This window comes from Canis aureus, chromosome 25 (assembly GCF_053574225.1).
Source record: "Canis aureus isolate CA01 chromosome 25, VMU_Caureus_v.1.0, whole genome shotgun sequence".
Classification (NCBI taxonomy): Eukaryota; Metazoa; Chordata; class Mammalia; order Carnivora; family Canidae; genus Canis; species Canis aureus.
Genome location: NC_135635.1, coordinates 16,404,391 through 16,505,505, shown reverse-complemented (window position 1 = coordinate 16,505,505; position 101,115 = coordinate 16,404,391). Strand labels below are relative to the sequence as shown.

The 101,115-nt window shown below is 39.0% G+C and overlaps 2 protein-coding genes across 13 annotated transcripts; one reads left to right on the top strand and one right to left on the bottom strand.

Moving 5' to 3' along the window:
• The first annotated feature begins 16,947 nt into the window (after window positions 1-16,947).
• Window positions 16,948-68,034, top strand: DNM1L (dynamin 1 like). Of its 11 annotated transcripts, XM_077870506.1 has the most exons (22): window positions 17,043-17,183; window positions 39,851-39,998; window positions 40,087-40,168; window positions 43,220-43,258; window positions 44,735-44,781; window positions 45,177-45,248; window positions 48,119-48,205; window positions 50,190-50,352; window positions 51,164-51,284; window positions 52,977-53,108; window positions 54,082-54,288; window positions 57,110-57,230; window positions 57,449-57,604; window positions 57,851-57,940; window positions 59,559-59,651; window positions 62,019-62,075; window positions 62,984-63,061; window positions 63,381-63,413; window positions 65,245-65,421; window positions 65,588-65,697; window positions 65,827-65,986; window positions 66,246-68,034. In XM_077870506.1, the coding sequence occupies exons 2-22, from the start codon at window positions 39,954-39,956 to the stop codon at window positions 66,300-66,302; spliced, it is 2,127 nt and encodes a 708-aa protein (XP_077726632.1). In that variant the 5' UTR covers window positions 17,043-17,183; window positions 39,851-39,953; the 3' UTR covers window positions 66,303-68,034. The 11 variants fall into 11 exon arrangements, with proteins under 11 accessions (XP_077726625.1, XP_077726627.1, XP_077726629.1 ...); XM_077870499.1 differs by lacking the exon at window positions 40,087-40,168 and having other exon boundaries at window positions 16,948-17,183; XM_077870508.1 differs by lacking the exon at window positions 43,220-43,258.
• Window positions 67,184-90,451, bottom strand: YARS2 (tyrosyl-tRNA synthetase 2). Of its 2 annotated transcripts, XR_013364022.1 has the most exons (6): window positions 89,638-90,451; window positions 88,030-88,197; window positions 72,493-72,648; window positions 72,062-72,232; window positions 69,207-69,501; window positions 67,184-67,758 (listed from the first exon to the last, which is right to left on the bottom strand). XR_013364022.1 is itself a non-coding variant. In XM_077870510.1 (5 exons), exons 1-5 carry the CDS (start codon window positions 90,414-90,416, stop codon window positions 69,342-69,344), a joined length of 1,434 nt encoding a protein of 477 aa, XP_077726636.1. In that variant the 5' UTR covers window positions 90,417-90,451; the 3' UTR covers window positions 67,184-69,341. The 2 variants fall into 2 exon arrangements, 1 of the variants encoding a protein (XP_077726636.1); XM_077870510.1 differs by having other exon boundaries at window positions 67,184-69,501.
• Between the last annotated feature and the right edge of the window lie 10,664 nt (window positions 90,452-101,115).

Here is a 101,115-nt window from a genome sequence, read left to right as displayed (position 1 = left end):
TCTGTCCCCCTGTCCAAGGCTCTACTTTCTTTGGGTCCAAATGGAAAGATGGGATCTAACCAGAATGCTTTAGGGGCCTCAAGCAGTTTCCTTATGTCCTCAGTCTGTAGGTGGTATTGAGCAATAAGGTTCTTTTTTTTTTTTTTTTAAGATTTTATTTATTTATGACAGAGAGAGAGAGGCAGAGACACAGGCAGAGGGAGAAGCAGGCTCCATGCAGGGAGCCCGACGTGGGACTCCATCCCAGGTCTCCAGGATCCGGCCCCGGGGTGGAGGCCACGCTAAACTGCTGAGCCACCGGGGCTGCCCAGAGCAATAAGGTTCTTTTTTCAATTCCTTATCTCATCTATGGAAACTGGGAACTCATGGAGACACATGAGTAGTCTAAATCCTAGTGGGCTGGGAAGGTGATCTATGACCAGCAGAATTTGAAAATTACTGTCCTTAAGTGGCCTTTAACTGTGATAGCTAAACTTTTCTTTTTCAGAGCTATCTTTAGTTCTCTACCTTCACATCTTTTTAGGATGTTTCTCAGCTTTGCATTCTTTGGGCTATGATGTAGTCACCTATAATCACTCCCCACCCCCACATGTTGTTATAGTTTGTGTTTCTATTGAACTTGTAAATTCAACAGAGAAATAGAGTTGGGATTAGTTGTTATTTGATAACTTAAGAAATTAAGTTGCTGAGAAAATGTATGCCTTGAAGGAAAAAGAATCCTCTGTGGAATTTTTTGTTTGTTTTTGTTTTTGCTTAAATGATTAACATTCTGATTGAATACATTTTATCGCTATTCACTACATCTCATTACATTTCTTTTGAGCTGTTGGGGAACACTGAGCCCAGTGTTTTATAAAAAGCCCAGTCTTTATACAAAGGGCTTTAAACAATTTAAAGGACTTTAACAATTACAAAAGGGTACAGGAGTTTTACCTTTAAAAGTCATCTTCAACACAGCTACCCTAGAGGGTTTTTTTTTTTTTTTTAATTTTTAAAAGATTTTATTTACTTATTCATGAGACAGAGACTTAGGCAGAGGGAGAAGCAGGCTCCCTGTGAGGAGCCCAAGGCAGGACTCGATCCCAGGACCGCAGGATTCTGCCCTGAACTGAAGGCAGACACTCAACCACTGAGCCACCCAGGTGTCCCTACCCTAGAGTTTAAATACATTTCATCTGGGGGCACCTGGCTGGCTCAGTTGTAAGTCTCAGGGTTGTGAGTTCAAGCCCCATGTTGGGTATGGAGCCTACTTAAAAATAAACAAGTATACTTCACTTGTGTGCGACAGTGAAGGGAAGGACCTGAACACAAGTGCTAAGTGCTGGTATGTACCATGTTTTGGGAATGATGCTAAGCATCTTATTTCATCCTCACAATCCTATAAGATAGGATGAGAAAAGTAAGGCTCAGAAACTTTAAGAGAACTCCTCAGGAACACAGATCTAAGGAATGCCAGAGGTGGACTTTAAGTCTAGAATTATCTAGCTTCAGCAGTCACACTTAACAGTAATTGAGCACATTTAATGAAAAAGACACTCTGTTAAGCCCTTTATCTGCATTGTTATGTTTTGAATCACACAGCTATTTTTCATGTATTTTTTAAAAGATTTTATTTATCTGAGAGTAAGCATGGGGAGGGGAAGCAGCAGGGAGAGGGAGAAGTAGAGTCCCCACTGAGCAGGGAGCCAGATGTGGGGCTCCATCCCAGACCCTGGGATTATGACCTGAGCCAAGGCAGCCGCTTAACCAACGGAACTACCAAGATGCCCCTATTTTTCACATATTTTGTTGATGAGCAAATCAGCTCAGAGAGTGTACATCACTCATTCCAGGTTAGAACTAGTAAACAGAACTGGGCTTCAAGCATGTTGTGTCTGCCTATAAAACCCATGCTTTGGGACACCTGCGTGGCTCAGTTGGTTGAGTGTCTGCCTTTGGTTCAGGTCCTGATCCCTGGGTCCTGGGATGGAGTCCAGCATGGGGCTCCCCACAGGGAGCCTGCTTCTCCCTTTGCATATGTTTCTGCCTCTCTGGGTCTCTCGTGAATAAATAAATAAAATCTAAAACGAAAACAAAAACATGCTTTAAAGCATACAGTACTGCCCCCCAAAACACTTTCCCCCTCACCAAGTTGCACTATGCGCATTATCTCATCAATGCTACCATTACCCTCTTGGCAAGGAACGGTCTGTTTATGCAGATGGAAAAATTGAAGTTCAGAAACATAGGTAACCTATCTAAGGCCACACATCTTTCCCCGTACATGGATTATATTAGGCAAGGAACATTTACTAGTACTCATTCCACCAATAATTTTCAAATCTTCTCATTGTGGGTGCCTTTAAGGCACCAGTGCAATTTTAAAAAAACAACCTAAATCATAAACAAATTGTGTTCCACATATATACATACATTTAAATATATTAAAAAGAATGAGATGATGCTACATACATTGATTTGGAAAGATACCTACGAGATAGGGATCCCTGGGTGGTGCAGCGGTTTGGCGCCTGCCTTTGGCCCAGGGGCGATCCTGGAGACGCAGGATCGAATCCCACATCGGGCTCCCGGTGCATGGAGCCTGCTTCTCCCTCTGCCTGTGTCTCTGCCTCTCTCTCTCTCTCTCTCTCTCTGTGACTATCATGAATAAATAAATAAAATCTTAAAAAAAAAAAAGATACCTACGAGATAGCAAGTAAAAACTAAAACAATTGTTTTTTTAAACTTAATTATAAAACAGTGTGACTCTACTCCCCCATGTGTGGAAAGTTTCTGAAAGCACACACCAGAAACCTTTAATGGTGGTTATCTCTAGAGTAAGGGATTTGATGAGGTACCAAAAGAGTTTAGGTGACTTTTACCTTCCCCTTTATACCCTTCATTATTATTTTAAAAAGTATTACCATCCTTTCTTTGTGAGGTGCGGAAAAAAATCAAATCTAAAACAGCCTTTAGGGATCGCTGGGTGGTGCAGAGGTTTGGCGCCTGCCTGTGGCCCAGGGCGCGATCCTGGAGACCCGGGATCGAATCCCACGTCGGGCTCCCGGTGCATGGAGCCTGCTTCTCCCTCTGCCTGTGTCTCTGCCCCTCTCTCTCTCTCTCTCTCTCTCTCTCTCTCTGTGACTATCATAAATAAATAAAAATTAAAAAAATAAAATAAAATCAGGTTGTTTAAAAATAAATAAATAAATAAATAAATAAATAAATAAATAAATAAATAAATTTAAAAAAACAGCCTTTAGGGGCAGCCCGGGTGGCTCAGCGGTTTAGCACCACCTTCAGCAGCGGTTTAGCACCGCCTTCAACCCAGGGCCTGATCCTGGAGACCTAGGATCGAGTCCCACGTCGGGCTCCCTGGGCTCCCTGCGTGGAGCCTGCTTCTCCCTCTGCCTGTGTCTCTGCCTCTCTCTCTCTCTCTGTGTCTCTCATGAATAAATAAATAAAATCTTAAAAAAAATAAAAATAAAACAGCCTTTAGAGTATCTCCTAGCTTGAGAATGTACTCTAGTTTGGGCGTGATAAAAATATTCCAAAGTTTGTCAACATGCTAGTGTTTCATAACAGGATCTGAAGACTGACACGTGCCAACACAGTTGGCAAGATGGGTAAGAGGAGGGCAGGAAAGTGGCTTTTAGAGAACCTAGAGATTAGGTACCAGGCCACAGTTGCTGATCCTAGGAGTTGATTGTCAAGAATGCTACTTCTTGAGGCTTTGAGTTGGCTTCAGGGCTTGGATTTACCATCTACCAAACAGTGCAGCTAGGTGTTAGATGGGATCATAAAACATTTATGAAAGCCTGATAAGTAACTTATCAAATTTTAATTCTGCAAAAAGTCACGTTTTAAAATGTATGAGGTTTGCCATTGTCTGGTTTTAAATCCAGAAATATAAGAACTCCTTAATTAGGGAGGTTTTTTCAAATTGAGGGCCAAGAGAACTGAATTCTAATCCTGTCTTTGCTAGTAACTAGAGCCGTGAACCTGGGCACATCATTTTACCTCTTTGAGCCTTGCTTTTCTTATTTGTAAAATACTAAAGTTGAACTAAAATTTAAAATGATGAAAATTGCTGGGGCACCTGGGTGGCTTAGCTGGTTAAGTGTCTGCCTTTGGCTCAAGTCATGATCTCAGGGTCTTGGGAGCAAGTCCCCACAATGGGCTGTCTGCTCAGTGGGGAGTCTGTTTCCTCTTCTCCCTCTGTTCTCTCTCTCATTCTTGCTCCTGCTCTCACCAGGTAACTAAAATATTAAAACAAATAAAATGATGAAAATTACTAATGTTCCTTTAGATTCTAGTACCCTAAGTTCTTTTCAAAGTCAGTTTTTAATTTTTTAAGGTTATTAATTAATTAATGAAATTCCAGTATAATTAGCATACAATTTTGTATTGGTTTCAGGTGTACAATACAGTGATTCAAATTCTGTACATTACTCCGTGCTCATCATGGTAAGTGTATTCTTTTTTTTCTTCCCTAAGATTTTTACTTACTTATTCATGAGAGAGACAGAGACATAGGCAGAGGGAGAAGCAGGCTTCCTGTGGAAAGCCGGATGCAGGACTCAATCCTAGGACCTCAGGATCCTTGAACAAAGAAGCCTGCTTCTTCTGCCCTGCCCCACCTCCACCCCCTCCACCCTGCTCATTCTCTCTCACACTGTCACTCTCTTAAATAAATTTAAAAAAATAAAAATAAAAAATAAATAAATAAATAAATAAATAAATAAATAAAACCTTAAAAAAATCAATGTAATGGAAAAAGTGGACAAAGAATATGAATAATAACTCACAGCAAAAGAAATACAAAGGACTAATATGTGCAAAAATTCACTAATAATTACAAATAAAATGACTGCTTTTTTACCTATTAAATTGTCGAAACTAGAAATATTGATACCGCCCTAGGGTGGATATGGGGAAATGCTTTACTACATATGCTTTACTACATTTATAAACTAGTGTACAATACCTCCCATTTAAATTTTGAAGGTATATAGCTGGGCAGCCCCGGTGGCTCAGTGGTTTAGCGCCGCCTTTGGCCCAGGGCATGATCCTGGAGACCCGGGATCGAGTTCTACGTCGGGCTCCCTGCATGGAGCCTGCTTTTCCTCTTGGAAATCCACACATTAATTTTGACTCCTGGGCAGCCCTGGTGGCTCAGCGGTTTAGTGCCACCTTCAGCCCGGAGACCCGGGATCGGGTTCCACATTGGGCTCCCTGCATGGAGCCTGCTTCTCCCTCTGCCTGTGTGTGTGTGTGTGTGTGTGTGTGTGACTCATGAATAAATAAATAAAATCTAAAAAATAAATAAAAATAAAAATAAATAAATAAATAAATAAATAAATTTTGACTCCCCAAAACTTGACTATTAATAGCCACTCTTGACCAAAGCCTTACCAATAAATAAATAACATATTTTGTTATATATATATATTATATAATGTATTATATAATGAATTCTTACAATGATACCTAAAGTTTTCTTATTTTTTTCAGTATTTCTAGGCTATGTGGTTCATCTGTGAGTTTTTTTAAATTATCACAAATTTTCTGCAGCACTGTCTATAATAAGAAATTTGAATTGATCTATCATCTATCAAGAAAAAAAACCTATGTAAATTATCACAATCTTTTTTTTTAAAGATTTATTCATTTATTCATGATAGACATAGAGAGAGAGAGGCAGAGACACAGGAGGAGGGAGAAGCAGGATCCATGCTGGGAGCCTGACGCAGGACTTGATCCTGAGACCCCAGGATTGCACCCTGGGCCAAAGGCAGGCGCCAAACCACTGAGCCACCCAGGGATCCCCGATTATCACAATCTTTATGAGAGAATACTATGCAGCTGTTTGAAAGAATATTTTGGGATTTCTATGTACTGATATGGACAATATCTATAATATAGCAGTGGGTGAAGAAAACTCAGAAGCTTCTTTCAGTGAAAGTAAAAAAATAACTATAGGTATAGAGTGATCTAATTTATATTATGTTTGTGTCTAAACAGTAAAAAGTACGAAGAACAGAAAGAAGCTATTCATTCTCCCATCTAGAGAGTATGATCAGAGGTGAAGAGCTCTTCATAGTTTATATTATTCATTCAATAATATTATTATGCACTGAACTGTGTCCCCAACTGCTCCATATTCATATGTTAAGTCCTAACCCCCAATATGACTGTATTTAGAGATAGGGCCTGTAAAAGACAAACAGACCTTTAAATCTTAGTGTCTCTAAACCACAAAGATTTATTTCTTCCTTATGTTACGTGTCTAATACATTTTGGCAGAGGACTCTATTCTACATCAACACTCAGGGACCCAGGCTGACTAAAGGTTGACCATTTCAGTAAACCACTCTTTCAACATTTGTCTTCAGAGATTGCCAAATCAGAAGAAGGGAGCTAGAGGGCTGGACAAGGCTTTTCACTGACCCATGCCAGTGGGTTCAGAAGAAACACATGCCACTTTTATTCACAGTGATTTGGAGAAGTAGTCACATGCCCCCAACCATACTGCGAAGGAGGCTGGGAAATATAAGAACTATTAAATATTTTTTTAACAGATTTTATTTATTTATTTATTCATGAGAGACACAAAGAGGGAGAAACAAAGGCAGAGGGAGAAGCAGGCTCCATACAGGGAGCCCGACATGGGACTCGATCCCAGGTCTCCAGGTTCAGGCCCTGGGCGGAAGGCAGTGCCAAACCACTGAGCCACCGGGCTGCCTAGAACTATTGAATATTTAATGAATATCAAATGTTCCTGTCATATCCCTTGTTATGGATTGAACTGCATTCCCCCAAAAAGGTGTATTCAAGTCCTAACTTGAGTACCTCAGAATATGATCTAATTTGGAAATAGGGTCTTTATTGAGGTAATCAAATTAAAATTTCTTTGAGTTAAAAATCCTTCCTCTGTCTTCTCTCTCTCTCTCTCTTTTTAAGATTTTATTTATTTATTCATGAGAGACACACAGAGAGAGAGAGAGGCAGAGACCCAGGCAGAGGGAGAAGCAGGCTCCATGCAGGGAGCCCGTCGTGGGACTCGATCCTGGGTCTCCAGGATCACACCCTAGGCTGCAGGCGGCGCTAAACCGCTGAGCCACCGGGGCTGCCCCTAAAGATTTTATTTTATTTTATTTTATTTTATTTTATTTTATTTTATTTTATTTTATTTTAATTTTTTAAAATTTATTTTATGATAGTCACAGAGAGAGAGAGAGAGAGAGAGAGAGAGAGAGGCAGACACAGGCAGAGGGAGAAGCAGGCTCCATGCACCGGGAACCCGATGTGGGATTCGATCCCAGGTCTCCAGGATCGCGCCCTGGGCCTAAGGCAGGCTTCAAACCGCTGCGCCATCCAGGGATCCCTAAAGATTTTATTTTTAAGTAATCTCTACACCCAGCATGGGGTTCGAACCTACAACCCCAAGATCAAGAGTCTCATGTTCCACCAACTGAGCCAGCCAGGCACCTCCTTCAGCCTTCTCTTAATATGAGATCATTAGAGTGAGACCTAATCCAACAATGACCGACGTCTTCATAAAAGGAGGACATATGGACACAGAGACAGACATGCACGGAAGAGGGATGGTGTGAATATATGCAGGGAGCAGACTGCCATGTGATCGTGAAGGCTGAGATCAGAATAATATTGCCATAATTACTTGCGGTCACTGAAAGCCAGAAAAGAGGCATGGAACAGATTCTCCTCATGGCCCTCAAAAGGAATCAATCCTGCTGACAACTGGATTTTGGATTTCTAGCTTCTAGAATTTTAACAATACATTTCTATTTTTCTTTCTTTTTTTAGAAGTAGCCTCTACACCCAACATGGGGCTCAAACTTATGACTCTGAAATCAAGAGTCACACAGTCTACCAACTGAGCCAGCCAGGCACTTTAAATTTCTATTTTTCTAAACCAATGGGTTGGTGGTACTTTGCTACAGCAGCCCTAGGAAATGAATACACTCCTCTATCAAGTCTCTGCAGAAAGAGATTTAATGCATGGAATTACATGTTTAAGAATCTGCTAGAATGACTTGAAAATGAGCTCTAGGTTATATATCCAGGAATTACTCCCAGAAAAATTGGGGCACCAAGAGTTCCCGAGACATTCACCATAATTAGAAGTTGGTTCTCAGGCTCTCCTCATCTTAGTCACTATCTGAGAATCAGAGGTATCATCAGAACTATTAGCTCTAGAACCACATCATGCCTCCTATATCTGCACAAGCAAAATGGATGTCTTGTGTAACTCGTCCATCTTCTCATAATTTAAAGATTCATTTACTTATTTATTTATTTATTTATTTATTTATTTATTTATTTGAGAGAGAGAGCGTGCGTCAGATAGTGTGCATAAACAGGAGGGAGAGGGACAGACTCCCCGCTGAGCAGGGAGCTTGACGTGGGACTTGATCCTAGGACCCTGGGATCATGACCTGAGCTGAAGGCAGATGCTAAATGGACTGAGCCACCAGGTGCCCCCATCTTCTCATAATTTAGATCAAAATTTAAGCCTTGAATGAATGCACCTGTGTTACGGAACTAAAATTATATATGGAACATTTAGTCGTAAAGATATTGAGAAATGTAGTTTTTAGCTTCTGAAGCAAAGAAAAGCCCAGAAGAAGTAGGTTAAAATACATTTTGAACAAGCCATTCTTTTTTATTTTTCCTTTTATGTTTTTTTGGTCACTATTTTATGGTTTCTTACTTTAACATCCTCCTTTCTCTTCTCAGATGTTTCTATTGCCCATTCTGCCCATGGCCATTTTTTTCTTTATATTATCTGGACAAGTTCTTCTATTCCAAATTTTTCCAGTTCCACCCATCTATCTCCATTATTACCACCCTGGGATACATTACCATTGTCTCTGACTTGGATTACTGTTAACACTCCCTCTTTGGTTTCTCATTTTCCCTTACCTTGTCCCCATCCAGTGGGATGTGGCTGACCTTTATAAAACTCATAAGATAATGTGTCTCTTTGCTCACTCTTTTGATTTTCTCCCTCAGGATCCATCCCTAACTCCTCATTCTCATGAGCTCACTTCTGACTGAGGAGCTATTAGTCTAACCACTCAGAACTCCTACATAGACCCTGATGTTCTATATTTAGCAACACTAAACTATTTAAAGCATCTAGAATGCATCATGTGCTTTCCTTCCCCTTCACTTTTGTACAAGTTGCTCCTTCTGCATGGTTTGGAAGTCCTTTCTCTTCCTCTTTGGTCAACTTCTATTCATCCTTTAATCCAGAAAACCTAGGCGAGTTCTCTTTCCTAAGTGCTGACTTAGATTAATTCTGGCCACTTGCCTTTTCTCGAGAAAAAGGAAAGAGAAAAAAGAAGTTTTGAGGGATGCCTGCGTGGCTCAGTGGTTGAGCGGCTGCCTTTGGCTCAAGGCCTGATCCTGGAGTTCTGGAAGTGAAACCCATGTCGGGCTCTCTGCATGGAGCCTGTTTCTCCCTCTGCCTATGTCTCTGCCTTCTCTCTGTCTTTCATGAATAAATAAAATAAAATAAAATAAAATAAAATAAAATAAAATAAAATAAAATAAAATAAAATAAAGTTTTGAGAAATGACAGTGGATGTGTTTTGTTTACTTTTGTATCTTTAGTAGCTAATACAGTATATTTAATAGCTCTTTTTTGTTTTCATTTTTATTTTGTTTTTGTGTTTACTACTGGTGTGAATAGTGACACGCATTTGAAACTGCTGTCTGGGTTTTGGGTACAATATTTTCTATCTTTCCAGTAACTTACCATTACTACTAATTCTGTTTAAAAACTTACTTCTGTTTTTGTAGTAGGTCACATCCTTAGTAGTTACATTATTACTCCTACTTCATAGATCAGGGGTTGGGAGTAAGACTTTTTAAATTTTATTTATTTATTCATAGAGACACACAGAGAGAGAGAAGCAGAGGGAGAAGCGGGCTCTATGCAGGGAGCCCAATGTGGGACTCGATCCCACGTCTCCAGGATCACGCCCTGGGCTGCAGGCGGCGCTAAACCGCTGCGCCACGGGGACTGCCCGGGAGTAGGACTTCTTAAAGAGGTTGATTAATTCAGAACTTTCCCCCTCATTCTGTATTAGTTCTAAAATAACTTGTTAGTCTCTCACTAGCCCAGATGAAGTATATTTAATATACAAAACATTTATTCAATCATTTATTCATCCATCCATCCATCTATTCATTCATTTAGTCAAAATTCAGTAACTGAAGAAAAATTAGAATAAAATCCATCAGGGGCAGCCCCAGTGGCTCAGTGGTTTAGCGCCACCTTCAGTCCAGGGTGTGATCCTGGAGATGCAGGATCAAGTCAGCCTGCTTCTCCCTCTGCCTGTGTCTCTGCCTCTCTTTGTCTCTCATGAATAAATAAATAAAATATTTTTAAAAAAGAATAAAATCCATCAGAAAAAAACAAAGTCAACTGTTGGATAAACTTTATACATACCATACATACTGTACTTAGTACTTTTTGATATACTGTCTTATTCACTAATTTTACTAGTCACGTCACTGATGTATAAGTTTTATCATCCATCACAACTGTGTGGCAGTTTTAGAAAATTGGTTCTTATAAACTCAGATTGACTCAGGCTACCCAGTACTGGTTAGATGAACTGGTTGGACAATTAGAAAGGAAAGATGTTCAAAGTCTATATTAGGCCTGCTACTAAAGGAAAAAATTCAGAATAGATATCCCTTTTGTTTACCACGGTGTCTTAGTGAGTCTTCGGATATGCAAAGGTAGCTAACCAAAGCCTGAAAAGCTAGATTTCTCTTCATCAAAAAGTGTGAGCTAATCGAGTTGATGTAGGGAAGACACAAAGGAAGCCTGAAATCTAGAGGACCAAGGAGATTTTCAGAGCTTCTAAGAATACCAGACAACATTTTGGGAACCTGGAATGTAGTTGTAAAGAAAAGAGGCCAATGGGGATATCTAACGTGTAATTTTCAGTTGTTGGCATTACTGCGATGGGAAGTCACTTTATATCTCAAATAGCTAGTAAAATACACCTGCTTTGAGGATATGAGGATTAAAAAAATGGCCAAGTTCCATTGGTGTATGGGTATGGAGAAAGAGAAGAAAATCAGCTAAATAGAGGAGGTGGCTCTATTCCTCTTAATTGTGTTGTCATACTGCCCCCTACTGGGATGCCAGTATCTCCCCAGATTTACCTGCTGGCTGCTGTTAACCCGCCCCACCATCTGTGGACAATTTCCTGCACCTGCTGTCAAAGTATGTGTTAAGCTTGAGGCCTAGGGAGTAGTGCAAATTGATTAAAGCTGTTAACTTACCGTCTTTGCAAAATACAGGTAGTTTCCAAAATATAACAAAGAGGTTTCCCCATTAGAGTTGTGTATTTTAATGTTAACATTAGATCTGTGTGTTCCAGTATGATTTGAAGGCATGGATAGCGGCAGCTTGGCTATGATTGACGATCAAAATGTTAGCATAAAACAACACTGGAAAAGTATGCTAGAAGTAGTCTGTGTGATTTGTAAGAGCTATTAAAATAATTTCTAGCTATTAATGTAATTCAAAATCAACTTTTTCTCATTAGGGATATTAAGTTAGGACAAAGCCAGCCTATCCCTAGCAAAATAATTTGGCAGCTATTCTGAGGAGTCCTATGCCAAGGCCAGCCTCGTATGTTTTGGCTGGGTTTAAGTGCAAATCCTAGTTGCAATTCAGACATGCTTAAATCCTTGTAATTCCAGACTTTCCAAGTAAAACAAAAGGAATCCCCTTCCTTCCCCACTACATTGTAACAAGCATCATACTTGGTAGTGGAGATAAATAGCCATACAAGACAACACTTATGCCTCCTTGAGCTCACTGTTGACTGGGGGGAAGGGCATGCTATCGTCATGGCCACAGTACCCCTTCCCTTTAGCAAACACACTGCCTGGATAAGACCCATATGTCTTGTCTAATAGGTACTTGATAAATATGTGTTGAATAAATGAGGGAATGAATGAAGACGCTAGGCAGTATGTGTAAAGGTTAGGAGTTGGCCAAATAGCCTGTTTTGATGACAGCTCTGCTACATACAAGCTATGTAAAAGTATCACTTTATAAATAAACCCCTAAAGCTTCAGTTGCACATCTATACACCTATCCCACAAAGCAACTATAAAATGCTTAGCACACTGCCTCATCTCCAGAAAGCATGCCATTAAATGTTTAATCATATAATGTGAAAAGGGCAAGGAGAAAAAGGAGTGATTAAATATGGGGATTAGAATTCCTAGTTATGTCTGTATATGTACATTTAGAAGTATGGGACAGTGTTGGACTTGGGAAAATTTTTTATGGTGAATAAGGGATTTATTTTCCAAAACCAATTTATCCCATGTGGTAGGAAATATGATCTCTGGAGACAGTGACTCACATCCTTATAATTCCATAAACGGAGAGAGAAAATTCTTGGGTTAACTCAAGTTAAAAAATTCAGAGCGTGGGCACCTGGGTGGCTCAGTTGTTAAGTGTTTGCCTTCAGCTCAGGTCATGATCCCAGGATCCTGAGAGCAAGCCCAACATTGGGCTCCTGGGTCAGCGGGAAGTCTCCTTCTTTCTCTTCCACTGCCCCTCCCCCCACTCGTGCTCTCTTTCTCCCTGCTCTCTTTCATATAAATAAAATCTTTGAGAAAGAAGAGAAAAAAAATCGGAAGGAAGGCTTCTAAATGGCACTACATGGGTCAGTCCATCCCCAGAGCAATCACCTTAACATGATGTGGTGGGCAGAACAGTGGCCCCTCAACCCTGTCCATGCCCTCATTCCTGGAACCTGTGAATTTTCCATGGCAAAAGAAACTTTGTGGATATGATGAAAGGTATAGACTTTGTGATGGGAGATTGTCCTGGGATGTCCAGGTGGACCAAACTAATCATGGGTTCTTTTTTTTTTTTTTTTTTTTTTTTTACATTTACTTATGAGAGACACAGAGACAGAGACACAGGCAGAGAGAAGCAGGCTCCATGTAGGGAGCCTGACATGCGACTCGATCCCGGGTCTCCAGGATCACACCCTGGGCTGAAGTTGGCACCAAACCGCTGAGCCATCTGGGCTGCCCTAATCATGGGTTCTTAAAAGCAGAGAAAACTTTCTTGGCTGTAGTCAGAGAGGTGATGACAGAAGCAGGCTCAAAGACATGGGACATTGCTAGTTGTGAAGATGTTGGAAGGGGGATAAGAGCTAGGAATGTATTCTCAAATCTGCAAAAGGCAAGGAGATGGATTTTTGTTGTTTTAAGCCACTATGTCTGTGGTAATTTGTTAAGGCAGCAATAGGAAACTCATACACCAGAGAAATAGGGTGGAAACCTAGTTTCAGTTCCTCCCCAGATTTGCTCAACAACATCTGCCCTAAGGAGGCCTGCTCAATGAGATCCCTATAGCTGCTACCACTGTCTGCTCATCCGTAGGGGTATATTGATTTGAGAGAATGAAGTAGATTATGCAGACAGAATCAGAAATAAGAGGTAGAAAGATTTTTTTAAAAGATTTTATTTATTTATTCATGAGAGACAGAGAGAGAGAGGCACAGACACAACACAGGCAGAGAGAGAAGCAGGCTCCATGCAGGGAGCCCAATGTGGGACTTGATCCTGGGTCTCCAGGATCACACCCTGGGCTGAAGGCAGGGCTAAACCACTGAGCCACCTGGGCCGCCCAAGGTAGAAGGACTTGATTCCATGATCACATGATTCCATGTGAGCCCCCAGCTCCAGTTATTTTGGAGGCCCAGGTCATGCCAGCCCTTTGGTTATATAAGCTAATCAATTCCTCTGTTTGAGCTAGTTGGTTTGAGTTAAATGTCTGTGACTTGCAACCAAATGATCCTGCCTAAATCATAAACCTATGGTAAGGGAGGGATGGCTAAAGGAGAAGAGTTGTTTTTTGTTTTGTTTTGTTTTTGTTTTTTGAAACCCTTTGAGACAGTAGCTGAAAATGACTTAATGTGATTTCATAACAACCCACTGACCACTGAGAAACACTTTATCCTACTTTAGATGAGAAAAGTCTTATTTATTGGCTACGTGGCTTTCCTACAAACAAGAATATTCTGAATTTAAAATATCAAGAACCATATTGGTTTGCTTTGTCTCCAGTGAAACACATTGCACATAGAGCATCCTATTTTTTTTTTATTATTATCAAAATAGAGCCACACTTTTTCAAGGCCTCACCATTTCCTGTTTCTGCAGCCTCAAACACTTTTCTTTTCCTCTGTACCTGATAAACTCAATGCTCTAGAGTCTAGAAAGTACTGGACAAAGCTGCTTAAACCTAACCAGTGGTAGTGGTGATAGGAGGACTTTTGAGCACTGGCCATGTAGTCATTTCTCCTAGAAAAAGATAGAATTAAAAAGCAGTCACTATTATTCCTAAAGTATGTATAAGGCTCTGGATGTTCCTGCCCAAGAGATATTTCATAATTTTTTAAAAAAGATTTTATTTATTTATTTGACAGAGTGAGAGCACAAGCAGAGGGAGTAGCAGGCAGATGGAGAGGGAGAAGCAGTTTCCCCCATAGAGCTGGGAGTCCAACAGTGGGGAGCCTGACAGTGGGGCTCAATGTGGGGCTCAATCCCAGCACCCGGGGTCATGACCTGAACCGAAGGCAGATGGTTAACTGACTGAGCCATCCAGGTGCCCCAAGATATTTCATAATTAAATTGGAAATATATAATGTCACAAAAAATCTGTGACATTTGTCTTCCTTGAATATATGTATACCTGTTCTTTTAATTTTTCAAATAGAGAAAGACTATGTCTATTAGTGCCACAAATAAGGTAAAAACATTTGGAATTGCACCATTCCTGCCCTTGGGCATCTTGCCCCTATGAAGCCGTTACTGATTATGCCCATGGAGCTTCACCATGAGCCTACCCTCTCTATCTGCTTTTTCTTCTTAGAAGGAATACAGACTACTCAGAGGAAAAGAAGAGATAAAAATCTCTATCAGTAGAGGGCTGAGAAGCAAAGTGGGTAAAATCTATTATATTGCCTTTGGTAGAAAATAAAGGGATTTGGAATTTATATCTTATCTCATCTTCATTTTTTGGGCTTCTGAAATTTTTGTCTTGCTCTGTTTCTGAAGCTTTTGTTTTTGAAAAGAGAAGGGAATGTTCATAATACTTGGTAAGATGCCAAAATACTACTAGTGGACCTTCAGCTCTTAGCTTACATGATATTTTATTCATCTGTCCAAAAATATTCAGCACTTACCATGTATCCTGCTGAACAAATTGAGCATGTTCTCAGGGCTACCGTGTAGGGCTGTGCAGGTGAATGGTACCCAGTCCGGTTGTATAGTGTACAACTTCCATTGCAGGTGGTCCTTACCCTCCTGGGGATTAAATCTGGTGACTTCTAGAAAGTCTTGCTTGAATTTTCATTCTTTCCCCTCAGAGTAGAGAAAGTGCTATTATGTGTTCTATAGTCCACCCAGTCACAGCACTTTACCCATTTATAATGGTGTCATCCTGTGAGACTGTAAACCCAGATGGGACTGGGATTGGACCTATCTTGTTTGTCACTTTCTAGGGGCTAGGGATACATCCATAAATAGCCCAAAATCCCTGGCTTCTAGGAGTTGATATTCTAGCAAGAGCAGAGAGTCAACCAACTCAATATGTAGCATGTGAGATGGACACAAATACTATGGAGAGAAAAAATAAAGGAATGGGGCTTTTTCCTCACCTATTTTAAGATTATTTGAGAGAGAGAGAGAGAGAGAGAGAGAGAGACAGAGAGAGCAGGAACTGGGGGAGGGGCAGAGGGAGAAGCCAACTCTTGGCTGAACAGGGAGCCCCACTGGGCCTCCATCCCAGGTCCCCAGGATCATGACCTCAGCCCAAGGCAGGTGCTTTACGGACTGCACCACCCAGGCACACCTCTTATCAACTACTTTAGATCTTTGCTCAAATGTCACCTTTTTTATTTATTTATTTATTTATTGAGATAAATCTTTGGAGGTTTGGAGTAGAGGAGAGGTATCTGTCTAAAAAGAAAGGCAGGGATCCGTGGGTGGCTCAGCGGTTTAGCACCTGCCTATGACCAGGGCGTGATCCTGGAGTCCGAAGATCAAGTCCCACGACGGGCTCCCTGCATGGAGCCTGCTTCTCTCTCTGTCTCTGTGTGTCTCTCATTAATAAATAAATAAAATCTTTAAAAAAAAATAAAGAATATAAAAAGGCAAATTTTGACTACTACCGTAGGTGCACTTAGCCAAAAAAAAAAAAAAAAAAAAAAAAAAAGGCAAGGCAGTTCTCAGATCGATTTCCACTTTGCCAGGAGTCAGGGCAAAATAACATTTTATACAGAATATAGAGAACAAGGGCTTAGCCCTTTCCCTCCAAAAACTCTTCACCTAAGATTCTTTCTGAACATGCTATTTTGAAGACGTTTTCACAAAAATCTTGGGAGAACCCGCGTGTTCTAACTGGGACCGACGTTCTGTTTGTTTTGCTTTGTTTTGCAAAATAGCCGCGCACGCCCTCTGCAGAATCAGCCTCCACACCCCGAGCACCTGGTTGGGGCGCCAGAGGCGACGAGCTATTCCTTTAAGTCTCTTCAACCCGTCCCTGTTAAGCAAGCTTCTGCATAAGGAAATGGCATCTTGGATCATCAGGATACTCCGCTGTACTTAACACATATTCCCTTCCGGCATCTTCACCCTCGTTGCGCCCCGCAAATGGGCTTAAGTGGGTCTCTTCCTTCCCACCCTCGCGGCCTGGCTCCCCAGCCTTCCGACACGAGCCCGCGCAGCCCGCCCTCCCAGCTCCTCCTTCCGCCCGGCGCCGCACAGCCTTCTGGAAGCCGTAGGCCCCCCGCGGTCCTCCGCCCCCCCAGAACTACAACTCCCGGCAGACTTTGCTCCTCTCCACCTTCCTCTTAGCGCACGGCCCGCCGGGAGGGGGCAGGTAGCGGGCGGGCGGGGTCCAATGGGTGCCGGCTCCCGAGGAGAGGGCGGAGGAGAGGAGGAAGGAGGCGGACTCTGGGCCCCGGCCCCATTCATTGCCGCGGCCGGCCGGGCGAGGGTCCCGCGTTCTCGGAGTCATGGAGGCGCTAATTCCTGTTATCAACAAGCTCCAGGATGTCTTCAACACGGTGGGCGCCGACATCATCCAGCTGCCTCAGATCGTCGTGGTGGGGACGCAGGTAAGCGACGAGGGCGGTGTCCGCTCAGGCCGGAGCCCCGGCGCGGGCCCGGTGGGGGGCTCGCGGCGGCGCCCGCTCCCGGCTGGCCTTTGCGGCCTTTGCTGGGGGCGCCGGGGCTCCCCGGGCTCGGCCGCGCCTCTCCGCCTGGGGCTGAGTTGCTCGGGGCCTGGGAATCCGGGCCCGGTCGGGAGGCGAGGGGCGGAGCCGGCGCGGCGGGCCCCGCGGGTCTCGGGGGCGGGCTGGGGGAGGGACCCGCGGGCGGGCGGAACTGGAGCCCGTGGGGACCGGGCGCGGCTGGGCCGGCGGGCGGCTGCTTGCAAGGGCAGCTGGGGGACGCGCGGGGCACGCGGGGCCACCCTGGGCTCGTGGTGGGCCAGCTGGCCCTCCTCGGGTAGTTTTAGGGAGCGTGGCTTTTTTTATTCCTCTCCTTGGCTTGCTCCGGGGATGCGGAGTCAGTTTTGGAGCGGCCGGGTCGGGGCCGAGAAGGCCGCAGCTGTCTGACAACCTGAGTGTTTGCCTGCAGTGCGATCCCTTCAGGGTTCGAGATCGCCGAAGCAATTACAAAAAAAAAAAAAAAAAAAAAAAAAAAAAAACCCAAAAGCAAAAGGAGCCCTCCAAAACAAACAAACAAACAAACAGAAACATCTCCCTCGAAACCACCTGTACTTGGGAAGGAATAACCAGTTTTAATGCATAGACTGTGGTTTTTGTATTCCATCCAAATTGGGCATCAAGGTTCTCAGGTCTTTTCGTTTTTGGGTCTCCTAGATAACATCATATTTAATAGGCAGAAATGTCGAAGAAATAAATTATTTCTAGAGTGATAGAGAAGTAGTACAAGTTTCATTTTTTCTGCCTGCTGTGTTTCTTGGTTTAAGAATCCTAGGACTTTTTTTTTTTAAGAGTTCAGAGAAACCCATTATAGAGATTACTTGATATATTGATTTTAAGTGTTTTCATTTCTTAATCTATTCGGTTGAGAAGGGGACGGTTTACTCATTTTCTATTGCTGTATCTTGCTACAGCATTTTAGAGTATAAATATTACGAGAGGGAATTTAATGGTCAAAGTACTATAGAATATTTTCAAACACTTGGAGACCATAGACATTCTGTACTTTTTCTTGCTTTTAAATCAAGTTATAGAAATTATTTCAGAAACACATTTGCTTGGTCTGCTGTAGGATTACTATAGGTCCTGGTTTCTCCTGCCTACATATATTGTAATATTTGTAACTCGATATTTGTAATGATTGGACACTGAATCATCAATATAATTTTGTGAGAGGTATTTTTATTTAGCATATTTTTTCACTGCCATATTCCTGTTCTTAGCTCTGAAATAGTCTGGGGTATGTAGTGAATGCTCCGTAAATACTTTAAATGAATGAATATTGCTCCAGTAATTAGATAATATTTTAAAACACTGGGACTTTTATTATCAAAACGTATCTGTTTTTGAAAATAGAATTAAATAGATGAAATAAATCTTCTTTGGTAGTAATTTCTAGATGTTTCCTGTCTGTGGGCCAGAAACTTTCCATTTACTTTTAAGAGATTCTCCATGCTTTTTAAGCTTGAAGCAGTAACAGAATCAGGGCTATTGTGTATCAACATAAATAGTTTAAAATCAAGGACTTTTCTTACACGAATTTGAGTTTATTTCAGTGAATAAACCTGTTGGCAGAATTGGGAGGGTCAGAGTAGAAAAGTGAAGACTGTTAAGGAAAGTCATTAACATAATGCTAGGAAGAACCATCCTAGTAGTGACAGATGTATGCTGCGTCTGTATGTTGTTTGAAATTACTTGGAAATTTTGTTGTTTTTTTAAAAATTTATTTATTTATGATAGACAGAGAGAGAGACAGGCAGAGGGAGAAGCAGGCTCCATGCTGGGAGCCCGTCGCCGCGGGACTCGATCCCGGGACTCCAGGATTGCGCCCTGGGCCAAAGGCAGGCGCCAAACCACTGAGCCACCCAGGGATCCCCTTTTGTTTTTAAGTATGCTCTATAAGACACCCAGCATGCTTTTTTTTTTGTTTTTTTAAGATTTTATTTATTCTTGAGAGAGGGAGGGGGAGAGAGAGAGAGAGAGAGAGAGAGAGAGAGAGAGAGAGAGAGAGAGAGAGAGAGAGAGAGGGAGGGAGGGAGGAGAGACACAGGCAGAGGGAGGAGCAGGCTCCGTGCAGGGAGCTCGACGTGGGACTCGATCCCCGGACTCCAGGATCATGCCCTGGGCCAAAGGCAGGTACTAAACTGCTGAGCCATCCAGGCGTTCCCCACCATGGGGTTTGAACTTAAAACCCTGAGATCAAGAGTCACATGCTCTACTGAGTAAGCCAGCCAGGCAACCTGGGGAAACTAGTTTTTAAAGACTTGATTTAGTGAAATTTCTCTCCGTTTAGGTCTTTATTAGCTGAAATTCAATCCTTTAGGGATCCCTGGGTGGCGCAGCGGTTTAGCGCCTGCCTTTGGCTCAGGGCGCGATCCTGGAGACCCAGGATCGAATCCCACGTCGGGCTCCCGGTGCATGGAGCCTGCTTCTCCCTCTGCCTGTGTCTCTGCCCCTCTCTCTCTGTGTGTGTGACTATCGTAAATAAATAAAAAATTTTTAAAAATTCAATCCTTTATTATTCAGGTACAGAAGAGATAAGATTAGAAACTGTGTCTTTTCCTTTTTTTTTTAATAGTATTTTCTTTCTTTAAAAACATTTTATTTATTTATTCATGAGAGGCAGAGAGAGAGAGAGAGAGAGAGAGAGAGAGGAAACACAGGCAGAGGGAGAAGTAGGCACCATGCAGGGAGCCCGACGTGGGACTCGATCCCAGGTCTCCAGGATCACACCCTGGGCTGCAGGCAGCACTAAACCGCTGCACCACCGGGGCTGCCCAGTGTCTTCTTTTCCATGTTTTCCTTAGTATGTTGAAAAAAATCTGGTCATCTACTTTATGCCATTTAATGTTTTGCAGCATGCAACACATGCATTACATTCATATTTAACAGAGTAGTGTATCGTGAATGGGTTCCAGACATAGTGTTCTGACAGGTGAACTTCTCAGGGCAGTGATGACGTCTTCATAACACAGGTAGTCTCTATCCTACACATTACCTATACCTTAAATGGCTGTTGGTCCCATTTTGTCGAACTTTTTAGAACAGTGATTTGCAATCTTAGTGTATGTAAGAATAACTTTGAAAATAAGTTCATGGATTCTGTCCCCAGAGATTATGATTTTCTAAGTCTTCGTTGGCCCAGACACCACAGGTGGTTCCAATGCAGATGGTTCCTAGAGCCTAATTGAAAAGAATTTTAGTGCATGTTTGATTTTAAAATGCATGAAGCTGGAAAAGACAGGGAAGCTGAGCCCAAGGGCATATCACCATCCAGTATAGCATGTTCATCTTGGTGGCATTCTTGCTAATCCTTTATATTTTGATTTCTTAAATTGCCCAAGTAATATTTATTTCAATCCAGAGAGTTGGAGGAGTTGAGGAGAGGGAATCATGTTTACAGCTGTAGATCATTCACAGCTTTTATGATTTAGCTAAATAGTTTTCTTTTTTCTCTGCGGGCATCCATGTGGAAAGAACAGAAGAGGGGAAAGAAAAGGTTGATACTTGTAGACTATAGTGTATTTTGCAGGTGGAGAAGGAGTTAAGACTTAAATAACTTTTGTGACTCAATTTGGGAAATTTAACCACTATTTTTAAAGTTGAGAATTAGAAGGGGGAGCCCTCCCACATATGTAATCCAAACCACCACCTACTATAGGAATCCCAGTGCTAATGACATTAACCTGAGACTCTGGCTCAGTTGCTAGTAAGGAACTTTTTACTTTACCTTTTATTTCAGTGATTTAAGCACTCCAACTTTAGTAATTCAGAAAGGAATCTTGTGTTTTAAAGGACCAATTTGCAGACCTTTTTTTTTTTTAAATTTAACATGTAAAAAATTAAAATATAATTCATATAACAAAATTCACCTTTTTAAAGTGTATAGTTTGGTGGTTTTTAGTATACTCACCAGGTTATCCCATATCACCACTATATAATTACAGAACATATTTTTTAAAAGGAATTTTTTAAAAAGATTTTGAGTGAGAGAGAAAGAGAAAACATGCAAGTATGTATACAAATGAAGAGGGAGAAGCAGACTCTCTGCTGAGCAGAGAGCCTGACTCAGGGTTTGATCCAAGGGCCCTGTGATCATGACCTGAGCTGAAGGCAGAAGCTTAAAGGACCACTCAGGTGCCCCTAGAACATTTTTTCCCCCTCAGAACATTTTTATGCAGGAAAGAAACCGTACCCATTAGTAGTCTTTCCCCACTTCCACCCTTCTGCCTTCAGATCCTCTGGTAGTCACCAGTCTACTTTCTGTCTTCTATGGATTTGCCTGTTCTGGACATTTAAATATAAATGAAATCAAACAATATGTGGCCCTTTGTGTCTGGCTTCTTTTGCTCTGCATGTTTTTTAAGTTCATCCATGTATTCATTACTTTTTATTGCTAACTAATATTCCATTGTATAGATATGCCACAGCTTGTTTATTCATCGTTAGTTGATGAATCTTGGGTTGTTTCTGTTTCACTTTTTGGCTCTGATGAATAATGCTCTGAACATTGTTTACAAGTTTTCAGTGGACATGTTTTCATTTGTCTTGGGTACATACCTATGAGTAGAATTGGTGGGTCATTTGGTAACTTGTTTAACTTTGAGGAACTGCCACATTGTTTTTCATTGTGGCTGTACCATTTTACATTGCCTCCATCAATGCATGAGGGTTTCAGTTTCAGCACATTCTCACCAACTCTTGTTATTGTCTTTTTAAACAAGTGCTAAATCGGGGTGTCAGGATGGCTCAGTGAGTTAAGCATCTGGCTTGATCTTGGGGTCCTGGGATCGAGCCCCACATCTGGCTTCCTGCTCAGTGGGAAGTCTATTTCTTCCTCTCCCTTTGCCCCTCACCCTGCTCATGTGTGTACTCTTTAAATCTTTTTTTTTTTTTTTTTTAAGATTTTATTTATTTATAAGAGGCACACAGAGAGAGGTAGAAACATAGGCAGAAGGAAAGGCAGGCTCCCCACAAGGAGCCCAGCGCAGGACTCCATTCCAGGACCTTGGCATCACCACCTGAGCCAAGGGCCGACACTCAACCACTGAGCCACAAAGGTGCCCCATCAAATAAATAAAATATTTTTTAAAAAATGCCAAATTATTGTAGAATTTTTTATCTTTTTTTAAAAATACCCCCATCCCCACACTGCTGTCTACATTTTAGTTCCTTTTTTTTTTTTAATTTTTTAAATTTTTTAATTTTTTTTTTTTTTTTTTATGATAGTCACAGAGAGAGAGAGAGAGAGAGAGAGAGAGAGAGGCAGAGACACAGGCAGAGGGAGAAGCAGGCTCCATGCACCGGGAGCCCGATGTGGGATTCGATCCCGGGTCTCCAGGATCGCGCCCTGGGCCAAAGGCCGGCACCAAACCGCTGCGCCACCCAGAGATCCCTACATTATAGTTCCTGAAATCTTGTCTTCTCCTGCTGGATAGGCCTTCATTTGTCTTTTTTTTTTTTTTTTTTTAAGTTTATTTATTTATTTATTCATGAGAGACACAGAGAGAGAGGGGCAGAGACCTAGGCAGAGGGAGAAGTAGGCTCCATGCAGGGAGCCAGATGTGGGACCCAAACCCAGACATAGGATCACGACCTGAGCCAAAGGCAGACGTCCAACTGCTGAGCCACTAAGGTGTCCCATAGGTCTTCATTTGTCTTGTGTTCATAGAGGTGATGACTTCAGTTTAGTAATTTGGTGCCAAATATTGATCATAGTTTTCATTCCTATACTGATTTTTTATGAATGTTCTTAGGTAAACATATATTTTTTTTTCTAGTTTCTTTATAGAGTTTATATGCTGCTTCCTTTTTTTTTTTTTTTTTTTTTTTTTTAACTTAAAAGTGAGGTGAAATTGGGATGCCTGGGTGGCTCAGTTGCTTAAGTGTCTGCCTTCAGCTCAGATCATGATCCCAGGGCAGTGGGAAGTCTGCTCCTCCCTCTCCCTCTGCCTCTCCCCTTCTGCTTATGCTCTGTCTCTTGCTTTCTCTCAAACAAGCAAATAAATAAAATCTTTTTAAAAAATGAGGTGAAATTTTTATATAACCTAAAACTTGTCAGAGTGTACAGTTCATTGGCATTCAGTATTTTCATGATGTGCAATCACCACCTCTTTCTACATCCAAAACATTTTTATCACTCCAAAAGCAAACTCCGTGCCCATTAAGCAATCACTTTTTGTTGTCCCCCCAGTCTTCTGGCAACCACCAATCTTCTTTCTTCTTTCTTTCAACCACCAATCTCTATGGATTTACCTATTCTGGATATTTCATAGAAATGGTGTCATAAAACATGTGATCATTTATGTCTGGCTTCTTTCACTACAAATTAAAAGTTTAAAAATTAAAAATAGGATCCCTGGGTGGCGCAGCGGTTTGGCGCCTGCCTTTGGCCCAGGGCGCGATCCTGGAGACCCGGGATCAAATCCCACGTCGGGCTCCTGGTGCATGGAGCCTGCTTCTCCCTCTGCCTAGTCTCTGCCTCTCTCTCTCTCTCTCTCTCTCTCTCTCTCTCTGTGACTATCATAAATAAAAAATAAAGAAAAAAAAAAGAAAAAATAAAAAAATAAAAATTAAAAATATATTTTTATCTGTTATATTAATATCGAAATAAGTAAAAAGTCTGTTTTATACATGAAAAAAAGCTTAGTAGTTAAAAACTGAATCAGTTTTGGGTAATGTGTTATGAATGAATATTTACTATTACCTATTTCCAACTGATGGTAGTTATCAGAGAGAAAAAGCTAAAAATATGACAGTCTTTTCAGTGAAAGACTCCGTTTCAAAATATAAATCGAAAGCACTATAAATTTCAATACAGTACAATTTGTAAGAAACTAAAAGACACTGAGACCAGGCACACAAATCTCTAACCCTTCAATATATAGATTTTGAATCAATTTGGGGAGTATGTGAATCTGTTGACAGAATTTCTTATAATTGAGATATAATTGAAATACAGCATTTTATTAGTTTCATGAGTACAACATAATGATATGGTTTGTTTTGTTTTTTAAAATGTTTTATTTATTCATGAGGGACGCCGAGAGAGAGAGAGGCACAGAGACACAGGCAGAGGGAGAAGCAGGCTCCATGCAGGGAGCCTGACGTAGGACTTGATCCTGGGACTCCAGGGTCACATCCTGACCGAAGGCGGCGCTATACCACTGAGCCACCCAGGCTGCCCTAATGATTTGATGTACATATATACAGTGATCACACTAAGTCTAATTAATATTCATTATCACACATAGTTGCATTTTTTCTTTATGAAAACTTAAGATTTATAGTCTTAGCAACTTTCAAATATATATTATTATCTGTAGTCACCATATTGTACATTGCATCCACAGGACTTATTCTATTGGAAGTTTTTACCTTGACCACCTTCACTCATTTCACCTAACCCTGCTTCTGACAGCCAGTAGTTCTCTATATCTATGACCTTTTTTTTATTTTCATGTGTAAGTAAGACCATATGGAAATAAGTCTTTCTCTGACTTATTTCAGTTAGTTTAATGCTGTCACGATCCATTTATGTTGTTGGAAATAGCAGGATTGCTTTCCTTTTTTATGGCCAAATAGTATTCCATTGTGTGTGCGTGCATGTGCTTGTATGTATATTAGCATATATTAGAGTAGTCTTTTAAGGTTTTTTGTATTTCTGATAATAGTTGTAACATCTCTTTTATTTCTTTCTCATTTTGAGTCCTTTTTTGGGGGGGGGCAAACTTAGCTAAAGGTTTGTGTATTTTATCTTTCAAAAAAAACCTTAGTTTCTTAGTTTGATTTTTTTTTTCTGTTGTCTTTATTTAGTCTCATTTATATCTGCTTTGCTCTTTGATATATTTCATTCTTTTACTACTAATTTTGGGCTTAATTTTTCTAGTTCCTTGAGGTGCAGTGTTGATATGTTTTTAGAGTTTTTTTTGTTTATTAACATAGACACTTAACACTATGAGATTCTCTGTTAGAACTGCTTGTGCTGCAATCCTGTAAGTTTTGGTATGTTTTATTTTCATTCATTTCAAGCTATTGTTTTTAAATATTTTTATTTATTTATTCGAGAGAGAGAGAGAGAGACATAGACAGAGACACAGGCAGAGGGAGAAGCAGGCTCCATACAGGGAGTCTGACATGGGACTCGATCCCAGAACCCCAGGACCACACCATGAGCCAAAGGCAGATGCTCAACTGCTGAGCCACCCAGACTTCCCAATTTCAAGCTATTTTTTAATTTCTTTGTTCATTTATTGGTTGTTTAGTAGTATGTAGTCTAATCTCCACATTTTCACAAATTTTTCAGTGTTCTTGTAATTAATTTCTGGTTTCATACCATTGTGATTAGAAAAGATGCTTGTTACCATTTCAGTATTCTTAAACTTATTAAGATTTGTTTTGTAGCCTGGTATATGATCTATGCTGGAGAGTGCTCCATGTGCACTTGAGAATGATGTGTATTCTGTTAGTTTTGAATAGAATAGTCTATGTATATCGCTTAAGTCCATCTGGTCTAATGTGTTTTTCTTAATTTTAAATACAGTTCACTTAACATACAGTGTTATATTAGTTTCAGGTGTACAATATACTGATTCCACAATTCTATACATTACTCAGTGCTCATCATAAGTGTACTCTTAAATCCCTTCACTTATTCCGCCCCCCGCCCCCACCGATCTAATAACCATTAGTTCCCTGTATTTAAGAGTCTGTTTTTGTCTCTTCTTCGTTTCATTTAGCCACATACGAGTAAAATCATAGGACATTTTTTTCTTTTTCTGACCTACTTCACTTAACATTATACTCTCTAGATCTATCTATGTTATTACAAATGACATGATTTCATTTTTTATGGCTGAGTAATATTCCTTAGTGTGTGTGTATATATATGTATGTGTGTGTGTCTATCCTTTTATTTTTTTATTTTATTTTATTTTATTTTTTTTGTTTCTATCCTTCTATTCTGTGTATACTCACCATCCTTTCTTTGTGGAAACTTGGGCTGCTTCCATAATTTGGCTATTGTAAATAATGCTGCAGAAACCAAAAGGGTGCATATATCTTTTCAAGTTAGCATTTTTCTATTCCTTGGGTAAATACCCAGTAGTGGAATTATTGGATAATATGGTAATTCTGTTTTTAATTTTTTGAGGACCCTCCATAAGGTTTTCCAAAGTGGCTGCACCAGTATGCATTCCCACCAAGAGTGGGAGGGTTTCTTTTTCTCCACATTTTTGCCAACACTAGTTTCTTAAATTTTTAATTTTAGTCATTCTGAAAGGTGTGAGATAGTATTTCATTGTGTTTTTTTTTTTTTTTTTAAGATTTATTTATTTATTCAGAGAGAGACAGAGAGAGAGGCAGAGGCAGAGACACAGGCAGAGGGAGAAGCAGGCTCCATGCAGGGAGCCTGATGTGGGACTCGATCCCGGGTCTCCAGGATCACACCCCGGGCTGCAGACGAGGCTAAACCGCTCTGCCACCGGGGCTGCCCCTCATTGTGGTTTTGATTTGCTTTTCCCTAATGAGTATGTTGAGCACCTTTTCATGTGTCTATTGGTCATCCATATGTCTTCTCTGGAGAAATATCTGTTCATGTCTTTTGCTTATTTTTATTGGATTGTTTTTTGGTGTTGTATAAGTTCCTTATATATTTTGGATACTAACCATACTAACCCTTTATTGGATATGTCATTTGCAACTGTCTTCTCCCACTCAGTAAGTAGACTGGCTTTTAGTTTTGTCAATTGTTTTATTTGCTGTGCAGATAATCTCAATAGTTTATTTTTGCTTGTTTCCCCTGCCTTAGGAGATTTGTCTAGAAAAATCTTACTCTGACACATGTCAAAGAAATTACTGCCTGTGCTCTGTTCTAGGATTTCTGGGTCTCAGGTCTTACTTTTAGGTCTTTAATCCATTTTGAGTTTATTTTTGTGTGCAATGTAAGAAAGTTGTCCAGTTTCATTCTTTTGCATGCAGCTGTCCAGTTTTCCTAGTGCTATTTGTTGAAGAGACTATCTTTTTCCCATTGTATATTCTTGCCTCCTTTGCCATAGATTAATTGACCATTGTGGATTTATTTCTGGGCTCTCTATTCTGTTCCATTGATCAGTGTGTCTATTTTTGTGCCAGTACTATACTGTCTGGATTACGATAGCTTTGTAGTATATCTTGAAATCTGGGATTGTTTTTTCTCTTTTTTTCCAGATTACTTTGACTATTTGGGGTCTTTTGTGGTTCCATACACATTTTAGGATTATTTGTTCTAGTTCTGTGAAAAGTGGTGGTATATTTTTTAAGAGTTTTAAAAAATTTTTTATTTATTTCATGAGAGACAGAGAGGGAGAGGCAGAGAGACAGAGAGAGAGAGAGAGAGAGGCACAGAGACACAGGCAGAGGGAGAAGAAGGCTCCATGCAGGGAGCCCGACATGGGACTCGATCACACTCGATCCGGGTCTCCAGGATCACACCCTGGGCTAAAGGCGGCGCTAAACCACTGAGCCACCGGGCTGCCCAAAAGTGGTGGTATTTTGATAGGGATTGCACTAAATCTGTACATGGCTTTGGGTAGTACAGACATTTTAACTATTTGTTCTCCCAGTCCATGACCATGGAATATCTTTCTATTTTGTTTGTGTTATCTTTATTTTCTTTCATTAGTGTTTTATAATTTTCAGAGTAAAGGTCTGTCATTTCCTTGATTATATTGATTCTTAGGTATTATTTTTGATACACAATTGTAAAGTGGACTATTTTCTTCATCTTTTTTGACTGCTTCATTGTTAGTGTATAGAAATACAATGGATAACTGTGTATTGCCTTTAAATTTTGCAAATTTCCTGAATTCATTTATCTGTTCTAGTGGTTTTTTGGTGGAATTTTTAGAGTTTTTTATATATAGTATCATGTAATCTGCAAATAATGGAAGTTTTACTTTTTCCTTACCAATTTGAATATCTTTTTTTTTTTTTTCTTGTCTGATTGCTGTGGCTAGGACTTCTAGTACTGTGTTGAATAAAAGTGGGGAGAGTGGACATCCTTGTTTTATTCCTGATCTTAGGGGAAAAGCTCACAGTTTTTCCCCATTGAGGATAATGTTAGCTTTGGATTTTTCACCTAGGGCCTTTATTATGTTGAGATATGTTTCCTCTAAACCTACTTTGTTGAGGTTTTTCTTTTTTAACCATGAATGGATATTTTAAAAAAGATCTTATTTATTTTAGAGAGAGGAAGAGGGAGGTGAGAATCGCAAGCAGGCTGCCTTCTGAGCATGGAGGCCCACATCATGACCTGAGCTAAACTAAGAGTTGGTTGCTTAAGCAACTGAGCCACCCAGGTGCCCTGATGAATGAATTTTTTTACTTTGTCGGATGTTTTTTCTGCATCTTTTGAAATGATCATATGGTTCTTATTTGTTTTGTTGATGTGATGTAGCATGTTGATTGATTTGTGGATATTGAACCACCCTTGTATCCTGGGAATAAATCCTACTTGATGGTAGTGAATGATTTTTTTAATGTATTGTTGGATTCAGTTTGCTAATATTTTATTGAGCATTTTTGCATCTCTATGTTCATCAAAGATACTGGACTGTAGTTTTTTTTTGTAGTGTCTTTATCTGGTTTTGATATCAGGGTAATGCTGGCCTCATAGGATGCATTTGGACATTTTCCTTCCCTTTCTATTTTTTGGAATAGTTTGAGAAGAATAAATATTAACTCTTCTTTACATGTTTGGTAGAATTTTCCTGTGAAGCCATCTGGTCTTGGACATTTATTTTTTGGGAGGTTTTTTGTTTGTTTTTTACCAATTCAGTTTTGTTATGAGCAATTGGTCTATTCAGATTTTTTATTCCTGATTCAGTTTTGGAAGATTGCGTGTTTCTAGGAATTTATCCATGTCTTGTAGGTTGTCAATTTGCTGGCATATAATTTTTTGTAGTATACTCTGTGTAGTATCCTTTTATTTCTGTGATATTGGTTGTTCCCTTTCATTTCTGATTTTGTGTCCTCTCTTTTTTTCTTGATGATTCTGGCTAAAAGCTTATCCATCTTCTTTATTTTCACAGAACCAGCTCTTGATTTCATTGATTTTTTTGGTACTATTTCATTTATTATTCTATAATTTTTAATATTTCCTTCTATTCATTCTGGGCTTTGTTCTCATTCCAGTTATTTTAGATGTAAGAGTATATGAGATTTTTCTTATTTCTTGATGAGGCATGTATCACTGTAAATTTTCCTTTTAGAATTGCTTTTCCTTCATTTAAAAACTTGGACCACTATATTCTCATTTATCTCCATGTATGTTTTGATTTTTTTCATTGACCAATTGGGTGTTTATTACCATGTTGCTTAACGTCCATGTGTTTGTGTTTTTTTCCAGTTTGTTTTTCCCTCATAATTCATTTTTAGCTTCATACTGTTGTAGTCAGAAAAGATGCATGATACGATTTTGGTCTTCTTAACTTTATTGAGACTTGTTTTTATAACCTAACACGTGATCTATACTGGTGAATGTTCCAACAAAAGAATGTGTATTTTGTTTTTGGATGGAATGTTCTGTGTATGTTTAAGTCCATCTGGTCTAACATGTCATTCAAACACACTATTCCGGGGGGTGCCTGGGTGGCTCAGTTGGTTAAGTGCCTTACTCTTGATCTTAACTCAGGTCTTGATCTCAGAGTTATATGTTCAAGCTCCAGACAAAGACACTGTTCCTTTAATGAATTTCTGCCTGGATGATCTGTCCATTGATGTAAGTGGGGTGTAAAAGTCCTCTACTATTATTTTATTACTATTATTTTTTCCTTTTGTGTCTTAATATTTGCTATATGTATTTAGGTGCTCTGATTTTGGGTATGTAGATAGTTATAATTGTTATATCCTCTTGTGGGATTGACCTGTTTATCATTATGTAATGCCCTTCTTTGTTGTTTTTTACTCTTTGTTTTAAAGTTCATTTTTTTCTGATAGAAGTATTGCTACTCCAGCATTTTTTTTCATTTCTATTTGCATGGTCTGTCGTTTTCCATACTTTCACTTTCAGTTTTTATGTATCTAGGTCTGAAGGGAGTTTATTGTAGGTAGTGTATAAATGAGTTCTTTTTTTTTTTTTTTTAATTTATTCATGAGAAACACAGAAAGAGAGAGAGACACAGACACAGGCAGAGGGAGAACCAGGCTCCATGCAGGGAGCCTGACATGGGATTTGATCTCGGGTCTCCAGGATCACGCCCTGGGCTGAAGGCAGTGCTCAACCACTGAGCCACCTGGGCTGCCCCCAGAGTAATTTCTTTTTAAAGTCCATTTCACCACCCTGTCTTTTGGTTGGAGTGTTTGGTCTATTTACATTTAAAATAAGTATTGGTAAGTGTGTACTTTTTGCCATTTTGTTAATAATTTTCTGTTTGTTCTTGTGGTTCTTCTCTGTTCCTTTCCTTTTCTCTTTTTCCTTGTTATTGATGACTTTGTATTGTTATGCTTGATCTTCTTTCTCTTCATTTTTTGTGTATTTATCATAGGTTTTGGGTTTGTAGTTACCATGAGATTCATGTGTAGGATCCTAAGTATATAGCAGTCTTTATTAGGTTGATGGTTATTTAAATTTGAATACATTCTAAAAAAGTCTTTTTACTCCTTCATATTTTATGTATATATTTTACATCTCTTTTTTCATAATTTTATTATTTCTGAGTATGGCTTTTTCCTCCTCAGAGAAGTCACTTTATCACTTTTTGTAAGGCTAGTTTAGTTTGATGAACTTCTGTAGCTTTTGTTTGAGAAACTCTTTATCTTTCCTTCAATTCTGAGTGGTAATCTTGCCAAGCATAGTAGTTTTGGTTGTAGATTTTTTTCCTTTTAGCACTTTGAATATATCATGCCATTTTCTTCTGGCTGTAAAGTTTCTGCTGAAAAATCTACGGATAACCTTATGAGGTTTCTCTGCTATGTAACTTTTTTCCTTTCTCTTGCTAATTTTTAAATTCTCTTTTTGGGACTCAGTGGTGGAGCATCTGCCTTTGGCTCAAGTCATGATCCTGGAGTTCTGGGATCAAGTCCCACATCAGTCTCCCAGCATGGAACCTGCTTCTCTTCTCTCTGCCTATGTCTCTGCCTCTCTCTGTGTCTCTCATGAATAAATAAGATCTTTAAAAAAATAAAAATTCTCTCTTTAACTTTTGCCATTTAAATTATTATGTTGTCTTGGTGTGTGCCTCCTGGGTTCCTCTTGTTCGCAATTCTTTGTGCTTTCTGAACTTGGATGTTTTTGCTTCCTTCCCTTGGTCAGGGACATTTTCAGCTATTATTTCTTCATATCATTTTCTGCCTCTTTCTTTCTTTCTTTCTTTCTTTCTTTCTTTCTTTCTTTCTTTCTTTCTTTCTTTCTTTTTCTTTTCTTCTTTTTTATTTATGATAGTCACAGAGAGAGAGAGAGAGGCAGAGACACAGGCAGAGGGAGAAGCAGGCTCCATGCACCAGGAACCCGACATGGGACTTGATCCCGGGTCTCCAGGATCGCGCCCTGGGCCAAAGGCAAGCGCCAAACCACTGCGCCACCCAGGGATCCCCATTTTCTGCCTTTTTCTTTCTCTCTTCTCCTTCTGGGACCCCATACTGTGACTGTTAATTTGCTTGATGTTGTCCAGGAGATCTCTTAGTCTAATTGCCACCTTAAAAATTTCTTTCTTGGGATCCCTGGGTGGCGCAGCGGTTTAGCGCCTGTCTTTGGCCCAGGGCGCGATCCTGGAGACCTGGGATCGAATCCCACATCGGGCTCCCGGTGCATGGAGCCTGCTCCTCCCTCTGCCTGTGTCTCTGCCTCTCTCTCTCTCTCTCTCTCTGTGTGACTATCATAAATAAATAAATTAAAAAAAAATTTCTTTCTTTGTGCTTTTCAGCTTGGGTGCTTTCCATTACCCTGTTTTCCAGATCACTGATCCAGTTTTCTGTATTCTCTAATGTGGTGTTGATTCTCTCTAGTGTGTTTTCTATTTAAGTTCTTGTTCTTTTCAAATGTGATTACATCTTTTCAGTATTTGGTATTTCTTCATTGAAGGTCTCATTGAGTTCTCCCACTCTTTTCTGCAGTCTGGTGAACATCTTTTGATCATTACTTTAAACTCTATCAGGCTTATTGCTTATCTCTGTTTCATATAGTTGTTACTCTGAGGGTTTGTTCTTTTGTTTGAAGCATATTCGTTGGTGCCCCATATTGCTTGACTTTCTTTGTATGAATTGGATAGGACAGCTACTTCTACTAAACTTGAAAGTGTGGTCTTGGGTATAATCATCTCTTGTATAGATTGTGTGTGCTTGGTGACTTTGGTTGGCTGGAGCTGTGTCTGGAGTAGGGTCCTGGGACACTCTGCTGGGGCTGCCCCAGTGGGATAGCCAATGCAGAAATGGGCATGGGCCAGAGTGGTCCAGGGGCTTTCCATTCAGAGGGTGCTCTGGCAGCACAGCACAGAAGATGAAGTGGGTGCAAACCTGGGGTCTCTCACTACAGAGGGCACCTTGGTATGGCAGCTAAAGCTGAAGTGGATATGAGCTGGTCCCTGGGTTCTCCACACAGACGATTCCCTGGCAGGATTGCTGAAGCTGAAGTGGGTGCAAGTTGGTATGTCTGGGGGTACTCAGTGCAAGGGGTGCCCTGGCAGGGTGACTAGAGCCAATGTTTGTGTGGGCCAGGGTGTCCTAGATCACCCATGCAGGGGATGCCCTTTTGGGGTGACTGCAGCCAGGATGTGGTACAGGATGGAGGATCTGAAGTGCTCTACTTAGGAGATTCCCTGGTGGGGTAGCTGGAACTGAGGCAGGCATGGGCCAGGGGCTCCTGGGGTGCTCTATTCAGGAGGTGCATTGGCAGAGTGGCTGAATCCAGGAAGATATAAGCCAGGTAATCCTGGAGTGTTCTGTGCCAGGAGTCAAAGTGGTGTGGGTCTGTAGTGTTCTGGGGTACTTTGTGCCTATGCCACCTTGACATGACAGCTGGAGCTATACTGACTGCTGAGCAAGGGTGTTTTGGTGTGTGCCACACTGGTGCTGCCTTAATGGCATGGCTGTGACTGGTGTGGGCTAGGGACCCAGTACTCTTGGAGGTGGCAGGTTGACTATGACACCTGGAATCCTGCACCCATCATCTGCACTGTCAAGGTAGAAGTTGAATGTAAACTGTGGCACTTGCCAGCCCCTCCAACCTGGAGGGAGTTCCAGCAGCTCCCTCACTGTTTGGTGGAGTTGTATGGCTGGATCTTTTATATGCTAATTGCTTTTTTAGACCAGAGCTTTTTTCTGTGCTCCAGGGCAGATGAATCTGCCCATTGTTCCTTTGTACTATCCTTCTCTACTGCAGTTCACAGAGTTGGAGGTAGAGGTTCCCTTCCTTACAGTGTCTAGTTTCTTTGTCTCTCTTGCTGATGTGGCCTTTCTGTGTTTTGTCATGTAGAAGCTATTTAGGCAGGCCCCAGTTCTTCAGAGGAAGTGGTATATAATTAGGTATAGATTTGATGTGTCTGTGGAGGAGGTGAGTTCAGCATCTTCTTAAGCTGGCATCGTGGACAGGACTCTTGTTTATTGTCATGTTTTAAATTTATGGTATTTAATGGTGATTCTTATTATACCTCCCTAATTATTGAATGTGGGCATCTTTTCTCTTGTCCCTTTGTAGTTCTACTTTTGTGAGTTTCTGATCCTATCTCAGCACATTATTTTCTACTAGATTATCTTTTTCTTACTGGTTTGTAGACATTGTTTTGGCATTTTGCTTACTAGTTCTTGTCAGTTATGGGGATCACAAATATTTTCCTCTAGTTCTTTTGTATGAGTAAAAGAAATTTCAATTTTACTGTGTTGAATTATCAAGTTTTTTCCCCTAGTTTATACATTTTACATAATAGGGAGTCATTCCCTATCTTAAAGTCAGAAAAGTATACTTTAATGTTTTTCAGTACTTTTAAAAATATGTAATTCATCTGAAATTATTTTCTCCTTTGTTTTGTCATAGCTTTATTGATGTTGAGGTATATATTACCATAAAGTTCACCCACTTGAAATGTATAATCAGTAGTTTTTAGCATGTTTGTAGAATTGCAGCCATCACCATAATCTAGTTTTAGGTATTTCATCATCCTAAAAAGAAACCTTGTATCCATTAGCTATCACACCCCATTTCCCTCCATCTCCAGTGATTGGTCACTTCATCTATTTTCTTGCCTGTTCTGGACATTTCATGTAAATAGGATCAAATAAATATGTGGCCTTTTGTGACTTACTTTCACTTAGCAGAATGTTTTTGAGGTTAATCCATAGTATAGTAGGTATCTACTTTATTTTTTTCATGTTTGAATATTGTAAAAAAACATAATACTAAGCATTAGTCTCAATATTTGCAAGTGGGCTAAATTTCCCAATTATGGTTTCTGAGATGACAGCAGTGATAGAATGGTTTCCTAATCTCTATTTGACTTTCCCATAAAATGGGACAAATGGAATAGGAAACCCAAAACCCATGATTGTTTACAACGTTTTTTAAAAAGATTTATTTATTTATTTTAGAGAGAGAGAGAGAGAAAGCACGCACAAGCAGAAGGGAGAGGGAGAGAGAATCTCAAGCAGGCTCTGCACTCCGCATATGTGGGGCTCAATCCCAGGACCCTGAGATCATGACCTGAACTGAAACTGAGAGTTGGACACTTAACTGACTGTGCCACTCAGGTGCCCCTACAACATTTACAAGAAAATTAGTTGACTGTGTTTCTTTGTAAATCCCCCATACCACTAGGTTGGGGACAAACCACAAACAGCTGCAAGACCTGTGTATTATTATCTATTCAAGAAGAAGAAGAGGGAAGCAGTGGAACATCAGATGAATCTGGGAATCGTAAAATAGGCAAAAGGCAGTCACTGGAAATCTTGGAGGGCCAGTTTAAGAATACCAGCTGAAACTGGGTGGCATTTTGCACACACAGATAATGGATGAGTGAGAGAGTCTGTGGTGAAGTCTTAAGGGACTAGTGCACCTTTGTGAAACTTTGAAAACTGTCCAACCAAAGCTTCTTTCCAGGACCAATTCTCACAGTGCAAAGGAACCGAGAATATAACTGAGCTTCCCTTGAAGAATACAGACAAAGGAAGATAAAATCCTGATAAAAATTGTCAAATCTCACAAAGTATTTAAAGAAGAATGAGGCTCAGAATAGCCCTGTAGACAAGAAAGGACACCAGGAAGACATATCCAGATGAAAATAATTAGATATTAAGATTAAAGGCAAGACAAGACATTATAATTACAACAAGGTATTAAAAAACAAGTTTGCATAAAAGAAAAAAACCTAGGTGATAGAACTTATTAATAAAATAATAGAAATAAAGAAAATTTTGGAAATGAAGAAAATGGAAGGAATACAAGAGCAAAAAAAATGACAGTACCATAAGAGAGGAAGATGAAAAGGAACAAGATGTTAAGCATAAAGGTTAGATAGAGTTATAAAAAGAATTTGAAAGAAGCTAACGGCAGCCTGGGTAGCTCAGCAGTTTAGCGCCACCTTCAGCCTAGGGCCTGGTCCTGGAGACCCAGGATCGAGTCCCACATCAGGCTCCCTGCATGGAACCTGCTTCTCCCTCTGCCTGTGTCTCTGCCTCTCTCTCTGTGTGTGCGTCTCTCATGAATAAATAAATAAAATCTTAAAAAGAAAGAAAGAAAAGAAGCTAATATATTGAATACAGGTAAAGAAGATCCAACATGTGTATAATGGGAGTCCTTCAAAGACGAAAATAAGATAGTAAGGTAACAAACAGCTACTAAAAATTTAACTGAATTAAAAACACATTTGGAATTCCATTTTTTAAAAAGACTATCTATTCATGAGAGACACACAGAGTGAGAAGCAGGCTTCCTGCAGGGCACCTGACGCAGAACTCTATCCCAGCGCCCTGGGATCATGACCTGAGCCAAAGGCAGATGCGCAACTACTGAGCCACCCAGGCATCCCTGGGATTTCATTTTGAAAAAGCACATCACATACCTGAGGGCATTGACACAGAAAGACCAACCCTGAGACAAACATAGTCTAGTAAAATTATTGGACTTTAAAAGAAAAATAAAAAGTCCTTAGATGTGCAGGCAGAAGTCACAAAGTCTCTTGGAAGGAAAATCAGATTATTGTCATAACCTTTCAACAGTAACCATTCATGAGAGAAGATATGTTCATAAAATTTATGAAGGAAGATACAATTCATTGTGGAATTTTATACCTAAGATATTGAAGAGTATATGGGCCCAAGCTTTATATGTAATCCAGCCGATTTTCAAGTAGAAAGGTCACAAACTTACATGTATGCTAGAATTTGAAGAATATTAGCTCTTTCTGAGGCATCTATTAGAGAACAACTTCAGAGAATCAAAATGACTAAAGGAATTAATGTAAGGACTGATGTTAGCATGACACATACTTGCAGAGCCAAATGATGGTTAAAAAAGGGGAAAACATGGTCTGTAAAGAGGTGGGAAAGAATGGAGATATCATTTGCAAAATATATAAAAAATTATTCTCAGCTATCTTATTGGTAGTGGTAGCATTGGTAATATTTGGAGGCTAAGCAAATAAGTAATTGTGAATTAGAATACACAATTGTTAGAATATACATTCTTGGTATAGAAGAAAAGATAGAGACAACTCAGTTTGAGAAATGTATGTATGTGTGTATGGGATGGATGAGGCAAATGTTGGTAGCTGAGATAGAGAAATAAGCTAAATGTTTAACTTCAGGAGTTTTTAAAGAAAAGAAAAGATAAATAACTCCTTTTATTAGAAGGGGTGGTAAGAAGTAGTAATGAACAGTATTAGAAAGATGACTACAAGATGAAATCAGTAAAAGATTTGACCAATAAAATCAATTTAATAATCAACTGGAAAATCTGATTATAAGAAACTACAAAGACAAAATATTAAAATAAAAATAAACTATCCTAAGAATATTATAAGCAGTTATGCCTGTAAATTTGAAAATGCAAGGAGTTAGATGGTTCATTTTGTTTGACAGGTTCTATCAAAATGCATAAATTAAAGAACAGGAAATTTCCATTTTGCTCAAAGTGAGTACAGAAATGATGGAAATCACTTTATTTTTCTTAATAAGAGGAATAAACTGAGACCCTAAAATCTGGCAATACCAAGTGTGACATGTAATCTTCAATTTGACCATTCCAGTCAACATTCCTGTTCTTTCTGAGATGAGACCTTTCTGGACAACATGAATGGGACTCCATGTCCTCTGGCATCAGATTGGATTTGGAAATGGGGAGCCCTGGATATTTATTCCTGTGGCTCAGGCTCTGTATGTGGTTTCCTTGGGCTGGCTCTCCCTCTTTTCAAAGTTCTAGTCTTCAGGGCCTTTAGGTGGTAACAGCTTCTTTGTTGTTATTAGTCTGGGTTATAGTACTATCCCTTGTGATTTCCGAGAGCCTTATTCACAGTTTTGTAAACAGTCTGCTCATAAATAAACCCTTCTTAAATTAACCTAACTTGAGTGGACCATCTGCTTTCTGTAGACTCTTTCTGATTCAATAGATGAATTTAGGATTTTTGCCTTTGTAGAGAATATGAAAGTAATAGTTATACTAGTTTTGACTAAGAAGTATAGCACAGAGAAAATGTGCAGAAAATATTTACTATGAACTAAAGAAAAGTATAAACATTTAAGATGTATAGGTTAGGGATTTATATATTATTTGATAATCTACTGTTTTTTAGTATTCTATTTATGCTTAGTTTCCAGAGTATGATCATTGAATATGGTTGTATAGAAGAATGCCCTTATGGATCTTCTTAGAGACAGATACACTACAATATTTAGGGATGAAGCATCATGATATATATAATTAATTCTCAAGTAGAACAGAAAAAAAAGAAGTGTGTGTGTTTAAGAACAGACATAAAGCACATATGTCAAAATGTTAATTGGTGCATCTTTGTTAAGATACAAATATTTCACTGTTAATATTCTCAAAACTCTTTTGGCTTTGAAATTTTCAAAATGAAAAGTTGGGAGATACAACAAAAAATGAAATACTTAAATGGATAAAGAGCTTTGTAAGCTAATAAGAAACATAAAGTGCCAGCATTTGAATAATCACTGAAAAATATAAAAAGCCTTTAAACAAAATGATCTTTGACTTCAAGAAATGTAATGTAAAGAAATGTAAATTTATTTCTATTTATTTATTTATTTTTAGGTTTTATTTATTTGAGAGGCAGTGCATGCCCAAGAGCAGGGGGCAGGGGAAGCAGACTCCCTGCAGAGCATGGAGCCTGTTGGGGGTGAGGGGGGTGGACCCTAGGATCCGGTACCCCAGGATCTCGACCTTATCCAAAGGCAGATGCTTAACTGACTGAGCCACCCAGGCACCGCAGAAATGTACATTTAAATGAGCTGTCAGTGTGTTCATCTATCAAAGTAGTAAAGGTTCAAAAAAGCGATAATGCCCAGTGCTGATGGGGTTGCAGAAAATTACAAGGGGAGTATAGTAAAATTATGTGGGATCCTGCCATCTTGTGTGCAGTCTGACAGTATCTGTGAATGCTTAAGATCTCTATGCTCTTTAATCACAGCCATTCATTTAATGAAATAAATCTAATAAGATAATAAAATGAGTAAGGTTATATGTATAAAGCACATGTACTGCAGCATTGTTTTTTTCTGTTTTTGTTTAAAAGATTCTATTTATTTATTCATGAGAGACATACAGAGAGAGGCAGAGACACAGGCAGAGGGAGAAGCAGGCTCCCCAGGAGCTCCCCAGCATTGTTAATAGTAGCAAAAACCATTTAAATGTCCAAGTCAGTGTTTGATTTGACTTTACAAATAATAGAATACTACTTAACTATTAAACACAGAAATTACTATATTGATATGAAATAATCCATTTGCTATATTAAAAATCATGTTAGAGAAAAATACATATAAAACTACCCTATTTAAAGTAATTACGTTCATAGGCCTAATGTTATGTACCAATATTATACAGGCTTTGAAAACCTGGTTGAGAGAGTATCAAAAAAGGTGGGAAAGTTATAGGGGAGTGGGACTTTATTTTTTATTTTAAAAATTTTTGCAGGGGAGTGAGATTTTTGATATTCTCTCTTGGGAGTTTTTTTTATTCTAAAGATACAAAGATCACAGTAGAAAATGTAACTAAACTTTGATTTTAAACATCTTTGCAATAATTTTCCCTTTAATTTATTCGTATGGTGCTTTCTTAGTATAGTCTTACTGAGTTACAAAAAAGTCTGTGGAGGGGTGCCTGGGTGGTTCAGTTGCTTAAGTGTCCAGGTTTCCACTCAGATTGTTGTCTCAGGGTCACGGGTGAGCCCTGTGTTAGGCTCTGCACTCAGCGGAGAGTCTGATTGAGATTCTTTCTCCCTCTCCCTCTGCCCCTTCTCCTGCTGAACCATGCTCGTGCTTGTTTCTCTCTCTCTCTCCCAAATGAATAAATCTTAAAAAAAAAAAAAAGTCTGTGGACACACTAATTTTGCTCCTGTGTATTCTGTTTTCAGAGCAGTGGAAAGAGCTCAGTGCTAGAAAGCCTAGTGGGGAGGGACCTGCTTCCCAGAGGCACTGGTATTGTCACCCGGAGACCTCTCATTCTGCAGCTAGTCCATGTTTCACCCGAAGATAAGCGAAAAACAACAGGAGAAGAAAATGGTAAATTTTAGAATTGGAATAAAAACTATTTAAAAATTCTTCATATTTGCTTGAAAAATTTGCTTAAAAAAATACATGAATTGATTAGACAGAAATCAGTGGCTATAACAAAAGCAGAAGTCCTGTGAAGAGAAGTGGAATGAATGCGTCATTTCTCTTGTGGAAAAAGAGTAAGTTTTGTTTTGAGGACCATGAGTAGACATGTTTGGAATAGTACCTTTTTCATAATTCAGCTTATTAGTATACTGTTATTAATACTTATGGAGGATTTAGTGAGATACTTGATAATAGGAATCAGTTATTTTAAAGAAGTTTTTGTATCTTTTGGAGTTTTTTAATAAGCTTTTCTCACTTGTGTTGAAAATAATTTTATTTTTTAACTTTGATTTAGAAATTTAATCATTTTAGATATCTAGTTTAAAGATTTTAAATACAATTAAAATGACTTGCTTTTCAGTACAGCGGTGTTATCTCACCTTCCCTTTTCCGGTCTCACCATGTACCTGCTAATTTTGAAATCTTTTGCCCTTCAAGCTAATAAAATATTATTTTTAGAAAGAGTTTTAAATTTTTATTTTTTTATATCCTTCTCTTGGTAAGGCTTACCTACATCTACGTAGCACATAGTATTCTGATTTTTAAGATCCACCCACTCCTACAATAGTAAATATAGGACATTAAGATAAGAAAATATGTACTGTCCTTTACTGTCCTTTACTGCAGTCCTTCTTTGGTTAAACTGAAAATATTTTGAGAAATGCTATGTCTATAAACAGATATTAAATTGCTTTGTAAATATGTGTCCTATTTATATGAGTGGAGTTGAAATGTTTGGTGAAAATATAATCTTTCTTGTTCAGTGTTTGACTCAGACTTTCTTATTTATGTAAGTCTGTAAAATGCTCTAATTATCACTTTGCAGCAGAGTACCATGTTTGTTACTTATCTGTAGAGATCTGTTTTTAGTGCAGTTTCATTCTACTTCTTAGATTCTGATCTAAGAAAGGATGATAGTATTAATGATATTGAAGTTCCTTTAATTTGTATCTTATTTTCCATTATTATAGGAGCATTGGTGGTGATGACCTGATTTATTTTTTTTTTAGGGAAATTAAAAAAACCTATCATGATGTAGAAAGTTAATTACTGAAGCAAGTTAATGGAGTTGTACATGTTAACAAGTAGTATTTTTGGATAGACTGCCAGAGGATAGGTAGGAGCCTCTTAATTATATTAGGTAGTGTGTCTGGGTATATTTTTCATCACTTTCCATTTCTGTAATATTTCTTAATTATTGAAATTCTGAGCCTGGAATTTAATCATTTTGTACTAACCTATGGTTCAGCTTCATATATGTAGAATAACGCTTAAAATTTCATTCCCACTAACTTAGTTATCAGATCCCTTAAACTAAGACTTTAAGAAACTATATGGCATTAATTAGGTCTCTTTCGTTTAACTTTTTATTTTCTTCAGTCACCATGAAAAGGGCAGATGATAGATATCCTGCATGTCAGAAACTATTTGCAGAGGTGGGCAGTATTTTTAGAAAAGACTATACATTCCAACTACGGAAGTGTCAATTCCTCAGTATCTCTGCTTATATGTTCTCTATGTTTCGTTGATGTGTCTCCTCTCCTCTTGGTGGTGGTCAGCAAATCTGCATATCTTAACGGATATATATATTTTTTTCAAAGCTTAGTGCTTATATTTTATGTAAAAAACATAAAACCTCACTTAAAATGACAACTCAGCTACTGAGAACACAAAATAGATTTCATAAGTTTTCAGTATTAAGTTTCGTATGTCCTATTAATAACTAGCATAGTTCTTCAGTTTCTCATCAGAGCCTCTTTATACTCAGGATAAACAATCTATTCTCATAAATCATTGTAATTCAGAGAAAATCAGAAACAATGAAGCAGATAAATATTTAGTTAGCCAGAAGAGTATGAGCTCCTTGACATTCTGACAACTAGAGGGGAGAAAGGGAAGAAAACATAACCAGATGGAAGAACTTTAAAAAAAGAAAAAATCAGTCTCTAACCATTTTGTATAGGGATTTATAACCTCAGAGGGCTTTGTTATGTAAGAAAGGCCCAAGTTATCAATAGTAGGTTAATTTAAGAGCAGTATATTTTAGGATGACATGAAGTAGTATAATCCATTTTAGATATGGGTTCATCAAAACAGACTAAAATAAAGTATTTAATGTTTAATATGTATAATTATCAGGAAATTTTATTCAATGTGGAATCCTTCATTCTGCCAACCAGATAGGATAATTAATAATTGTCAATATGTAGAATTTCTCAGCTTGCACCCCTTTTGCCAGTTAAAAAGAATTTTCTGATAAAATCTTTTTTTTTCTTTAAAGATTTTATTTATTTATTCATGAGAGACACAGAGAAAGAGAGGCAGAGACACAGGTAGAGGGAGAAGCAGGCTCCATTCAGAGAGCCTTAACGTGGGACTTTATCATGCCCTGGGCTGAAGGCAGCTTGAGCCACCCGGGCTGCCCTTTTCTGATAAAATGTTATTAAAAACATATTCACACTGTTTTAGGATAAGATGGTGGTTTAATTTGAAATTTGAACTTCATGATTATCTTTCATATATTGTAAAGAAATAAATCAGGCTTTCCTTAGATTTCTTTTTAGGTGAAATCCAAAAGTAGTATGCTGATTAAAAACCAAAATTGTTTTTATGGTGTTCTTTTAAATTGAGTATATATTTCAAAGAATATAATAATCCCTTATAAATCTTAATTTTTATGAATAGGGTAAAAACTTGTATATATTTACTTTCAAGGTTTTGAAAGATATGTTTGGTATGGTTTGTAGATTTTTTTATACCAGGCAATTTCTCTTTCCGCATAGTCATAGATCAAATATATTCATACTTAAGGCAAATTTTTGGAGAGTGAATTAATTTTAATACAGTTGTGTTAGAACTAGAAACCAGAAGTAAAACAATTAGTTGTAATGGAAAATAAGTAAATTCTGACACATAGTATGCTTTATTCATATCATTAAAATCTATACATCCCTTTAATTATAATTAATTATAATGGGAATTATAGTCGTAAATTTTTAATAATTGAATGCTCTGTGCATTTGAAATGTGTTCAGGTTTCTACACATTTGATTTTTTAAAAAGGTTTAAAATATTAGGGATAAGCATTAAACTTATCATTCTGTGCTGTTTCTCTTTAACTACAGACCCTGCTACATGGAAAAACTCAAGACACCTTTCTAAAGGTTTCCTTTATCCATTTGTTTTTGGCCCTTCTTTTTCTAGTATGCCTGCATGTGTGCTATGTACTCTTACAGGCTGTGTGCATTATTTTTCTTCCATTTTTATTTGCCTATCCACATTGATTGATTGCAGGTGGTTCTTGTTCCCTTTTGGCATTGCATCAGAATGCAGGCTTTTTTTGGTGGTGAATGTATTTTATTTTTATTTTCAAAAACATGCTTGTTAAGCCAGGCCTCCTTTATACGATAAGGTAAATTTAAAACACCCCTTTGGTATGTAGTACCTCCTCTTTGAGTTCTGTTCACCTAGATTACTCCAGTCCTCCAATGAGACTTCTTGGAAGAAGGTACTAAGCTTCAAGTAGGTGAGCATTTTACTTGCAAAAAGGATCCAGTTTTATTTACCTTATTTCCACCAAAGATCAAATCACCTTTTCTTCAATATTTATTTGAATATCTTTAGTCATTTTTATTTTGATTTCAGTGGCTGATATGCATTATTCATAAACTCAGTCATTAAGATATTTAAAACTCTAAATTTGGCAAAAGCAGAATAGCTGTGCTTAGGGAAGGCAATTAGGTTATCTTTCTACAATTAAACATGTTCAGTTTCTCTGAGAAAACTAGAACAAAATTTGCTCGCCAAGATTTAGACCCCTTGAAAACAGTGGCTACAGTGAATATATTTTCCTTTTTTTTCAGCAAGTACAGGAAGGACAGACCTATTACTGGAAACTCCTGTAGAGTAGCGATTTCATACAATAGTTATGATAGGTCTGTCTCTACCCGCCTCCCTCTCCCCCCAACATACATTCATTTCATTTCTTTCCAACCTTCACTTCCAAGGGAAAACATAGTCTTGGCCCCGGGGGTGTGGGGTGGGAAATCACCTTGAAAGTGCATATAAATTACATAATGCACTACTGAGAGAACTCTTTAAAGGAACAATAAATTGTGACTTATAGGTAACCAGTAGGAAACCAAATTAGAAACAAAATGGATTTAATATCTGTTTCATTCACATATTGCAAATTTTTACCTTGAATTACATGTGGAAATCTATTATATGTGCTTTTCGCATTACTCAGTAGGATTCTTAGTTTTTCTTCTTTCAGCCATTTGCTTGAGTTACTTTCCTCATATAAACTGCTTTATGTGTAAGATATTTAAAAACAAAGCATATATTTTTACTCTGATATAATTACATACAGAATATGAAGAGAAGTGAACAATTTTATTTGTAGAATCTAGGTTTCAGATCTAGATTTCAAAAGGAAGACCTGTGAGTAACTCTGAAAATAGTCACTTTTTGAAATATAGGATACAGTTTTTAAAATACGAAAATATAATTTAGTAGATCCTAAAATACTGTTTATCAGTGGCAAAAAGAAACAAATGATACTATGTTGCCTTTTTGAATTCCTAAGATAAAAAGGTAATTGCCTTAGTTTCCAATAAATGGAATTTTTCTTTTTCCAGGGGTTGAAGCAGAAGAATGGGGTAAATTTCTTCACACCAAAAATAAGGTAATCAGTCACACAAGAATATTATGAAGAAATAACATGCTGAAAAATTTTTTTTGTACAGATAGTTGATCATTTCTTATCATGTAGTATGTTAACTTGAAGCAACTGCTCCTTGTAAAATAAATATTATCTTGGTAACATGTCTAACCATAGCAGTTTATTTGGAAAACACATTAAGTTGAGTCTTACTGTAATTTGGAAATTAATTGTTGTGGGATCAAGCAGCTTTGAAAAGCTCATATAAAACTCCTTGGCTCAGCAAATACATGTGTATATTAGTATTTACTAATTCTCTTAAGCAGATCCATGGGCCTCCTTGAAATTTATTGACTCCTTGCTTAAGAACTGTTGATCTTACTATGAGTGTTGTGCTTTTTTGTTTCAATAATTTTCAGCTTTACACGGATTTTGATGAAATTCGGCAAGAAATTGAAAATGAAACAGAAAGGATTTCAGGAAATAATAAGGTAGGCATTTTTTAGAGCTAGAACATATAAACGTTGTAAATATATCATTCACAGTATTCTGTATGTAATGTATGATGGGCATTGTAAATTCATAGTCTTGGAATTTGAAATTAATGGAGATTTTCACAAAGACGTAAAAACTTAAATCCCTTTTGTTTCTTAGAGCTTTTATGTTCTGCCAGATATTTCATTTAGATGCTTATTCTTGATCTTGTGATGTACATACCACTTACATAATTTTTCTATTTAATACAGCTATAATAAATTACCTTTTCCTAACAGATTGATTGTACTCTAATTCAAGAGGCATTGTGTAGCTTCTGAGAGTTTGAAGAACCTTCTTCTTTTTTTTTTAATTTATTTTTATTTTTATTTTTTTAAAGATTTTATTTATTTATTTATGAGAAACAGAGAGAGGCAGACACACAGGCAGAGGGAGAAGCAGGCGCCATGCAGGGAGCCTGATGTGGGACTCCATCCGAGGACCCGGGGATCAGCCCTGGGCCGAAGGCAGATGCTCAACCGCTGAGCCACCCCGGCATCCCTCTTTTTTTTTTTTTTTTTTAAACATTTTATTTATTTAACCATGAGAGACATAGAGAGAGATCGGCAGAGGCACAGGCAGAGGGAGAAGCAGGCTCCATTCAGGGAGCCTGATGTGGTGGGACTCGATCCCGGGTCTCCAGGATCATGCCCTGGGCTGAAGGCGGTGCTAAACCGCTGAGCCACCCGGGCTGGCCCAAGAACTTTCTTTCTTACCTAATAATAAGGATAGAGGCTTTTTTTCAGTGAAAATGAAAACCAGTGTTAGCAGCTTAATTATTTTCCTGTTTTCTAACATTGTGAGAATTTAAAGTAAATTTGGTGTCTAACATGCCATTAACCTGACACAGGCACTGTCACTGCTTCCTATAAATGCTTCTGTTTTCTCTTTTTTTATTCTTGCTACCATTCTCTGTTCCCTCCCCCCCCCCTTTTTAAAAATCTCCATTCTTGTATTATCCAGAGGCTCTTTATTTTTTATTTTTTTAATGATTTAATTTATTCATGAGAGACGGGGGTGCTGGAGGGGCGGACACTGACACAGGCAGAGGGAGAAGCAGGCTCCATTCCATGCAGGGAGCCTGATGGACTGAATGGTTTCCAGGACCATACCCTGGGCTGAAGGCAGCACTAAACCACTGAGCCACTGGGGCTACCCTCCAGAGGCCCTTTAATCCCACAAGTGGGCCATAACCCAGAATATTCAAGTATTCATTGAGCCCTTTAATCTGCCAGATGCTGTGCTAGAGAGGTTGTCCTGACAGGCGTTTTTGGAGCCGTATCAATTCTTTATGCCTAGTAAGGAGATTATCTCTCTGACTGACTAAGCTTTGTTCGTTATTGAACTGGTAACTGAGTTGCTGCTGCTGCTACCATACTTTCCTGAATTTCTAACAATTGTGTTGTAAAAAGAAGAGGTAGAAAAAGTGGCAAGAAACTAGATTAGCTTCTCCTTGGTCCTGTAACTGTTTTCAGGGATAATTTTGACTTTGGGGGTATTATTAATCATAATACCAATCTGAATTCTCCTGCATCCCTATGGATTTACTGAATTTAGGAATTGGTGGTAATTTCACATAGGGCTAGAATTGAGTGGATGTGACTAGTGTTTCAGAAAGTTTTAGTTACATTAAACTGAATGTCATGAAAGATAGTCTGTATACCAACAAGATGTTTAATTTATGGTGGGGATGTGATATACTTACCTAGCAGGTTTTCTTACCCACAGTGTCCAAAGGATGAGAAGTCCCCTACCCCCAAATCTGTGAAAAGTCTCTTCTTTCCTAAGTCATATTTGTAATGAAGTAAATACTTTGATCTTATGTAAGTAATTTTATATGTACAAATATCTAAATGATTTCATATGCCTAACATAAGACCCTGAAGGATTTAAAATATCTGTGAGATTGGAATTATAGAAGCAGTTGAGCAAAGCTTTGTATTAAACATGATAAGGGAATGCCTAAGAAGCACACAACCTAGGTAGGTATGCTGAATATCAGCATATGACTTTGAACACTGGTGTATTTGAGGTAGAAAAGTAGTTTTGGAGTAACCCAATATATCTCAAAGTAAAGGATGTTCCAAAAAAGCTTTCTGGGAAGTTAGAATTTTCAATGGATTAATGAAAGAAGATAGAAAGTAGGTAAGAGAAAAGGACATTTAAGGGCATGTGCAAAGACAAGTTATGCATATTTTCTGTGTGCCCTTTAACTTGTAGCTGGCTCAGCTTCAAAATTTTTAGAGGGCTAGTGGTGAAGAGAAGGCAGTCTGTATAATAAATAATCTCAGTCCAGGGGAGAGAAAATAGAGGTTATCTCTCATTATCCGGATTCTTACTACTTGAATTCAGGGATCTGAAGATTTAGGTAAATTTTCTGAAGAATCTCTTAAAATACACACTCTTGCTACTTGATAGTCAAAGATTAGGAACCAAGTTGAAATGGATAACTTGTTTGCCCATGCCTCACTGTCTACTCAACCTCATAAATTTGGATAGTGATACAGTTTTCTTTAGTTCAGCACTAAGTCTATTAAACATATTTAAGAAGTTGTATCTGTTCAGAATCAAGAGACAAGAATGTAAAATAATGCAGGGGAAATAAATTTTTGTATATCGATGTTACAGAATTGGATAAGATTATCACCTGCTATATGGCTGGCTGCCTTACTTGATGTGTTTCCTCAGGTTTTGATTAAGTGTTCATAGTTTAATTCATACTTAAAAGCATCTAATGTCTATCTGCTTGAAGTGAGGTATACTTTAGCAATTTATATTTCACTGAAATTTTAATGTGATTTTAATATATTTTAAAACTTATTTTTAGGGAGTAAGCCCTGAGCCAATTCATCTTAAGATTTTTTCACCCAATGTTGTCAATCTGACACTTGTGGATTTGCCAGGAATGACCAAGGTAAAGATTAGTTGTTACTCATTGTGGATTTGGTCATATTTGTTTTCAATTGTGGTCGTTTTTGCTTGACCTTATGAGAATAATCAGCTTCCCCCCCCCCCCCCCAGTTGATCTATTAGCAGCATTGAATATAGTCCAGCCCTCCCTTCTCATTGAAATATTTTCTTTACTTGGTTTCCAGGATACCATACTCTGCAGGTTTCTCTCCAGTCTTACTGGCCACTCCTTCTCTGTCTCTTTTGCTGGTTTCTTATCTTCCCAGTGTTTCCACAGTGAGTGCCCAGAGCTATTTTTAGACCTCTTGTCAGTTGGGTACACTACCCTCCCCGCCACACCATTGATTTCATCCAAACTATGGCTTTAAATATATGAATGTCTGTATGCTGACAGCATTTAAACATCTCCAGACTTGTATATCCCAACTCTGTATTTGGCACGTACACTGAAGTGTCTAATAGGCAAACTTTATGTGTCTCATGCTAAATTTCTTACCTATTCCCTCAATCTTACTTAATACTTCTGTAGTCTCCACCACCTCAATAAATGGCAACTTTCTTCTTTCTTAGGCCAAAAAGTTTGTAGTCATCCTTGACATGACACGTTTTATTCCACACCCTACTTTCTCAGAAGATCCTTTTGGTTTTCTTTTCTTTTTTTTCTTAATATTTTTATTTATTTTTTCATGATAGACATAGAGAGAGAGGCAGAGACATAGGCAAAGGGAGAAGCAGGCTCCGTGCAGGGAGCCCAATGTGGGACTCAATCCCCAGACTCCAGGATCACACCCTGGGCGAAAGGAAGGCGCTGAACCACTGAGCCACCCAGGGATCCCCTCCTTTTGGTTTTCCTTACATTTAAAATCTATCCAGAACTCCATTTTATCTTACAAATTTGTAGCTGCCGTCCTGATCTAGCCACTATCCTATCAGCTGGATTACTACAATAGCCCTCCTAATAGGTCTTCCTCATAATTTTATTCTTAAGCAGCCAGAATGATGCTATTAAGGTGGAAATTAGATTATGTCATTCCTTGGCTCAAAATCTCCAGTGGGTTTTCTTTTTTTTTTTTAAATTTTTATTTATTTATGATAGTCACAGAGAGAGAGAGAGAGAGGCAGAGACACAGGCAGAGGGAGAAGCAGGCTCCATGCACCGGGAGCCTGACGTGGGATTCGATCCCGGGTCTCCAGGATCGCGCCCTGGGCCAAAGGCAGGCGCTAAACCACTGCGCCACCCAGGGATCCCTCCAGTGGGTTTTCATTTCATTCACAATAAAAGCTTAAGTTCTTAAAAGTGATTTAAAATATCCCTGTTATTCTAACTCTTTCTGTTCGAGTTTTCTGCCCTTACTATTCATTGTGCTGGAATATTCTTCCCTCAGATATCTGCATGTACTTCTCCCTTATCTCCTTTAGTTTCTGCTCATTCTCTTAAATGTCATTATCTGAGTGACTTTTTCCCTCATTTCTCTTTTTAAAAGCATAATCCTAAAGTAATTATTTAAAAGTATAACCTTATCTGATCACTCCCTAGCTCCTTGTTCTGCTTAATGTTTTCCATAGCTCTGCCACCACCTAGATACTATATATATGTATTTGCTTATTAGCTACTTCTCATCACTAAAATATAAACTTAATGAAGACAGGAATCTTGGTCTTTTTTTTTTTAAATCACTACTGTGACATCTGATGTATAACAGTGCCTGAATTATAGTAGGTTGCCAATAAATACTTGCTAATTGAATGAACGAATGGATTTGCTTCTGGGCATTGACCAATCCTTTACACGTAAACTTTTGATATTTGCAAGAAATATGTTTTGAGACTTTAATACTACCAAATTCATATATAATGCTAGTACTATATACGTTCTTCATTTTAACTATCTGTGAATGGAGTAATACCTATATTCTGTAGATTAAATTGGCGGGGGGGAAGCTGAGTTGATTTTTATTATTAGTTCCTTGCTCATCTGTTCGGTTCAGGTGCCTGTAGGTGATCAACCTAAGGATATCGAGCTTCAGATCAGAGAGCTCATTCTTCGGTTCATCAGTAATCCAAATTCCATCATCCTTGCTGTCACTGCTGCTAATACAGATATGGCAACATCAGAGGCACTTAAGATTTCAAGAGAGGTAGATCCAGATGGTAAGGACAGATATTAATATTTAATGAGATCCTTGATTAACAGTGGTAAATCTACCCTCAAGAAAGGAGTATTAATTTTTAAAAGTAATTTCTCTAGCTATAAATAAAGATTTAAAAAATAATGCGTTCCTATTTTGCTTATAATTACAAATAGAAATTCTGATGGAAATTAAACTTTAATGGGTTAGTTGCTATATAGACAAGGCAAAAGCACTTGACATAATATCCATATTTGTAATGGTTGCCTAATGATTTTAAAATTATAAGATGGTTTTGTAAAGAGGACTTGTTTTGTATAAATAAAAGATTTAGATTTTTAAATGGTTGACTTCTAAGAATTATTAACTCTCATAATCATTGTAGATGATTGTGTTACCTACATTCTGCAGAGGTAGAAAACATTTAGACAGGGCAGAGGAAATTCTTAGAAATAAAGGTAAAATCCTTTTAAGAACCATTTATAACTCTAAGGATTATGTTTGTAAGTCCTATTTTAGTTCATACTGTGGGTCAGTGTATGATATTTGACTAATGCTGTGGTGTGCATTTCTTTATATAAAATGGCAGCTTGCAGGGATTAGTTATTATTGCTGCTAATAAATGTAGCTTTGCTTCATACAGGAGCACCCAGGTACCCCTATAATTAGTTTTTAAAAAGTATTTGTAAGCAAAGGTCAGAAAAGCATTACTAAAATGACAGAGATAATGTTAAGGAGGGATTAATAGATGAGGATTTTTCCTTATTAATACCTAATAGCCTTATTTAATGGATCATTTTCTTCTTTTGTTTTTTGTTTTTTGCATTTACCAGGTCGCAGAACCTTAGCTGTAATCACTAAACTTGACCTCATGGATGCGGGTACTGATGCCATGGATGTATTGATGGGAAGGGTTATACCAGTCAAACTTGGAATAATTGGAGTAGTTAACAGGTTAGCAATCAAGAATGGGATAAGAATTGCAGCATTCCCATTTCAAAGGAAATCTGAATTTTATTTTTATTTTTTTAAAAGAGTTTATTTATTTATTTGACACAGAGAAAGAGCACAAGCAGGGGGAGTGGCAGGCAGAGGAAGAGAGAGAAGCAGGCTTTCCATTGAACAGGGACCCTGGGATCATGACCTGAACTGAAGGCAGATGCTTAACCGACTGAGTCACCCAGGCGCCCGCAAATCTGAATTTTAAAAAGCAGTTTAAAATGTGATATTATCCCTCTTTTTCCCTTTTATATAATCTTGGTATTGCTAGGAATTTATTACTCTGAAGAGAGGAGAGAGATTCACGAAAGCCTCCTATGGGTATTTGTAATGGAAAGTGTTTTTAAAGTAAGCAGTCCATAAAATGGAAGAAAATTTAATAGCCAGGCTTGAAAAATTTCTGCCTATTATGTTATATATGAGGAGTGCACTGGAAGAGAAAAAAAAAAGTATTATTTAGTTTGTACACATTCGAGACAGAGTCTGTAATAAGGTGGTAGGATTTTAATAAACTGGTTTAACACCTCTCGTATTAGTGATCCTTTTTAATTACCAGGATGACTTGGAGAAATTTTATTAAAGGTATCCTAATCATAAATAGCTGGTATTAAAAATTATAGAAAAGAAACTCCTGTTGAGTGTCTAATTATATTTTAGATCCTCTTCTGTTAGCAGTTTCCAAATGGTAGCTCTTTGAATCCTTATAACATCTTTGTGAGGGTAGGGGATGATGTTTATTTTATAATCAGAAGACTCAAGCTATACATCCACCAAACGCACATGTGAAAGATTTCAAATGAAGATCTTTAGTCCAAAGCCTTTATAAAGTAGGAAGCATTGAAATGAACATGAGATCTGGGTTCTACTCCTGCTTTGTCCATAAACTAGATATGTAATGTGGATTTAAATTTTTTAAAGATTTATTTATTTGTTTGAAAGAGGAAGAGGGAGACTGAGATCATGAGTCTGAGCCAAAGTCAGACAGACACTTAACCAACTGAGCTACCCAGATACCCCTTTAATGTGGATTTAAATGCCAGCTAACATCTTTAAATCTCAGGCCTTTTAAAATGAAACTGTTTTTACTAAAGTGATACCTAGGGTCCATTACAATTAAGTTGTCTGCTTTGTATGTCCTATCTTATCCATAGTTTGGCTTTTTTTTTTTTTTTTTTTAATCTGCCCCCTCCCATTTCATGGCGTAAGACTTGCATCTATAAATGACTGCTCTTGAAGTTAATTATTTTTGATAGAAATTAGATACCTGTATATGGATAAAATATACTACTGGTTATCATATTTATACTTTTTTTTCACTTGTCTACCCTGTTACTTCAGACTGCTGCTTTTGGCAGTAGTTAATGGTAACAGTGAGGCCTAAACTATTCAGGTATTACTTACAAGTCACAGGTTGAATCTCGGTGGAAGTACTTAACATGTGATCTTGTGTAGGTTAATGTCCCTGGGCATCAATTCCTGTGCTGTAAAATGGGATAATACCTACTGCAAGAATTACTGCAAAAATTAGATAACACAATCCATATCAGGCATTACAAGCAATGTCTGGTGCTACTACCATCATCATCTAAGGTATGTAGAGGACCACAATTGACTTTAGTTAAACAGTTTGTTATTTTTCACCCTTAGGAGCCAACTAGACATTAACAATAAGAAGAGTGTAACTGATTCAATCCGTGATGAATATGCTTTCCTTCAAAAGAAATACCCATCTCTGGCTAACAGAAATGGAACAAAGTATCTTGCTAGGACTTTAAACAGGTAACGTTTTTACTCTTGGAAAATATGGTCTTTTGGTTTGGCAATAGGTGTCTGTGAGCTCTCATTTTTAGTTCCTTTTCATAACATTTTTGTGTGTACAGTTTCATGTTTTGTTTCTTGTACAGTAGGTTCTTGTAATGTAGATAGATGTCTTTCTGTTCAGGTGACTGACATTAAATTATGTAGTCTAGGAGTGCTCAAGGGAATTTTAAAATGTCTTAATTATGAAGTTCTTGACAGTCTACTCTTTTGATAATAGAACTAAATAGCAGATGACTAATTTCCCCTTGGGGTTTCAGGAACTAAATTAAAATGTCTATTTTTTACATAACCAATTGTTATTTTCGGATGTCTTCTGTTCTTATCCATAAAAAGAATTTAAAGTATATACCTTGAATCCTTAATACCCACTGATGGTAGAGGGACTGGAAAAGCTTTCTAGATGATTTGTAAATGACTGAAATGAAAGTTGTTTTCTCTTACTTTTGTCGTATTCCTTAAATAAAGGCTCATGGACTTGGATCTTAATAAGTTGGGGTTGAAGGCAAATTTAAAAAGTGTTGACTAAGTTCTTTGTTCGTGTTCAACCCATCAAATTGTAGCGATTGCTAGAGAGCCAGATATAAATTGAAAAAATTATTTTTATATTAATTACAATTACCTCATAGAAAGTAAGCTACTCAGTATAATTCTATCTACATAATTTTGATTTCTGACTATTGTTTTACTGTGGATACTCAGCACAGTGAAAATGATTACTTAGTCTGAAAAATGTAAAAAGTGTGGGCTCAAGTATCATCGTGTCTTTTTTTCACACTAAGCATTTACTTCCAGCCTAATATTGCTTTATTTCCTGCCAAGACAAATTATTTGACAGCTTTTACCATTATTGGCACATTAAAAATTTGACCTGTTTGGGTCTTCAGAATACACAGCTTTACTGTAAGAATCCTTTCTTTCTGACCTTTGTTAGGTTACTGATGCATCACATCAGAGATTGCTTACCAGAGCTGAAAACCAGGATAAATGTTCTAGCTGCCCAGTATCAGTCTCTCCTCAATAGCTATGGTGAGCCGGTCGACGATAAAAGTGCTACTCTGCTCCAGCTTATCACCAAATTCGCCACAGAATATTGTAACACTATTGAAGGAACTGCAAAATATATTGAAACTTCAGAGCTGTAAGTAAAACATTTCTCTGTGGGTTTGCTTATCTGAATTGCTGGGTTACTTTTGCTTTTGTAACAGTGACTTTAACTCTGAGATTTTCTGATCATGATTTGTTATTTGCAGAATAGTGTTTTGCAGAAATAATAGGATGCTGTCTGACATATGTGTTAAAATGCTTTGTAAACTAGGTAAAGCACAGTAAATTTTTTTTTTTTAGACAAGACTTTGATAAGCATTTAAATATAATTGATAATTTAACTTTTTAAATATTTGTCTCTTTAATAGACACACTGATTTTTCATGGGGAAAAAAAAAGAAAATGCAGACAAAAAGAACAGAAGGACAAAATGACTTAATTCCACTATCCAGAAATAATCCCTGCTAATTTTGGCACGAACTTAGATGTTTTTCAATGCAATGATAAAATATTATAAATGCCTGTATTACACATCTTCAAAAATCAGATCAAAACACTATCATGCTGTTTTGGAATCATTCCTTTAAATCATTGTGTCACAAACAACTAATATTAATTGTACATTTCTATTACCAATCTTAAAATTTACATAGTATTTTGCTTTTTAGATACACCCTAATGTCTTGAACCAGTACCCTACTACTGATAGTTTCATTTAAATATAAACAGTGTTTTGATCGACTATTTTGGGGGCATGAATCTTAGTAAACCCTTAGGCTAAATTCTTAGGATGGAATTACTCTATCAAAGGGAGAACATCCTAAAAATCCCTTCCTGTTGCCATACTGTTAGTGGATTATATTGTTTTACTGTTAGCAATATGTAAGAATGTTCATTTATCTGAACTCTCACTTAAAAAAAAATTTTTAATTTTGAAATAATTATAGACTTCCAGGAAGTTGCGAATAAATATGCCTTCCTAGGTCCTGTTAATCTTTCACCCCATCTTCCCTAGTGTTGACATCTTGCATAACTGTAGTACAGAAACAAAATGAGAAAATGGACCAAGGGTACAGCCCACAGAGCTTATTCAGATTTTACCACTTGTGAAATTATACACACATTGGTATGTGTATTCTGTGTACTTTTGTGTGACACAGGTGGCCTGTTATGTGAGTTAATTCTGTAAAGACAGTATTTAACTAATTACTAATTAATTGGTGGTTAGTCATATTATAATATATATAATATTAATGTATAATATTAATATATATTATATATATAAACATATGGCATATGGAGGGGAAATACAGATTACTAAGATGAGCCTTTGAAGCACTTAGTGGGTAAGGTAGAATAAGATAACACAAGGCATGATTCAGTGGCAAACAGGTGTATAATCAAGTATTTTTATTTAAATACTTATTTAATATACTGCATATCTGGAAAAGTGCTTATATATGGGGAATTTTTTTTATATGGGGAATTTTATAAGTAGTTAATAAAGCAGATATCTGTGTAATCATTTAAGCCTTAAAACATTGAGGAGAGATCATTTACATTTCTCTGAGAGACTGGGTAAGTGCCATAGTTAAGAATGTGTTCAGGTTGGGCTCTGAATAGGATATAGGGAAGCAATAAGTAGAAGAGTGTTTTAGGCTTTGGGACAGCAAAGAATAATGCAAAAGGTGTATTTGGGGAATGGCATGTACGGTGGCAGGACATAGCAGGCGGTTAGGCAGCAAAGGCATCTGAGAACAAGATTGTGGAAAGTCAGATATCTTCAGAATTTAGAGAACTTCCTGCCATAGAAAATAAAACACTTTCAGTCAGAGGAGTACCCATTTTAGAAGGATAATTTTAATCATTATGGAAAATTATTTGGAGAAAGGATCGGTTGGAGGCAAATGGATAATTTAACCATTTTTAAGTGTGGTTTAATAGCATTTGGTTACAGTCACAATATTGTCTAAGCATCAGATGGTGTCTATTTCTAAAATTTTCATCACCCCAACAGAAACTCTGTATTTCTTTGTTCCCTCCTCCTCCAGTCTCTGGTAACCTCTAATTTACTTTCTGTCTCTATGAATTTGCTAATTCTAGATATTTTATATGAGGGGACTCATATAATCTTTGTCTTTTGTGTCTGGCTTATTTCACTTAACATAATGTAGGTTGGTACCTTCTGCTTAGACAACGGTAAGAAAGTAGTGGATAGTAGAGATTTAATTTGTTTAAAGCAGAAGAAAACTGTAGCCCATCGGCCAAGAAGGATTTTTACATTTTTAAATGGTTGAAAAATATTCAAAGAATATTTCATGACATGTTAAGATCCAAATTTTAGTGTGCATAAGTTTTACTGGAACACAGCTACGCTTATTTGTTTGTATTTTTGTCTATAGCTGCTTTTGTGCTCAGTAGTTGAATGGAGTTGTCGTGGCAGGGACCATATGGCCTGAAAAGCCTAAACTATTTACTATCTGGCCCTTTACATGAAAAGTTTGCCTATCTTTTCTCTAAATTGTGAATAAACAGAAATAAACAAGATATCATTTCTTGTCTTTTAAAAAGCTCATAGTCAAGGAAACTAAGGGCAGAGAAAAGATGTTTAATAGTTCTTAGTTACCTAATGTTTTTGGACAGACCATTATTCTGTATGTGTGTCTGTGTGCATGCAAACAAATACATACATGTGATGGATGCCTTTTGTGGAATGACTCTTCTTCATTAAAAGAAAAAAATTACAGAAACTGGTTCATAATGGAGTTGAGAACACATGGAAATGATCTAAAAGTAATTGCTTATCTGAGACTTTATCAGACAATAAGACCTTAAAAGCTTATAGAAAGGCTTCTAACTTGTAGCTTCTTTCCCTTTTAATAATAATAGAAACCATATACTTCGTTGCCTTTCAGATGCGGTGGTGCTAGGATATGTTATATTTTCCATGAGACTTTTGGGCGAACTTTAGAATCTGTTGACCCACTAGGTGGCCTTAACACCATTGACATTTTGACTGCCATTAGAAATGCTACTGTGAGTATGCTCAACTTTTAGAAATTTTTTAAAAAGTTAAGGATTTATTATAATTTTTAACCCATTAGCTATATCTTTAAAGGAATTGTATTTTTGCCCTCATACTTAATATCAGGAAGCACTTTTCATGAAAAATACCAAAAAACATGATTTATTTTAACTTAGGGAAGAATTAAAATTTAATATAGCTATAATAAGAGCTCAAAAAATTTTTTTAGGGTCCTCGTCCTGCTTTGTTTGTGCCTGAAGTTTCATTTGAGCTATTGGTCAAGCGGCAAATCAAACGTCTGGAAGAACCCAGCCTGCGTTGTGTGGAACTGGTTCATGAGGAAATGCAAAGGATTATTCAGCACTGTAGCAATTATAGTACACAGGTAACTGAGAAATGTAACGTGTCAGATTAAGTAGTAAAAGACGTGAAGTGGTGGTTTTGTGGATTGGGAGGAAGTATGTAAGATGGGCTAAAAATAAGTTAAAAATCTGCATTTTTCTGTATCTGAAAGTGATTTGAAGTGTAATGATATATGTTGCTTAAAATCTAATTCAGTATTTTGGTGATTATTTAATTTTCCTTTAAACAAAGTAGACCGTTAAATTTTTCTTTCTTCTATCATTTATAGGAATTGTTGCGGTTTCCTAAACTTCATGATGCCATAGTTGAAGTAGTGACTTGTCTTCTTCGTAAGCGGTTACCTGTTACAAATGAAATGGTGAGCTGCTATTTTCACAAATCATCATGGTAACCACTAAAGAAATTTTTTTGTATAGCAATAGGAGTACTTTAGAGTTTAAGCCATGTTTTCCAGTGTATTGGGAAGAAAAAGAAGTAAACTTCACTCTTATTTCAAAGGACACAAGTAATTCTGGCATGAAGTATAGTTTTCTTCATATTTTAATCACTGTTAGCCTACAGCTCTAGGTTTTCATAAGAATGGAGTTAAGTGTTGACGATTGTGATTAGCTTTGCTATACTATATAGCACCACTGATCTAATGGAAAATTAGTTTAATAATCAGGCCCGGTAAACTGAGCTTTTATATGGCAAACTATTTTAGCTCTAGTACATCAGGGTAATTTGGCCACTTGTAGTTTGCTTGTTTGATGATGCAACACTGTAATATCATGGTTGCTTGCTGCTCTTTTCTGGGTTACTGCTATCCTTAAAAATGCTGAAATTGGCAAAAATAGGGGATAAGCATTTGAAATCGCCTTATGTCTCTATTTGTTGGCTGGGTGTTTTGTTTCCCTTTCTGGTCATTAGAAGTGCATTTGGATCCTTGGCTCAGGATGGTGGCGAGTCCCCATGGAGGTTTACAAAGAGTACAAAACCATCCCTGGAAGTACAGAATGTGAGCGCTGCTGTTTGGCGGTTTCCCTAGCGAGTGGAACCCCCAGACTGAGAGGAGCAGGATATGGTTAGCCTGATCTCAGTGTCTACCCAGTGATAGCACAGAATCATTGGAATTTTATTTGAATAGATGCTTTTCACCTTGGTTCTTGATGTTTTAGTACTCATCTAATACCCAATTTGTTAAGGCAGACAGCTGAAGGAGTTAATCTCTCTGCAATGCTGGGGAAATTAATTTCAACTTTCCTTTTTGATTATTATCCTGTTTTGATTATTGTTATTAGGATTTCAGACCACATACAATATTTAAACTGTGTGTCTAAGGCTAATCAGTCATTATCTCAGGTGTTTCAATGTATCCTTTACTCAAAGTTAACAGCTTTTATATCTGATTATGAAATGTTTTCTTATTGAAACTGAACTGAAACTTTGAAATGGATTAGCAGGTCATCTGAGGTTTTATTATTTTTAAAAGATTTTATTTATTCATGAGAGATACAGAGAGGCAGAGACAGAGGCAGAGGGAGAAGCAGGGTCCCCCCTGAAGGGAGCCCGATGTGGGACTGGAACCCAGGACCCCAGGATCATGACCAGAGCCAAAGGCAGATGCTCAACCACTGAGCTGCCCAGGTGCCCCTGAACCTGAGTTTAGTAGCAAAATTATGTAAAGTCTTGGAACTTTAGGTTTGCATCAGGGAATTTTTTTTTCCTCTAGCAAAGTACTTCTAACTACCTTAAGGTCACTTCCTCCCCTCCCTCTAAAGGGGGAAATGCATTCTTAGATGCTGAGATGTAAATTATTCAAAAGATAGAGCAAATTATATGGCATAACATGTATCAGTTGGGAGTATAATTATTGACTATTAATTTAGGCATCAGTTTCCCATACTGTCTTTTTAAAAACTGTTTACTAAGTTTTGTTTCCTAAAGTAGTTAGGTCGCTGTATTTTTGTATACAGTCTAATTTTGTTTTTTTCTAGGTCCATAACTTAGTGGCGATTGAATTGGCTTATATCAACACAAAACATCCAGACTTTGCTGATGCATGTGGGCTAATGAACAATAATATAGAGGTAAATACCATTTGAATTGTCTCTTTAGAGAGAAAAAATCTGTTGTAAATCAGTTGTATCAAATTTACCAAGCATGGGATAACTATAAAACATACATAGGCTACGTCATTTATTGTCTGTCATATCCCAGGAAGTATGATAGCATTACACTGTTACATAAATTTAATTGTCAAAACCACCTGGAGGCATTTTTCTCATTTTCTGTTTACACAATTGTAATTCAGAGGGGACCTGGGATTCACTGATTTAGTGTTGAAGGACTGCCTGCCTGCTCCCTTTCAGTAACTGTTGTAGTTTATTCAGGTTGAAGAGTGCAAAACTAAGTGTGTTTAAAATAGTTTTCATTTGGCTCTGAAAGCTGGGAAGGAAACATTCCAAGAATCACCTAAATTAATTAATAGTAAATTTTCATCAGTGCTGGGGTGGTTGCATTTCATAGCTCTTTTTTTTCCCCATTTGAGTTGAATGTTGCAAGTTGTTTAAGATCTCACACAGAGCCAAGGCTAGTGGATAAAGCAATTTATCCAGATGCTGTTTTTTTCTTTCTTGGCTACTTTTATCCAAGAACAGTAAATTTTTCTGCTTACTCGTTAATCCAGTAAGACCTTAAGAGTCCTCTTCTTTATAAAATTTCCTTTTATGCATATGGATGGACAGAAAATTCTAAGCATGTAATTTGGAAACTGGAAGGGACCCTGGGTCATCGGCTTTAGTCTTGGTTAAACAGATGAGGAGTCTGAGGCCCACAGATGGTAACAGTATTTTTTTAGTGCTTATTTTGCTGGGCACTGTTGGAGGAAACAAGCACCTTCTCTTTGTAACAGGTATAGGGAACTATTTTATAGCTATTTAGCAGAGGTGACTCAGTGTCAGAAAAGAAAAATTCAAAATGGACACTTTAAAGCACTTGGAAAGGGCACTGGGTAACCATTATGTAAAAATTAGCATGTAGACACTTAGAATAAAGATTTAGTTCTTGTAACACTGAAACCTCCTTCAATGGAAAACTAATGTATGGGACTTTGTGATACTGACAAGGTCATTTATGATGATTTCAGCTAAGTTTTTTTTTTTTTTTTTTAACAAATGAGCATGTCCCTGTTTTTAATGATTCATGACAAAGAACATTATTTGGATATTCTTAGTAATCTTTACAACAGCCTTTTAAGGTTAGATAATGTTAACAGACTACAAAACTGAGGGCTTAGAAAGAGTTGGTAACCTGTCCAGTTAACAAAGTTAAATAAACCAGGACCATTGTCCAGGGCCAGCTGAGGTCATAACTGGTTGGTAATGGACTAGGATGAGAATTTCTGGGCTTTAGATTTTCCTGTTTTGCTTTGTGTCCTGTCCCTCTTCAATATGTACAATATGTAACAACCTTATTCTGAAGGTTGTTAAATCCCCATATTTTTCTTGTCTGCTCTATTTTTTTTTTTTTTTTATCACTGGATTCTCCCCATGAGAAAAATGAAAATCAACCAAGTATCTGTCAAAAGAAAATCTTAAGTATAAAAGAAGATCACAGTGGAAGCTTTGTTAACGTCTTTTTTGCAGGTTTGAGAGTGCTCATAAAATGGTTCCTCCTTAGGAGCAATTTTGACTTTATTTAACCTAAATGCTTTCCTAGGTCTTTGTCGCTCCCTGGGAAAGAGCTGTGAACACTTCCATCTTTCTGTTTTCACTCTTGCACCGGTCATGGTGCTTGACATACAGTAGGTGTTCACTACCTGTTGATTTGAACTTACCACTGTTTCTTAAGCTTTGTAACAGTTACCTGATATTAGCAAGTTAGAAGAGTGGGTGGTCATTCTGTTAAATTAGGTTTTTCTCTACTTTTATTCTGGGAGAGTTTAGAATAAAGGAAATGGAACATCTTGAAAGGATAACCTCTACCACAGTATTCAGGGTTTTGTGGGTGGGAATTGTGTGAATTTAACACAGGTGTGCAGGGTAGAGTGATTTTTAAAGGCTTACGTTTTCTGTCATTTGTGCGCTTAGAAGATTCCGCATGGTGTGCTGAAGGCTTATGCACACGTTTATGTGGGGACAGCTGAAACCATGGACGCCTAGTGGGAAAGGCAGAGATGTCGGCCCATTGCCCTCAATTGAGAATCCCTGGTACAGGGAGCCACTATAACTGACGTTATATTGTATCCTTCAGGTGTGTTGGGCAGAAAAAAAGATTGAGAAGCATTGGGTTAAATGATTTGTTTGTTTTAAAATAAAATTGTGGCATGAGTCCCAACAGTGAGAGGATATACTGTAAGTTATTCCACACTTTTCAATTCAGCTGAACATTTTTTAGTAGGCTTCCATCTCAGTGCTCTGATAAACACTTTGGTTTGGTTTGGTTGTGTTTTATAGGAACAAAGGAGAAACAGGCTAGCAAGAGAATTACCTTCAGCTGTATCACGAGACAAGGTAAAAAAACAGTATTTTAAAAGTATATTCCCAATGTGCAAAGGATTGATTGGTAAGCCTTAATACTACTCAGTTCTAGGAATAGTCTTTTCTTCGTCTCCCTTTACTATTTCATTGGAACTGTTTCATTGTTTGAGTGAAGATATGCAAGTTTATTTAAAAATAGGTTGAAGTAAAAGATAATGGTATCTTGAAAACATTAGAAAAAATGCTTAAAGGTGAATTTTAAATACCAAGCTTTTATTTATTTTTAAAAAAGATTTATTTTAGAAGAGAGTGACAGTGCACACAAGAGAGGGGGAGCGGGATCAAGGGAGAATGAGAGAGAGAATCTCAAGCAAACTCCAGGCTGAGAAGAGCCCAACACGCGGCTCCATCTCAAGACCCCCAGATCATGACCTGAACTGAAACTGGGAGTAGTCAGAGGCTTAACCAGCTGAGCCACCCAGGCACCCCAAAATATTGAGCTTTTAAAACAAAGCTTATGGTGACTTTATCAACTTTGTAAAATTAGTTGAAATGACTTTACTATAACAAGGCATTTTGGAGAGAAGATAATGTGCACATAATAGGTTTTGGTTTTCTGTAACAGTTGCATAGATTAAAATGTGTGTATACAAATGTGTTATCTTGAATTCTTTACCAGAAAAGATCTTACCAGATTCCAAAAATAAAAATGAAGTTTTTGAATTTGGATTTTTCTTAGATATTCATCTGAAGGTTTTTTAACGAAGGTGACAATAATATAAGAAATACGAATAAGCCATAATTTTCTATCCCATAATTACTTTTATTTCTCATGTTACTTTACTATTTTGATACAGAGAGGAAAAATTTACATTTATAGAACGTTTCTGAATGCACTTTTGGCATCCTTGATTTTCTTTCCCTGCATTTTTTGCCTTTAGTCTTATAAAGTTCCAAGTGCTTTGGCACCTGCCTCCCAGGAGCCCTCCCCTGCTGCTTCTGCTGAGGCTGATGGCAAGGTCTGTTCTGATTCTTAATCTAAGCCTGCATGCCTAGTTGTTTGGTGCAACATAATCATCTGGAGACACCACACTGTACAGTAATAGCAGAACATTAATGTGGGATGTTGTGCTAAGGTTAGATCATTTCATTCTAATAGGAATCTTAAATTCTATAATAGCGTATACTTTATAAATTATTGTTGACATGCCTTTGCTTGTAATAAAGATGCACACAAAAATAATTTAAAGAGGAAATTATCCTGCACTTTTGAAATTCAGGCTATTGGTATTTAAATTTTGCTTGTTAAACTGCATGTTTTAACATATCTTTTAACAGTTAATTCAGGACAGCAGAAGAGAAACTAAAAATGTGAGTCTCTTGCTTCAGAATGGAAATGTACCTTTGGTTCTCATTGAAACACTGTCTTCAAAACCATTGGAGAAGCTGTTTGTACCATAGCATCTGCCCCTTGTCTGTGTTCCATTTTTTGTTTCTCTTACCTAACTAACCCTTCTAAGATGGCATTAGTTCTAGTTTTAACATTTCCTTAAATAACTACAGGCTTTCTCCTAGTTTTGATTTTAATATTGTGGTAGGGAATTGAGATTCCAGAGATGAAAGTTAATACTTTTGAACATTTCCTCTTTAAAGGCTCTGAGCTCTGTCCAGTACTAATGGATAACCCTCTCCTGCTTTCTTGTGCTTCCATGCGGTTTGCCTTGTCACCCTAAACACGTAGCTTAACATGTGCCTTGGCAGCTTAAGCAAATTCAAAACAGGGACTGCGAGCGCTTGAGACTGTCAATTTTTGATCATCTTTTTTTGGGGAAAATGAAATCATCAATGACTCATTCAGACCCATCCTTATTTCTGGTTTTTCTGCCTTTGGCTCCTTTCCTCACTTAATTGTCCAGATGTAAGGTTCTGAACCTCAAAAGTTTATAAAGGTCTTACCTTCTCTCAGCCCACTGTGCTGAGGATTTATTGCTTTAAGTTTTATTTCACTCCTAGCATTAATCATTCACTGGTGTTTAAAGATACAGTTACTCATTTTAACATTAGTGTATAAATATACTGCCTGTATTGAGCTATGGCATATCTTAACTAGCATATTTGAGGCAATCTGGGCCAGTATTTTGATTCAGAATGATACCCCAAACTGACTTTTGGAAAAATTAAACAGTGATATTACCCCCAAAAGGCTAGTTAACCATTCATCACCCTGTAATTGACCCCCAGTTCTTTTTGTTTTGAAAGCTGATTTTTTTTTTAACAATTGCCATAACACTGTAATATCTTTTTAAGGAGCATCTAAAACTATTCTTTTTTTTTTTTTTTTTTTTTAATTTTTATTTATTTATGATAGTCAGAGAGAGAGAGAGAGAGGCAGAGACACAGGCAGAGGGAGAAGCAGGCTCCATGCACCGGGAGCCCGATGTGGGATTTGATCCCAGGTCTCCAGGATCGCGCCCTGGGCCAAAGACAGGCACCAAACCGCTGCGCCACCCAGGGATCCCTAAAACTATTCTTAAATGTTGATGAGTTACTGTTTTTTCCATTATCCTAAACATTCTTTCTTGTATAAACTAACAGCTATCCTAGAAAAGAAGGTGCAAAAGTACTTGTGATTACTAGATTTCTTTCCACATTTTAGGCAGCTTCAAAGTCACTGTCAGCCTAAGAATTGTGAGTGTATTCTTGTTTTATTAGTTTTATTCTATGGTATTTTGTTGACCAGTAAAGATGTAAGCTAACTTATAAAACTCTGGAGAGATCATACATAGTTCAATAATGTGTGAGATTACTTTGAAAAAATTAGGCTAAATGGCAGCTGTTTTTCCTTGTGCTTTTAATAAGTACTCTTGTTTTTAAGGGCAGTTTATGCTTTTCCCACAATCTGCTGTTAGAGGGGTTGGAGAAGAGGAAGAATATTAAAGTTAGCAAACGATAAAGAAAAACTAAATCTGTTGGCTGAGGCTTGCAAAGAAATGACAACAAAACCTCTTGTTTATGATAGCTCAGGGTTCCAGTTATAGATGCCACCTACCATCTTTTTCTGACTCTGTTATCTGTCTGAATAGAGGAAATTCCAGAGGGGTACTGGATGTGTGTTCTCCTTGACTGCTGTCAAAGAAAATGAACTTTAGGTAATGTCAGATATGATACAGCGGGAATAGGTTTTGGAATGTGTTTTTTTCAGGTCGCGGCTGGTGGTGGTGGGGTTGGAGATGGTGGTCAAGAACCAACAACAGGCAACTGGAGAGGAATGCTGAAAACTTCCAAAGCTGAAGAGTTACTAGCTGAGGAAAAATCAAAACCAATTCCAATTATGCCAGCGAGTCCACAAAAAGGCCACGCTGTAAATCTGCTGGATGTGGTAAGCCATGCAAATGGGTGAACACTGCTAAGATAACCAGATTGCTAGGAAAACACTTCAAAAGACAAAAGGAACTGAAAGTCACAAAAACTTCTGGAACTTTTAAATGTTGCTGATTCAAAATGGCACAAAAGTAAAAATTTTTTCTTCCCCTCACTCTGTTTAGCCAGTGCCCGTTGCACGAAAACTATCTGCCCGTGAACAGCGAGATTGTGAGGTCATTGAACGACTCATCAAATCGTATTTTCTTATCGTCAGAAAGAACATTCAGGACAGGTTAGTACTATAGTATGAAATCAGATTAATATTGCTTGATGATTCCATTATATGTTTTGAAAATACGTGTTTTAAAACTTAGGCTTTTATTCTAAATTAATGGATCATCTGTTGTGTTTTGTTTTGCAGTGTGCCAAAGGCAGTAATGCATTTTTTGGTTAATCATGTGAAAGATACTCTTCAGAGTGAGTTAGTAGGACAGCTGTATAAGTCATCCTTATTGGATGATCTTCTGACTGAATCTGAGGACATGGCACAGCGCAGGAAGGAAGCAGCTGACATGCTAAAGGTACTGTAAAGGGTTTTGAATTGTCACACTTGGGTGGTAGATGTAAACATTACACTGTTAAAAATGCATTCTGATCCTTGGGAGGTCTGTAGTCTTCATATGATGGCTGATCTTTTTCCGGGGTTTGGTACTTGATTAGATTTTTAGATTCAAATTCCAGAGAAGAAAGGGATTAGTATAAATCTACCCCATACCAAGTTCAGATTCTTTGATATTATAACTGAATAAGCATCTATAATTTTTTTCTTTTTTAATACAGGCATTACAAGGAGCCAGTCAAATAATTGCGGAAATCCGAGAGACTCATCTTTGGTGAAGAGAATTATATAGTACTGAGACTTTGTTGACTCAAAATTTGCTAGTTACTGCCTACTTGAGTAGAATTTTATTTATGAACTGTGTATTGCAATGGTATGAATCTGCTCATGTGAAGAGACTGGCTATAAACTGATAATTTCACTCTGTATTGCAGAACAAATCATACATTTATCCAAATAATAAATGGCTGTTTCTAAAGTTGCCCAGTACATATAAAATACATCAAGTCTTTCTTGTGACAGTTTCATTTGAACTTAAAAAGAACTGTTAATGTTCTAGTTGTACAAGCAGTTTGCCTGTGGACAAGATGACCTGTGTAATCTGTTAGTAGTCTTACAGCTGCTGCCATAGTCCTTGGAGAAGAACGCACCGAGACCATGTTTCATACAACTGTAATGCATGCACAATATAAACCGGTCTGGCTTTGAAAGATGTGAGTTGACAAGTTACTCACAGTCACTGTACTCCACCTGTCCTTCGAGTTATAGTTTATTGAGCTTCTCTGCAACGCCTTTGATGTGTTAGTAGGCAAGTTGAAGGCACCAGATCTGACATTGACGGTGAGGCGGTGTGCATAACATGTAGCTGTGTAGCCCTTCCATTTCTGGGTCCACATTGCCCTCGTGCGTTAAAATATCTTTGATCTTTTCTTAAACCCGGAAGCATGAATTATAGTTTCCTGCATTAAAAACAACCATCTAGACTTGATTTTCAAATATCAAGTAATTCAGATAATCTTTAAATTAGGTCATTTACATCATGTTCCAAGATTCACTTGGAGGTGAAACCAAATCCTGTGCTGATCATTGAAGTATATCTTCTCTATTATTGGTAGTAGTTACTTTTGCTTCACACCAATAAGACACATTAGAATAGAGGTATGAAAATACTGGTGGAACTTTATTAACTAAAGAAAAACACCTGGACACAGCTACACACCTGAAGGCTTACACTACTAAAATGTATTCAGAGGTTGGGGGTGAAGTTTAGAACATATTCACATTTTATTAAGATTCCCCAGATGATCCTTGATAGGAATTACATTATAAATTTTAAGATACAGGTCAAAATCTTTAAGGCATCTAGCTCCATCTCTTACACAGATACTATATTTGCGATACATAATTTACTCAACATGTTAACATTTCTCTTAAGTTATGACATTGATGAAGGACTCCTGGCAGGGACAATGTGTCTGTTGACTTGAGCTTCCGGCACCCATTGACTAGCAAGAAACAGGCTCAGCAACTGATCTCAAACATAAGAAAACAGATTCAATCTTACATCATACGGTACTGTTCTAAATCTGTTAATAGTACCATCTGGATAGAATGCACACTACCCAGATGTTTGTTAGCACACACTTTAGAGTCACTTTGCCATCATCCGTCAGTACAGCCATCCATGATTTACTTCAGATGCTGTCAGAGGACTACCATCTCAGCCTTCTGAATCTGTAACGGGGAAAAAACAGCACCATTCTCCACCATATCCAACCTATTTCAAATTGAAAAGGTTACTTTTAAAAATAAGCTACGGTAATGTACTTGCTGGCACTACACACCTTGTACAAGAAAAGCAGAGGCAAGAAAGGTATGGGAAGTTAGAGAACCTTCCTTTACTGGCTCTCAAACTGAGGGAAGCTCTATGTTGAGATGATCTCTGACGTTTAGAGTGGACTGCTGTATGTTCTTGCTATGTAAATAAAATTGCTGGTATGAAATGACAAAGTTTTGTCAATAAATGAATTCTTCCTAACTTTGCTCCCAGAGAAAGGTTTAGATAAACTATAGTTTTTTAACATACACACCTCATTGGAACATAGTATAGCTTCTACTATATAAAGGTTTTACAAATTTTTTCCTATTCTCACAATTCACAGAGGTATTTATTAGTCCATCTCCAGTTTACACATAAGAATGGCGATCCAGTTTCACATAATCCAGGTGGTAAATGCCTAGGATCTGAACACTAACGCCATGCTTTGCTGCCTATAAGGTTTTCTAGAAGGAATTGGATCATGAACCATTCTGTATTTGTGTTTCACTTGGTCCTCACCTTGATTTTTCAGATGTGGAAACAGTTCTGAGAACTGGAACTTGCCCAATGTCTATAGTGCTTAATTAGGTCTTGATTCTAAATCCTGAAAACTACCCTTAGCTTAACAAAACCTTTAGATATTCTCATATGATTAGATATTTGGTATAATGTTTGCTTCTATTTTCTCTCTAGTTACTTTTCAGTTTATCTCAAGTTGCAATCTGCTTGGGGACAGGAGTTGAAACTTAGTTACTGTTAAATATTACTAATAATATTAAACTAATGTAAGTTTCCAGATTTATAAAATACTGCTACCTTAGTAATCTGGCACAGCAAGGCTGTGAGTAAATTTAATTATACCGAGACACAGGCAAGGGACTGGAAAACTGGGTTAGAAATTGTATGAAAAGTACTGAGTTTTATTCTTTGAAAGGAAACTTTCTATAACTTCTACTGCCAACTATGCCTTAATGTATGTAATACTTTTCTTCCTAAGGAGAACTGTTTGCTTCATAAACCACAAAAAATCCAGAAATTTACGTTTCCAGTATTTTTCGCATTTCCGATGTGGACACGAGAGGGCGCTGCTGGGGTTGGTGAGTGCGATCTGGGAGCGATCAGGGAGCGACCCCTCCTCCCAGAGGAAGGAGCCCTTTGCTGCCCTCTTCGGTGTTCTTCCTCACCTCTACAAGGACTGAGAAGCATAGGACCGCTCTTTCACGAAACAATTTTTAAAAGAGAGATGATCCTTCGCAATCACGGTTTTCTTGGTAGTCGTTACGCCTGCGGCTCAGGAGATCAACCCCCTCAGTACACAAGCCCTTGGTCTTAACCACCCTGTGGAAATAATGGAATTACTCACGCTCGGAGGCCTAGGGCCTACTCCGTTCTCTGTGGTTTGACTTGCAGAGTGAAGTAGAAGTTCTGGAGCCAACCTCTGGTACATCTTGAGAATGTGATGGACAAGTCCGTCGGAACCACCAGAGGTGGTTTGTCGTCATAGCTGAAGCCATTTTATAATGTAGAAATTCCTTTTTCCTATTTTAAGTAATGAAAGTCCGTTCTTAAGAATATGTTGTCCAACAACCAAAACACTCTCAGGATTTGTTACTTGTCTGTGATTTATGCTGACTCCACCTTCTGTTATCATCCGATACCTAAAAATAGAAATGTTTAATCAGAATCATCATTCCACTTACATTTCAGAGGTTCTCCAACTAAAACCACTTAGCACTGAATTGTTACCTCATGCTCACCCTACTGGGTTCTGCACCCCCCTCAAAGGCTCTTCTAAAAGGAGTGGATTTAAGGCCTAGTAATCTTGTTCAGTGGAGAAAAAACTGGCGATTTCACAGCTCTACATGGAACTGTTCAGTTAGTAATGGTTTAAAAATGAGTAGCAGAATCGCTTTCTGGCGCGTGACTCCCCAGTCAGAGCAAAGAAGCTTCCAAAAAGACAAGAGAGCAATGCTGCTTTTAATGAGCTCCCAGGAGATACAAGTAACAACTATGTAGTGCTATTACAGAAATCTTTAGGAAACTTGCTTACAAAACTAGAAAATCCTTGGAAACTATATTCTGAGGCTATGCAAATAATTACAAATTTTGTTAAAATTTTAAGAATTTTTTAAAAAGTGAAATTGGTTGACCTCAGAAATGGAAAATCAATAGCTTATCTAATTCCAGTTTAATAACAATTTTCTCATGGTTTATGTGAACAGGTTTTATTTATTGCCCAGTCCATTCAAACAACATTTCTAGAGCCTTGACTATGCACTAAATACAAACAGTACTGCAAACCAGTGGAGAGCCAGACAAACAATGACACAGTGACTCAATGCTAGCAAACGCTAGGAAAGGCTGCTCTGGGTGCACACTGGGTTGGTGGGGTAGGGAATCTTCTTGAAAGAAGACACATGGAAACTGGGAGGGGGAGGAGCAGTTATTCCCACAAACAGGGCGAGGAAACCTGGGGAATAGCTAGAAAGAAGTGAACTCAGAGAAGAAAAGAGGTCTAGAACAGGAAAGGCCTTGGAAGCCCTTGTGAAAAGCAAATGTTCATTTTATCTGAATGTTACCAAACGACATCAAGAAACTGCTACTACACATGGTTTTATAAAACTCAACAGTAAAACATGTTCTTTTTAAGGACGGATTTCTTTCTCTCAGAATGTGTTATTTTGGGCTATTTGCTATAGTTTCCAGACCATGTTCTACATTTTGTTTAAATGCACAAACCAATCTTATTTAGCTTATACAATCTAAAAATAAAAAAATGTCAGTATTAAGAACTCTAAATTGGATATGGCGACGTCTTAAGTTGTGGCAAAATTTCCAATCAGTAAATAAATATAAACCACTAGAAAACGTCAGAAAAAAATAAAAAATGCTTCTACTACTATAGTAAGGAAAATTCTTAGAACCAGTGACTCAGGGTGTGGAGGTATATGGTGCCACCCCCAATTCAGTGTACATTAAGTGAACATATTAGGGAATCTATAAGGTAGAATGGCAGGTGATACAAAGACAATGCATATTTTCTCTATATAGAATACTCTAGGGCTCTTTAGGATAAAGGCAAATAATCCAAAACAAGGGGAAAAAAACAGCAACTATGACAAATGTCATTTATAATCCTGAATATGGCGGCAGCCTGGGTGGCTCAGCGGTTTAGCGCCACCTTCAGCCCAGGACGTGATCCTGGAGTCCCGGGATCGAGTCCCACGTCAGGCTCCCAGCATGGAGCCTGCTTCTCCCTCTGCCTGTGTCTCTGCCTCTCTCCCTCTCTGCCTCTCTCCCTCTCTCGTTCTCTCTCATGAATAAATAAAATCTAAAAAAAAAAAAAAAAAAATCATGAATATGGGCTCACAACTTATGCTCAAACTCCAGAAGATGCAGCACCCAGTCGTCTGGCTAACTAATGCTTTTCCTTCTAGGTCCCTGTTTCTAAGTGCATAAGCATCAAGTATATGCCAGATTACCTTTTTGTAGAATACTTTATTCCCTCATACTACTATTCTACAAACATCCTACCTACTTCTTAAATAAGAAAACTGGAATTCTCAACAGGAATAGTATGTAATTTATAATACTAGTCTTAGGAAGTAACATCATATGCTTGCTTCATTTTCAGAAATTTAACTACTATTTTAAATAGGTTGGGCAACGCCTCGACTCCCTAAAATACCATGTAGACTGAATATGAGAGGGGTCATGTGAATCTGTTCATTTTTTTTTATTAAAGATTTTATTTATTCATGAGAGAGGGGGGAGGGGAGCAGAAAGAGCCTCCCATGCAGGGAGCCTGTCATGGGACTTGATCCCGGGTCTCCAGGATCCAGCCCTAGGGTGAAGGCGGCGCTAAACCACTGAGCCACCCCGGCTGCCCAAATCTGTTCCCTTTTGATCTCAAATTGTGACCATCCCTGAGCTGACTAATTGCAGTGCATTTATTAACCACAGGGGTCTCTTCAATACAGGCCTGCTGGAGGGAAAAGGGAGTTAGACTTACTGAGAGACAGGAGAGTTGGACTGGATTTTATTGAAAATTTATGGTATTTTCAACCATAAGTCGGTTTTCACTTTATTCTTGGACTAACCCAACTTCTGCCAGGAAGGAGATACCATTATGTTACTATCAGGAAAACACCCTCGGGAAACATATGCTGTGAAGATTTAATGTTGAGTTAACTGTGACTAGAAGTTAAATGATCTTACCCCCGGGGGCCGTCTGGAATGGCATTTGCTTTGCGGCATATATCTAGGACACTTGTTCCTGGGTCAAGAACTAATTCAGAAAATGATGCTTCTTTAAACAACTCTTTTAACTCTTGATCCGACATGACCTCCAGTGCATCTATGCTACTGTGATAGAGCGCTTGTGTACACCTGAAAAACACATTGAGAACCACGTCATGGGAGTGCCTGTCCACAAACACGTCCTAATAGCCAGTTCTGAAACAGCACCGTTTATCTTGTATAATTCACACTTCACTCAAGGTGATTTTTCTTTCCAACAGAGGCTATTCTAAAGCACCTAAGTCGAACACTGACAATCCTTGTTAGTGGTAAGTGACAAGATAACCCGAATGAATTTTCTCACACCTATTAACTACATGACTTTATCCAGTGCTATTCTAAAAGGCCACCTTTTAGCAGAATCCAGCCCTTCTTGTCCATGAACAAGCTTTGTAACTTCGGCAGCAAGTCGTTTCTGAGGACCCCGCTTTTCTGGCTCTTTGTCGTGTAGCTGCATTATGTGGTCAATCTCTGGAAGGGGCAGAAAAGTGAAGAGCTTCAGGTACCTGAGGGACAAAAAATACAGTGCTTGTATATATGACATACCTAATTTTTGTCTCCAACTCCCTTACCTTTTAAAAAATATCCTGCCTACTTTTATTTTTATTTATTTTTAAAGATTTATTTATTTGTTTACTTATTTATTTATGAGAGTGAGAGAGAGAGAGAGAGAGAGAGAGAGAGAGAGGCAGAGACACAGGAGGAGGGAGAAGCAGGCTCCATGCTGGGAGCCTGACACAGGACTCGATCTCAGGAGTCCAGGATCGTGCCCTGGGCCAAAGGCAGGCGCCAAACCGCTGAGCCACCCAGGGATCCCCTATCCTGCCTACTTTTAAATTTAAGATTTATTTATTTTAGAAAAAGAGAGAGAGACAGCACACGAAGGGGGAAGGGGCAGAGGGAGAGAGAGAGGGAGAGAGAATCCCAAGCAGGCTCCCCACTGAGCACAGAGCCCAACATCGACATGGGGCTTGATACCACAACCCCAAATCATGACCTGAGCCAAAACCAAGAGTGGGCTGCTTAGCCAAGTGAGCTACCCAGGTACCTCTAAATTTATTTTTTATTATGAAAAATAAGCATGCACAAATGCACCAAAAATAAGATACCCATGCACATACCACCCATACCACCCATACACCCAGACTAAAGGTGTTATTATTTTGCCATCTTTGTATCAGATGATTTCTTTTTGAAAAGGCACAAAATAGTATAGCTCTAGATGTCAGCACCATCATATTCCCTTCTTTGCCCAGAGATAAGCTAATCTAAATTTGTACATGTCCTTCTTAAGCAGGTTTTTTTTTTTTTTTTAAAGATTTTATTTATTTATTCATGAGAGACACAGGGAGAGAGAGAGAGAGAGAGAGGCGCAGAGACACAGGCAGAGGAGGAAGCAGGCTCCATGGACGGAGCCCGATGCAGGACTTGATCCTGGGACTCCAGGATCACACCCTGGGCCGGAGGGGGTGCTAAACTGCTGAGCTACCTGGGCTGCCCTTAAGCAGGTTTCAGTACTTTTGTTTTACCTAGATGTATCCTTTTAAAAAATCTTTTCTTGGTAAAAAACATGTAGAAAAACATACAAATCACAAATAGGTTTTAATGCATCAGAAAGCCAACATCTATGTAACCATCCTCTGTCTAGAAATACATTGTTGCCTCAACCCAAGAAAGCCCAGACTTAGCACATCTCTTCCCCCTCCAAATTAACCACTCTTTTGCCTTTCAAGGTAATTATTTTCTTGTTTTTCTTTACACTTTTACTATTCTAGTATCCCTTGGTAAATAGTATTGCTTCGTTTTGCCAGTTTTTAGGCTTTATAAATAAACAGAATCACATAGGATATATGTGAGTTTGGCTACTCTGCTACGTCATTATGCTTGGTAGGAGAGTCACCCATGTTGCTGTGTGTGCAGCTGGTAGGTACGGCATTCTGTGCTGTGACCATTTCCCATAATGTATTTATTTGGTCTACTCTGGATATTCGTGTCGTTTCTACTCTTGGACAACTGCTAATAATGCTATAAATGTTCCCATGTATTTCTCTCGGTGCATATGTGCACTAATTTATTTTGGGGATATACCCAGGAGAGGAACTGCTGGGTCATGGATTTATATGCATATTCAGGTTTGGTAAGCACAGACACGTACTCTTCCCAAGTGGTTCTGTAAATGTGGCACCCGTGCCGGACATTAAGCTCTTGATTGCCAAGGCACCATTTTGCAGAGACACTTACACCTCACATAAACACACTGCTGGTTGTAGGCCAAAGCTAGAGGCAAATCAACTAGACAAAGCACCAGGCCACTGCCACACACGAAGTTTCCTTTTTAGAAAGCTCTGGGTAACTCAGATAAGTGACCACTTGAGTGACCCTGTTTCTCCCTTCCCACTCCCTAATTTCTGCTCTTATGTTTTAAATTTGCCAATAAAGAATGAACTCCCAGCCCCAGGAACTTCACCCTTCTTCCAAGGGCCACGCTCTCTTCCCCTCTCCCTAACCGAGACCTCTGAGTGCCACATACCCTCCAGGACTTGTAGGCTGTAAAATCTTGTTTTTCAAAGTTCCCTGATGGTTGTTGCTGAGGTGCATCCTGCAATTGTAAGAAGGCCAGTCCAGCCTCAAAACGGACTCAGGTCAGGGAAACGTCTGTAGGAGCTCGCCATAAGTAGTACAGACTGGCAGGTGCCCCCAGGCATTCCTAACTGCTAGCACCACTATCAATAGGCGACTCGGCAGAAGGTACAGTCAGCAGGACTGCCTGACAGCGCTTGCAGTTAACTGCAGGGAAGGTCTTTGGCTTCCACTATCTCAGTAACTTGAAGTGGCTAACCTACACAGGTGACACACACCATTTGGGAATGCAGCACCACTTGCTGGAGGCCCATCCCACTGGCTGTGCTTCTGCATATTGCCTCTGCTGTGGGTTGCCTGTGGGGTCTATCCTAAAATGTCACTGCTACCATAAAAATTCAGTCTTTCCAGAGCCAACGTGATAGAGGCCATATGGACTACTGAGATGATTAGATCACTAATTATAAAGGCCTTTAATGACTACTATGTAAACGAGGGTCCTGCAGGCCTTGAGCCCAGGAGAGCAAATGTATGCAGACTGGATCCCAAGGCTGTTATTATGGCCCCAGGTGAGGCTTTGGGCTAATGGTACTGAGCAAAGGATATTCCAATAGGTGAGGAGGGAGAACGCCCCAGCGACCACTAAGTAGTGGGTCACAGTGGGACTATGGGTCCTAACCCAGACGAACAGAAGAGCCTTGCAATGGGAAACTAATGGCACCACGAAAGGAGAAATACAGCTGAGACTTGCTGTCCCCACATGGCCACTATGCTCCCTGCTGTCGCTCTGTCTCCCTAACTCAATGGGATATCATGAGTCCAGTTCCTGGTGTGAGGTTGCTAAATAATTAATGGACAAAAAAAAAAATGTCCTGAATATCTTAAGCCAGTGCTTCCTAAGACCCCAGAGAAGGTATACCAGCTCCTAAGAAATACAAAAGTTCTGTGAAAGCTTCCTGGACGTTGCTTAGTGCCACTGCGTACCAACACGCTAAGGCTCCAGTATGTGCTCCGGAGGCCTCGGGCTTTCCCAAAGATCCTGTACATATTGTGCTAGTGGAGGCAGACCCTAATCCTGGACCCTGGGAAGGAAGTCGGTCACCCATGAAGCGCGCTCACAGGGACATTTTCCAGAAACTTCTGGTAACAACATGTAAGATCATGGTAACAAAGAAAATCAGGAGGTAAAAATTGCAGTAAGAAATTACAACTTAACTGAAATTCTAACCTTCCTTTAAGATTTTGTGCAGAGGAAGGACAGAAGGGAGCTAATTGGCTATCTAGATTTTTGGCCTGTGCTCTAAAATGTTACGGCTGCTGAAATGTGCAACTGGTCAGCAGCTCTAGGGACCCAAGGATCTATAATCTGCTCAGAGAACGATCCAGGCTACATGTCTGTTTCCTCTGACATACCACAGATCCTGAGTCTCCTAGGCTTTCCTCTGAATGGGGCAGGACAAAGCAACATGTCTCAGGGGGTGCCTCTGCTACCAAAGGAAAAGTTGACGGGATTATTGAAGCCACTGATGAGGATGAAGAGATAAACGAAGACCGAGGCCCTCAGACCCACTGACATTTGCACGGCTCTCCCTCTCCTCCTCTGGATATCTACTGCCTGGTGCTGTGCCCATCCTCTCAGGACAGAGATCACTAAAGCCAAAGCTCACAGTGAATGGAAAATATTAGATTAGGCTCATTTCCTGCTGCACCAAGTTGGCATGGTCCAACACAGTATGTTTATCATTTGTATGACCATAGTGATCCAAATGACCCCCTCTTCATTTCTAAAGCTGAAGAGGCCCCAGATGATCCTGAGTCCAGAGAATTCTTTTCATAAGGCACTCCCCCGAATTATAGAGCAGCCTTATTACATTTTAATGGGACTGCTGAAACCTTTAAAAGGCATTGGGGGGCCCTTGACATGGTTGCTAGACATCCAGGCACCCAGATACTTGGGACCTATGCCTTTCCACACCCACTGTCCCAGAGAAGGTTTCCCCTTGAGCAAATTTCCCTCAACAAAAAGGGCTCCCCACACCCTCCCTAAAAAAATCCCCAACTTAATTTTGCCCCTATGAACATACACAGGTTAACCTCTCCTAGAAGTTACAAAATCTCAGCGTTCCTGTCACTTAGTATCTAGACAGCCAGTCTCTAAACTCTAGGCCCTAATACTAGCATTCTCCCAGCCACAGGCCCCTTCGGTCATCCATCCTCTTGTCACACAGCTGCCATCTATCCCCTGACTCTGACCCAGTCCTCTCAATGACCTCTGCCCTCTTCTCTAACCTCCAGGGTTGGCAGCCACCAAAGCCTCTACCATAGGAAATGGGTCGCTCCCCAGGACCCATCCCACCTCTCAGAGACAACGGCCCCATGCCACTTTGGTAGTCCACTGGGACAATAAAAATGCACAGTCCTCTCTGGCCCTATTAGGCATCAGGGCCCAAGTCACTCATTCTAGACAATCCTTCTAAATTCTTAAAAGGAAGTCCTTCTACTTATAGGGCATTACCAGTAAAACAATCAAAAGTGTACAAATCCATTCAGATGCAACTAACCACAGGGACTATTTACTTTAAACAGGTTCTTCTGGTGGTGGCCTCCTTGGCCCTTTCTCTCCCTATTTTGGGCATGGATGCACGGACTCAATGCCATGCCACAGAGAACCAGCCCAAGTTCTTAGTCATCTTGGTGGGATTTACCAAGTGGATGCCAGTGACTCTTCCTCCTGTGGGCAAGATGGTGAACAGCCCCCCAATACCAATTTAAACAGGGCACCAAGGGCCAATACCTTGTTATTAAAGATGTTGAGATGGAGTCATTAAGCCCTCAGTCTTCCCTTTCAATGGCTCCATTTGGTTGGTACAGAGGTAGCCACTAGTGAATGGTACCTCACCATTTACCTTCGAAACCTTAATACTAAGGTTCCTCCAATTAAGCTACAATTCCTAGTATTAGAGAGTTAATTAAGGACACATAACTCTGGGACAAGAAGCATACCAGCATTCACATTACATGGGTCCTAAAAGGAAAACAGACTGAGTAAGGGGCAGAAAACTTTTTTTTTTTTTTTTAAGATTTTATTTATTTATTCATGAGTGACAGAGAGAGAGAGAGAGAGAGAGAGAGAGAGGCAGAGAAATAGGCAGAGGGAGAAGCAGGCTCCAGGCAGGGAGCCTGACATAGGACTCAATCCTGGGACTCCGGGACCACACCCTGGGCAGCAGGCAGGCACGACACTGCTGAGCCATCCAGGGATCCCAAGGGGCAGAAAACTTAACTGAAGAAACAATAGCTGAAAACTTCCCTAACCCGGAAACAGACACTTAGGTCCAGGAAGCACAGAGAGCCCCAAATAGAAGAACCCAAAGAGGTCCACACCAAGACACATGATCATTAAAATGTCAAAAATTAAAGAGAGAATCTTAAAAGTGGGGAGAGAAAAGCAAACAGTGATGCGTGAGGCAACTCTTATGAAGCTATCAGCTGATTTTTCAGCAGAAACTTTGCAGGCCAGAGGAAACAGGAGCAGCACAGTGTATTCAGAATGATGAAAGGAAAAAAACTAAAACCAAAACCCTTCCTAGCAATGGTATCATTTAGAATTGAAAGATAAAGAATTCCCCAAAAGTTAAAGGTGTTCATCACCACAAACTGGCCTTACAAGAAATGTTCAAAGGACTTTTTTAAGTGAGAAAGAAACTGTAACTAGGACTTAGAAAACTATGAAAGAAAGAAATTTCAGTGGTGAAACCAGATATATAGTAAACGTACCAGATCAATCACAAAGCCAGCATGAAGGTTAAAAGACAACAGTAGGAAAATCACTTATATTTACAATAATTAATTAAGCAATACAAAAGATAAATAGATATAAAATATGACATCAAATACATAAAGCATAGAGGAGTGAATAAAAATGTATGCTTTTTGAATGTGTTGAAACTTAAGTGACCATCAACTTAAAACAAACTGCTCTACCCATAGGGTGTTATATATGAGCCTCATAGTAACCACGAACCAAAAATGTATAATAGGTATAAAAAAAATAAAAAGAACCCAAGTCTAACACTAAAGAGAGTTATCAAATCACAAGGGAAGAGAGCAAGAAAGGAAGAAAGGGATAGAGAACTATAAAAACAAGCAATTAACAAAATAGCAAAAAGCACATTACTATCAATCATTACTTTAAATACAATGGAATAGGGATGCCTGGGTGGCTCAGTCAGTTAAGTGGCTGGCTCTTGATTTTGGCTCAGGTCATGATCTCAGGGTCCTGGGATTGAGTCCCACTCAGGCTCTATGTTCAGGGGGAGTTGGCTTGAGGATTTTCCCTCTCACTTTACCCCTCCCCCCCTTGCATGCTCTCTCTTTCTAAAATAAATAAATTTTTAAATGTAAATGGACTAAATGCTCCAATCAAAAGACACAGGCTGACTGAATAGCTGAAAAAATACAAGACCCATCTATATGCTGCCTACAATAGAGAGACTCCTTCAGACCTAAAGACACAAATTGCAAGTGAAGAGAGGGAAAAAGGTATTCCATGAAAACAGAAACAAAAAAGCTGAGGTAGTAATACTTATATCAGACAAAATAAACTTCAAAACAAAGACTGTAGCAAGAAACAAAGAAGAGCATTAACATAATGATAAAGAGATCAAACAATCATAAATACCTAAGCACCCAACATGGAAGCACCTAAGTACCTAAAGCAAATATTAACAGACATAAAGGAAGAAATCAAAGGGCATCTGGGTGGCTCAGTCCGTTAAGTGTCTGCCTTCAGCTCAGCACATGATTCTGGGCTTCTGGGATCAAGTCCCACATCAGGCTCCCTGCATGGAGCCTGCTTCTCCCTCTGCCTGTGTGTCTGCCTCTCTCTCTGTGTCTCTCATGAATAAATAAATAAAATCTTAAAGAAAAAAAAAAGTGGGAGAAATCAACAATAATAAAAATAGTACAAGGGAACTTTAACACCCCACTGATAGAAACAGTTCATTCAGGCAGAAAATCAAGGAAACAGTGGCTCTGAACAACCTATTTGACCAGATGGACTTAACAAGTACACACACACACACACACACACATATATATATATATATATATAGAGAGAGAGAGAGAGAGAGGGAGAATATCCTATCCTCAAACACACAATACACATTCTTTTTAAGTGCACACAGAACATTCTCCACAACAGATTGCATGTTAAGCCACAGATCAAGTCTCAATAAATTTAAGAAAACTGAATCATATCAAGCCTCTTTTTGGTATGAAATTATAAATCAATTACAAGAAAAAACTAGAAGAAAACCAGACATGTGGAGGCGAAACAACATGCTACTAAACAACTAATGGGTCAACAAAGAAATCAGAGAGTAAATTAAAAAATACCTCGAGACATATGAAAATGGAAACACGATGTTCTAAAATCTTTGGGACACAGCAAAAGGAGTTCTAAGGGGGAAATTTATAGCAATGAAGGCCTGCCTCAAGAAACAAGAGAAATCTAAAATAAACACCTAAAAGAATTAGAAAAAGAACAAAGCCCAAAGCTAGCAGAAGCAAAGAAATGCTAAAGATCAGAGCAGGTAAAAACAGAAACTTAAAAAAAAAAAAAAAAAGAAAAAAAGAAAAGATAAATGAAACTATGAGTTGATTCTTTGAAAAGAAACAAAATTGGTAAGCCTTTCACCAGATTAATCAAGAAAAAGAGAGGACTCATATACATAAAATCAGAAATGAGAGAAGGTACAACTGACACCTTAGAAATAAAAAGGATTATAAAAGACTACCATGCTTAGGGGTGCCTGGCTGGTTCAGTTGGTAGAGTGCATGACTGTTGATCTCAGAATTATGGGCTTCAGCGCCATGTTAAGTCTCGAGATTACTTGAAAAAAATAAAATCTTAAAAAAAGAAAAGAAGACTACCATGCTTAACCAAGGAGGTAGAAGATCTGTAATGTGAAAACTATAAAACATTGATGAAAGAAATTAAAGATGACACAAACAACCCATGGATTGGAAAAATGAATATTGTTAAAATGTCCATACTACCCAAAACAAACAGATTCAATGCAATCTCAAAATACCAACAGCCATTTTTTACAGAACTAGAATAATCCTTTTTTTTTTTTCAAAGGTTTTATTTATGTATTCATTTGAGACACACAGAGAGAGGCAGAGACATAGGCAGAGGGAGAAGCAGACTCCCTGCTTAGAGGGAGCACGAGGCAGGACTCAATCCTAGGACCCTGGGATCACGCCCTGAGCCAAAGGCAGACTCTCAACCACTGAGCTACCCAGGTGCAAATAATCCTAAAATTTGTATGGAATCACAAAAGACCCTGAATAGCCAAAGTAATCATGAGAAAGGATAACAAAGCTGGAGGTATCACACTTTCACGTTTCAAGATATATTACAAAACCACAGTAATCAAACAGAATGGTACTGGCACAAAAACAGACCCATAGATCAGTGGAACAGAATAGAGCAGAGATATAAATCAGATGTATGTGGTCAATTAATCTGTGACAAAGGAGGCAAGAAAATGCAATGGAGAAGACTCCCTTTAACAAACGGTGCTGGGAAAACCAGACAGCTACACACAAAAGCATGAAACAGGACCACTTTCTTACACTATACATAAAAATAAACTCAAAATGGATTAAAGACTTAAATATTGAGACCCGAAACCATAAAACGCCTAGAAGAAAACATAGGCAATGATCTGTTTGACATGGTCCTTAGCAACATTTTCCTAGATATGGCTTTTCAGACAAGGAAAACAAAGTAAAAATAAACTATTGGGACTACACCAAAATAAAAAGCTTTCACACAGTGAAGGAAAGCATCAACAAAACAAAAAGGAGACCTACTGAGAGAAGATATTTGCAAATGATATATCCAACAAGGGATTAATATCCAAGACATACAGAACTCACAGAAGTAACAGTAACAATCCAATTAAAAGTGGGCAGAGGACCTCAACAGACATTTCTCCAAAGACGACACACAGATGGTAGACACATAACAAGATGCGCAATATCACTAACCACAGAGAAATGGAAATCAAGACCACAATGAGATATTACTTTACATCTGTCACAATGGTTACTATTAAAGACAAAAGTGTTGGTGAAGATATGGAGAAAAGGAAACCCTTGTGCACTGTTGATGGGAATGTAAATTGATGCAGCCACTGTAGAAAACAGTATGGAGGTTCTTCAAAAAATTAAAAATAGATGTATCACAGGATCCAGTAATTCTACTAATGGTATTTGCTAAAAGTAAATGAAAACACTAATTCAAAAAGATATGCATCCTTATGTTTACTGCACATTATTTGCAATAGCTAAGATATGGAAGCAACCCAAGGGGCCATCAAGAGATGAATCGATAGGGATGCCTGGGTGGCTCAAGCGGTTGAGAGTCTGCCTTTGGCCCAGGGCGTGATCTTGGAGTCCCAGGATGGAGACCCGCATTGGGCTTCTTGTGTGAAGCCTGCTTCTCCCTTTGCCTGTGTCTCTGTGTCTCATGAATAAATAAAATCTTAAAAAAAAAAAAAAAAAAAAGAAGAAGAAAGGATAAAGAAGAGGTATATATACAATGGAAAACATCACTCAGCAATAAAAAATAATGTATCTTGCCATTTGTGTCAACTCTGATGGATCTAGAGGATATTATGCTAAGTGAAATAATTCCAACAGAAAGAAATTCCACATGATTTCATTTATATGTGGAATCTAAAAAACAAAAATAATCAAAAACCAAAAAAGTAGAAACAGACCCACAAATACAGAGGACAAACTAATGGTTGCCAGAGGGAAGGAGGGGTGAGGGTGGGAAAGATGGAAGATAGAGAGGAGATAGAGGCTTCCAGTTAAGGGATGAATAATCATGAGATGAAAGGTACAGCATAGAGAATATAATCAATGATCTTTTTTTAAAAAAGGACTATTATGGAAAATTATTATATGACCAATACATTGGACAATTAGAAGGAATGAAAAATTCTTAGAAACATACAATCTTCAAGACAATCAGGAAGAAATAGAAAATCTGAACAGATTAATTACTTGGAATGAAACTGAATCAGTAATCAAAACCTCCCAAGAAACAAGTCTAGGACCAGATGGCTTCACACACGAATTCTACCAAATATTTAAAGAGTTAATACCTATTCTTCTCAAACTATTAAAAAACTGAAGAGGAAGGAATGTTTCCGAATAAACTGTATAAGGCCAGCATTACCCTGACACCAAAACCAGACAAAGACACTTAAAAAAAAAAAAAAAAAAAAAAAAAAAAAAAAAGAGTATTGCAGGCTACATCCTTGATGAACACAGATGCAAAAATCCTCACATATATTATCAGATTGAATCCAAAAATATATTAAAAGGATCATTCCCCATGATCAAGTGGGATTTATTCCAAGGATGCAAGGATGGTTCAATTTATGCAAATCAATTAACATGATATGCCACATTAACAAAAGATAAAAACTATATGATTATCTCAACAGAAGTAGAAAAAAAATTTTGACAAAATCCAACATCCATTAAGGATAAACACTCTCAACAGAGTGGGTTTACAGTGAACGTACCCCAAAATCCAAGTATGAAAATCCCACAATTGGGGTGCCTGTGTGGCTCAGTTGGTTAAGTGTCTGCCTTTGGCTCAGGTCATGATCCTGGGGTTCTGGGATTAAGCCCTGAGTTGGGCTCCCTGCTCAGCGGGAAGTCTGCTTTTCCTTGTCCTTCTGCCCCCTCCCTCTCTGCTTGTTCTTTCTCTCTCTCTCCCCTTCTCAAATAAATAAAATCATAAAAAAAAAAAAGAAAAAAAAAGAAAAAAGAAAACCACAACTAATATCATACTCATGGTGAAAATTTCAAAGCTTTTCCTCTAATATCAGGAACAAGACAGCAATGCCCATTTGCCACTTTAATTAAATATAGTACTGGAAGTCCTACTACAGCCAACAGACAGAGATAAAAAGCACCCAAACTGGTAAGGAAGAAGTAAAATTGTTGATATTTGCAAATGACTTGATACTGTATAAGAAAATCCTCAAGACTCCACCAAAAAACTACTGGAAGTATATCTAGTAAGTTTTACAGAATGTACAGAATATACAGAAAACTGTTCCATTTTTATATACTAATAACAAGCTAGGAGACGAGGAAATTAAGAAAACAATCCCATTTACAATTGCAACAAAAAGAGTAAAATACCTAGAAGTAAATTTAACAAAGGAGAGACCTGTACTCTAAAAACTATAAAACACTGATGAAAGAAAGTGAAGATGTCACAAATAAATGAAAAAAAAATATACCATGCTTATAGGCTGGAATAATACTGTTAAAATGTCCATATTACCCAAAGCAAACTACAGATTCAATGCTATCCCTATCAAAATATCAACAGTATTTTTCACAGAACTAGGAACAAACAATCCTAAAATCTGTATGGAACCATGAAAGACCTCAAATAACCAAAGCAATCTTGAGAAATAAAAGGCTGGAGGTATCACACTCCCAGATTTCAAGATACAGTACAAAACCGTAACAATCAAAACACTATGGAACTGGCACAAAAAGATATACATAGACCAACGGAACAGAATAGCGATCACAGAAATAAACCTACACCTGTATGTTCAATTAATCTATGACTAAGAAAGCAAGAATATACAATGGGGAGAAGACCGTCTCTTAAATAAGTGGTGCTGGGAAAACTGGACAGCTACATGCAAAAGAATAAAACTTGACCATTTTCTCACACCAGACACAAAATAAACTCAAAATAGATTAAAGACCAAAATGTAAGACCTGAAACCATAAAATTCCTAAAAGGAAACACAGGCAGGAAACTCTTGGACATCTACCTTAGCATTATTTTTTGGATTTTTCTCCTCAGGCAAGAGGAACAATAGCAAAAATAAACTACTGGGAATATACCAAACTAAAAAGCTTTTGTACCACAAAGGAAACTATCAACAAAGCAAAAAAGGAACCTACCGACTGGGAGGAGATATTTGCAAATGATATATCCCAATAAAGGGTTAATATCCAAAATATATAAAGAACCCATACAACTCAACACCAGAAAACAATCGGATTTAAAAATAGTCAGAAGACCTGAAAAGACATTTTTTCCAAAGAAGACAGATGGTGAGAATACACATGAAAAGACGCTCAACATCACTCAGGGAAACGCAAATCAAAACGACAATGATATCCTGCCTCATACCTGGCAAAATGGCTAGGCTAGTATCAAAAAGACAGGAAATAAGTTTTGGCAAGAATGTGGAGAAAGGGAACCCTCATGCACTGTTGGAGGTAAACTGGTACAGCCACTATGAAAAAGAGTAGGGAGGTCTTCAAAAAATTAAAAATGTGATACCATTCAGCAATTCCCCTTTCGAGTATTTACCTGTAGAAAACAGGAACACTAATTCAAAAAGATATGTGCACACCTATTTTCACTGCACTATTATTTACACTAGCCATGATATGGAAGCAACCTAAGTGTCCATTGATAGATGAATGGCTGAAGAATGGAATATTCCTCAGTCATAAAAAAAGAAATCTTGTCATCTGCAATATGGATAGACCTTGAGTGTATTATGCTAAGTGAAATAACTCAGTAAAAGACAGATACCAGGACCTCACTTACATGTGGAATCTAAGAAACAAATGAACAGACAAATCAGAAACAGACTTATAAATACAGAGAACTGGTGTTTGCCAGAGGAGAGTGGATGGGTGACAGATGAAGGGGATTAAGATAAACAAATGTCCAGTTATAAAATAAGTCACAGGGATGAAAAGTACAGCACAGGGGATAGTCAATAATATTGTAATAATTTTGCATGGTGGCAGCCAGTGAATACAATTATTGTGGTGAGCCTGTCATAACGTTTATGACTATCAAATCACTATGTTGCACACATAATACAGTATGTGTTATGTATTAACTATACTTGATTTAGAAAAAAGGAACAAAAATTCTGATGCCTCTGAGTGCCTGACACTTAAGCTTTTAATTGCCAAATTATCCATTTTAAAGACATCCATTTTTAAGAAATATACTGCCAGCTGTTATGATATAGCTAGTAGCAAACCAACTACATAAGGAACCAGGCCACCTTAACTTAGGAAGTTCCTCTTTTAAGAAAACTTTGGGTGATACAGATAACTGACCCTTAGAGTGCTCGGTTTCTCCCTTTCTTGTTCCCTAATTCCTGCTTTTCTGTTTTAGATTTTCCAATAAAGGGTGAACCTGCAAAACTCTAGGCACCTTACCCTTTGTCTCCAATAAGGCCAAGCCCTAGGTCCATGCTCCCTTCTTCTTTCTACCCAGGACCTTTCTGTGTGGCCCTCCAAGACTAGTAAGAAATCTTGTTTTTCAAATTTCCCTGATGGTTGCTGCTAAGGTACATCTTGCAATCACAAGAACCACTAAGGTCAGTCCAGCCACAACACTGATTCTGGTCAGGGAAATGTCTGTGGGGGAGGGGGGGGCGCTTTGCCACAAGTGGCAGGTGTCCAAGCGAGTTCCTTAAGCATTTCTGGCCAATAGCATCACTAGCTGAGACTGATACAACAGTTAAGTTTATTCTCCCACCACCTTGGAATATTTTCATCAACACTTGGTATTACCAATTCTATGTTTATCCATTCTGGAAGGTGTGTCACAGTATTTAGTTGTGGTTTTATTTTGCATTTTTCTCCTCATTATAAAGGCTGAGCAACTTTTCATATGTTTTTGGCCTTTTGGATAGAATATTTCTAAAGTGCATGTTCAACTTTCTACTCCTGCTTCTACTGAGTTGTCTTTTTCTTACTGGTTTACGGAACTTGAGTATAAGCTTTCTACACCTTTAGTACATGTAACTGATACTCTTCTGATATTCTTTTACTCTTAATGGTGACTTTTGATCTTAATTGTAACAGGCTAATCTACCAATCTTTTCTTTGTATCTCATTTAAGAATACCAATTAGGGATCTTTATCCCAGTTAGGAAGATATTTTCCTATATATCTTCTGAACACATGATTCATCTTTTGTTACAGTTAGGCTGATATCTACCTGGAACTCTTTTTTTTACACTGTGTGAGATTAAGTTTCATTATTTCCCCCACATAAGACATCTAATTATCCAAGTGGCATTTATTGAAAAGCTTGTTTTATCCTGCTGTTCTGTGGTGCCACAGAGATCAAGTGACCATAGATGCTGGAGTCTGGCTAGATTCTCTGATCTTTTCCATTAGTCTCTTTACCTCGCATTTAAGATTGAGCTTTTAGGGATCCCTGGGTGGCGCAGCGGTTTAGCGCCTGCCTTTGGCCCAGGGCGCGATCCTGGAGACCCGGGATCGAATCCCACGTTGGGCTCCCGGTGCATGGAGCCTGCTTCTCCCTCTGCCTGTGTCTCTGCCTCTCTCTCTCTCTCTTACTGTGTGCCTATCATTAATAAGTAAAAAAAAAAAAAAAAAAGATTGTGCTTTTAAATCCAAAGATTGTTATTAGAATTAATAAGAATTGTCAGATACACAGTTAATCAAAGAAATTAACTGTATTTTTATACATTAGGGCCAAACAGAAAATGAAATTTTCAAAAAGATGTCAGTTCTTGATACATCAAAACCGTTAACCGTATCATCAAATACATTTGAAATAAATCTAAAAGAAAAAAACTTTATTGTAGTTTTATAAGGCATATTTTCCACTCTGGAAAAGTTATTTTTGGGAAAATTTACCTTTACAATTTTTTTTTTTTTAGATTTTATTTATTTACTCATGAGAGAGAGAGAGGGGGAGAGAGACAGAGACACAGGCAGAGAGAGAAGCAGGCTCCATGCAGGGAGCCTGATGTGGGACTGCAATCCTGGGTCTCCAGGATCACACCCTGGGCTGAAGGCGGCGCTAAACCACTGAACCACTGAGGCTGCCCTAAAAAGGATTTTCAAAAGATGTTATAAAGAAAAACTTTAGAAACAAAGGTGAAATCAAGTTTAGCCAAGTTGATAAAAGGAGTGAAAAAACTAAAATAGGCAAGTGATAACGTCTTAAGTACTTGCTAGATGTAGATCACAAACGTGGCTCTAAATTTTTCAGCAACCAAGAGGTTTTCTGCTCTAACAAAATACTGCTTAGAACAGTTAGAATTACAATGTTCTGCATCTTAAATAGAATCTAAATGAAAACACAAAAAACTATAAAGGGTACATAGATTGAATGGCTGAAATTATATCATGAGCTTATAAACTTAATTTTTCTCAGCACACTATTAGGAACTTACCTTTCTACCAAATTGTCCTGCTGCCTGACAAAGAACTGATACAATTCAAATGGAGAGGTCTTCTCTCTGTTTAGCCAAACAGCATTACCAGCGGACTTTCCCAGTTTTGCTCCGGTTGTACTTGTAACTAGAGGCACAGTGATTCCAAATACATCCTCTCCAGTCAACCTAAGCATAAAGAAAAACTTCATTAGGTTCTTCAAGCACAAGTGGTGGTAGGTTCTGCTAATCATTCTTCAGATTTCATTCTGGTGTCTTGCTTTAAGAAAACTTTCACTTTCTAAATCTTACTTTTTGTCCCTCTTAATTTTCACGGCCCTCACTCGGTTTTGGCATTTGTCATCCTAAAGTGCAATGGAACCAGTGATTCTGTGGTAGTTTCTGCAAAACCAGGGCCCAGGAATTTTTTTTTTTTTTTTTAGATTTTTATTTATTTACTCACGAGAGACAGAGAGAGGCAGAGACACAGGCAGAGGGAGAAGCAGGCTCCCCGCAGGCCTGATATGGGACTCGATCCCGGACCCCAAGATCACGCCCTGGGCTGAAGGCGGCGCTAGACCGCTGAGCCACCCGGGCTGCCTCCTAGGAATTCTTTTTTTTTTTTTTTAAGATTTATTTTTTTATTTATTAACTTTTTTGTTAAAAGATTTATTTATTCATGAGAGATACAGAGAGAGAGAGAGAGAGAGGCAGAGACACAGGCAGAGGGAGAAGCAGGCGCCATGCAGGGAGCCCGACACGGGACTCGATCCCAGGACTCCAGGATCACACCCTGGGCTGAAGGCAGGCGCTAAACCGCTGAGCCACCCAGGGATTCCTCCCCCTAGGAAATTTTAAAGGCCAAGGAAGAAGAGAAAAGTTGGGTAAGGGGAAGTGAGCTAGAGACACTAAGGATATTTTAAGGGATTTAAAAAAAAAAAGGAGTACCACACGGCCCTGTAGAGTTCATCTCCCTCAAGAAAAAGCGATCAAAATCTCCATTATTTGCCAAATTTTTGGAGTTGAAAAAAGTTTTGAGATGCCAACCCAAAAACTAACGCTAGCTTTACGGAACCTGCCAGAGCCAAAGCAGAAACTCCAAGGAGACAACACGGGGGCGTTCACGCTCCAACAACGAAAGAAAAAGCAGTTTCTCAAGTCAAGAAACACAGCGTTCCTCCGGGGAAGCCGGATCTGAATCCCGACGCGTGGTCTGCTGCCTGCTGAGCTCTAAGAATGCGTTCCAGGCCTAGTGCCGTCAAATGCAGCCCTTTAGCTCCCGGTAGCCAATCACATTAACAGCATTACAGGTGTAGTGGGGGTAAAACCCAAAAGGACGCGGAAAGGGCGTCATTCCCTATTCCTGATAGTGGATTACAGGCTACTCGTGGGTGAATTATTTGGACACAAAATTTTGCCTGGGGCTGGATGCCCTTACCTGTTTTTTTTTTTTTTTTAAATTCATGAGACACACACACACAAAGAGGCAGAGACACAGGCAGAGGGAGAAGCAGGCTCCGTGCAGGGAGCCCGACGCGGGACTCGATCCCGGGACCCCAGGGTCACGCCCCGGGCCGAGCGCGGGCGCTGAACCGCAGAGCCACCCAGGGGGTCCCCGAAGGCGCTTACTTGTGGATAAACTCGTATCCGGACGTGATGTTGCCCAGCTGGTCGGACCCACCCAGCTGGACCCGGCATCCGTAATGCTGGAACAGATAGTAGAAGTCGTAAGCCTGGAGCACCTGGTATAAAAACTCGGCCAAGCTCATCCCGCCGGCGCTCTGCAGCCGGGCTTGCACGCTCGCGCGGCTCAGGAGCGTGCCCATGCGGAAGTGGCCGCCCACGGCCGCTAGGAAGTCCACCAGGTGCTGCCCCTGGTACCAGGCCGCGTTGTCCAGGACCGTGAAGCTTCCCCAGGGCCGCCCGTTGGCGAAGAGCCGCTGGTGATTAGCCGCCACGGCCTCGAGGCCTCGGCGGAGGGCGCGCGCGTTCCCCCGCACCTGCTCCGGCGCCAGCGCCTCGCGCTCCTTGGGGCGGCCGCTGGGGTCTCCGAGGCGCGCGGTGGCCCCCCCGACCAGGGCGATCACGTTGTGGCCCGCTCGCTGGAAGTGAAACAGGCCCAGCAGCGTCAGCAGGTGCCCCACGTGAAGCGAGTCGGCTGTGGGGTCGAAGCCGCAGTAGACGGTCTGGGGAAAGCTGCCCGAGCCGCGGTCCAAGAGCTCGGGCAGCTCTACCTTCGTCCCCTTCTCGGGGAAGAACTCCTTGAACAGACCCCGGGCCTTCTGCACCGCCAGCAACCCCTGAGCGCCCGAACGGGCCTCACGCTGTCCCAGGAGCAAGACTCCCGACACGCCCGGGGTCCCAAACCGCCGGCCCCGGGGAAAGCGCCGCAACATGGGGGCCGCCATGTTGGACTCGGCACGATGGGAATGCTGGGATATCAGAGCCCTCGCCACGCCCCTCGGCGCCAACCTCTTGCAGTTTCTACGGAAGCTACTTCCGTGTTTTTCTGCGCATGCCCGGGCGGGGCGGGGCGGGGCGGGGCGGGGCGGTCACTTAGTTACGGAGCTTGAGTTCTCAGCAGTCGTTGGAGTTCTGACGACTCAAGCGAGGATTCCGCTTACCCTGCGGTCACCTTAAATCAGCTAAAATTTATTTCCTCATTCGTAACGTAGGTGTGTCTGTGATAATAGTTCCTATCCCAGGGGGCCCTTGTGGGGACTGAGAGCGCTTGGCACCTCTTAAGCCCTCTTACAAATGCTAGGTTTTGTTTAAATTTTCGGGTAAAAAAAAAAAAAATTGTGATGCGCGGGTTCCTGTGGATTCTTGGTTCTATGCAAAAACTTGTTCAGAGAGGTGGCGATGGGTTGGAAGTTGGTTTAACTGAATGGAGAGATACAAAGTTGGCGTTGGAACCCAAACTCCTAGTAGGGATTCCCCAAGGGGACGACAGCGCCTCAACCACGTGTACACATTAGCTTCTCCGGGAGGTGGCAGGCTTGTCCCAGCTATGCTGAGAGCGAGGTCAATACAATAAATGCAGAAAACCCCGTGTTTCGTTTATCCGTTTAGCAATTACAGGTAACCAGGCGGGACACAGCTTTAGTGTAAGCGGGTTCTAATTAGTCATCACGTTGCCACAGCGTGACAGGTGCTATCGGTACTCCACTCACCAAGGATGGGGTTCTCCTTGCCAGTTGGCTAGCATGGAATCCAGCTCCAAGACCCGATTTTAGGGTCCATTTCTGGGACCACTTTCAACACTAACTGTGTAAGGTCGGGTTGGAGATCTGCGTGAAGGACTATGGGGTGTACACCTGGAACAACATCTGTACTAGAGTGATGGAGGCAGGGCTGGGCTGAGGGAGAGAGTGAACTGTCAACAGTTTGCAGTAGCAGCCTCAAATAGTCAATCCCACGGGGGCTCTGGAGCTAGGGTTTCCTTTCAGATTCATTCTAAGTTGAAACAAGGGGCAGGCCTTGTTTCTTGTCCAGCCATTCAATGTGGGATGCCCCTGCAGAGGAGGCAAAACCTTGGGCAAGGCTTTGGCAGAGAGCGAGATGCAGAAATGGTCTCAGCTGTGAACCATTAGCAACTTGATAAGCTCAGCAGCTGGGAGATTGAGTGCCCGGATCCTGAAGCAGGCATCTGGGCCATGGGCTAAATTATTCCCTACAGGACCTTTCCATTACATAACATTATAAAGTCATTTAACATAATGAAATCTTATTTAAAAAATTAGTTTCGGGCAGCCCCGGTGGCGCAGTGGTTTAGCTCCGCCTGCAGCCTGGGGCGTGATCCTGGAGACCCTGGATTGAGTCCCACATCGGGCTCCCTGCATGGTACCTGCTTCTCCCCCTGCCTGTGTCTCTGCCTCTCTCTCTCTCTCTCTCTCTCTCTCTCTCTCTCCCTCTCTGTGTGTGTCTCTATGAATAAATAAATAATCTTTAAAAAAATAAAAAAATTAGTTTCTTTGCATGTATGATCATCAGTGAAGTGAGATTCTCATTCCCAAGTGGTAGCTGTGATAAGATTTGAGATGCTTCTTCAACAGGCCATGCAACAGAATCCCAAATTCTGAAGAAAATAAGCAGGTTGTGTTCTCTCATGTTGCTATTCAAAATATCCTAAAATTTGCAGTCGTAACTTGTTTCCCTGCAACCTTATTTCCTGCCACTTTAATCAGAGACATATTTAAATATGTGTAGCAGAAAATTTTCCTGAGCACACACAGCAGATAGTGTTTTCTGTTTCAGGAAGATTTGAACGTTTTCAGAAGGCATCTTTCTTTCCTGAAGTTTCTGGTTAATGTGACAGGTAACTATCTGTGGTTTTTACAGGTATGTTAGTAACCTTACACCCGAAAGTATGACTTCATATTGTGGTTTACTTAGTCACATCAGGACTTAGTCACATCAGGAAATCATGCTTCTCCCAAAAGATAGGAGCAATAGAAGAAGGTGGGACATTTAAACCTTTGGAATTATATACATGGCTAAAATTTTATGGGCCTGGACCTATGACTTGAGCTTGCCACGAGAAGAGGTGCATAAGTTGATTCTTGTGGTTTCTATTGGCTTAAAAAGGAAATAAATAATGTTAAAAAGTATTTTAGCGTGACTTATCTCAGGTATGATAAAGTTAGCTGACCTTGAATTAGGGTCACATCAATTTTGCAATTACCCCTTCCTGCAACAGAATGCCACATAAATATTCACTTTGAGAGCACCCCTATTTTATACGGTTTGGTTCCAAAATGTAAAAAAAAAAAAAAATGTAATAGCATTCAAAAGGCACAGGAAGAGTAAAGATTAATAGTGTTTTAATTGGCTTCTCACAGGTTATGCCCAACAGTTTAAAGTTAGGCAGTCATACTGAATTCTGAAGCTTTTCTCTATCTGTAACATGGAACATATTCAAGTTACAGCAGAGATCAGGCTCGGGCTAAAATATACTCTGCCTAAAGGTCACAGCAAAATCACAGCAGAAAGGACTCTAAAGAATTCTGATCATTACAATCAGTATAAAAGGTTATTCCCAGATGCGGGGGGACTCAGCAGTTTGGCGCCTGCCTTTGGCCCAGGGCATGATCCTGGAGTCCCGGGATCGAGTCCCACATCGAGCTCCCTGCATGGAGCCTGCTTCTCCCTCTGCCTGTGTCTCTGCCTTTCTCTCTCTCTTGCTGTCTCGCATGAATAAATAAATAAAATCTTTTAAAAAATTTATAAAATGAAAGATTATTCCTACTTGTATTTTTTTTCTCTTGAAGACAGGTGGCATAGGTTTCTTCTGAAACATACGTGGTGACCCAGGATGGGATGCAAAAGGGAGTGGATAGCAACAAGAAATAGAAATTGGAAGTCCCTTCACGGATTTAGCAATAGCCTCCCAAATATTCCAGATGAAGTATTTCTTCAGTATTCCTATTTCTTACTACTTGAGAAAAGATCAAGAATCACTTTTAAAGGCCAGTTTCAAACCTTTGTTGTCTATGTAGGTAACAAATCAATCTTCCTCATAATTTCATCCTGCCTCCTGACTTCATGGTTGCCAATATTTTTGAAACGCACGCCACAAATCATAAAGAATCCTCCCATTCTGCTTGTCCCTATCTGCCAGATAGTCATTTCCTCTTTGTTCCAAATGAATTTCTTCCAGGAAATTTTTTCTGGACTAGGTGGGATAGGAGAAAGATGCTTTTACAATCCAAGTTCAACACACTCCCAAGATATATTAAAATGTGAAATTAATAATGTTCATCCTCCTCACAAGAAAAGAAAGCCCATTAAATTCGATTCAAATATAAATTTATAAAAAAAACAAAACAAAAACAAATATAAATTTATGTCAGTCAAATGCCTTGAAACCTAGTCTATCTCCTTCTATTGAGGTGTCTCTTTTGCTTTTTGAGCTGGTAGTCATCTTAAAATCCAAACAATTTTTGGAAGAAATTTGTTTCTTCTTTTTTTTTTAAGATTTTTTTTTTTTTTTTGACAGCGTGCACACACACACAAGCAGGGGGGAGTAGCAAGCAGAAGGAGAGGGAGAAGCAGGCTCCACACTGAACCTGATGAGGGGACCTCAGGGCCTGACCCTGAGATCATGACCTGAGCTGAAGGCAGATGCTTAACCAACTGAGCCACACAGGTGCCCCAGAAATCAGTTTCTTTAAAGCTGTTGGTTATAGGAGGATATTAAACCAAAAAACAAAACAAAGCCAAACCAAGTGTTCTTTTCTTTCTATATTGGTAATAGCAGAGAAAAATACAACTGTTCTTTCTTTTAAAATGCTTTTGTAGTCCAGGGAATAACCTGTAGGGCTCACAGTTGCAAAACTATGTGCATCTGGTCCCATATACATATGGCTGGGTAATATTTTGAGATATTTACAGGTTGTTGTTTTGTTTTTTCCACCCTTCATTTTCCTCTTTCCATTCTACGATTTAAGCTGACAGTAAGCTCTGTGTGCCAGTGCCTGGGGGAAGCAAGGGAAGAATGCAGAGCAAGTCTAGAAATTTTATCTGCTTTTGTTTCCAAAAGTTAAAAACCTAGAGACAGGATAAAGTTTGAGAAAACAAGCTTGGAGAAGCAGAAGAGAAAGACATGACTCTCCTTATTAATGAGGGTCCCAACCTGAGCAAGGGAGCCCCAGCTGTTGGCCTCTTTTGCAAGAGGAGCTGTGCATTGCTCCCTGGCCTCAAATACCTGGTCTCCTGGTGCACTTTGGGCCTGGGGTTCCTGGCCTCACAGAAGGTTCTGCTCCATTTGAGGCAGCGCAGTGCCTGAGTGCCAGCTGGAGGCCTCAGAACAGCAGTGTGGGCTTGGCCACCAAGGATGGCTAGTCACCAGAATAGACTGGAGATTATTTCCAGGACATCATGTAAGATGATTAAATTTTAGAAATCCTGGAGGAGAGAAGGAGCCCAATAATAAAGGAGAAGTAATTTGCTACCATTACAGTGGGTTAAAGACTCAGAAGTTGGTTCATTCATTTAAAAATTTAACAAGTATTTATTAAAAGTAATCAGTAAGTCAGGCACTGTTCTAATGGCTTAGACACACTCATGAACGAAAGGAAGATCCCTGCCCTTATGGAAATAAAATTGTTTTCTAAAGTCCTATTGCTTAGAGCAGCTCTATTCTTCACCGACTTCCTCCTTCTGACCCGGGGCCCTTTGCCACCCTCAGCCTTGGGGCAGAGAGAGGGAATGAGTTCATGAACATGCAGGTTGAGATGGGGCTGAGGGAGAGAAACACTGTGGAGGATGATGAGGAAGGCCTCCCTTTGAGGAAGAGTGCTGATAGAGGCATCCAGCTAATGGGATCCCAGGACACAGAACTCACACAATTCTTCCCCTTTAGATCTGCAATTTTGTCTTCTTTTAACCATTGCTGCACCTTTTTTTTTTTTTTTTCCCTCAGGTGACCCTTTCCCCAACGCCTTCCCTTTCTGCCCTGGGTTTGGCGATAGCTGGTGCAGTCCACATCAATATCTTGTTTCACAGGCTCTTTGCCAGGTTTACTTCACAAGCTGCTTGTCTATGTGCTAATGTCATGAGAACAAGCACGTTTGTCTCCTAGAAACAGAATCTTGGAGACATCAGTTATGATTGTATTTTGAAAAGCTGAAAAAAAAAAAGAAAAGCTTAGTTCAAAAGGATAATGTCTTCGGCTAGATAATTTCAGAATTTACCTATTTCTCAAGCCACTTTAGCACTTTTCTGATCTCTCTGACATAGCACACAAGTGGACCAATCAACTCATCATTCTCCTTCCATTAAGGCCAACTGGTTGTATGTCTCCATTGAAGAAGAAGTAAAACAATAAGCAATTAATCTACATTTTGTAGAGTATTTCTACTTTTATTCAATTTATTTCTGTCTTTTTTTTCAGTGTCTCCCATATAGGCTTTACGTACTCCTGTTGTAAGCCCTTTATGAAAGTGATCTAATGGGGAGCAAGTCCAGAAATATCTCCTAATTATTCTTTTACAACACTGTAATGGGAATAAATACCTTCCATTTATTTGGCCCATACAGAAAAGTCAGGCTTTATTCCTTCATCCTCATAACAGCAACAAAATGTGGTTTGGAGTTGTGATATAGGTGCATTGGAGCAGAAGTCATAGACCTGGTTAGTTGTCTCAGCTCAAACGCCACTAGCTGTATTCCTTAGGTAACTCATTTAACACTCTTGGCCTAGTGTCCTCATTTTACAGATAAAAGGGTTAGGGTGCCTGACTGGCTCAGTCAGAAGAGCAAGATATATTTATATATTTTGGTCCTCATCATATGAAATGTGGAAAAGACAGGCACAAGGATGCATATCAGGTTATTATGGGGAAAATTAAATATCCAAAGATTGAGAACTGATTAAATATAATATGGTATAACCTGTACTGGCATATTTTGTAGCTATTAAAATTGTGGTTATAGGGCAGCCCAGGTGGCTCAGCGGTTTACCTCTGCAGTCTTCGGCCCATGGCCTGATCCTGGAGACCCGGGATGGAGTCCCATGTCAGGCTCCCTGCCTGGAGCCTGCTGCTCCCTCTGCCTGTGTCTCTGCCTCTCTCTCTCTGTCTCTCATGGATAAATAAATAAAATCTTAAAAAAAATAAAATAAAATTGTGATTATAAAATGTTTAGGAAAATTAGAAACCAAAGTGTACATGTGTACATATTTCACATTGAAGTGGAATAGGATTCTCTACAATAAAAAAAATGGGATCATACATGAAGAGATTAAGAATTTCTGGAATTGAGCCCCAAATCAGGCTCCCCACTCAGCAGGGAGTCTGCTTTTCCCTCTCCCTCTGTTTCTTCTCCCATTCATGCTCTCTCTCCTTGCCCAGCCACTGTCCAGGTAAGAGATGGAGATGTAGGTCTCTGAGTTGGAAAACATTCATGGTGACAACTGGCAGGTTGGTCCCTAATGAAGAGTTAGATACAAGGGCAGGAATAATAATAACACAATAACAAAAAAAACATTATTGAATGCTATGTACGAGGCATTGTGATATGTGTTTTACACGATTATTTAATTCTCACTAAAAACTCTTAAGGGAAATTTTATTTTATTTTATTACTATTATTTTTTTTAAAGAGTTTATTTATTCATTCATTCATGAGAGACACAGAGAGAGAGGCACAGACAGGCAGAGGGAGAAGCAGGCTCCATGCAGGGAGCCTGATGTGGGACTTGATCCCGGGTCTCCAGGATCACACCCTGGGCCGAAGGCAGCGCTAAACCGCTGAGCCACCCGGGCTGCCCAATTTTACTATTTTTATCTAGTTCGCAGAGGAGGAAACATCAATACCTGAATTCATATTTTTCTGACAATGAACATCTTAGCCATTCTTTACAAGACTTTTTAAAGTAGTTTTGCTCTCAAGAGATATGTACTAGGCCTGTATTGGGTTCTGAAAATTTAACTGATAGATACACAGATGTCTCTTGTCCTTACAGAGCTTACAATTTAGCAGGACCCCATGGTCTGGTGGTGCTGCTGACAAGCTCAGGCTTGCTGTGAGATGAACACATTAGGCTCTCTTAGCCTGATGCCATTGGTGCTAATTACGTTGGCTCGACATGTACTCCAAAGTTCCTCCCTATGCCTTTCTGTGCAGCAGGGGCTGGAAAGCTGAAAGCCGTCTTTCCAAGAATCACTTGTAGCTAGGGTTCTAAATGAAAGTGGGATTCCTCCAGTCAGATATAGTCAGGGTGCGATGGAGGTAGCTCAGGTGGAGGCCATCAGTCTTCCTTCCTTCCTTGCTCCCTCCCTGCCTACATCCCTCCCTTTCTTTCTTTTTTTGATGATAATATTGAAGTTCTACTCTTTGAGTAATTTCAAGTATACATTAGAGTGTTATCCACCAACTACAGTTACCATGTTATACATTAGTTCCTTAGAACTTACTCATCTTTTAACTGAAAATTTGTACCCTTTACCAACCTCTTCTCATTTGCCTCACTTCTGAGCCCTGGAAACCACTTTTCTACTCTGTTTCCAGGAGTTTGACTTTTTTGGAGTGATTCCACATACGAGGCGTCTGAGTGGCTCTGTGGGTTAAGTGTCGACCTTCGCTCAGGTCATGATCCCAGGGTTCTGGGGTCCAGCTCCCTGCTCAGCGGGAAGTCTGCTTCTCCTTCTCCCTCTGCCACTCCCCCTGCTTGTGCTCTCTCGCTCACTCACTCTCTCTCTCTCAAATAAATAAATAAAATCTTTTTTAGAAACAAACCTTTTACCTTTAGTCAGTAATCCTGGACACCAGTAATGCACGATCCTTCCATTCTAGTTTCTCTCACTCTTAGCCTGGAGGTCCTGAGGTCTCCAAATCTTTTTGGTCATGCACCCCTAACTAAGAAAGTTTGAACACTCAATATCCTAGTGTGGGTGTCTATGTGTATGTATACGTATATGCAAAACATATACTACTGAAATAATATATTATGTACATCATAAAACATCCACGAATTGAATTAAAACATAAAAATAAAAATTCTAGTTTTTCATCTTGTATCCCATTGTGTGCATTTGCACCCTCCACTGGGGTACACACACTACATTTTAAGATGAATGCCTTCATTCAGAACAAAGTTCAGAACAAAGTTCAAAGGAGCCAACCTCCTGCAGTGATAAATCTACCCTGGCTCCTCCCACAGGAATATTTTAAAACTAGTTTTTAATGGCTTTTTAGTTTCTTAATGCCCACAAGTAGTCCTTACATCAAGCCAGAACTATTTTTTTAAAGCCAGAACTAATTTATAATCTTTGATTTTTCTTGTTCTTTTCTGATTTGTTATATTCCTTTTTCTTTTCTTATTCTATTTGCAGTCTTGTTTTCTCTCAAGCAATCTATTTCCAACATAGTTTTAACATTTAAACCGTATGCATTTATCTTGACTTGCTAAAATATTGTTTTTAGCAATATTGACAGGATACGCATGCAAAAAAGGAGGGAGGGAATTTCCTTTAGGTTCTGCTTGGATTCTGCCCAAGATGGAAAGGACCTGGAAGCCATTCAGAGACTGGATAAATTGCCAATTGGATGAAAAATTGTACCTTGGGATTTTCCACATTTTTGTAAAAAATATATAAAATAGACATGAATAGAAATAAAACCTGTACTACTTTTCACTAGAAATAACTATCAAATACATAATAAGAGCTGTGATCTCAGCAATTTGGCTGTTATATCAGCCAAATATGGCCTTTTGACATAGGATTGATGTCAAAAGACTATAGGTTGGCCAGTAAAAAGCAGTATATTGTATATAAGTATAAAAAAAGCCTTAGGGGTCCAATTTGAGGCATTTAAAGATACACTCAGTTCTCTTTCAGAAGACAACCACTGTTACCAGTTCTTTTGCATCTTTTCAAATATATCGTATACAACACCAATAATAATGTACTATATAGACCTTCCTGCAACTTCCCTGTTTTGATTTAAAATGATATCTTGCTAAAGGAAGAGAACCCTCATTCTTTTTTATAGTTTCATGAAAAGCTGTAACATAGTTTATTTAGCCAATTATTTATTTAACCAATATTGATGATCAATAGCACTAGCTATTACAAATATTGCTATAGAATAATCTTACACATGACATTTTATGTATGTACTAACATCTGTAGTATTAATTCCTATAAATTCAACTGCTGGTCAAAGAGTATGTGATTTTAACATTTATAGGTTTTGGCAATTATTGAGTAATATGTTTCTTATGATGCTAGCTATAGTGCTTTATAGTCAGTAAGCACTCACATATTCATTTGCTGATTCAATTAATTGTTGTAAAATCAAAGCACCATATATGATGGAAATGGGAAATACATAATCTCCGAGACTAAACATCATGATTCTTCTCCATGATGAATTCAACATCAGCTCAGGTAAGACAAAGGAGTTTCTGAGTTTATTGTTTCCTTGTCCTGGGCTGGAAACAGCGAGAGAACTCAGAGGTAAGCTTTCCATCTAAACTCTACCCTAAGCCTTTAAACTTGCATCATTTACCTGCCATGGATGGCTCTGATTTAAGGAACTTTCACTTTAAGAAAGAAGGGTAATGTCATGCTTTTTAAACCAAAAGGCAAGACTAAATCATTTTATAGGACTGTGTAGATGAGGAACAAAGCTTGCTTTGTTCTTCCAAACGTGCTTCTTTGGATAAAAAGATATTTCTGTTAATGCCTCAATTGAAGTTAACCTACTGTGCAGAGAATACCGTGCAGCATTATCTCCAGTTGAAAGCACACAGTGTATAAATGAAATCCTACTGGAAGGAAATATGGCATCAACATGTCCACACCTCTGAATTGAAAATAGACTAAGACCAAGGAGTGAATAGCAGATGCAAATGTTGGGCAAGATGGTTGGTGCTCTGGCACTTGGGTTTGCATCTATATATGTCAGTTGGCACCATTTGTATCTTTACCTCAAATGGTGCAGATTATAAGTGTCATTGCCTTTATGGTTACATTAGCTCTGTTAGAAATGCAAATGCTCTGCAGAGAACCAAGCCTTCCTCTCTTAAGGACACATGCAACCTTGCCTTGCTTTGTGAGCTAAACACACTGACTCAGCTGTATTCGCTGATATATAAATGCAACTTAAGGGGAAAGCAGAGCACAGACAAGCCCTTTCCTGGGATAAAGAGTCAGTCTGGCCCAGTGTTCCTGCTCTGTGATTCTGGGATGCTGACCCAATCCAAACAGGTCTAAACTCAGTTCTACTCCTATTTTTTTCACAGATGGCTTAAGCCTTGAATCAGCCAAGACTATGCACTCCACAATGCTTAGCTAAGGCCATTGCACGCTGACCTCTTATCCATGATCTTAGTCCTAGGGCCTTTTTCACTTTGATCTGCTCACCCACAGTTTGAATTTTGCAGAGAGCCTCTGGCAAGGAGTTGCATCTTAATATCTGCTTTGCTGTTGCAAGTCATGATAACCATGTGCTTCCTCTCTCTGAGAGTTGGAGCATGCTAACCCCCGCAGACTTTGTCCTGGTCTAGCAGCTTCACTAGCCTTCTGAGGGTCCTGATTATAGTCTCTCTGAGTCAGGGGAGCCACAGAGTGCAGTAAAAATACAGGCTTTGGAGTAAGA

What these genes read in the sequence shown, in the direction of transcription:
- DNM1L (XM_077870499.1), top strand. Translation starts at nt 17,082, where the DNA reads ATGGAGGCGCTAATTCCTGTTATCAACAAGCTCCAGGATGTCTTCAAC. An exon ending in CTGCCATTAGAAATGCTACT is followed by an intron (nt 57,231 to 57,448) that starts GTGAGTATGCTC and finishes AAATTTTTTTAG; the next exon opens with GGTCCTCGTCCTGCTTTGTT. An exon ending in GTAGCAATTATAGTACACAG is followed by an intron (nt 57,605 to 57,850) that starts GTAACTGAGAAA and finishes TATCATTTATAG; the next exon opens with GAATTGTTGCGGTTTCCTAA.
- YARS2 (XM_077870510.1), bottom strand. Translation starts at nt 90,416, where the DNA reads ATGGCGGCCCCCATGTTGCGGCGCTTTCCCCGGGGCCGGCGGTTTGGG. An exon ending in CAGGACAATTTGGTAGAAAG is followed by an intron (nt 72,649 to 88,029) that starts GTAAGTTCCTAA and finishes TTTGTCCCTCAG; the next exon opens with GTACCTGAAGCTCTTCACTT. An exon ending in ATTCCAGACGGCCCCCGGGG is followed by an intron (nt 69,502 to 72,061) that starts GTAAGATCATTT and finishes TTCTATTTTTAG; the next exon opens with GTATCGGATGATAACAGAAG.